The following is a 144,179-nucleotide window of genomic DNA, read 5'->3' on the forward strand; positions in this document are numbered from 1 at the left end:
GGGGTGTGCGCTTGAGCAACGCATTCTAAGGACTGCTCGATATTCAACGGCACCTGTAGTGAATGGAATAATTCCCCGGCAACAATCGGAAGACTTCACTCTGCCAATCTTGGTAGCTGGCCCTGAGTCAACAGCCTTTGCAAGTATGCTAAACTACCAGGAACAACCTATTAAAGCTTTGTCAGTCCGAGGATAAAAATTCAAAACCACAATCTTCAGTAGATTGTAACTACAGTACCTTTGCAAAATAAGCAAAAAAATTGTAACTGATAATATTGCCATTCTAATCATCTGACGTCGTTTGATCTACAGTACATTGAGTAGCCTACATTGGCCCTTTTTAACATAATTGATCTACGTAGATGAGGGTGTTTGCAGATGGCGATTAGCGTTTACGAATCTTCCGATGAAGGTACAGCACATGAGTCTATCGGTGATTCATGTCCAAACATTCGGCAAGCCGAACAATGAAAAACCAACTCAATTTATTTCATAATTTGTTTGATCACGCAAATCTAACTTTTCTGTAGAAATAAAAAAACGCGCTCTAAATATTGACTGCAGTCGTCATGTTCATGAATATGACTGTAGCCTAATGACAGAAATAATTCACAATGACAAAACGTAGTTCATTTATTTAACAAAATTAAAACTCGAAATAGAACGTGTTTATATTTTAATTTTAGTTGACAGTGACATTAAAAGTAGTAATACCTATACAACAAGTAGTTGACTCAAATAAATTGTTATCAGTGACCATCCATCATGGGTGTTCTTTAGGGGAGTAATGTTAAAAAAGACGTGTGAAAATCAAAGTTTATTTAAATAAACGCCAGGGGTAAAAATTCCACACAAAAAAAGTGATAACCTACTGTAGGCTAATTATTGCATACAGGCCATTCTCTAGAATTGACTAGCCTACGTTTGATTCACAGATAAATTGAACGTGACAATCTACAAAGTATTTTCATGCTCATTTTCAGTATGTCCGGTAGTTATAGACGCAGAATACACGATATTGTCTGTTAACAGTAGGCTACTGTTGTACAGTTAAGTGTTAAACAAAATTGTTTCTAGATGTTTATTTAAATTTTCGCCCGGAAGGCTATTTTTACCAGCATAAAATTAGTTCAACGCTTTCAAATTAAAATTAGTTCAACGTTGCAAAACCACAAGGAATCATGTGAAGCTCATTATTTAGGCTACATCTTATCAACTGATCAATGCAATAGTGTTTGAAAATTTAAGTGATTGCTGAACTACTCAGAGAACTTCCAACAAAAAAGAAATTATAAGTTTAACTGCTTAATCATACGTTAACAGAATACTCAGTTTTGCAAATTTTTGACTAATTCGAACTGGAAAGCATACTTTAGTGCTGAACTCCATCACGCTGAAATGAAGTTTTAAACTGACGAAATATAGGCCTATAGGCTACTGTATAGACGCACTTCGGTTTAACACATCATCCTCAGAGCCGGTACACTGAGCTTTTAGGAATCTCTGGAAGCTTCACAGTACACAAGTGTTATTTAGTGTGTTCATTCCTTTGCGCTAATTTGAATTGTGCTCACCTTTAAATAATAAGCATTATTAACCAACTTCCTTCATTAACAGGATTTACATCGCAAGACGCTACTCATTCAACCTTGAATCTCTGATAGGCTACATTTTTTTTTATGGAAACGACCAGAGATGGGTAAGACCACCAGTTTTAGTGATTTGAAGATCAAGATCACTTTTTGTATACCTACTAGAAAAAAAACACTTTTTGATCAATGATGTTGCAAAAAAACAAATTTTAATAAAAACCTGGTTAAAAGTATTTAGTATTGCCAACTGTTGCTTTTAACTACTCAATTGCTGGCCTAAGAATTGTAATCAGTTAGTGATTGTTGCTATTAGGCTTATCAATCATTGTCGTAGTTTGCGTAGAATCGCAACGTCACACCCAAAGCCTAAGGTGCCACAAAATCGGCAATTCATTTTACACGTTTATTAAAAAAAAATACACCTTTAAACTGCATCATTTTTCACCAAACTTTTGTCTGGTTCATATAGCAAGTTTTTATTCGTATTACTAAGTATTTTCAACTTTCATTGGATTATTTCAACGTCCATTGCACCATTTACTTATCTGGCAACTTTGATACCGCACTGATGTCTGCTGTCAAAAATGTTCAGAGGTCAATTATTGTCAGTTCCAAATTTACCATTGAACCTGAAGCCTAGGACCTCAAGATTTAAGGGCCTCAAATTTTAAGATGTAGCACGCATATTTAAAAACATTCAAATCTATATATTTGTAGAAACGTACATCTGAAAATAATATGAATTTTTGTGGAAACCACTTCTAATAACGTAAGTATTCATAACCAGATCGTAATGCAAATTAAACTTTTAGTGTGTTTATTTTTGACGGGAAGGAAATGTAACACAGTTTAAAAGCTATATTTTAACGACCAGTTATTTTTCGCACACCTCTAGTCCTCCACTAGTTGTGGAGGAATTCGCGCGTTGTAGACAACATGAAACAAAACTATAAGCTATAGGCCTATCGAAGAGCACGTTTGTCTCATAGGCTACGGACCTTTATCAAATTATATAGCCTACACACCAAACAGTGCAAATGGACTTTTCAAATGTAGAATCAATAATTGGGCCATTTCTTGGCTTAATGATCACCAGCTGCTCAGGAGAGAGGTACTTTTCAAGACTTAAAACAAAATGAAGGTTTTAAAATATACCTACCGTATAGCCATATTGCGCAACTGAGTACATTATGAGCCTAATCCATTCCATTGATGAGTGTAAAGCAGGAATAGGATATTTATTATGACCAACACAGAACATTTTTATTTTATTTTAAGATGGCAACACGGAATAAATTAGATTAAAATTTCAAAACCGACTTTTCCTGGCCACATATCATTAACAGTAGCTTAACATAAGGAACTGCCACTAATTCTTTTGTACAGTAGGTTACGAGTTCTAAACATGCTTTTAGTTAGTAATTTTCAATTTTAAAGTGATCTTGATCTTATTGTTCTTCAAAATCAAGATCACACAAAAAGTGATCCTGAATCAAGATCATGAAGTAAAAGTCTTCAAGATCACTTGTGATCTTCAAGATCAAGATCATGCCCATCTCTGGAACTGACAATACATGAAAAGTGTTGTAGCAAGCTTGCCACTAGTTCTATGATTTGAACCTTTCAAGTAGGTATAGCAAGAAATCTATACAGCGAGAAATGGCTCCAGACTGCCAAGTAGAGAGAAGAGGATCCAAGACATACCGCAGAAAAGGCGAACTCCCTTGGAAGTGGTATCGATGGAAATGGTATCGATGATAGTGGTTGCTTCATTTTCATTGTCCACAGATTTTACTTGAAACACATGATGTAAAATATAAACGATCTTATTTATTATTAAATTATTATTTATTTGCATCAAGCACTAAAGAGACAGGCCCATATTCATAAACACAACACAAGTCACAGAACACACAAGGTTACATATATAAGCAAAACCTATGCGTACATAGTCACGTTATAGTGAGGCGCATAGTCAGAAGAAGCATAACACTCTGAGGTGAAAACTGCAACTAACCACTTGTTAGATGAGACCTGACAGCGGTTGACAAAATTAAATATACGATTTCGGAATAGGGCATGAAACGTAGGAATATGATGGTACGTCTGAATACTACTAATGCTAACACGCCTCGGTAATTCATGCAATGTTCGAAATGCATTATTGTAAGTCACACGCAATGTATTCATACTTTAGAATAAGTATCTGGCCCACAGGTGAACAGGACCAAGTAAATGTAGGCTACCTGGTTTTCAATTAGGGATTACCAGTACATACTTAAAGTACTAGAATACGATTAAGGTTTGCTAACTTTTTTCGAGCAAGTCTAAAAAAAAATTCCAATTCTGTAAAGTTTGCAAAAGTTTGATCAACATCACTGCCATACTTCGTGCTCTTTCCATCGTCCATAACACAGCCAAATATGCTGCTCTGGCCTGGTGTCGCAGTGCACGTGCTACTAAGGTCGATGTTACCCTCAATGACACCATAAGGATGATTGATCACTGGTTGCGTTCACCCCACTCCCTCTGACTTTCTACTTGTACTGTTAGAGACTGCCCCAGCCAATTTGCGGAGGCATAAATTGGTGCGCCAGCTAACACAGCGAGATGTACTGAACAAGTTGGAGAGAATCAACTCTTGCTGTCCTTTCTCTCGTCATGCTACATATCTCTATGATTTCAATTTTAACTTCCAAAAAGTCCGAAGTAAACGTTGGGATAAGACTATAGTAGACTAGAGCAGTTCACGGTACCTCCAAACACATCACTCCCACCAGGATCAGAGCTATCCTGAAAAAATTAGGTTATGCTCAATCGTCTTCGCACTGGAGTGGGAGGTTTTAACTGCAATATGTTTCAATGCGGTTTTGCGCGCCGAATCGTCCTCACGTGTGTACTGTGTGAATCAGCCTCCCAAACCGCACAAAACTTCATTTACAATTTTCAAAAGAATGTACAAAAAGAAAATTATTGACACATATTAGGAAAATAGTAAATTATACTAATCAAACTTGCAATTGTAACATAGGCTACGTTGGCCTACCTGAATTTTTTTAATTTCTTATCATCTTGGACAGGTTCACTGTTATTTATTTTTATTTGTCTCAATTAGCCAATTATAATTATCATTGATGAGTTTAGGGGTGGCTACTTGACTTGAAGACCTTGAATGGTCATTTCGCAGCCTCCCGCTGCTGTAATGCTATTTTCATTTTCTTTTTTTAATTTTAATCTTTTCCACACTTTTACTGTACGTTGTGTTTTGATTTATTGTACATCTTTTTCGCAGCAGCCAATAATCTGTCTGGTCTGTCTATTCATAACTGTCCCATTTGAGTACCTTGAAACGGAAATGTCAACGTTACAGAGCTTGATAACAACACAGCCCAACGGATGCAGTGCCCGGATGAAATAACGTGACTGCTACTAGCTCATACGCAAGAGAAAGAACAAGAAAACCCTTCAAAAAATTGTTCCAAATCAACAAATATTTCTGAGTTTCCTTTATCACGACGTGTGATTCTTCTAATAATAATAATGTTATGGTTTTATTTATTGTCGCTCTACAACAGCTAAGGTCTTTTAGCGACAGGGCTCATTTTTAATTTATATCAGGTTTACGATGTTATCACATTATTACCCGACTCATTCTCACTGCGCCATGCAGGATAGAACACAATCGGTACCGTTTTTAAAGTCTTCGGTTTGACCCGACCTGGAATCGATCTCAGATCTACCAGCACCAGAGCCGAAGGCGAAACCACTCGGCCACTGAGCTGGTGTGTGATTCTTCTAATAATAATGTTATGGTTTTATTTATTGTCGCTCTACAACAGCTAAGGTCTTTTAGCGACAGGGCTCATTTTTAATTTGTATCAGGTTTACGATGTTATCACATTATTACCCGACTCATTCTCACTGCGCTATGCAAGAAAGAACACAATCGGTACCGTTTTTAAAGTCTTCGGTTTGACCCGACCTGGAATCGATCTCAGATCTACCAGCACCAGAGCCGAAGGCGAAACCACTCGGCCACTGAGCTGGTTGTGTGATTCTTCTAATAATAATAATAATGTTATGGTTTTATTTATTGTCGCTCTACAACAGCTAAGGTCTTTTAGCGACAGGGCTCATTTTTAATTTGTATCAGGTTTACGATGTTATCACATTATTACCCGACTCATTCTCACTGCGCTATGCAGGATAGAACACAATCGGTACCGTTTTTAAAGTCTTCGGTTTGACCCGACCTGGAATCGATCTCAGATCTACCAGCACCAGAGCCGAAGGCGAAACCACTCGGCCACTGAGCTGGTTTGTGATTCTTCTAAATATACAACCAAGTCGACCATGCTTTATTACAAAGATTTGTAGTTCAGCAGCACGTCATTGGCACGCTTGCCTGTGGGCAACCGGACAATCATGATTAGTAGGAGCAGCCACAACTAAACAAATAGCCTAAAAGCTGCCCTAGATGATGGTGAGGAATTCCGACGTGCGTGTCTTCTGAACCGACTGCAGGCAAGATCGCTACCGCTGCTTCCAGCGACATCTTTCACCTCCCGGCTTGATTCCTTTTTTCAGCTCTGTGGGACTTTTGGCTGAAGGCATGAAGTGGGTTTGAGACAGAGCAATAAAGTTATGCGCAACCCTGGCCCCACTCTTTGAGCACAGGGTGTATTTTACCCTGTCTTACCGTGCTGCAACAAAAACTAGCAAGGTCCCTAAGTTGCAGGTTTTACATCAAACTGTCTTTTCGTAAAATCTGATTCAAAAACTATTTCCGAAAGCGAAAAAGCATTTTGACCCAGTGCTGGGGCCTTGTTTTAGGATATTAGATATTATGCAGTATGTCTACGCATTATGCATAACAAAAATAATCTTTTTCTTAAATTTTATGCAGAAGTATGGGGTCTTTACAAATATTACTTTTCCGGGCCAGTGCGACTTTATCAAGTAAGTTTTGAAAAGGAAAATTCACATTTCCCAATGCACCAAATACCCAACATCCTGCAGGTTGTACACTTATGACCTTCCAAAAATTTCTATCACTAAGTTTAAGCTCACTGCTCTCGACAAAAAGTCATCAAAATACATCTCCAGTATAAAATGATGAAAATTGTGAATTACAATGTTTAAAAAAAAAAAAATCATAAAGGGTACATATTTTAGGGATAACGACAAGTCTTCCTCGCGGATTTTGAACTCTTGATTTAAAGTTTTATCCTAGGCTATCGAAATGGGATTGTTTTGCATTTTTAAGGTTTTAAATGACTTCAATGACGAGTTCCAAAAGCGTAAAAAGTGGAAAAATGGAACAGCCTATCTAGATAATGTTTTACAAAAGCTTTGCAATCACGTCGGTAATACAACACGAAGTAACCTAAATTACGCAAAGCATTGCCTTGAAGCATGATTTTCAGAAATCGTCTTGAAATAGTCACCATGGTCTTAGACTTAGAGTGAGACGATAAAAGGCTTGTTAGTGTCGTCAAATTATTTACAGAATGTGCTCCTCTTTGAATTCAAATGAGAATACTTTTAAGAATTCCTAGTTTGAAAAGTATGTTTTTAATTTTAACAGCTCGACTGTTTTTTTTACGATAGCTGCAAAAAGGACATTCTAAACGTTTCCTTTTTACAAAATAAGAACTTTCTATTTTCACGCATTTATGGCATGAATAAAATAATTGAAAGCTGCTGTTGTATACTTATAACAAGACATCCTGCTCATTTATCATCCATCCCTCTACTCTAGTAACATTTTTGCAAGATCAATCAATTTCTGTTTTTAATTTACAATGCGCAGTCAATCAGCTTAGACAAAAACGCTTCAGTATCTTCACGAAATCAAGAAACAATAGTCTTGGCCCTTCAGAACACTTTTAACTCTATAATAAACTGATTTTCAAGCCAAAACCATGAAGAACCCTTTTTTTTTCTGACCAATATTTATCGTTTATCAACCTATTTGATTAGACTAGACATTTAAAATTACGACATATATTTGAGATTTAATTTAGAACCAATCCGTGATTTTAGCAGCATTACCAATTCAGTGACCTCATTTCGTCGAGCATAAATTGCACTTTTCTGACTTACAGGACATGTGCACCTCACACAACCCAACACTGAACCAGTGCACTGGTTACAGCATTATGGAAACGTTTGCCTGCATTGCTGCCTCATAAAAGAAACATTTTACTTGAACCATAGACACATACAACCTTTCAACCATACGGCGTTTAACGTAATACAACAAAGTGAAAATAAACTATAAATTGCGAACGTTTTCGGCCATCCAGATGATAGTCCATAAAAAGGTAAAAGGTGGTCCCATACTTGATTCAAGTGTTGGGTATGAGAATATGAGGCTCTCATTGTACTAAGCCTTCGGCACTAAGGAGAGTAGGGTGGCCAGCTCCTTTCTCTCGGCTGCCTTTCCTATGCAGCAATTAAGCCCAGCCAAATTATTACACCCTAGGTAGAGGTGAGCGGTGTTTTCAACAACCAGCTGAAGCCGGGAGTCGAACCAGGTTTGCATAATTGGAAAGCCAACGCCTTATCCGTTGCGCCACCCCACCGCGATATTGTATGTACACTAGTCATGTATTTTCAATTTATGTATTGGACCAATCATTTTGTAACCTGATAAGGACTATCATGTGTGTGGCCGAAGACGTTCGTAATTTTTAGTTTACTTTCACTGTATTGTATTGCGTTAAATGCCGTGTGATTTAAACCTGCATGATTTAAACCTTCCAGATAACACCACAGTTGAAGATCAATGGACTACACTCCGAGACGCAATGTCCGCTGCAGCAAAAGCAACAATTAATTACTAACACAAGAAAAAGTCAGACTGGTTTGATGAAAACGACCAAAAATCATCAACTTTATTGAAAGTACACGTTGTGCACGACTCACTTTTGAGAATAATCCTTCTCCAAGCAACAAACTAAAACATCGACAAGCTGCCAAATCATGCCAAAAAGGAATTTGTAAGGCCCAAAACAAGTGGTGGCTACAGAAAGCTGAAAATCTGCAAAAATACGCTGACCAACGAGGTATGCAAAGCTTTTACGCTGCAACGAACGACATTTTTGAACCTACCAAGTCACCAGCCATCAAACACATGAAGAAACACAAAGCTCCGGGACCAGATAACATTCCGCTAAAGTTTTTCCTTTACGGAGGACCTCAGGTAAAGGACTGCCTAATGCAGCTAATTCTTATGATATGGGAAACAAAAATACTTCCAAGCGATCTTTAAAGATGTGAGAATATATACAGTGTTTAAGAAAGGAGACAGAGAAGATTGCAACAACTACCGTGGTATCTCACTCCTTAGCATCACTAGCAAGATCTTTGCTAGCATTCTTCTTCATCGTCTTATCATGCTAGCTGAGGATGTACTCCCGGAGTCTCAATGTGGCTTTAGACCTTCTCGCGGCAATGTAGATATGATTTTTTGTGCTCGACAACTCCAAGAAAAGTGTTAAGAACAATAGCCTTTTTCACTTATCTTTTGGGACCTGAAGAAGGCATTTCATAAAGTTCCTCGACCTGCTATGTGGTCTGTTCTTGCTCGATTTATATGCCCTGACAACTTTATTACCCTGATCCGTGCTCTCCATGATGGCATGCTTGGCAGAGTCGGCAACCAAAACACCCTCTTTGATCCATTCCTTGTTACAGGTGGTCTCAAATCAGGATGCGCTATTGCACCTACATCTTTTCACTGCAAGTGACTGCAATGCTAAACGATGTCCTATAAACCTCCTCTGGTATCGTACAATCTGGCTCAGACAATTCATGAGTTACAGTTTTCCGATGGCAATGCCATTCCTGCTTGGACCCCTGATAATCTTCAAACGATAGCCACCATCTACCACTCTCATGAGAATTTTGGAATCAAAGTTACCTCTGATAAAACTACGATACTCAACCAAACACCATCCGATCATATCTCTAAGAAGATCAATATCAACTAAAAACCTCTAGATGAAATACACTACTCCTACCTTGGTAACATACTTTCAATAGCACCAACATGTGCAAAGGATATTGAACATCGCATAAAAGCAGCACATTGCAGATATGGAAGACTTAACGATCGTGTGTTCAACAACCATGTTATATCTATCCGCACAAAAATTATGGTCTTCCTGCAGTCGTTCTATCCACTCTTATCTATGCTTGTGAAACCTGGATATTAATATTTTACAGCCGTGACATCAAACGTCTTGAAAACTTCCAGCAGAAGAAACTGAGTCAAATGCTAGACACTCGTTGGGAGGATCGTCTCATCAACAATGCAATCCTTGCTAGTGCTCGGTTGCCTACTCGATATTGCAACACCGCCTCCGCTGGACAGGACATATCGTGCGGATGGACCTAACAAGGCCTCCTCGATTGATGATCAATGGGGAACTGGTGACAGGGAAACGATCCCTCGGAAAACCAAAAGTGAGATACAAAGATCAGCTGAAGGTTTTCCTCAACCATGCAAACATTGATCTAGATTCATGGGAACAACGTACTAGTGACAGATCACTCTGGAGAAAAAGAACTGGGGAAGGCATAGAATTGTTTAAAAAAACTGGATATAAAAATTCAAAGAAAACCGAAACACTAGAAAAGAAAAGCTAAATCTACCACGTCTCCAACCCTCCATAGTCCATACAATGTGACTTTTGTCCATGTCTTTTCCATCATAGACTGGACGTCAAAAGCCACATACGACATCACCAATAAAGCCAAATTCGATTTGAAGATGAAACTAATGCTCGGACACGAGCTGGAGCCGACTATACGATTGTAATGTGTTAAATACCGTGTGGTTGCTTATATTGGTTGTAGCATATTTAGGGGGGAGGATAGTAGCATATTTAGTAGCATATCCAGTAGCAAATTTAGGGGGGAGGATAAAGGGCGATGCCCCCCCCTAATGATCAGGTAAAAAACACAAATTTTGCAAGAAAATAAGTTGTAACGCAAGACATAATTGCTTGAATGATTCATCTTGGCGCGGGGGGGGGGGGGGGGGGTATACTTTTTGCAATGTAATCTGTCAATAATATTCGAAGAAATCCGAATGCTTTGGAGAGCACCTAGACAACAACATCGACCTAACATTCCAGCTGAAACTGTGGAGATATATTTCAAACGAACAGTTTTTCTTCCTTTTCTTGACAATATTGCATGGCACAAATTCACGAGAGATTCAATGAGCACTGCTCGCTAGCTTTTAAAGCCAGCACATTTCTGCCTTCATTGATTCATAAAGATGAAGACTGCCCGATCGACGAGATTTTCGACTTCTACCATGAAATGCTGGATGTTGAACTAAGCAATTGCTTTGCAGCTACTATTGAATTGCGAAGATGGAGAGCGAATTGGCTTGCAGTTTCTGTGAATAAACGACCTGCGTTTCTTGTGAATGCGTGTCAAGCTGCTGAACGACTCGGCACTTATCCGATTTTATCCACAAATTACTTCGAATCTTTTCTACGCTTTCAGTTACAACTGCCTCCAATGAGCGATGTTTCAGTTCACTAAAGTACCTGAAAAACTATTACCGCACAACCATGACCGAGCGACGTTTGGATGGTCTACTAGCTCAGATGTATTTAAACAAGGATATTGTACTCGAGTATGATGCAGTCATTGATAGGCTATATTTGCCAAGCTATATTTTCCTTCGCTGAGCAAACGCAACATCGGGAACTCCCACTCTCGCATGTAAGGCAACGTCGACCAACGCGTGTGAGGATTAGCGACCCTCTCCGGCAGTATTATCTCTGAGTGTGTATTGTTGCCTTTTTATTTGTGTGTACATCGCCACATTTTGTACAGCACGATAGAGCAATTTAACAATTTTGTAAATTGTTTGGCCAAATCGGGATCACAAATGAAAAAGTTAGCCCTTGTTGGCACGAAAGGCAATCATGAACATAATATGAGGTCTGGGGAGCGAAGCCCCCCAGAAGTTGGGTTGACTTTGATGTTGCGCCTCTGGGCCCACCTACTTTTAAAATTCTTCCTCCATGCCTGCCCTCCCCCCCTATTTGATGGTATTCTGACGGTTTCAGCTAACCTCACCGCCCGTTCTGACGCAGCATATGATATTTTGGTATACCCCCTCTACTGAAAGGGTCAAACAAGTCTAATTTTAAACCAAGTAGAAAACATTTGAACCAATTAACAGCCACTTTCACCAAATTTGAGCTTTCTGTGTACTATCGTTGAGACTACTCCGTGTGTAGAACCTCCAGACCCCCATTGGCCTCCAGCCACCGAGTGAGCCGCTACGCGGCTGACTGACACATGTCTTGGCCTCACCCTAACAATCTTTCTAAATACGCCACTGGTTGTATCTGAGTATGGTTCAAGAAAATTTTCTCTTTACCTAAATTATGAAACATTTTACTGGTGATCATTGAAATTGTTATCCAGTTGACCTACCAGCATGGGCTAGAAGTTGATACTTAGCCTATCGTACGTGTTGTATTTTAAAAAGATCATTTAGTTTTAAAAAATATTCTTTATCAGCTGTTTCTTTTCGAATTTGGCTATATTATTAAAAGTTTTTTTTTAATGCAATGCGGCAACAGCAAATGTGTATTAGGATACAGTAGTATCAAAACAACAGATCGAAATAGTCCACCCACATACCGGTTTGTGCTTTGGAAACGATTGTCATTTCGGTTTGAGATTTAGTTGTTGTTTCAGGAACTGTCGTGGTTGTTGTTTCAGGAACTGTCGTGGTTGTTGTTTCAGGAACTGTCGTGGTTGTTGTTTCAGGAACTGCCGTGGTTGTTGTTTCAAGAACTGTGGTGGTTGTTGTTTCAGGAACTGACGTTGTATCCGCAACTGTCGTGATTGTTGTTTCCGGAACTGTCGTGGTTTCAATAACTGTGGTAATTTCTGGAGTCGTAGTAGCAGCAGCCGTAGTTGGAACTGAAAAGAGACTTCACTCTCTCAAGCTGCACGTCACTATTCAGCAATTAAATATGGCAGGTAGTTTATATCTGGTGCGCCTACGATTGATGGTGCGCAAAGAGTTTTCAACTAAAACTTTATCACAAGGTTCGTAGTGGGGCCGTATATTTTGTGGGGTCGTATATTTGGCGTTATATTTCACCTTAAGTTCTGAATTCCGTAGATATTCACAGAGGCCTCCAGCTTTACATTTTGCGTTAATTCGGTTCATTCAACAAGTTTAACTTCTGGAAAACTTCAAGTTACAAACAAACTGTTGCATTGTAAGCAACGTAGCCTATAGTTACACAGAGAGACTACTTATAATGCTGTGTAATCACAGCTCAAAACAAAGTCAAAGTATATATTTACACACCGTGTAGCCTACAATTCCAATAATATGTAACGGACAGACAGTTGTCATTTGTAACGCACAGACAGTTGTCTAGACTAGACCAAAAAATGTTATTGAAACAAAAACAAGCGATCTTTCATAAAACGAGGCTGCAGAATTTGAGAATGTTGCTTAAAAATTTCTGGTTGGTTTTTGGTATTGTAATATCGCAAATTATCTAGTAAGTTGTTCATTTTTATGGTATACTAATCGAACGCAAAACTTTTCTGAAAGTATGCTGTATTTACAATGCCACATGCTGCTTGGTCAAATGAAAAGCTTTGTTAAAAATATGAATAAAACCTTAGAAGCTTCCACATATGCAAAGCAAATTTGCAGGTTCTTTTGCAAATTTAAATTTTTATGAAGTCGGTTTCATAACTTTAGTATCTTACTCTACGCTGAGCAAAGAAAGCTGAGGTAAAGCGAGTCACTAACAGAAAACACGTGATTAGCCTACAATCCTATATCGTCAAAATTAAAATTTTGATATCAAACGAAAACTTTCTTTGATGGTTTCATGTTGCCTAAAAATGACATTGCTAGCGTTTTAAAGTAAAGTAGACCTATAAACCAAAATACCATTTTATAAAAAATGCCCCACTCTCCTCCAAGTGTGTTTTAACAGTTTTCTTTTTCTAGAGTGTTACAGACAGAGGTGAGAATCCCGCTACTTTGAAAATCTCAAGAAGTGATTCTTTTTGTTTCAACTTTAAATTGGAAAGTAGCGGAAGTTCGACTGAAACAAATGTCTCGCCTTTCCGCTACATTGAAAAAAGTAACGTCGCTACTGCAGCGGCTACTCTAACAAAAATTTGGCGCCGCTATTCTTACCAAAAAAGTAGCGCACAAATAGCCGCGTTACTGCCTATACCTCTGATTACAGCACATTAATGTTTAACCTGGTTTCACCATACTAACTGTGATATGAAAGATGATGCGATATGCAGCAACAACAATGAATGTATTGTGGAACATCAGCACACCTTTCAGAATCAAAAAACAAAACATTAAAACAAAAACATCGAACATTTGCTGAAGCTTTGGTAACGTTGTTTGGTTCCTCACATAGTGTGAATCGTTATTTTTGTGCATGCATTTTATCTTACTAATTTAATGGTTACGCGCTCAACTCAAGATCACGCGACGCTTGTTCGATTCTCGGGGTGTGTACTTGAGCAACGCATTTCAGGACTGCTCTCCTTTCAGCAGCACCTAGTGGATGGAATAATTCCCCTACAAAAACATTTCAAGAATCGGAAAACTTCACTCTGACAATCTCTGTAACCGGCCCTGCGTCAAAAGCGTCTGCCAGTATGCGAAACCGCCAAGAATAACCTACCAAAACTTTGTCCAATGTACCAAAATGGAAAGTATATTCAAGAAAAAAAAAAGCCAAGAAGTGACATCAAGTGCACTATAAAAACATGGTGACATGAAATTTAGCCACATTAGTACCTACAGCCTCAGAACAGCCCAAGAAACCTTGGGATGTCCTGGAAAAAAAGTTTCATTATTTCAAATAAAATGAGGAGCAGAAGCTTGGCGATAAAACATGAGAGAATGAAATAGTATAACATCAGAGAACTTCCAATCTAATAAATTCGTAATACGTTGGAAACTGGTAATCTTTCTTAAAAAATACAAATAACCTAAAACAGTGGTAGTGTAGGCCTACCATAGTAGTGGTATGCAAAAAACTCACTTAAATTGACAAGAGGTAAAATAAAAGAATAGAATTTGAGCAAACTTTCAGATTACACAATGTGCATTATTGTGTCATTATTACTTTTATGAGGAGAAATTCAAGCATTTATGACTCAACACCTACAGTAGGTCATAATGGTTCTCTAACTTTTTTGTTGCGGCGTTTGGAAAAGTTTTCTGGACTTGCGACACACTCAGCGATAGGAATTTAGTCATCTTTATTTATTTATTTGTTGCGGAAAATCCACCGTAGATCAGGTCACACTCTTAACCCAAGACATCGAGGATTGCTTTGAGGCAAAAAAGAAGGCCGGCGCTGTCTTTCTAGATCTCACAACTGCCTATGACACCGTATGGCATCGCGGCCTTACTTGCAAGCTGCTTCGCCTGCTTCCTGACCGACATATGGTTCACATGATCATGGAACTTGTCAGAAACCGAAGTTTCACCCTCACCACCGGTAGCTCACGGCGAAGCAGACTGAGGCGCCTGAAAAACGGCGTCCCACAGGGATCGGTCCTGGCTCCGCTTCTTTTCAACATCTACACCCATGACCTGCCAACTACGGTCTCCGCAAAATACGCTTATGCGGACGACCTGGCAATTCTCCACTCCACAAAGTCGTGGGAAAATCTAGAAGACACCTTGAGCCAGGACATAAAAACTCTCTCAGCGTATCTCCAGAACTGGCGACTGAAACTCAGCGAAACCAAAACTGTGGCAGCAGCTTTCCACCTCCACAATCGGGAAGCTGATCGTGAGCTACACGTCCAGAACAACGGAAAATTTCTGCCCTTCTGCCCCGAACCAAGATATCTTGGGGTAACACTGGACAGATGGCTCACATGCCGCCACCATTTGGTGTCACTGCGCAAGAAACTCACATCCCGCGCTGCGCTACTCAAGCGCCTGGCAGGTTCTAGCTGGGGGGCGAGGGCTGACACTCTGCGTATAGCAGCCTTAGCCCTTGTCTGGGAAGACGGGGAGGAAGACAAGCACATTCACGTGGTTTCCCCCGTCAGTAACATACGAAATTATACAAAATACGTATGCGAAAGGAAGCTTGTCAAACAAGAGCTAATGAGACTGTTCAGCGCAGGGTGGGTAGGGAAATGCCCTTTTCAGGGCACGGCAGTGCTCGCACTGTCGAAAAGTACCGACGACCCCCCGGACTGCAGCTGAACACCGATGGCATCACGGCCAGCAAGCTCAACATCATCGAGCACCTGGCCACCAAGCATCAAGCCCTCATCATCCTCCTCCAGGAGACTCACTGTACATCTGTGGATAAGTTGGTAATAACCAACTTCACAATATGTTTTTCGGCAGTCGATTTGTAGCAAGAATTGACAGCGATAGACACCGTGTTTCGCCCATGAGGCTGGGCTCGTCAGTATCGCACCACTAATTATGCCACAAAGGTATTCGACCACCGCTTTACCAGTCAGTTTAACTCCCTTCTTCACAACCAACTTCACACTCGCAACCTGCAGCAGGAAACACGGCCTCGCCACGTTTATCCATGACCGGCTGAGCTGGTCCTTGGTTGACCAATCTCAAGCTCAATCGGAGATCGAGTGGCTTTGTGTAGATGTAGCAGGCTACAACATCGTCAATGTCTACAAGCCCCCACCTTCGCGGATAACATCAACAGCCATCCCAGTGTTCCTCCACCCCAGCCTCTACGCTGGCGATTTTAACTGCCACCACTCTGACTGGGGGCTACAACTCCATCAACAACGACGGAGAAAGTCTGGCTGCTTGGGCAACCAACAACAACCTCGCCCTCTTATACAATCCTAAGGGCGCACCGAGCTTCCACTCCGGTCGTTGGAACACTGGCACGAACCCAGACTTGGCTTTCGCAAGTGATGACCCCGATGATCGCCAGCCGGACAGACGTGTGCTAGAGAAGTTCCCAAGGTCTCAACACCGACCCTCGCTAATCACGATCCCCTTGCTTGCCACACCTATTCCGAGCAAGCCTGTCAAGCGATGGAACTTCAGAAAGGCCGATTGGGAATACTACAGCCTCCTCACAAACGAAGCTACGCAGTACCTCCCATCCCCACACACCATCAAAGTGGATGAAGCCTACCAGGACTTCTGTGATGCAATCATATCTGCGGCAAAAGACTCCATCCCGCGAGGTCGACGGAAAAACTACATACCTTGCTGGGATGTAGAGTGCGACAGGCTCTACAGCAACTTCCTCCGTTCCCCCCAGGGCACCGCCACCACCAACTCAGCAACAACCCTGCTGGCAAGATTGGATTCAAAGAGGAAGAAGCGCTGGACAGAAGCCATAGACTCAATCGACTTCACGCACTCCAGCCGCACAGCATGGAGTACACTCAACAACCTCAATGGCAGATCACGTGCCTCTCGTCGCCAATGCCCCATTTCAGCAAATGCCATCGCCTCACAACTTGTGAAAAATGGAGTGCACAGAACGAGAGACCGTGAATCAGATAAGTCCGTCCTCAGGGAAATGACGGACCTCTGGAAGGTCCAACACCTGTCGAGGGCAACATTTCTGGTGAGTTTACCCCAGAAGAATTTGCCTCCGCCCTCCAGCACCTAAAGCCAGGAAAATCCCCGGGCCTTGACCACCTATGCCCGGAACTAATACTCCAAGCTGCCCCCTCTATGAGGTCCTGGTTAAAAGACTTCCTTTCCTGCTGCTTGCGTCACCTGCGCATCCCAAGAATCTGGAGAAGAGCCCTAGTGGTTGCAGTCCCAAAGCCGAAGAAGCCCCCAGGGGATCTGAAGAGCTACCGCCCCATCTCTCTGCTCTGTATCCCCTTCAAGATACTCGAGAGACTTATCTACGCCCGTGTCGAACCGATAATAAACCCTCAGCTCCCTCGGGAACAAGCCGGCTTTCGCCACGGAAGATCAACCGTAGACCAGGTCACTCTGATGACCCAAGACATCGAGGACAGCTTCTCGGCAAAAAAGAAGGCTGGCGCCGTGTTTGTCGATCTCACGGCTGCCTACGACACTGTATGGCACAGCGGCCTTACCTGCAAACTACTCCGTCTCCCTCCTGACAGGCACATGGTCCATATGATTATGAAACTTGTGCAAAACCGCAGCTTTACCCTTTCCACCGGTAGCGGCCGACGAAGTAGACTACGTCGACTCAGGAACGGCGTCCCACAGGGCTCTATCCTGGCTCCCCTCCTCTTTAACACTTACATCTATGACCTGCCTGACACCATCTCCAGGAAGTATGCTTACGCAGACGATCTGGCTCTCCTGCATCCAGCCGGAGATTGGCAGTCAATGGAGAGAAACCTAAGCCAGGACATGTCAACTATTTCAACATATCTCCAGAAATGGAAGCTACAGCTCAGCAAGGCAAAGCCAGTGTCGGCGGCCTTCCATCTAAACAACAAGGAAGCAAAACGTTAGATCAACATTACCACTGATGACGAACACCTCCCCCACTGCGCCGAACCCACCTACCTCGGCGTAACCCTGGACAGTCACTCACGTACCGACGACACCTAGAGTCACTGCACAAAAAACTATCTGCGCGCGTTGCACTTTTGAGGCGGCTGGCGGGTTCCGGCTGCGTAGCTGATGCGAAAACCCTTCGCACAGCTACCTTGGCCCTCGTCCATTCTACCGCTGAGTACTGCGCACCAGTGTGGTGCCACAGCTCTCACACCCGCCACATTGACACCGCCATCAATGACGCACTACGCACTGTGACTGGATGCCTGCGTCCCACTCCAACGGACTGCCTTCCCATCCTTGCAGGCATCCAACCTGCTGAGCTTCGCCGTAAAGGGGCCATGATTTCCCTTGCTCGTCGCGCACTGGACCCCGACCACCTCCTCCACAGAACACTCCAGCGCCTACCTGGAGGACAGCAGCGACTGAAATCAAGACGCTCATTTGTGCCCGCCGCACGACAGCTTCTGAACAACGTTGAAAATCTTGGAATAAGTGCGGCACACTGGACGAACTACACATGGAACATGGAGTGGCAAAACAACACCTCCCGACTCCGTGATTTCCTACCCGACGTCGATCCCCACCCTCCGGGAATGTCCCTCGCAAGACTTGCATGAGTCCGGCTTAACCGCCTACGAACCGGCGTCGGTCGCTTTCGTTCAGACATGTGCAGATGGGGCCTGGCTCCCTCACGGGGATGCGAGTGTGGCGCCACAGACCAGACAGTAGATCATGTCGTCCATGACTGCCCAATCCATCAACCACCACATGGAACGCTTGGACTGAAGGCCCTGGATGACGAGACTGTCGAGTGGTTGATGACATCATGCCCAAACATATAGTCCGGAAGAACAGCTCATACGACGAAGAAGAAGCCCTTGTCTACTCTTCAGCAGAGTACTGCGCGCCTGTTTGGTGTCGCAGTGCTCACTGCCACAACATCGACACTGCCATAAACAGCGCCCTGCGCACAGTGACCGGATGCCTGTGTCCCACACCATTGGACAATTTCCCCATTCTCGCTGGCATCCAACCCGCTGAGCTTCGTCGCGAAGAAGCCACTCTGTCCCTCGGTCGACGGGCACTGGAGCCTAACCACCTTCTCCACCACAAGATCTCTGCTCTCCCAAATGAACACCCCCGTCGACTGAAATCAAGACACCCATTCGTGCCAGTCGTTCAACTTCTTATCAATGAAGCTGATGTACAAGACATCTCTGCGGCTGCTTGGACGGACCATAAATGGAGTTCTGAATGGAAGTCAAGCACCACCAGACTCTATTCGTTCATCCCCGACGCCGACACATGCCCCATCGGTCTAACACTACCAAGACAGGCATGGGTGCGCCTCAACCGTCTCCGTACGGACGTCGGGCTTTTCCGCTCAACCATGCACCAATAGGGAATGGCCTCTTCCTCCTCCTGTGAATGTGGTGCCGAGGAACAGACCGCAGACCATATCATCAATGACTGTTCCATCTTCAAGCCACCTAACGGAGTGGAAGGTCTGCGTGTCATGGATGATGAAACCAAAGACTGGCTGCTCTCTAGTAGCCTTCCAGTGTAGTCCGGGAACATCGTGAATCTGGGGTGGTAAAAGGATACACCCTCGGCCCCAGAGGCTCACACGACGACGACGACTTGTTTGTGTTTCCAGACTTTGTTTGTCTCGTGGCGAAGTAAATTAGAATTGCGCTGTGTAATTGTAAGATCATAATCAATTGCTATAGTTAGGTAAAACTTTAAAAGTGAGTTGTAACGCACATGTCAGAAGCTAAAACCTCAATTGCTAAGGTAACAGGGATCAGTAGTCAGTAGATGTAACAGAAAATATATTTCGCACTTGTTAGTGCATCGTCAGTTCTGATAAAAGCCTTTATAAGCCTAGATATGAAACAGGGATCGTTTCAGAACAAGACTAGGTCACAAAGAGAGGCAGACTCCGACTCAGCTCAGCAGCAGCCTAGAGCAGTTAGCTACACATGTCAGAAGATAATAATATTATATCTGCAAGTGTTTCATTACTCGCAATTGGGTTTAGATTCGAAGCGGAATCATTGTCCATTTGTGCTACGCCCTTGAAAAATTCAACTGACGCACCAGAGCGTCGCGACGCAAAATGTAAAAAAAAACTCTGAGCAAGTTGTTAAAAAGAAACGCCAAAACTTTTCAGTTTTCAATGCTGCTACCGTTGGTAGAAATACCACCGTCATTCTGGCAGAATAATTTTTCCGCTTTCCGCCTAAAAAAGTTATCCGTGAATAAGTGCGAGGCATAAAATGCGACCAGACATACATTAGAAAAATCTTAAATAAAACTATAATCCGCAATACGTGCCACCTAAATTTTACATGCATCGGATTCAGTATTAAATTACCTTTCCAGGGATGTGCACCAATAGATGCGCATTTGGAAGGAACTCCCAGCAGAACGCTTCAAAGATGGAGGATATATTTACGATAAACATTAAATTAATACGATTTTTGCATAATTAACACCTCTTCATACATCTTGGAATAAAACTATAATCCGCAATACGTGCCACTTAAATTTTACATGTATCGGATTCAGTATTAAATTACCTTTCCAGGGATGTGCACCAATAGGTGCGCATTTGGAAGGAACTCCCAGCCGAACACTTCAAAGATGGAGGATATATTTACGATAAACATTAAAATAATACGATTTTTGCATAATTGACACCACTCAAACATCTTGGAATAAAACTATAATCCGCAATACGTGCCACTTAAATTTTACATGCATCGGATTGAGTATTAAATTACCTTTCCAGGGATGTGCACCAATAGGTGCGCATTTGAAAGGAACTCCCAGCCGAACACTTCAAAGATGGAGGATATATTTACGATAAACATTAAAATAATACGATTTTTGCACAATTGACACCACTCAAACATCTTGGAATAAAACTATAATCCGCAATACGTGCCACTTAAATTTTACATGCATCGGATTGAGTATTAAATTACCTTTCCAGGGATGTGCACCAATAGGTGCGCATTTGAAAGGAACTCCCAGCCGAACACTTCAAAGATGGAGGATATATTTACGATAAACATTAAAATAATACGATTTTTGCACAATTGACACCACTCAAACATCTTGGAATAAAACTATAATCCGCAATACGTGCCACTTAAATTTTACATGCATTGGATTCAGTATTAAATTACCTTTCCAGGGATGTGCACCAATAGGTGCGCATTTGGAAGAAACTCCCAGCAAAACGCTTCAAAGATGGAGGATGTTAAAACAAACTTAATGGTTTAAGCAAAAATAGCCATCACAATGAACATCTACCGAAGTATACTAATTTACAGTACTTGGATAAGAAATAAAAATTAATAGACGGTATTGTTATTAATATCAATTCAATATGATTTCAGTGATTATAATACAATGTAATACAGTAACGTATCCAATTAATTAGTGACGACCTTTTTTCGGCTCGAAATAAAGACACTTCCAAGAAAAATGCACCATATCCAAAGAATGCAGTATAGTTTGTTCAAACTCTGTATAGTGTTAAGGCAGTGCTGGCGTGTTTGCTGATGAATTCTTGTTTGTTTGTTATGTGGAATCCTGCAAGAGCCGCTTTTGGGTCAGTGATAACGTCTCCTCCCTTGACAAGTCTGCGTTGGTTCCAGTCATGTTGTGAATCGAAATTGCTATAGGTGGTAATTTTAGTATAACCTACAGTAGCCTACATAAAGGAAAAACTGTGAACACACAATGCGGGCAATGAAAATAGCTCAACAAAGCATTCAATCCATTCCGAACCTTTTGCCATGCAAAGTTACGGATCACAGCATCAAATAATAAAGATTTTGCAAGGTGTAATTTGATGCACAACATAGCCTACATAAATTGTTCACTCGGTTTTGAGTCGTGGTGGTGCGTAAACAAATCTTACAAATTTCTGTGTGCAAAAACCACGTTTTCAACTTGCAACCATTAGAGGTAGGCTACTGGTTTACGTAAAAACATCTTAACCTACTCAACTTTTAAACAATAAGGGTTCCATGTAACAACAGCGAGTTAAGTTTGGTGTAATAATAGTAATTCTCGTAATATACGTTATTATTCACCAATTTAGCAATTGTGCTGATTAACTAACTTATTTCGAGAATTACTATTTTTGCACTAAACATAACCCACTGTTATGAATAGCCTACAGATCTATCAAAAAACTTCGCTCCAACTAATTCTCCATTGTCTAATTTAGTGGTTCTCAACCTGGGTGCCATTTACAACAGCCTACTCTGGGATGCCGCGAGCTTTTTCTCAAATTCATTTTTATCTGTTTTCACATAATTAATTAGCTAGAATCATTGTTGCTGATAAGAATTTGGAAGCACGTTTGCTTTTGTTACATCATTAATCAAGGGCAATTTTTCATCATACTGTGTATGATGTTTCGTGGTCACAAATCTTGTATTGTTGTCGTGGTCACAAATCTGTGGCTCCCTTGTATTGTTGTGGCTTTGTGATGTCACATGCAATGTTTGTACTAGTTACCCTAATTGTCGATTGTAGTTTAGCAGGTGAATGCTGTGCAAATGAGAGCGATGTGGGATCATTAGTAGAAAGTACACTTGCATACAACCTCGCCAACATCAAGTTTAATGCAAATCCTGACACAATTAGTTGTCACATATCTTTGGATTTCGTCATTGTTCTGTCAGATTCACTCCAGGCAGGTAGAATATGGCTACTAGCGATAGGTCCTGCCTCAACAAAAAACCTAGCGACCGCATGAGGTTGCCTCAATGGCGTGGTAGGAAAACCTTGTATATAAAACCGATGCATGTAAAATTTAAGTGGCACGTATTGCGGATTATAGTTTTATTCCAAGATGTATGAAGAGGTGTCTCATATGCAAAAATCGTATTATTTTAATGTTTATCGTAAATATATCCTCCATCTTTGAAGCGTTCTGCTGGGAGTTCCTTCAAAATGCACACCTATTGGTGCACATCCCTGAAAAGGTAATTTAATACTGAATCCGATGCATGTAAAATTTAAGTGGCACGTATTGCGGATTATAATTTTATTCCAAGATGTATGAAGAGGTGTTAATTATGCCAAACTCGTATTATTTTAATGTTTATCGTAAATATATCCTCCATCTTTGAAGCGTTCTGCTGGGAGTTCCTTCCAAATGCGCACCTATTGGTGCACATCCCTGGAAAGGTAATTTAATACTAAATCCGATGCATGCAAAATTTAAGTGGCACGTATTGCGGATTACAATTTTATTACAAGATGTATGAAGAGGTGTTAATTATGCAAAAATCGTATTAATTTAATGTTTATCGTAAATATATCCTCCATCTTTGAAGCGTTCTGCTGGGAGTTCCTTCCAAATGCGCACCTATTGGTGCACATCCCTGGAAAGGTAATTTAATACTCAATCCGATGCATGTAAAATTTAGGTGGCACGTATTGCGGATTATAGTTTTATTCCAAGATGTTTGAGTGGTGTCAATTTTGCAAAAATCGTATTATTTTAATGTTTATCGTAAATATATCCTCCATCTTTGAAGCGTTTGGCTGGGAGTTCCTTCCAAATGCGCACCTATTGGTGCACATCCCTGAAAAGGTAATTTAATACTGAATCCGATGCATGTAAAATTTAGGTGGCACGTATTGCGGATTATAGTTTTATTCTAAGATGTATGAAGTAGTGTCTATGATGCAAAAATCGTATTATTTTAATGTTTATCGTAAATATATCCTCCATCTTTGAAGCGTTCTGCTGGGAGTTCCTTCCAAATGCGCACCTATTGATGCACATCCCTGGAAAGGTAATTTAATACTGAATCTGATGCATGTAAAATTTAAGTGGCACGTATTGCGGATTATAGTTTTATTCCAAGATGTTTGAGTGGTGTCAATTATGCAAAAATCTTATTAATTTAATGTTTATCGTAAATATATCCTCCATCTTTGAAGCGTTCTGCTGGGAGTTTCTTCCAAATGCGCACCTATTGGTGCACATCCCTGGAAAGGTAATTTAATACTGAATCCGATGCATGTAAAATTTAAGTGGCACGCATTGCGGATTATAGTTTTATTCCAAGATGTTTGAAGAGGTGTTAATTATGCAAAAATCGTATTAATTTAATGTTTATCGTAAATATATCCTCCATCTTTGAAGTGTTCGGCTGTGAGTTCCTTCCAAATGCGCACCTATTGGTGCACATCCCTGGAAAGGTAATTTAATACTCAATCCGATGCATGTAAAATTTAAGTGGCACGTATTGCGGATTATAGTTTTATTCCAAGATGTATGAAGAGGTGTTAATTATGCAAAAATCGTATTATTTTAATGTTTATCGTAAATATATCCTCCATCTTTGAAGCGTTCTGCTGGGAGTTCCTTCCAAATGCGCACCTATTGGTGCACATCCCTGGAAAGGTAATTTAATACTCAATCCGATACATGTAAAAATTTAAGTGGCACGTATTGCGGATTATAGTTTTATTCCAAGATGTTTGAGTGGTGTCAATTATGCAAAAATCGTATTAATTTAATGTTTATCGTAAATATATCCTCCCTCTTTGAAGCGTTCTGCTGGAAGTTCCTTCCAAATGCGCACCTATTGGTGCACATCCCTGGAAAAGTAATTTAGTACTGAATCCGATGCATGTAAAATTTAAGTGACACGTATTGCGGAATATAGTTTTATTTAAGATTTTTCTAATGTATGTCTGGTCGCATTTTATGCCTCGCACTTATTCACGGATAACTTTTTTAGGCGGAAAGCGGAAAAATTCTTCTGCCAGAATGACGGTAGTGGTAGAAATAGTAGTGCAGCCTATGCATTGTTATTAACGTTTTGGAGCCCTGTGTTGATAAACCCAGAATGACAAATAGAACTTTGGATAACATCGATTTCTTGAGTTGAACAGCAAAACTCACAATATTACAACTTATGGCATATTTTTCTCGTAGGCTATTTTTTCGATGGACTTTCGTTACGTGTTCGCTAAGTGTAGTGTCTTGATACTTCTAATGCACCGATATAGAATGATACGATACCCAAAAGGTCGTAGGACCACTCGGCATGCGACAACGCAGCAATTTTTTCAACTCAACAAGTCCATTTCAGCTACCTTCGGACTTGTTTGATCATCGCTTGCTAAACTGAATCTTCTGGCTTGTGAAATTCCAAGTTTCGGCTTGCGCAGTTGTCACATTCTCAGTTTCATTATTTGCCAATTTCAGTCACTTGCTGAAAAGTTGTTAGCTCAGTTGTCCCTTGCTCAACTGCCATTTTCTCAGTTTACAACCGCTGACTTGTAGGAGACTACAAAAAAAGGCTTTCATAGCTAACGGATTGATTTCCAATATGCTTTGCGCTTCTCAATTGAGTTGTAAACACAAGGATCGGTAGGCCTACGTCAAAGTAAATTGAAAATTTACTGGTAATGTAAAATGTTCATTGTATGGGTCAACATTTTGTTGCTATAATTAAAGTCTGGTGTCTACTGTACCTGTATCGTTTGTACACAAGCCTTTTCTGCAGTTGCGAAAATTTTCGGGACATTCAGAACACGGCGGACCTGATTTGAAAGGCCTGGCAATTATAGATGATCCTCCAGAATAATACCTGCACAAAAGCAGGTTCAATTTTAAACCTGCGCCAACAGTAGGCTAATAACCACTAAAAGGCTTCACGGTCATTCAGAGCTATAGGCGAGAACAAAAAAGTGTATGTCTACTCTAAGTTATCTCTATGCTTAGGCTAAGAATGCACATTGCACAGCCAAAGCGCCAGTCTGATAAATTCCTGATACCACTGTTTATGCTAAAGATGAATAAACTGTCAGCAATAACTCAACAAACATCTTCTATTTACTTTTTTTCAATACCCCGATCAACTATGCGGTTGTAGCAGAATCTTTGTAGAACCAATAGAAACAAAACAAAAAAATAGTTTCGGGTGAACAAGGAAAAAACAATAAAAATGTTGCGAACATAAGTTAGTGTCATAATATGTGATTTAGAATATTGTTAGCGTACAAAAGAATTATAACTCACGTTATGTATCCAACAACCCCATAATTGCACACATACATGTATCCACGATAAGTGCCAGAAATGAGGTTGCTAAAAAAATGATTCAAGCTTGAGTATTTGAAACAAAATTCTGTTCAATGTTCATAATATCTACTTTTTATTACACGCAAAATGTAAAGCAAACTGACAGTGATTAACGACAGCTCGTAATTGATCCAAGAAGGTACTATACTGTTTAAGGTCCAGTGATTCCCAAACTTTTTTCTATTCGAGTACCATTTAGCAGTTTCATACAGTGTTCGCATACCGCCTACGCTACAACGAGAAAGTCTCAAAAATATGTAATAAAAGAAAGTTTAACGAATTTTAGCACAGCGCTTCAAGGCAAAAAGATTTTAATATTAGACTAAATATAATTACAGTAAGTTGTTGAGCTGTCGGATTAGTAGAAGACCAATAAATAGGGTGCACTAGGCCTACTACTGCTACTATCAGTAGCAACGTTGAAAACTGAAAAGTTTTGGCTTTTCTGTTAAACAACCTAGGTCAGAGGTTCTCAAACTGTGCGTCGCCACGCCCACGTAGTTTCAATTTTACAAGGGCGTCACACAATGATTCCGCTTCGTATCTAAACTCAATTGCATAATAAAGCGCTAACAGATATTGTTGTTATACCTTGCGACATGTGCATGAGAACTCATCATTGCGAAACTGTAGCAATTGCTTATGGTTTAATCATCACATAGCGCAATTCTAATTTCATCTCGTCGCGAGACAAATAAAGGCTACAGAGACACAAATAAATAAGAATGACTGAAATTTCTATTGCTGAGTGCGTCGCAAGTCCAACAAAAATTTTCAAAATTGACTCAACAAAAAAGTTTAAAAACCACAGACCTAGATGTTGGGTCACAAACGCTTGAATCTTCTACGAATAAAATTAGTTATGACACAATCATGCACATTGAGTAATCTGAAAGTTTGCGCAAAATGTATCGTTTTATTTTGGCTACTGTCAACCGTGGGAATCCACATGTCAACTTAAATCCACATGTCAACATCCACATGTCAACTCAAAGACCTTCGCGTACCACTAGTGGTACGCGTACCACAGTTTGAGAACCACTGGATTAAACATTGACGCGTTGGACAACATGTGATGAAATTTTGATTATAACTGTGTTACAAAAAATATGACGTCGGGAACTCAGATATGAACATTTATTCTAGATGTAGTTTTGTGGCTAATTCCAAATCTAAACTCGGCTTTTAAACAGTTTCCAATCACTGGCTTTATGTTGCTGATCCACGGATTGTATAAGACCATTGATATCCATGCCATAGCAAATATCTTCTTCCGAATGAAAATAGGAAGTCAGGTCTGCTTACTTTTTTGGTAAGCATGTGACGCTGACATCTTTTGCAGTAAGTTCGGTTACTTTAGTCGTGAATCAACTAATTCAGATTTTTCTTTGGACGAATTTAAATCTCGAGCTAAATCTTGCAAATCTACTTGTGATAAAATGTGTGAAATCGGGGAGTTTCTTCAACTGTAGATTCAAATTCAGAAGCGCTGCTTGTTCCTACATCGATGTTGGTTTTAGATTCCAAATCAAATGAAGTTTTATTGTATGAAGTTTCTGGAACTGCTTGCTTTGCTCAACTAGACTGCTATCACAACGATTAATAGAGAACAGGCTCGCAAAGGCTGACTTTAAGTCCTAGTAAGCTGCATAGCCGAATTGGGAATACCTACCCTTGTTGGACAAGGCGCCGGTTCAAGAGCATATGGCTTTGTTTTTGGCAAGACACAAGACATGCCATCGTTTGCGGAGTGGCGTCCCTTCGACTAGCCCTTGATTTCTTTCATGATTATGAACATGCGCTGTTCTAGAGAGAAATGCCTCAAATCATTCTTCGGGCTATGGCCTTCTGAACTGAAGACTCACTTGTGTTTTGCTTTAGCCCGAGAAACCTGCGTTGTAAACGCTTTTAACCGAAAACATTTTACAATTCCTGTGATAGCCTAGTATTTAACAGTGACGTCCACGATTTAACAAGCCAAAAAAGCTGTTCTTACTTGCAGAGACTCATTCCGCAGCCAACTTTATAAGATTTAGCCCAAGTCAATTGAAGGTAATGTCCACACACTTTCCCTGATTGACACGTGCTGGCATCGTAGTTATAATAGCTTATCTATAAATGCAATAGGCACAAAGCTATCATATTTCTTAGTTTACACGTTTGCATTTTGGTTCTCACCGTGACCACACAATCGCTTCAAATAGACTAATAAAGCATTACAATAAGAGAGGGAGGTAATTATAATTTCAAGTTTACCCAGGATTTTAGGATACAACAGCATATTCTAGGACCTCTGGTATAGTTGTTTGAAATTTCCGTTCTATCCTGATGATTACTTTTTTGCGTAAAACTGCCTCATATAGCATAATGTCACTTTTTGTTTATGGCATTTAAAATTACTATTTTCTGCTTCTGGAGTGAATGGCTTAATCGAATTTTTTTTTTCAAATTCATTTTTACACCTGATTTTAAGACACAACAGGATATTTTGAGATGGCCACTGGTTAAAAAAATTGAAATTTTCGTCCAAACGCAAAAGCGGGACATAAATACAAGCAGTTTGGGTGAAATTGGTTATTGTAGTATTACCTCCCTGTGTGTAGAACACGTGACCTACAGTTCGCGTATATATACGGCTCTCGCCATCAGCAGCCATTTTTAGTTACTAGTATCTGAGTTATTGAATAGAGCTAAACACTACAGTTATATTTAAGTTGTCGTAAATTGACCAAAACCTATCCCCAAAAGCTAGTTTTCAAAAAGTAAAGTCGCGTTTAGCTTGCTTTGCAATGATAACTGATAAAACGTTTTAGGCTGTTATCTGCAAAAGTTGCCTTGCATTTTCAAAGTAAGCCCTAAATTCTGAGATTCTCGGCTCAATTTCTTTTCATCTTGCTGTCTATTTTATCTGCGGGTTTCAGTTTAATCATGAAGATCAAATTGCCTTTGGTTACTATGCTTTTGCTGTAACAACCAATTAGAAACGTCAGGTTGACAACTGCTCAAGATGCTTCAACAGCAATATTTAGTGTGAAGCTGTTGAATGCTAATGGTTGGTCGACGAGAGGACAAACTGTTTTTCTTGAAACCAACTGTATTCTCCGATTGTTTTTTTGACGCGCAAGTCAAATATGGAGAGCTTTGACTCCACGATATTTGGTTAACCTTTAGGTCTACACCTGTGAAAGTCCAGCCAGCTATAGATATTAACTGGCTTGACCCTATATTAGGGTGGTCTCGAAATGTATGGGGAAAAAGCTTTTTTACCAAAAAAAATCAGACCACTGATGTACCATTTTTTTACATTGGCTAAAGGAAGGTAATAAGCAAAGCTTCAGAAAAATTGAGTAATAATTGAAGGTGCCACACGAAGTTGCAAATCTGGAGAAAAAAAAACATTATAAATATTTGGTATGTGGGCTGCACTTTGTACAGTGTTTTTTTTTAGGACTAAAACGGTCTAAAATTTCAACTTTGTTTGACCCTTCCAGCTTATAGTATGGTATTTCGACCATTATTTAACCTTTTACGCTGGGTGGCACGGCCGTTGGAGAGAGCGAACCCCCACAGTTTTGGAGAATAATTTCTAAGTCTATGTGTCAACTTTTCAAAAATTTCCTTTCAAATCGAAATAAAAGTGTTTTAAAGCCCACTCTAAAAGCCTACATTGTTTTGCCTGTGTTTAAGCGAAACCTTGAACGGTTATACGGCACCTCTAAACACTGTTCAATCTTTGCAAAACTTTACGTAATAACATTTTAAAATATTGAAAAAAAAAGAAAGATGGTCGTAACAAATGTCTAAAAAATATTTCAAGATCACACTACCCCATAAGATGTACAACTGACTTATTTTATAATTACAAGTAGGCGTTTGCCATCACTAACTTTTCTAACAATAGTTACAACCATCACTAAGTTACATACATTACAACAGGTCTATTCCTGGGCATGATGCCCTATATCGGACTTTGTTATTGAACTTTTCACAGTGTCTAAAAAGTAATTTTATGCTACAATATATAACATGATCAAATGATAGTAGTTATTAAAAAATCTTCCAGGTAGGGAATGGAAGGGAAAAACAGACCCTCCATTTTTCTCGAAAACAAAAAAATGCTGACACCACTATTTTTTACTAAATCGTGACGAACGTCAAGAAAATGTTTCTGTGAAAACACGAGGCAGATTCTATTCTGAACAAAGCAATGAGAAAGGATATAATGTGTTTTAGAGGCTGTTGATGTAAGAAAAGCCTAGTGAAAGTCGGTGTTGGCTGCAAAATTAGAAGTGAAGATGAAGTTGCTTGTTTGCTAAATTAATCGTAGGAAAATAATTATTTTCATAAACAGTTGGAGTATTTTGGTTATGCAATTTGTTTTCAAAAGTGTTGCATGCAAAGCATAGGCCTACTGTTGGGGCAAAACTTTCCCCATAGCGGGGCAAAACAGACCAGGGTTGAGAAAAACCCGGGTTTTTTTAACACTTTGCTCCTCAAAGGGAGGCCAGATTTGGCCCCCCCCTCATATTTCCTTTAATTATTTGAAGCACAGTAACGCCATGCACTTGGTTTTTCTTGACTTTTCCTAAAATTGCCAGGCGGATCTGATGATATTAAATTTGATGCTAAAAGTTGTGTAGTTTTCTTGTAAATTCAAGATTTTGGTGAATTTTTGCTATTTCTAGCTAACTTCCAGCAAAGCGTGAAATGGATTACATTGCGATGACAAGCCATAAGCTCATAATTGCTTCGTGCATCGATATGCGCGAGCAGAGAGAAGCATCCTCTTGCTTTCTTTTGTTTGGTTTGACCTCAATAATACAAAGCGCGTTATTTCTTATGCTACAAAGAAAAGCCAGTGATCGCAAAGCTGTTAATTAGAAACAATAATAGCAAGCTTTTTTGCGTTATCAGCTCTACAAAGAAGAATAGCAATCCACGATCAAAATAGTAGGCTATGGAGGCCACAAACTATTCAAAACAGTTGTTTCAAGCAGATAATATTCATTGACGAATAAAAAACGTTACAATAAGAAATCTTCTCTTGGATAAAGACACGAAAACCTGGTTTCGAAATAAACGTTCTATGGAAATGCTCTCATTGACAAAACTTGCAATTGAGGAAATGTATCACTGCAAATGCTTTTGGGAGAAGCCTGAGAAATAGCGTTTTTGCAAACAGTAATTGTGAGATACACTCAAAATTATGAGATAGGCTCCATTTACACGTAGCAGCTAACTCGATGGCGTCCCTTCACTGCTTTATGTCGCCTACTTGTTGTTATGTCCTGTATTTTTGTTTCACAGTGCACTGTGTTTTGTTCCAAAGAGCGCAAAATAAAGATGATAATGCCTCATCTACATTACAAAATATTTTGTAATGTAGGCCTACAAACAAAATGTACAATGTACATTACAAAATATTTTGTACTGTAGACGAGGCATAAATTTAGGCGTCACATAAGACAAACAACAAATCAGCTTTCTTCATCATTGATTCAACATCTGAATACGTTGCGCCAATGTATAAGAGGCCGGCTATTGTGAAGACCCGCCATTTATAAACGATCCGATTATACCAAAAGTGGGACAAACTAGTGGATCAAAGAATGAATAAATAATGCTGAGAAAACTAAATCTAAGTGACGAACAATACCGATGTCTTCATTTATCTTGGAAAAATGCTGCCTAAACTTATCAACAAAAAATACAGTAAATAACGGCAAGGATCCCGAAAGCAGAATTTGCTCGACTTTGGCATGAATTTAGTCAGACATCTACAGTAATAATTCCACACATACAATAACGGGCTCTCAACTGCTGTAAGATACATAATAATCAACCTGGTTCTGGGCGATTTGTGTAACAGTTTAGGGGAAGACACTACTTGAAATGATGCACCACACAAAAAATTTTCAATGAAGACTGAGTCTAAAAACCGATGTGGATAGTGCTGCACAATAACTTTAAGTTTAGGACAGAAGAGGCACAAAATATCACGATAAAAATAAAGACCTTGTGGGAAATTTTCGAGAATCATAACACGATGTAAATACCATAAACGCTTAGTTTGCATGCTGCTCTAAGCTGGCCGGCAACCACAAAGGTAGACAATAGCTTACAGGCAGTTTATAATTCGATAACAGCGCAATAAACATTATAAATACGTAAACCGACAATTTTCTTTTACAAACGTTTTACGTCTAATAGTAAATTTAGACGTAAAACAATTTTTTGTGAAGCACTTGCAAACCACGGTTTTGTAAAATAATTCATCATTATTATTTTTTACTTCTCGGATATTGTAAAACGTCATCAGCAAAATCACAAAAAAAAAATTCATTACTTCAATGTAGTAGGCCTAAGAATTTTTTATAGAATTGTAGCCACGTTGTTTCAACAAAGAAGCCATTTTTAGCAATGTAAAGTTATAGAAAATAATTTGCAATCATGCAAATGGTTGCAAAGAATCTAGGAAGTCTTCTCACAATCTGGCACAAAATGATTATGTTTATTGTATCTCAGTAAAATGTTTTACGATAAACTTTGAAGCTTCGTTATAATCATTTTTATCTTTGAAGTCAAACGTTATTTTTTTTTGGCCAGAAACATAATCACTGCCTTGCTGACGTTGTCGCTTTTACGCGTATTTTTAGTGCTTCAAACAATAAGGACCCAGTCAGCAATCCAGTCCTTTTACATTGATTCAACATTTGTAAACGTTAAATTTATGTAGGTTTGCTGACTGTGGGTTGTTTCACATTTCTTTTGTTTACGCATGTTCCTCAATTCGCTGTTGCATTATTTCGACGCTGGCTGACTAAAAATGTATTTTCAAATTGATTGACACAATCTTCAATAAAAAGTGAGCTTCGAACTTAGCTTTGTTGATGTAAATGCTGTATTTTTTGTGGATGTAATTTATGAGTCATGTTTATAAACACCCGTAAGCGAAATGACTTATGATGTGGCCTGCATGATATTTGTGATGCGACTTGACACAAATCCACAATTTCAAAAGCACCTAATTTGAACTTAGAAATTTCAGATTATTTCAACAACTTGTTCAATTGTCTTCTCTCTACTAAAAATATTCATACTACAGACTCAATTGTAGACCTAAAATACACAAACGAAGATGTAAACAGCTATTCAAGCAGGCTAAGGTGTTACTTATGAGAAATTTGGTTCCATAAAACTAGAAGCTAGCCATGAGTTTCGGAATGCATTAGTTTAGGATAAAAATGTAAGACAACAAACGCAGTTTTGTTTTTTTCAAATTCGTGTAACAATATTACTCTGATTGTAACTATTTTAGAATCAGTGAGTAGCTTACAATAAGATTTGCTCGCAAGTCGTAAATTCTAATCAATGCAATGATTCGGCACACCGCACACACACTTCGTGCGTTCGATCGAGCTCTTTGTTATTTAGAAGTTTGCATGAAATCGGATTAGCACGGTTAATTAAAGGCGGCAAGTTAAATCAAAATTGTCGTTTTTGGGTACCTTTGCAAAAATTGAAATATCAAGTTTAACATATAAAATTTTAAAATAATGAGTTTTCAAACTTATAGACAAATGATTTGCTTTCACACCAGTGCAACTTCTGTTGAAATAGCATCAGCGGATAACACGTAACAGCTGATTGAATTTGATCCAAAAACGGCCCCCCCTTGAGCAGTTAACTTCCAAAAAAACGTTGAAAAGCAAAGGGTTAAAAAAGCCCAACCCGCCCGGGTTTTTTAAAAAAACCCGGGTTTTTTTGGGTTTTATTGGTTTTTTTTTAAAAAGATGCAAAAAAAGGTAGATTCATGCTTATTTCACCTCAAAACTACATTTTACGAATGAAGTGCCTTTCACTCACAGTACATGCTTGCATAACTCAATAAAATAATGCACTAGTAGTCCAGTCAATCCAGCTCAAAATAGGGCTTGACCCACCACTAATTGCAAATGTTTTGACCCATACATTTTCTGAAAGCTTACATCATACAGAATAACATACTAAAAATCTGCTGCGAAAAATTTAGTGGAACACCCTTTTTTGGGGGTAAAAACAAAATGGCCGCCATGTGTCCCAAAAATCTTCATTTTAACGTATCTTTTCACCTAATTCATGCAATTTAGTTCTGTAAAAGAGCTCGTTCTATATTTCTGGTGCAAGGAATTTATAAACAGACACTGGAAAGTTGAAAAATGAGATAAAAATTTGTTTTAATAACATTTTATAACAAAATTTAAAAATAATATGGCCGCCAAGAGTCTCAAAAATGTTCGTTTTTCCTTATCGTTTAACCTAATTCGCACAATTTAGTTCTGTAAAAAACCTAATTTTATCAAACAATTAATAGTTCAAACCAAGGCATCATTATCAGAGTCAATGTCTTCCATTAGGCCTAATGACGAATTTGAACATGACCCATGACATTCATCACATGCAACTGTACATTCTAAACCAGATTTCCGGCATGTGCATCGAAGTGTAAAATAGCCGGTCTTGCAGTTGCAGACAATCATTTCCAGGAACTGAGATGAAGCTGGAGGTTTGTCTGTCATCACAGGCACCAGACTGCCTTCACTAAACGCCAACCCCTTTGTTCCGGTGGCACATCTGTCTCATGACCCAGCCACACCTGCACTTGATGATATAACCTGAGACTGTGAAACCTCGCTGCTGATGACGTGCAGAGGTGGGCAGTAGCGCGCTACTTTTTGGTAAAAGTAGCGGCTGCAGTAGCGGCGCTATTTTTTCTCCAAAGTAGCGGTAGCGGGAGAGGCGCTACTTTTTTTCAGTCGTACTCCGCTACCCGCTACTTTTTAAATTAAATTGAAAAAATGCTTGTTTTTTTGGCAATAGCCTACTGGCGTGGTCAAGCAGCTATATAATCGGTTTGGTTGCAAAGTTTTGGTCTTTTCTAGCTGACGTCAACTTCTTCGGCGAATATCTCCGTGTGATGAAGCCTATCTGCCAGGCTTTAGACATTCTCCAGGGCGAGTCCAAAGCGTATTACGGAGTCTTGCTTCCAACCATCACAATTTGCGCGAAGAAGTTGACCGAGATCAGTGATCTTATGACCTGTGAGGAGTTGAAAGTGAAAGTCCTTGAAGGGGTGAAGAAAGGATTCAACAAGTGCTTCAACGACATAAAATGCGTTATGGCATCATGTCTTCATCCCTGCTTCAAGGCGTCGTGGCTACAATTTTTGCTTTATGTTTCAACGGATGATGCTGACGCACTGCGAAAAAAAGTTAAGACAGTTGTAATTCGACTGTTGTGGGAGACATCAAGCCAGGTTGATACCGAGAAGAGTGACACCAACACCAGTCATGACTCCGAGGAAGAATTTTTTGGTGTATTGACGCCATCCCGTGAAACGTCGGTGCATAAGGAAGCAATAATTATGGACGCCTTTTTTTTGGACAAGAGCAAGTTCTTGAGCTTTTCGAATACCGAGTTAAAATATCTGTTCATTAAATACAACACCCCCATTCCTTCCAGTGCTGCGGTGGAGAGACCTTTCTCTGTTGGAAAAGATGTGCTTAAGCGAAAGCTGGCAGGACTTAGTGACTCTCATTTTGAAATGCTCGTGTTTTTGAAAGATGCATAACAGTAAATTTCCCATAGAATGTGTTTTCTATAACGACGTTAAAATGACAGCGTAAACGAATGATAACATTCGTTTTCAAGGTCATTTTTGCGTCACTAGGGACTTGAGTGTTTCCTAGTGTCACTTTAGACAAAAGTAGCGGTAGCGCACGCTACTTTGGCCCGAATAGCGGTAGCGGGTAGCGCGCTATTTTTGTAAATTGGTAGCGGGTAGCGGTAGCGCGCGCTATTTTGGCCCAAGTAGCGGTAGCGGGTAGCGCGCTTCTTTAAAAGTAGCGGGTGCCCACCTCTGATGACGTGGGAGGAAGAGAACATGGGTCTACTGCAGTCGTACTTCTTGCTGTCTTTCCACAGAAACTTTGATATCTTAGATCGTCAAGATTGTCATCTTGCCTTCCATTGTACATGGCAATTAGAGCCGACTTCCCTGCTTTTACAACATCATTTGCATTTGCAGAGAATAACATGAAAGTTGCTGCAGCTGTTTTGAAGTTTTCATCAGTTCTTAGTTTTGTAACAGCTTTCTGTTTGCCTATTCCAAATACCCTTGAAGTGGTATCACATCCCAACAGTGCATGGGCAAAGAGAAGATTATTTGACACAGTGTCTCCAAGAAGTTTTCTGGTGACTGAAATGTTCCAGCACTTTGATGGTTTTTTAGTGGCCTTTTTATATGCTGTTTGCAACCAGATGTTGTGTGTGGTATTACACTTCTTGTAATGTATGCAAAATCAGAATGTCAGTATCACTTCGCGGTTTCTACTATCAGGACATCTGCATCTCCTCTGGCATGGTGGACAACACATCCTGCTCTTTCGAGTCTGTCCCCTATCATATGGATTAGTCGCTGTTCATTTTTATGATTAGCAAGAAAGTCTTCCTTTTTGGTTTGGAGCTTCATTGTTGGATCGAAAATTACTTCAGCCCCAATCCTACCAACAGTTCTTCGGAAGTGAGCACCATCTTTTGTGGAAGGCGAATCTGTGTAACCATCAAACACAACAATACATGCTCCATATTTGGACATCACATAATCAGTGTACATTTGCATGATTTCATCCCATGCAGCTCCTTTTGTCCAAGGAAGTTTATGGAGCAGGGCACCTCCATCTAATACATGCTGGACTAAGGGCTTAGATGGTTTAGGAGCAGACTCAATTGATGAAGACCACAAGAAGTCAGCCAAGGAGGCCTTGTTGGCTAGTCTAATGATGGACTTTGATTCAAACAAGGCTGATAGAAATTGACAAAGTTCATACTGGAATACCTCTGGTAGCTGATTCGTTGTTGTGCTAGGAGGATGGGATCAACACTCACTCCCCTGTCCTTGACTTTGACCGATTCTTTTGCACCCATGGTGATGGCTTGGTGTTTCTTTCTGAAGGAATGCTCAGTCACCTTTACTCCAGGCATTAGTGCAAGGATTTTCATACCTACATCCCATGCTGAGTTACAGTTGACACTGTCATGAGCTGCAATGCCTGTCACTATGCTTCTCAGGCTTGGTGGGCCATCCTTTCGAAATGGATTTCTCACTGTCAAATACTGAATTAGATCTTGAAGATCTTTCATATCTCTGCTCATCCTCGCTGGGGTACACTCTTTGTGTTGCTCACTGGTGAGAAATTTCACCCCTGTGAACTCTTGCATGGTTTCATTTACTTGGGCGCATGCTGGTGCAGATAGAACCCAGATGAGTCGTTGTGTCTCTGTCAATCCACGCCCCCTTGTAAGTCCACCCCTTGACTTCAGGCTCCTCATTAGACATTGTTCGATTGTCAGGTCAGTCCAGAGACCAGCCCAGCATCTGTCTGTGCGACGAACAACGTGATGTCCTTCCATGAAGTGCTTGTGGACAAGAGGCATCTCACTCTGAAGTTTGGACATCTTGGCTAGGTAGGCTACAAGTGGATACTTTTCACATAGTGATTGTGACCTGGTGCTTCCAAGTACGGAAGCATTTCATACATGGACTGCAGATGCAATGGCCATAAGCCTAGTCGCTCTGCTTTAATGAATCTGCACAGGATTGTGACCATCGAAATGCATTGTAACCAAAGTCGTGCTGTTGTAAATTCTTTTAGGGTGTCTTTAGTTTGCTGTACTTTCTGTTCTGAGCACTGAAGCACTTCATTCTGATCTAAATCTGATGGAGACACTGCGCCTAATAGTAGTCGTTTCATTAGATGTCTCAACTGAAGAATCAAGTGGTTGTCCTGTTTGTGGTCATTTGAAAATCACCCATCGGATTCAGGTGGAAAAATATGGAAAAATAAAAAACTTTAGGACACATGGCGGCCATTTTGTTTTTACCCCTAAAAAGGGGGTTCCACTAAATTTTTCGTGGCAGATTTTTAGTATGTTATTCTGTATGATGTAAGCTTTCAGAAAATGTATGGGTCGAAACATTTGCAATTAGTGGTGGGTCAAACCCTATTTTGACTGGACTATAGGGCTGTTGTTGCTTGAATGTTGCATCATCCATTAATTTCAAGATCAAGTTGGATGTTGCATCATCCACTGATTTCTATACCAAGTTGATGCTACCGTGGTAGAAATCACATTATTGCATCATTTGCTTTAGATTTGAAGGCAAGGAGCATTTATGCCATCGTGTTTAAATATTTTTTATCATTTATATATATATTATATATAGTAATGGATGAGCAATTGAGCGATTGCGTGGCCATTGGCCATTTAGGCAAATGCTCTGAAACAGCCATGCGTTAGAATCCAGAATCTGTAATTGGTAAATAGCCTCCTAAATTGTATTTCACATCATATATACAGACTACAGTAGAGTAGTACTTTCACCAGTTTAACTACAGTATAAGGCCTTCTTGCATGAATGAGTTTTAATGTCCGCCCCGATAGCTCAATTGGTTAGCGCGTCACTTCTGGAACGAAGAAGCTTCAAGATCAAGCGGCGCTGGTTCGACTCTCGGGGTGTGCGCTTAAGCAACGCACGTTAGGGACTGCTCTCCATTCAGCGACATCTAATGGATGGAATAGTTCCCCGGCAACAAGACTTCAACAGTCGGAAACTTCACTCTGTCAATCTCGGTGACCGGGCCTGCGTCAGTGATTCAAAGCCTCTACAAGTTTGCAAAACTGCCAGGATTAAGCTCTGCATTGAAGCTTTCCCAGTCCGAGGATAAAAATTCAATCAATCAATCAATGTAGTATACATACACAAAGTGGCATTACTTGATTTTTGTGTACTGTACAATATCCACTGCGTTTTCAGTTTATTCTTGGAAATTTACTTCATAATCACATCCTTAAGTCCTAATTTAAAGTTTGTTTTAAGTGCCTTGTAGTGTTTTTGTTCATTTTTTTTAATTTTCTAATAAAAACTGGACAAATATGATGCTCTGGTTTTTTTTATGGGTTTTTTTGGGTTTTTTTAAGTGGGTTTTTTCAAAAAAACCCACCCGGGTTTTTTTGGGTCGGGTAAAATACCGACAACCCTGAAACAGACCCCTCAAAGACCAAACAAAAACGGAGCTAAAAAGTCTGTTGATTTGGCCGATGTTCTCACCTCGTCAAAGGGCCCAACAAAGATATCTGTAGCGGACGCTGCTAATCAGTAATCAGTATGCGCGCTCATATACAGCCGTCAGCAAGACGGCGACATTCCTGGGCATAATTGGCGAGGAATGACCGGGACACGAAATCGTCTTCACTGCTGCCTTGTTTATTGACTTGATCTTTAACTGAATAGCGCTTGACAGAATAGAATCCAATAACACCAAATATGAAAGCAACCGAACGACTAACAATTCCACCACCAGAACTCAGTACAGTACACTGTCGTTCTACATTATTAACTTAACTTGAATTCAAATGGAATTGCTATGAGATTGTGCACACTTAACTTCGGAAATTAAGAAATACGTTTTTTTGAGAGTCTGTGTGTGTGTCAGGAATCATGGTAAAAGTTTCTTAAGAAGAGTTCTGGTTTGATTGTGAAGGCGCCGACACAAGCATTGCAAGCTCTACACACGACCATATAACGCAACACAACGGTAGATCTACGTGTCGATGAAGTATAGTAGGAATGCGGTTTAGGCATCTTACAAAATTGATTGTTAGATTGAATTCCGAGAGCAGCAGCTCGCGGCATTTGTTAAATGCAAGAATATTCCAGAATCCGACTCGACGCCAGTGAAGCGAAGCGCGTGACGTCAGAGCGAAAGCTCTCGGGCGCTACAGACACCCTCGCAAGAAGGCAAACGGGGTGAGCCGTTTGGCTTCTGATGAAGATGTCTGGAAAAACATGAAGGGAAAAAATATACAAGACGCAGTATTATGTGAAACAGCAGTGACTAGAGTGAAACGGTGAACAGAACGGCGGTTCGGATCCTCTCGGCACGGCGTGAGAGTTAACAGTTCCTCTGTTCCCGAGGAGCGGCTGGTCGGCTCGCTCTAATGATCGAGCGAAGCAAAGGTCTCGTGCGTACACGATCTTTTTCTTCGTTTGAACCTTCTTCGCCACTTCAAGGGTCGAGAGGCTCTGCCTTTTATCACCCTTGAGCGGCGACGCGGTCTAGATCTTTGGGCAGGTGTCGAGCAACCATTTAATTGTCTCGTCATCCAGTTCACGCAGGCCATGCACACCATTTGGCGCATGGTAGATGGCGCAGTTACAGATGGTGTGGTCTGCGGTTTGTTTCTCCTTGCTGCACTCACAGATCGCGCATGGAGCCATCCCCCATTTGTGCATGTTGGAGCGGAATAGTCCGACTCCAGTACGCAGGCGGTTGAGCCACACTCAGGCCTTCCTTGGCAGATGCATTCCGGTTGGGTGGGGGCTGGTGTCGGAAATGAAACTTTGAACTCTTGAGGAGTTCTTCTTCACTCCAAGCTCCATTGGTGGTCCGTACACAATTATCATGGTTATTACAAGGTTATAACAAGGTTATACACAAGCTCCAATGGTTATTACGTTTCGGCATAATCAAACACCTATTGGGAATGTCAATGGACAGGCCAAAACGCAACAAGAAATTTATATCTTTTATGGGTACTTTAGCGAGCTTAAAAGTCCATTCGAATTGTTTGTTTGTTTGTTTGATTATCTTTATCCTGCATTGCGGGAAAGCGGACTTGAGCGCTATGCATCGGTGTACGCCTTCCGACGTACGCCTGACCCACGCTGCAGCCGACGGCAATGTCTGTTTCCGGTTGTCTACTCTATTTATGACTTAAATTTGGTACTACCCATTACTCGAAATCGATCACTGGGTAGAGGCAATTATCGTAAAGTTTCTTGCCCAGAGAAACAACAGCAAGTGCGGGTGGCTGGAGTCGAACATGCAGGCTGTCGACTGCGAGCCAAACGCGCTAACCACTCGGCCATTGCTGCAACGAGTAGACCGAGTGAAAGGCGCTAGCGCACGCAACCAAACAAGTGAATGGGCGAACAATTCACGGCGAACAATTCATTAAACACCAGAGGGTTTAGCACAGACAGGGGTTCACAACCAGGAGGGCATGCCCCCTAGTGGGCCATGAGCCTTTTTCAAGGGGGCATGGAAAAAATTAAAAATAACAATTTTTTTAATTAAAATGACGTGTCTTAATTTTTCCAAATAGTTGAAAAAACTAAGAGGACCATCGATTTTTCAAAATTTTCAAAGGGGGCCACGGTGTAAAAAGGTTGGGAACCCCTGGTTTAGCACGATTAAAATGACCGCAAGGAATCATGCTTAAACTACTGTCAGTGTCAATAAGAAAAGTTAAATTTGTATGAGAGTCGTAGATCCTAAGCATAGAGGCGGGATCCAAGGCGATGGTCGTCACTTCTTGCTGAAGTGTGACATGACGTGTTTTTTGCTCCTTCTCGATGGTCCCAGCTACAAGGAGGAACGCAGCGGCGTGCCCTAGAACCAAACTTACTATGGAAGTAACAGAATAGAATGCGGTCTTGGTGATCGTTATAAAAAGGCGTACGCCTCCGCTCGGAGAAGGAAGGAGACCTCCAAAGCCAAGCATCCCGAAGTTACCAGAAGTTTCGTTACCTGCTAGGGGTGAGGGCGAAGAACTCATCCGACGGTCAAGCGATCGCACAGACTCAGACAGTGCGGCGGCACGTTTGTCTAAAGTTTGATTAATATCTATTTGCGAAGAGGGACTATGAGGACTCAATACAACGGCATGGTCGCCGCCTAAGACGTTAAAGATCTCGTCTATCCGGCCCGCTAGCGTCTCCAAACTATCGCCGGCATGTGCAGCTAACATGCGCCTGACATCTGTCGGCAACCTACTGAAAAATAACCCACGCAGTAGAGATGTATTCTCCCTTGCGGAATTACCCAATAATCGCCTTATGTTATTTAACAGAGACAAAAGGCTTTTAGGCCGCAAGAGGAGTCTTGTGAAACAGGGCAGTCACCCGGTCTCCTTCGGTAAGATCGAATTCACGCAGGAGGGCCCGTAGCGTGGAGTAGGGGTCGTCGCAACCATCACAATCGACGATGGCATCGTGCGACCCAATGTAACTGCTGCTCGTTTAAAGATTGTATCACTACATCGTATCGTTCGCCAGAATCATCGACGGCCCTATTCCTAAACAAACTCTAGATTAATTCAACCAAAAGGGCTAAGTCTGTCTCGAAGAACTTCGGCAGTGGCTTGCCGCAGGGTCTCTAGACTCTGCAGTACCTACAGGTGCTATAGTCCGGCACTTGTAAAGGATCGTCCAGACAAAAACGAGGCACGATCCGTCACCGCTGTCATGACGCCCGGTCGCGAGCCACGGGTAGGGTTGGGAACCCTGGAAATCCCGATCTAGGGATTTTAACCCGTTTTTCTGATCCCGATCCCGAGATTAATTTTATTAAAATCTCGGGATTTCCAGAAAACATGTACAAAAGCTGATGTAGCGCCATATCGCTTGACGCTCATATTATTTTGGTTTTAAAGCAGCTTTACAATATCAGCTGGTTGTCTTCAACACTCTACATTAGTGCGATAATAATACCAACTATGGCATAACAATGAACTACGCAATCGTTTCAATCGTAGCATTAGTGCAACTGAGTATCTTAAAGTTAGAAAGACGGTTGTGCCATTGTGCTATTAGGACAGTTTCTGCTAATTCTGCCATATCTTTTTGCAAGAAAGAAATTAAAATTTAGCTCAGATTAGCGAATTTTGAAGATGTAAGTTCAAAGAGAAAATCCGAGATGTAGCAAAACTTTTTGTATTGTAAATCTATAGAAAAAGCAAAATGTAACTTCAGTCAAGCGGTAAGCCGTTTTGAAAGCTTCAGCGTTTAGTACAAGGGAACTAATAACTAAATTCAGAAATTAGCAAGGACGAAGAAAAGCTTTAGGTTTCGAATCGACGAGCGTCGGAATGCCGAACTGGTTCTCCTTTTTGGGTACGGTACCTCAAGAAACCTTTCTACATTGATCAACCGCAGGATCAGCTTGGTTATAAAATAAAATGTCAGAAACTCGCTGCCCTGGCTAAGAAAGTTTTTCAAAGATTGTTCCCAAGCCCATTTGTTGAATTGGACCAAGGCTCTACTGAACAGCATAAAGATGCCATTGAAAAGTAGGCATACTAAGCCAGCATAAATGAGGCATTGAAAAGTAGGCCTACTAAGCCAACACCTGTTGAGGCTGAACGTGCATTAGAAATCGTCTTTAAACGATGACACTCTTGATGCTCTCATGTTTTTGCGTCAGTATTACAATAAACAAATATCGTTTGTGTAGCTTGCATACATGTGTATTTTCCTACTTTGCTAATCCCGAGAATCCCGGGATTAAGAAGTAAAAATCCCTGGAAATCCCTATCCTGGAATTTCAAATTTGATCACAAAATCCCAACCCTAGCCACGGATGAGGCGACAACCAAGGGCAGCAACAGCGAGAGACACAAGGAGGCTTATCGCCACTGCAGTGATATAAAAATAGTATTCAATCATTAGAATCTACAATTAACTTCACACTACCTAACTCGGGTCCAATGATGGCCGCACGGCTCGAACAGGCCTGACGTTGATGTGAAGATTGTCGTCGTCAAGTCGTTATCGCCAGAGTAGCGTCCAGTGAAGAGAATAATCCGGTATAATCCATGGTAAAATAATCCAGTGTAAATCCACGATAAAATGTCATTCAATGTAAATCCAATATAATCCGGCGTACTAGTCCAACAATTTACAGCAAAAAAATCACATTGGGGTAACCAATTTATGTAGCCGACGTCGAATTGTCTGAACATCTGCCCATACCTAGTTGTAACTGTTACAGCAACATCCCGAGTACCAGCATGATAGTGGGGATGATCTTGAGAATGATACTTTTAGGAAACATAAGAAGCCGCAAGCCTGAGGAAACGCCTAAATTCTAGCCAGCGTTTAAAATTCCTAACAAGCACAGGTTTCACAACGGCAATGAGACACAAGGAAACATAAAAAAAGTCGCAGGCGCTACAATTGGCAACTAGTCCATTGAAAAATATTTTGCAACAGTAAAAAAAACGATTTATCCCTTACAGGGTCTGTTTTGCTACGCCTTCCCCTAAATATTTCTATAAACAATAAAAAAAATGGACAAAATTAAAAAAAATTATACCTGAGGTCTTAGTTTAGAATATACCGTTGTATTTTAAAGTCAGGCTAAAGTTGAAATAAAAATTATCTCTCTCCCCCTCTACTGCACTATAAACAGTAAACACATTAAAACTCTTGTGACCACCGTAAACAGCTTTTCTGGTTTTGGTTTCATGAAGACTTATACCAATAATACACACACAACAGAAAGCAGCGAAAGGACATATGAGTCTTTGAGTCAGCTGCTCCCCTTATTATGGTATGCCATTAAGTGTCTTTGCCGAGACACAGCATCGTGTTCTAGAGCAGTGTCGAACCTACGTCCTTTTGAACGTCGCGCAGACGTTCTCACCGCTCTGGCAAAGCGCTCACTGAAAAGTGAAATAGTGAAGCAAGGTTTCAAGTAATCAATGTGATGTATTTATGGTCAAAATTTGGTTTCAAAGTCCTTAAAATATTCCATGGCAAAACATCTGCACAGGCAACTTACAAAAAAGTACGTATTGATTCAAATTTCGATGACAATATGAGCGGAAGATTAAAAGAACTGGGGTTAGAATAATTTCAATCTTTCCTAAAAACAAGAGCTAGCCTACTTCAAAAAAAAACAAACTGACAGCCACTTTTATCTAGTCCAGATCTGGTCAGGTCCGTACCCGATCTGGTAAAGATATGGACCAGATAACATGGTTGTCAGGGAAGTTCATTTCCAAATCAAGTGCCTCAAAATACTATGAAACGACTCTCACATCCATGACTTTAAAAACAAAAATATTGGTCAGTGCAACAAGCTATTCTTATTTTTCATCAAAATAATTAAATTCAAAATTAAATGTTACCTAACTGTCTATAAATGTTATTAAAGGTATGCTATGTTCTTTCTGCAATGTTCGCAAGGTGGTGGACTTTATTGTGCAGTGGATTTTAACTAATAAGGCGACATTAATTTTCAAAAGGATTTGGCTGAAAACAAAAAAAAATAACATTTATTTTATGGTAATTTTTATGTGTTTCTAACTGATATATTTTGCAATGCCAGATCTATTTCGTCCATTAGCATTATTTTTCAATGCTTTTGATGTGGGCTATACATAGTACGATCAAAAGTGGGAAAAACTAACTGGAAAAGGTGATCTGGTACTATGACACTTCCCCAAATGGGCGATCTACCTAACACAGAAAGCAATCAGTAAGAAAACAAATCAATAGCTTGTTTTCCCCAAAGTCTAAACCTTAAAACATTTGACCAGGTTAACACTCACAATAGTATTTTCAAAAATTTTTTTAATATAATTTATGTTGTGGAACCGGTTTTTTTCCAATAGGATTCATCACTCACCAGCATAACTGGATCGAAACGAAAAAATTACAGTAGATAACTATCAGCACAACTAGCGTGAAAAAACTTAAATTTACATATTAAATAAATAAAAAAAGCCACTGAATGTTCAAAACCTTGATTTCTTTGCTTTTTTCTTTTTCATTTCTTTTTTTATCTTCATAGTTTTGCTAAATAGGCCAAATACAGAAAAAAATTGCAACAATCACATACGGTAACTTACTAAAACTACCCGTACACGCAGCAGTGAAAAGTAGAATAACTGAGATGAATTTTACAAGTAGGATTAAGAAATGCTTATGACGGTGAAATCTAGAACAATCTAGAAATCTAGAACAAATCTTTTTTCTGTATTTGGCCTATTTAGCAAAACTATGAAAAAAAAGAAATGATAAAGAAAACAGCAAAGAAATCAAGGTTTTGAACATTCAGTGACTTTTATTTATTTATTTAATATGTAAATTTGCGTTTTTTCGGGCTAGTTGTGCTAATAGTAATCTACTGTAATTTTTTCGTTTCGATCCAGTTGCGCTGATGAATCCTATTGGAAGAAAACCGGTTCCACAACATAAATTATATTAAAAATTTTTTTTTAAATACTATGGTGAGTGTTAACATGGTCAAATGTTTTAAGGTTTAGACTTTGGGGAAAAAAAGCTATTGATTTGTTTACTATACATAGTACGTATTCGATTTTTTAGCTTAAAGGCTGGTGCATACTGCAGTGATGGGCATTATCGGCGATAGTTTACCGGCGATAATTTACCGGCGATAATTCTTTATCGCTTATCGTTATCGCTCAATTATTTTATCAGTTATCGTTTATTGTTATCGCCAAAGGCAATATTTGATTATCGCCAATAATCGCCGATAAATTTTATTTCGGATCAACACACAAGTGGAAAGACCATGAAAAGTAATATTTTTACTAGCCACCTAGTTAATGAAACTAAAATTGAAGCCAGTTCTTCTTCAGTGCCTGAAGTGTGTGTGCACAGGTCGTTGTCAGGGGAGGGGGCACGCCCCCTGCAGCGACGGCCCTGACAACACAATAATTTTTAGAGTTGTATATTGCAATGCAATGAAATGCATGCAACAATTCTCTTGTTGTTTTGCTGCAATCGGCAATCGCGAGTGAATTTTACAATTAAAATGTAAGCGCACAGGCAGCACAGCTTCCTTTGAAGCGAACCGAAAGAAATTGGCAAGTGGTTTGTGAAAGTGTCGCAATACGAGACCGCTTTCAGGTAAGCATTGCAGCAGAAAGAGAACTCTGATTGCAGCATCGTGCATTTTCCCGCACTTTTCAAGATCAAGACTCTAGAGAGTGGGGGTTTATTGCATAGGCTTAGATTAGGGGCGTAGAAAGTTAAAAGTTGTTCCTGTTTAAAGTTAAAGAAAATTAGTTATGCAGTAAGTATGAAGTAGATGGGCTATGTACGACCGTCGAGAAAAAATGCAAGAACAATACAGTAGGCCTATAGTTTACTGCTCTGCGAGAGCGAAAAGAGTAGGGAAGAGGGGGGACAAGGACACCTGCCCAAAGTGAGAGACCAGCAAAATGTCAACCTAATAAACAAGTCATAAAAAAGCTGGTCATATAGTAAACGCCATACGTTTTCGTGGGGCAACAATATTATGAATGCTGAATGGTAATTTTGCAAATCAGGGTTAACAAATAACTAATCAACATAATAAGAAATCGGTTTATAAGGAGAGGCCACAGAGACAAAAACGTAACAAATAATAGCCTAGTGAATTTGAATCGGAGACATGAATGAAAAATCATTCAAAATTCAGCCAGAGAACTGGGGAAGCGCTGCAAACTCACTCCGAAGTGGAATCCGAGGATCGGAAGCTCAGGGAGGTTTTGGCATTGTGGTTTATTTTAACATTGAAAAATCCGATATTGTTGTTCCGATATAAATTTCGTTTAATTTTGCGTTTTTTGGAACTTTTTCAATTATTGCTGACTTTGCTGTAAACAGCCTTTTAAGCAGAAAGCAAAACACAAAGTTTGGAATTTTTTATGGTATTTTCATTTGATTTAATTATTTTGCCTACTGCACGTAAGCGTCAGTGTAACTCAATGGATAAAAGCATCCAACTGGTATCTGAAGGTATAATTATAAGCACGGCGGTTACCTCAGTGGTTTGATTCTGGATCAAGAGGTTAAAGATTCGATACCCACTGCCGCTGTTGCGATTCTATTCATACATAACTTACAAAAAGTTTACTCCCTTTACAGTATATTATGTTCGATTTTTCGTCATGTTGATGAAAACAGTTCGTGGTGCATGGGATGGGCATTGGGCAGCGCTATTCAAGGAAAAAAAAATATCGTTATCGGACATTATCGGCGATAATTTTATCGTTTATCGTTATCGCTTTAGGAATTTTTCGTTTATCGACTATATATCGTTATCGCTTAACTGAAAAATGAGTTATCGTGCCCAACACTGCTGCTGTCCTTATCGTGTTGCAAACAATTTACGATCCACTAGAGTTACCGGATTCCGAAGCGATTTATTTACACCTGACTCTTTTTATGTATAAGACCCACTGCTACTAATAGCCTATAACTACACATTGTTGGATAACCTCGCTGCTTCTTTTTTTTCTGGCTTTTAACCTACTGACCTCTGCAATTGATCGAGTTTTGCTTTTAGCAGCATGATCGTTGCTTACTTCAAAATGTAGATTTTAACAATCTGTTTTAGCCTGATGCTGCGAGTACGCTGTGGTAATACAGAATTGCACTAGCTTTCGGAACACAGTTCCCTAGTCATGTGCTATGCCGAATGGTGTTGAAATCATAGAGTCGTTCTTTAATGCGGCTCTTTTGTTTGGCTTGAAGCTGCTGGCTGTTGCGTTTCTGTGATGTTAGGTGTTATTGCTGTGAAATTTTGTTGAATCAGAAGACATGTGTACCACCAAGAACTGTGTCTACAAGATCATATGCAAGAAATGCAAGGAAAGCTATATAGGCAGCACGATCCGCCCAATCCACTCCCGCCTGAAAAAAACACCTTAGCTCAGATAAAAGTTCAGTTTTTGATCATCAACAACAGTGCCTCGCTGACTTTGAATTTCCAATCATTGCCAAAGAAAACGACGCTATACCATTACGATTCAAAGAGGCCATTTTCATAAGTAGACAGAATCCGAAAAGCAACAACCGAGCCGAAAGCGAAGAACTACGTCACCTAATCTATTAATCAACTGATTCAACAAAATTTCACAACAATAACACCTAACAACACAGAAACTCAACAGCCAGCAACCTCAAGCCAAACAAAAGAGCGCATTAAAGAACAACTCACTGACTTCAACACCATTCGTCATAGCACACGACTAGGATAGTGTATAATTCGCTATCACCACAGCGAACTCGCAGCATCAGGCTAAAACAGGTCGCTAAAATCTACATTGTGAACTACTGATATTTGTTTGTAGCACTTGTCTATTTGTCATGTCAATATAATTTTTTGTCCTTAGTTATATTTTTACGTTGCGATTTCTAAGCCAAAATGTATGAACCAATGAGCGCAATGATGTATGAATCAGCGGGTTCTAAGTTACCCCTGCCTGGCAGTATTTCGAAAGTCTTCCTTATCCAGAAATGATAAGGGTGACCAACTGACCATTTTGCTAAATTAAATTTAAAAAAAATGTTCAAGATGAAAACAGTCTTTCACATGTCATTGGTGCAATACAGGTCAAATGTTTGCATTTCGTTCACTTTAAATACCGCCACAGATTTCGAACGAAATCATTCACAACAAAAGTGGCATAAGAAGCGGTTTCTGTTGCAAGCGGTAATTTTGCAAAAGCTATTCACATTGTTCTACCTGCTTATCTTAGTGGTTACACGTCAGACTCAAGATAAATTGACGCTATAGTTCGGCTCTCGGGATGTGCGTTTGAGCAACCAACGCATTACAAGGACTGCTCTCCATTTAGTAGCACCTAGTGAATGGAATAATTCCTCGCCAACAACACTTCAACAATCGGAAGCTCCAGTTTGTCAATCTCAGTGACTGGGCCTGCGTCAGTGGTTCAAAGATTTTACAAATATGCGAAACTGCCTGCCAAGATTAAGCTCTCAAAAAAGCTATCCCAGTCCAAGAATAAACATCAAATCAATCAATCAACATGCAGACATGACTGTCCAAAACTTACTTCACAAACCATTACCTCGTCAAACCATGCTTGCACAGAAGCGTTTGCTATACCCGCTGGAGGGTCTCCTGATTGTGCCATATTCTCTCCAGCAATGGTAAATTCAGAAGTTTTTCGTTCATCTTGGGGTCGATGTGTAGGATAGTTGCAAGTTCTAAATCGTAGTTTAAACATTAGAAGAAGCTAGTAGTAGGGGAGACTGGGGTTTGTTCTAGAATATGCAACAGGTAGCCTACTGATGGGCAGTGGTACTGCTTTGAGACTTAGAAGAGTTGATGAAGAGTCCCCAGTCCTCTGGATCATGTTGACCTTCATCAGTCCCACAACATCATTGCAAAATGTCAGCTGGGCCCATCATCAATCACCTTGTTCGGAAAAAGTCAATGAACTCCTTTCCTCGTTCACGAACACCCCAAACAGTGACAGCTTTATCTGTAAGTTTCCACTGTTGCAACCGTGAAGCAAGTAACTCTGTATGTCTCATTGACAACTCCAGTTCTCTGGCCAAATCGTTGAACTCTGGTAATAAGATTTCGTAGTGGTTGCATCGTGGTCTGGGTTCATGGCAGTCAGATGAGGATGCATGAGAATCTGATACAGTGCTTGAGTCACTATCACTTTGTTCAGTCATTGGATATACAGGAATGGATAAGTCAGGGTCATCAGCATAATGCATTAATGCTGCACAAGTCGTATTGCAGTGGGAACATGAGGATACTCAATGGCAGCCCGATTTGCGTTATTCAATACTTGGGGCAGTTTCGTGAGGCAAAAAAATGTATCAGTCAGATGCATGATTAAAAGGTTCACGCCACACCATGGGGACGGCAAACAAACTTCTCTTCTGTCCTGCTTTCCACGCAGCTAGCTTTGATGAACAATCTGCACAAACGATGTGAGGAGCCCAGCTTCTGTTCTTGATCTCAAAATATTTCGCATACAATTCGGAAATATGTGGCGTCACTATGGTCGTCTATTGCCCACTACAATGTATAAGCCGCATAGGCGTATATGTAAGAGAATTTATCTGGATGGTTAACACAGGATCACTTTCGAGAGTCAGATGTAGAGGGTTTCATAGTAAATTTGTAATATGATGCAGGCCTAGTAGACATACACAATACACATATGCATTTAGGTACCGGTACATGTCCAATACATTACGGTGGTTTGAAAAATATTTTTTTTGCAATTTCAACATGGGGTGTTCTGCAAACCTTTAAAAAATAACATTTACACAACTTTTTTTTGGTAGGCCCCAAAAACCCAGCCACCTACCCCCCCAATAAAGGTCACGAAAGGTCAAATTTATTAAAAAATCCTCTAACTCTCTAACTACTCATAGTAGAAAGTCAGTTTTAATGTCAAAAGATGCAGAATATCTATATTTCTATATGTCATAAAAGGAACCTTTTCTCTAAATGCATTAGTTTTTGAGATAATTCAAAAAATGCATTTTTTGGGGTATTTGGGTCATTCCATGCCAAACGTCCTGAAAACCGTAAAGTTCTCTGTTTCACCCACTTCGATTTTGCTCAAACTAGGTCAATATGTTATTTAGCATGAAATGGGCATGCATTACAAATTTTAGCTCAATATCTATTATAGTTTCGGAAATATGATGCTTTAAAGTTTTAGGTACCCCCTAAACTTTTCCGCATTTACAGTTTGCAGTGCAAACGAAAATTCAATTTTTTGAAAAAACTGTACACAGGAACATCTTTTAATGACCATATTGGTGATCAGCGACCCCAAATTAGCTAGAAACGGTGCTTCTCTCCCCAGTGACATTTTGGTGTACACACTGTGTTATTAACATTTAACGACCTTGAACACTTTATCCTCCGATTTCGTCCCGGAAAAGATCGAGATAAAAAATAGAACAAAGCCGAAGTCGCTGATCGGAGTTTCCTTAAACATTTTTAAATTTTCAGCTTGAGTAAAGTTTTCCCCTCGAATTAATTTTCCCCATGTCAAACTGTTGCAAAACAATATGATATGATATTAGCTCATCCCAGTGAATGGATTGTGATGATGATTATGTGCCTGATCTGATACAGACGTCGGCGATCACGGTCTTCCAAACTTCTCTGTTATTTGCCATTCGTATAAAATCGTTCGTTTTGACTGTTGTGTTGATGGCTCACTGATTCAAGCTGTTTAAATATGTTAATCTTTGTCGACCTCTGGTTCTTTTTCCCTGCATCATCCCCTGCTTTTTCCCAGCTAATTTTTCCAAATCTCCAGGTCTGTGAATATGACCTACAAATTGCATATGGCGCCCTCTAACTGTTGTTATGAATCTTCTTTCTGCTTTTTCCAGTTTCATAACTTCGTCATCACTTTTATTTTCAGTCCAAAATATATTCAACATTCTTTTGAGAAACCACATCTCAGCAGCCTCTAGTCTTTTCTTCATATCTTTACTTATTCTCCAAGCATTCACATCCGTAGGTTAGAATTGATTCTACATAGGCCTATGCTTTTAAAACTTTAATTTTGGTCTTTATTGTCATGTTGCGATTCCTGAAGACTGTGCTCATTTTGCTGAAGGTATCATTTGCTATTGCGATTCTCTTTTTAATTTCAGTGTCACTTTTGCCATCGAAAGTTATAATGTACCCAAGATATTTAATTTTATCAACTTATTTCACTGTAACACCATTGAGTGTGTAAAGCTGCAATTTGGAAAATTTTTATTTTTTGATGCCGTCATGCATTCTGTTTTTCTTGAATTTAACTCTAAACCCATTGCCTTGCTCTTATTGGCAACAGAATTCAATAAGTCCTGTAGATTGTTTGCAGATTCTGCTATCAAGACTGTATCATCAGCGTATCTCAATGGATGACAGAAAATGGATGGATGACAGAAGAAAATTGTATAATTTTCACATTTTGTGTCTCATGTTAGTTCAACTGTCTTGAATAAAGTCTTGCTGATCTTAGATAATCATCTAACTTACATAAGTTTAGATGTTAGCCTATCAACTATGCAAAGGAAAACTGTGTGGTTCTTCTTTCATTTCCACCACACTGTTCTCAGAAACTGCAACCTCTAGAGTCTAGATAGTACTGTAGGCTATATGGTCCATTTAAAGGTTATTATAATGATGCTGCTTACTCTTGGATCAAAGAAAATCCTGCCAAGACAATGACCATTTATGACATCCCAAGCCATGACTCTAAGAAACATTCAATCTGGCTTTCGAGTGTCAGGAATTTATCCCTTTGATCACAATGTGTTTAGTAATGCTGAGTTTATGCCTTCTGATGTCACTGATGGCTCCGTGGAAGATTATGTCAAAGAGCAAGAAGAAGCAAGCTCTTCAACATCGCAAAGTCCTGCCCAAAAATTTGTGGGAAGCAGTGTAACCCCTGAAAGCATTAGGCCATGTAAAAATGCTCCTGGAAACAACAGGTGGAAGAAGGCGTGGCAAAACAAGGATCCTTACAGACACTCTGACTGAAGAACTTGCTGCTGAAAAGTCAAGGAAAGGTAGTCAATTGTCACAAAAGCTTGTAGGCTAACCAATTGTCTATGACACCTGTTTCTGAACATGCTTCAGAAAATTCTCTGTCAGAAGAAGAATGTCCTCGTGAACACACTACGAGTGTCAAAAACAATATCTGACATTCAACAAGGAGAATTTGTTCTTGTCAAATTCAACACTTCGAAGCGTTTGCGGCAGTTTGTTGGGAAAATTATTGATGTTTTTAATGATGGTGAATGGTGATGTGACTATTGATTCTTACGACACTGTGGGCAATATAAAATGTTTGATGAATGTCCTAAATTTGTTTATTCTGAAAACAGTGACAATTCTGATTTCACACATCACCTTAGTGACATTGTTTTTAAGTTACCGAAACCTTCCAATCTGAAAGGTACTAAACGTCACCAAGAAAAAAAATTGTGTTTTCTGTGGATTTAGCTAGATATAATCCTCAATAAATTTGTTAAATTCAGTGTTGTGCTTGTTGGTCACAGCGGTAAACCATAATCTCTTCGTGGGAAAATTGTAACGTAAGATTCCCAAATCCGTTGGTCTGCATGTAATGACCGAAGAATAAACACACTTTCGAAACGTCTATTCAAAAGTGTATTCCAGTAAAATTAGCCCGAGGCTATCGAAATGACTGGTGCAACGCCGTACACCTAAAAACTGTCACTACAGAACAGATTACTTGGATAAAAGACGGAACCTTTGTCCAGCTAGCAAGCACTAAGCCAACAGTTAAATGTGCGGCCAACTTTCAAACAATCATTTTACGAATGACCAGAATAGATAGCAATATCTCAAATTCACGTATGCAGTACTGTGACGCAACAAATGAAAGACAATTATGAAATCATTCCAACAGGTGTTTAAAGCTGATGTAATATTTCCTGTTTAAACAGGCCCAAACAGGCCCAAACAGGTTTGACTTAATTCTTATGAACGCTGGTGCAATTTTGGCACATGCTTTAGGAATTTCCATGACGTAATATTCAGTAGACTTGAACGGTTTTTATATGACGTTTGATTTGGTGAAAATTGTCTGGAACATAGCGGCCCCTAGTTATGACAGTCTGACATGGCATAACTAAAAAAGAATTGACGACAATTGTGAGCCAATGAATAAAAACACATGATACACAAATTGTTTGAATCACTCACGTTTAAGTTAATACGCAAATACAAAGGGCTTGCAAAGAATGAACAGCAATAAGAATAAACACGATGATACATGAAATTGGTACCATAGGTATTAGGTACACGCAAAAATGACGCTATATACAATTGTTGCGATAATAACCGACTGTTCTGGGCTCAGACAAGGGTCGGCCACCGCAGACAAAACCAGGCTCAAACCCTAACACTTAGGTGTTCTTTACGGGGGCGAGGCACGAAATATCCCTCAACACGTAGTCTACTTTTACTTTCCCCGTACTCTCATCATAGTTGCAGACGGCAACTTTGGCTCTACGAACCACAGGCTTCCCTTTCCTAATTTGTGGAACTACCTCATGCACCCTCCCAAGTTGATACTTCCCACGTTTACCAATGTCTTGGAGAGAACCTACCACTACAAGTTGACCAGGCTCCAAATTCTCGGCCATTTTTAGCCATTTTTTCCGGCCCTGAAGACCTGGCAAGTAAAAATCGATCCATTTACTCCAAAACTGCTGAGAAAGTGACAAATTGAACCGATAATCCCTTCTTAATTGGTCACGATCATGTGGTTGCCCAACAGCACAGTATGGGTCTAAGTATGGGGTCAAAAGTGAGGCAGGGGTGATGACAGTAAAATCCCTAGGGTCGTCACTCAAAGGTACCAAAGGGCGTTCGTTCACGATCCGAACGGCACAGCCTGTGTACGTAAGCAGTTCAATAAAACTGGGCTTACGTATTGAAGAGTCCAAAATGTGAAAAAATGCAATTTTAAATTGTTTTACCATTGCTTCCCAGGCGCCACCTTGCGCCGGAGCATATGGAGGTATAAATACCCAGTTTATCTCTCTCTGTCTCAGGGCGTTGTGAAATTCAGCTGATTCTATCAACTCGGGTAACTTCTTAGATGCTGCCTGAAAGGTACTTCCATTATCGGAATAGATAGCATTAACCTGCCCACGTAAATCTGTAAACCTTGTAAAGGCAAGTAAAAAATCACTCAGCGACAATGACGTAACCAGCTCAACATGAATAGCGCGAGATGCCATACATGTGAATAAGAGTCCCCAAGCTTTTTTGTGACTCCTACCTTCAACAAAGGTCAATGGTCCAAGATAGTCCAAGCCGCAATCAAAAAAGGGTTTCCTATGGGCAGTTGTGCGAGACAAAGGTAAATCAGACATGAGCTGCCTTATAGGCCGAGCTTTCTCAATCGCACATACACCACAATCATTAAGATACCTCTTCACGGAAGCATTACCATTAGCGATCCAAAACTTCTGTCGCGTAGACAACAAAGTGTGCTGTACTCCACAGTGCGCATTTCGATTATGATGCGACAGTACAACAAGCCTAGTAAAGGGGTGCTTCGAAGGCAAAACAATCGGATGCTTTGCTTCTAGAGAAATCTCGGGAGAATTACTTAAGCGCCCTTCAATGCGGATTACACCAGCATCATCTACACAAGGTCTGTACTTTTTAAGTGAACGCAATCCTTTCAAGCGTTCCTTCTCACGTTGCGAAGCGCCAACACTACCCCGCTTTATCACTTCCTCAAGTGCATCCGGCGATCGTTTGGTCATTAAATGTAACACATCGCCATACACGCTTTTCTGAACAAACTTCACAGTTAAGTCTAAGGCTCTATTAAGATAAGAGGCGTCCAGTTTTGGCTTCATAAAGCTACGCTTTTTCGTTTTACAGCACAAAAATTCAACAAAAGCAACCAAATAAGCGATTCTCTTTTTCATAACATACAAAGAAGGTGCGGCCTCGATCAATCTGTGAAGGCCACCCTGTCCAACGTCAAGCGACCCCTCTTCGTCACGAAGATATAGGCTATGGACAGGTACTGGAGTGGGGTTTTCTACAGATGGAATTTCTTCACACTGATAGAGAAGACTAGAACCATTTAACCACAACTCTCGAAACTCTTTCTTTGTAATAAGATTTGGCCATGTGCCAACATCAGCTGGGTTCATATCGGTAGGGCAAAAACGCCAATCCTGGGCTCCAGACAACAATAAAATATGCTCAACTCGACGCGTAATAAACTTATTCAAACGTAAATCAGGGTTCTTAACCCACTGCAACACAGTCCGAGAATCACACCAAAAATACTTACTGCAGTCGGGCATCTTCAATGCCTCGTAGGCCTGCTTCACGAGTCTTGCTGTATTTAAAGCGGCAACAAGCTCTTTCCTAGCTATCAGCCAAGAAAACTGATTTTTTACAACAATGGTAGATTTACCCAGAACGAAAGACACACTCGGAACTCCGTTAACCAGTCTACGTAAGTAAACAACAGAAGAGAAAGCTTGATTCGAAGCATCACTAAACCCATGCAATTGATATGAAACAATATCATCCGGACTGCACACACCAGAGTTTGCAAAATACCATCTCGGTAACGAAAAATCCTTAAGCAGGTCCAAAGAGCGAAGCCATGACTCCCACTCTTTAACAAAGCTATCAGGGACCTCGGTGTCCCAATCAAACTTGTCTATCGCCAATTGCTGAAGTATAAGGCGTGCTTTTAGAAAAAATGGCGCTCCAAAGCCTAGCGGATCAAAATTTTGTCCAAGCTGACTGAGCATACTTCGGCGCGTGTGTTTAGCTAAGGGCTTTAAGGAACATGGGATACGCATCTCGTCAGACTCGGTTTGCCACACACAACCCAATGTCTTCGCTGATGGCAAAGTCATATTTTCAGTCTGAAAGTCAATGTCACGAATCAAAGGTGAAAGCATCTCATTATCCAAATTTGACAAGACAATCATAGCCTCCTTGTTAGCACTCCACTTAACAAGTTTAAACCCACGGCTATCAAACAAAGCAATTGATTCATGAGTGATTTGCTGAGCTTCCTCTAAGCTATCAGCCGAAAATATAAAATCATCCATGTACATATTATTTGCAATATTGCAGAGAGTTAGTTCACCAGCACCGCTGGGGTTCTGCTCGACCATTTTCTTTATAGCCAAGCAAGCGATATATGGGCTACTCTTTATTCCCCAAGGGTGTACACAAAAACGAAATGGTACAATCTTTCCACTTTCAAGGTCATCATCTTCAAACCACAATATACGAAACAAATCCCTTTGCGACTCAGGTAACATTATTTGAAAGAAGCATTTAGTCACATCAGCCATGAGACCAAATCTACCAAGCCGAAATCTAGCCAAGACATCTACCAGAGGGTTTAACAAGTCAGGACCCGAAAACATTACATCATTAACACAAGTTCCTCGAAATTCAGACTTGCCATCGTAAACAATACGCTTTTTTAATTGTGACGTCACAAAGTATGGTAAATACCATTTAAATCCCTTGACATTTCCTGCTTCACCCGCACGCTCAATATAGCCATTAGATTTAAGATCTTTCATGGTGTCAGTAAGGAAATCACGAAGTTCAGGTTGTTTTAAAGCTTTCTTTCTTAAAGCAGCAGCTCTATCTGACGCCAACACAAAATTGTTAGGTAGATCAATATCTTCCTTCAACGGAACAGGTATCTCAAATCGACCATCTTTCAACTCAATATTCGGTTCGACAAGTTCTCTAGCCAAAATATCATTGCGAGACAATTCACAGGTTTCATTTTGCAAAGTCAAATCCTGAATGACTTTATTCAGGTCTGCTATTTCCATATCACGAGACTCAATTTTACGCTGAAAGCCAGAGATGACATCCGACTCTGAAGACGTCTGCACTCTGCACACTTTAGCAACGCTTTCAACTAAGGGTGACTTACCACCACAAGCCAACCAACCGAGAGGAGTGAGTAAAGCATGCGGTTCACTGCGATTTTCACCAACACGTTCTTCTTTTGCCCACATCAAATAAGCGTTGTCGTTTCCAATCAGTACATCTACAGTACTACAATCATTCAAATGAAACATATTCACGTCATGAAAATGACGGAAACTACTTAAATCCTGCTTATGTGGTAAAGTCTTAACATCGTCAGCCCAAGCTGGGTTAACCACCGAAGTTATATCACAAAACAGTTCATTCGTCTCTAACGACTGAATGTTGAGTTTAACAAGTTCAGCACAAGTAGGTTTCTGACCAGCCAGAGTATCCATTTTAAACGACGCTTTATCATACGGTTTAAGACCAAGTTCGCACACCAAGTCACTCGAAACAAAGGTCAACTGCGAACCAGGATCATGCTGACAATACACCAACTTCGATTTGCCAGTCATTGGATTCAAAACACGAGCAGCAGTAACGCGGTTAAAGGCTGCTTTAACATTTCCAATCTTAACATTACGCACAGGAACTCTGGCACCAGCATCATCTTTACCGACCGAATCCAGAGAATCACGTGACGTCACATAAAAATCATGCAGAAGAAAATAGTGTTTCCTATCGTTGTTAGGCCCACACTGACGACAGTTGTTTGCATGATTACAGTCCTTAACCATATGCTGGCGCAAACAGTTCAAGCATTTGCCAGCTTTCACAATGACATCTCTCCGACCTTTAGGTGTCAAGCGCAAAAATTCTTTACAATTAGACAAAAAATGATATTCAACTTGACCACGTGACGAACAACAAAAACATGCCGGTATGTCACTACGTCTGGCCACACCGCCGCGCGGTGCGCCAACAGCAGTCGAGTACTGCGAACTCCCTGAAATCACATTATCATGGGGTTTTACAGACGTCTGCCTAACCGGACATGAAGGCAATTTTCCTTTGCCAAACTTTTTAAAATGCTGCGACTCACCAGAATCGCCCATTAGCATAATGCTAAAATCAGTCGACTTGCGCGTTTCCTCCCGTACTACAAAATCAAACAAACTCTGAAAGGTAGGTTCCTCAGTGCTACCATACTGATCACCTAAAAAGTCAAGATAACGCTGCTTAGCGTCAAACGGGAGTCGCTTAGCCAAATCCAAAACAAAACGTCCTTCTAATTTATCACGCTGACCATAAGCTTTCGCGTAAAGCAAACACTGCGACAATTCATCTTTAAACTCTTTCAAATCACTGGAAGAGATAGAAGTCAATTTGCTACCATAGCGATACTTTCTAATTTCTGGTTCTGCGAAAAGACCTCCACGAACTCCAAAACGTTGGGACAAGCGAGCTAACGACATTTCTATCCTGTCTTCCTCTGACAAGCCAGGAGTGTCAGAAACCAAATTAGCAATCGTTTGTGCAGCTGTTCTATCACAAGCTGCTTGCAACAAAGTCAAACGAGTTCCCTTAAAGGGCGAAGCTGCCATCAAGGCCATAACACGATTTTTAAAGAAGACAAATGGCATATTATTACCATCGTAACCAATCAAGGCCGCCTTATCGAAGAACGTCCTACTATTTTGGTATTCAAAAAAGCAATCCTGCTGTTGAGAACTCGATTTAGCGGGAGAAGACAAGCTATATCCCTTAAGGGGCTGAGTGGGCTCAGTCACATGCACAGCCCGATCACGATCCTCAAACACGTTAAAATCAGGAGACACGATACGCCTCTCACAACCACCCAAATTACGTGTAGCTGGGCGATCAAAAACTAGCGGCGCAGAAAACTGTGAAGGGGGCAAAGCATTACTGCTAATGGCGGCCCCGTGACCTGTACGCTCTGGGGGAGGAGTTCGGTTGTAATTTGCAGACCTTGGCTCTACAGCCTTCGGAAGACCCTTAGCCGCGGCCCTGAGACCTCCTGAAACAGCTGGAAAACATGTGGATTGTACAGGTCCACTTACAGATTGAACAGGCGTCTGGAAAAGGTTAGGTAAATTAAACTGCGATTGATGTTCACTTCTGGAATGCCTAGAAGAGCCCTTCCTAGAGCTACGCCGGGAGCCCAACTCAGAACGATATTCAGCTAAAACTACCTCTTTACGTTGTTCGGCCCTCAACTGAGCGTCTTTGAGTGCGAACTCAGCAGCTCTAGCTTCAGCTTTCGCGGCGGCCTCAGCAGCTTTCGCGGCAGCCTCAGCAGCTTTCGCGGCAGCCTCAGCTCGTACGGCCTCAGCTCTCGCGATGGCCTCAGCAGCTCTTGCTTCGGCCTCAGCTTGTATCTGGAGCTCCTCTCGTCTTAACTGTAGATTAATTTGTGCAACTATCCGTGACGAGCTCTCAGACATCCTAGTGCTTACATTTGAGGCGCTATCCTCAGGATGTATGTCAGCATCCAACCTATCTGAGAACTCACTTTCTTTTTGTTCGAAGTTATTTTTTAACGAGTTAAATTCGGGATCTACCCTATCACGAAGTTCTGCTAAGATTGCAGAGTTAAAAATTTTACTCAAGAGAGCATGGAAATGCCGTAATTCCTCTTCTAAAGTAGATAAGTTAGATCGAAAAATTAACAGTTCCTGCTTATCACTCAAAGAACCTAGGGCCACAGAAAGTTTCCCAATTTGAGTCAAAATATCCCGTCTAAGATGTCGGGCCTCTTGAACTGACTTAGCCTCATCGTTAATGGGTCCCTCCCCAGAATGGCCTGCCCGACCGCAAAGAACATCATCAGGCTTAAACTCAGTCGAGTCGACGGCGGTCGAGTCCCTGTCACCACCGAGTGTAGACATATTAAATGTTAGGGCTAAATTTAACAATTAAAAAATTAAGTTACACAAACACACAAAATTTAAGTTATAAAAAACTTAACTGTAAAGACCGTAAAAATACAAAAAAGAATTTAAATGCACGATACCGTAGCTGTACGAGTATGTGAAGTCCAAACGTCCACAAAACTTGCTTGGATTCTTCCACTTGAATCTTCAAGCACAGATGGATTGCCTTTAATCTTCTTTCTTGCCAATAAATGTCAAAGTTATTTTTCTTCTGTACCAAACTGAGAAGAAATGTCTTTACTTTTTAGCTTAAAGTTCTTCAGTTGCCTACCGAGAAGAAATGTCTTTAATTTTCTTTGCTTCTTTAGACTACCAACCAATAAGATCTTCTTTTATTATTTCTTTGCTTCTAAGTGCTTCTTAGCCTACCAACTAACAAACTTCGTCTTTTATTTTTTATGGTCACAGCGGTAAACCATAATCTCTTCGTGGGAAAATTGTAACGTAAGATTCCCAAATCCGTTCGTCTGCATGTAATGACCGAAGAATAAACACACTTTCGAAACGTCTATTCAAAAGTGTATTCCAGTAAAATTAGCCCGAGGCTATCGAAATGACTGGTGCAACGCCGTACACCTAAAAACTGTCACTACAGAACAGATTACTTGGATAAAAGACGGAACCTTTGTCCAGCTAGCAAGCACTAAGCCAACAGTTAAATGTGCGGCCAACTTTCAAACAATCATTTTACGAATGACCAGAATAGATAGCAATATCTCAAATTCACGTATGCAGTACTGTGACGCAATAAATGAAAGACAATTATGAAGTCATTCCAACAGGTGTTTAAAGCTGATGTAATATTTCCTGTTTAAACAGGCCCAAACAGGCCCAAACAGGTTTGACTTAATTCTTATGAACGCTGGTGCAATTTTGGCACATGCTTTAGGAATTTCCATGACGTAATATTCAGTAGACTTGAACGGTTTTTATATGACGTTTGATTTGGTGAAAATTGTATGGAACACTTGTAATATCATTTCCTTAGACCATCACCATAAACAAGCAATATTACTTTTTTATTTCAAACAAGTAACACAACGGTCGGTTTTCAAATAAGAAATCTGCTTGACGAGCAGGCTACTAAGCTTTTCCTTTTAGAGCTTCAAAAGTAGCTTTTGTTGTAACTTACCAAATGAAAGACCTTGCAAAAGAAAGTTTCTCATCAGAAGACTTTTATGCAACCCTTAGAGACAAAAACACGCGATTGGGAAGCGCAACTAGGATAATGTTGATAACTTATGGCAACAAGCAGACATGTAAGAAGAGTAATAGCCTATTGCGACTGGGAACTACCGGCAATTTGTAACTTAACTTTCTACAGCTTTAACTCCGTTCCGATAACGATCAATAGCCTACTGTCAAATCAGTCGTATATCTTAAAAACAGCAATAATTCACTTGTTGCATATTTTTCCATAGCCTATATGTTTCTCACATTAAAAAATGTAACGGCAAATTGCAAATAATGAAACAGTGCTTTGAAAAGAGAAACTAAATTAAAATGCGAGACAATTCTTGGATAAAATTTAGCGAGATGTAAAAATCAACTCTGCAGCCATTCTCAGTGAAGTGCTTCCCAACACTCGCAGTGGCACATCAAAGAGGTCTCGACAACCCTTTGTTTACCGTCGGGAATTTGAAGTCTCGCTGCGCAAAAACGCTCCCCTTTATCCCCGTAAAACTTGAGAAACATTTTTCTGTTTAGTACACCAAGCGATGTGAGTAATAACCCTAGCCTGGTCGCAATGTGTTTCACAGTTTCAGTTTTAAAAAATGTTTTAAGTTGCAGTTTGACCAACTCATAGGAATATTCATTCATGTTTCATGGTACAAAAGCAACAGCGTTGGATTTTGTTCAGTTTTTTAGTGCTTATGGTATAGCTCAGGGGTCACCAACCTTTTTTGCATGCGGCCACTTTAGCACTAAGGAGAGCTGTGGCGGGCAGCACTAATAAAATTTTAGGTAGGTTGACTCTTATGCTAGAAAAGAACGCATTTCGTACCCAGTATCCAGCGTTACATGTTGTTAATATTTATCTTAGAATACCGCAGCAACAAAATTAGTCGAACAAAGCTAACTACCAGGCCAAACTCCTTTAACAACACTTTTGACTTCTTTGACAATGCCTAATAAATGAGACCACTTGTTTTGCGCACTTGTAGCGAAGCGAGCGATTTCATTAGAATATTCAGCGCCAAGCAAGATTGGTTGTGTCGTCATTTCGCTTCACAGAAGACATCTTGCAAATAACAGTTTCAATAAACAAGGAAATGTTTGACACATCGCAATACAGGCAACAATAGTGACCTGCAAACATATCAGTGAAAAATAGGCTCCAATAACAGGAGAAAGAAACCTAACACCATGAAACAAACGCTTGTGGAAATCACCGAAAAAACGTTTCTATCGTAACTCATGAACAGTGTTCCCTCTAAAAAAGCAATGAGTTGGTTTTTCATCCTTTTTGTGAGAGTCTCTAAAACTGTCTTTCTTTGATTATTTATTAGACAACTGTCACTCGCGATGCTGATCAGCATGGCAAGAATTGTTGATTGACAACATTTTGCAGTAGCCTACTAAGCTAAATATTTTCGTCTTACAACCAGAAAAAGTCTTTGACTTTACAGTATATATAATGTTTTGCCAATTTAGTATAAATTGAGTTGGCACACCGACCTATTTTGCCAACAAAAACTTGCATAAAGGGAACACTCCCCATGAAACACAATAACGGTGAAACGCACAAAAGTGTTTACATGACATTTACAAGCTTAAAATAAGCAACCCGATGCTGACAGACAATTTCGAAATTCGAAAACAGACGTCTTAATCAACCACTGGGACAGTGTGGTTGGACATCGCATTGGAATAACTTTAATGTTCAAATACTGCTGATATTTCTTGAACAATCCATTCATTTTCTTATTTAAGCAACTGTTTAACCTGATATTTGCCGCAGAAGTCACAGCGGCAATGCAATATGACACCATACAGTAGTTGAGTAGAATAATTATTAAAATAGTCAATAGTACTGTGATTGAACTGACTCGAGTGAAAATAAATTTCTTTGCAATAGTATGTTAATTGAGTTTCAGGCAAAGTTGAGGTAGGGGTCCGCAGAATTAATAATTTGTCTAAAGGGGTCCGTGACAACAAAAAGGTTGGGAACCACTGGGCTAGGGGCTAGAGGCTAGGAGTTGGGGGTTAAATGTTAGGGGTAGGGGTAGGGTTAGGGGTTATGGGTTGGGGGTTAAGGGGTAGAGTTAGGGGTAGGGTTAGGGGTAGGGTTAGGGGTTATTGGGTAGGGGTTATAACCCTAGGGGTTAGGGTTAAGGGTAGGGGCTAGGGGTTAGGGGTTAGTGGTTAGGGGTTAGGTTTTAGGTTTGGGGTTAGGTTTTCGATTAACTGTCGTTTGGTAAATTTTCGTTCGATAAACTGTCGTTTCGATTAACTGTCGTTTCGATAAACTGTCGTTCGATGAATTGTCGTTCGATAAACTGTCGTTTCGATAAACTGTCGTGCGATAAACTGTCGTTCGATAAACTGTCGTAGTACCTACACAGAGATGTACGTATACGCCGCAAATTCTACGCCGTAGACTTGCGGCACAGACTTTTTGTTTGCGCTAACGCTTACGGCCACATTTTTTTGGATAGTTGTCGCTTGAGGCTACGCCGTAAAGTTTTCGCGGTTTTTTAGCGCATAGCGTCAACGCATACTTTTTAATGTCTTTTTTTTCGCTACAACACGCCAATACCTTCCAGCGCTGCAGTTGAAAGAATGTTTTCAATGGGCAAAGACATATCGAAACCAAAACGCAGCAAAATGTCAGATGAACACTTTCAGTTGCTTGTGTTTCTTCGTGGAAATTCAAAATAAAACTTGTTTGTTTCGAGTGGTTTATACTGTGTGAATGTTTGGCACCTAGCAAACAAAATGAGTTTACGCTAGTGTATGCGCTGACGCTGATGCCGCCCACTTTTTTTACAAGTTACATTGACGCATACGGCGTATGGTTTTTCGAACGTTTGCGTTTACGCTGACGGCGTCAATATTTTTTGTATGCGCGTACATCATTGGCTATACAGTAGGCCAGGCTATGCCAAGTGCAAATCAAAAATCAAATTAATAGTAGGCCTACTTGCAGGTAGCCTACTTGTTTGAATTACTTCTAAATTTAACATTTTGTATTTTTGATCTTGCATGCAATAAAGCTCTGAGATACATATTATGTGCATTGTAAATAAGCTATAGGCCTAATGATTTGAAATTTCTTTGCAAGAACTCAAGAAGCTATGTTTGCCACTGCAAATACCCCTGGAGACTACTTTCTGCGGTTTGTTGATGCTGACATCAGACAAATGCTTCTAGAACAAAGCAACCTATACACCGAGTACAGAAGCAAAAGTGTGCAGCTGGCCAGAAAGAGAACTCTATGCCCTTTTGGGAATCAATATGTTGATTGGCTATCATAGATTGCCTTCATGGCCTCTTTATTGGAGGGTAGATTTGGATGTGAATGTTGCACTGGTTGCATCCACAATGCCTCGCAATAGACTTGCCCAAATATTGTCGAATTCACACATGAATGACAATGCCTCCATTCCTGAAACAAGCCAGGATAAATTTTAAAGTTAGGCTAGGTCTTTTCTAACAAAAATAAATAAAAAAAATTCAAGAGTTGTATTGTTGCAGAGAGAATCTAAGAATTGATGAAAGTATGATTCTCTTCAAGGACAGACATTTTATCAAACAATACAATCCCATGAAGCCAACAAAAAAGAGATACAAACTCTGGGTGCAAGCTGATAGGGTATGCATGGATATATCAGCAAATGTGATGTATACAAGGCAAGGACTGCAAAATGAGGAGCTTTACGCAGATTTTGGATTAGGTGAAAAAGTTGTGTTATTGTTGACGGTTGACTTACACAACAAATACCACAAAGTATATTTTGACATTTTGACAAGTTCTATTTGTAATCAAGGTTATAGGGATGTTACTACTGGTGTAATATGTAGCTGTAACTCTAACTGTGAAAAATGAATCCCCTACCAACTTTCACTGGACCAACACGGCGGGGTAAGGCCCACTCTTCCCATCATCTGGATAAAAAGACTCGAAAAAGCCTAAAAATCGCTACATACAATGTCAAAACACTATCTGAAGAAGCTCACTTGGAAAACCTGTTGAAAGAAATCGAAAACATAAACTGGCATATAATTGGTCTTAGCGAAATGAGAAGAACTGGCGAAGGAACCATACAATTAAAACACCACCAGCACCTCCTGTATCCCAAAGGCAAGGAAAACCAAAAGCTAAGTGGTATCAGATTTCTTGTTCACACAAAGATTAAAGACAATATTAAAACAATTAACGGAATCTCGGACAGAGTTGCCAGTATAACCATTAAAATATCAAAGAGAAATGATCTAACGATTATCCAAGTCTATGTACCTACTTTCGCAAGCTCACAAGACGAAATAATAAATTTCTATGAGGACATTAACAAAGCAGTTCAAACAACAGCCATTACCTAGTTATTATGGGGGACTTCAATGCAAAAGTTGGTCAAGGAAATGAAAACTGTTTTGGAAAATTCTTTACCGGCCCAAGAAACGACAGAGGAAAAGATTTGATAAATTTTGCTTCAAACAACTTGAAAATAACCAACACTTGCTTCAAGAAAAAGTTAAACCGTAAATGGACATGGAAAAGCCCCAATCACCAAACGTATAACGAAATTGACTATATACTCATAAACAAACCTGAGGTAGTGCAGAACACAGAAGTCTTAAACAATGTGAAAGAAAGTGATCATCAAATGGTAAGAAGTACACTGAAAATCGACGTGCAAAAAGAAAGGAAAAAACTTCACCACTGCAAACTTCAACCACTCAAAATCAACCAAGAACAGGTCAATAACTTCCAGGAAAACTTAGAAACAGCTCTTAAAAAACAAGAAGCAACAAACACCAGTCAACTCAACAACATAGAGGAACTTTACAATAACATAACTATTCCCTTACATGAAACTGCCTCGGCATACCAAGAAGAAAAAATAATGAAGAAAAGTAAGTTATCTGAAAACACTATGCAGCTAATGAAAAAACGTAAAGCATGGAAAACAATGGACAATAATCGAAACAAAATCGAAGAGATAGAACTAAACAAACTAATCAAAAAGAACCAAAGAATGGACATTCGATCCCATAACATGACAATAATTGATGAAACTATTAAACAAGGCAGAGGATTCAATTTTGCAAAAAAAAAACTAAGTCAAGGGAAAAGCCAAATAACAGCTATAAAAGAAGAAGACGGAAAAATCATGAACAATCAAGATCGAATTGTTGAAAGAGCAAAAGAATTCTATGAAAAACTTTACAGTAGTAACAACAATCTGCAGAATCTCTCCAAAACACCAAAGTCAAAAATAGCAAACCACGAACCACCAATAACTGTTTCTGAAGTGAAACATGCTATTGATGCTCTAAAAACACAAAAAGCTCCAGGACCAGACAACATTACTAATGATCTTCTAAAAGATACTGGAGAGACCATATTGAAAAGGCTAGCTAACCTCTTCACTGAATGCCTTCAGCAGGGAAAGACTTCGGAAGCCTGGAATACTGCTATCATGATCTTGCTTCACAAAAAAGGAGATCACAAAGATCTGAACAATTACCGACCAATCAGTCTACTTAGTATTGTCCAGAGGTGGGCAGTAACTAGTTACAAAAGTAACTAGTTACTGTAACTAGTTACTTTTTGAGTAACTGTAACGGTAACTTCGTTACTATTTTCCAAAAGTAACGAAACGCGGTAACTAGTTCCTATTTTAGCACTTTTTCAACAGTTACAGTTACAAGTTACTTTTGTATTAAAATTTAAGTTTTTAATTGCCGTTTATTTCTCTGCACGTGTTTGTGTCTTGCTTTGTGCGTGTTTGCTGCGTTTTGCGCAATAATGCATTTTTCTCGCAGATGTATCGGCGCAGCTCTGCGCATGCGCGGTTTTACTTTTGTTTTGTGGTCTGGTGGAGAAGGGTTGACATATTGGCGAATTTATCGCCAAAGTCCAGAAATCTGGCGGTTTTTTAAGACGTTTAGCTTCATATTTATGATTTGGCTATTTTTTGGCAATTTATGATAACTGATTTGGCTAAATTAATTGTTTTTGGCGATTAATCAATATGTACCAAAGACAGGTAAAACATAACAATAGCCTACAACAGGGTTGAGCATTATAATAATATATTTTACATATTTACAAATGAGTTAAACAGTCAAACGTTTTCGGTTTAACTTAAGCCCTTATCAGGAACCTGAAAATATTTATAAAAATGCAGTAAATTTCAATTTCTTGAAGGTAACTAACTAACTGACTATAAGCATCAAGAAACACGCAGCGATTAAAAGCAATTTGTTGATGCTTATAGTCAGTTAGTTAGTTACCTTCAAGAAGTTGAAATTTATTGCATTTAGTGTAACGCTTGCAATGCCTCTAAAAAGATTGTCTGACATTAAAACCAGCAACAGCATTGCTGATTGCTTGCCGTTGGTGGACGTTCTTGTGGAAGCAATGCAAACCAGATTTGGTCATTGGTTCGAGGACAGCAACTTTCAGCTTGCAACTGCATTCCACCCACAATTTAGACTTATCTGTGTTTAATGCCTGATCATTAAGCGACACTGCTGAATTGAAGACCAAAATAAAACAGAACATGCTTCAAGCAATTGAAGAAGCAAACTGCTCTGCTGAAGAGGGGAGTAGCAGCGACACTGAAGTGGATGGTGGTAGGTAGAGCCACGGAGGACTTTTTGCACCACTTTAAGCAAAAACCAAGAAAAGAAAGCAATGCGCGTTGAATATGTTACAGGAGTATTTGGAAGCGGACCCTGAGGACAAGTTAAGCGGATCCAGATTCACAATTGGACCCATGAAAAAACTGTTTTAAAAACATAACACTCCCATTTCGTCAAGTGCTGCAGTAAAAATATTGTTTTCATTGCAGCACTTGTTCATCACCAGACTTTATTCGTTCATCCCCGACGCCGACACACGCTCCATCGACCTGACACTACCAAAACAGGCATGGGTGCGCCTCAACCGTCTCCGTACGGGCGTCGTGCTTTTCCGTTCAACCATGCACCAATGGAAAATGGCCTCTTCCTCCTCCTGTGAATGTGGTGCCGAGGAACAGACCGCAGACCACATCATTGATTGATTGAATAAATCTTTATCCTCGGACTGGGAAAGTTTCTTGCATAACTTAATCCTGGCAGTTTCGCATACTTGTAGACTAAAGGCTTTAAATCACTGACGCAGGCCCGGTCACCGAGATTGACAGAGTGAAGTTTCCGATTGTTGAAGTATTGTTGCCGGGAAATTATTCCATCTATTAGATGTCGCTAAATGGAGAGCAGTCCTTAACGTGCGTTGCTCAAGCGCATGCCCTGAGAGTCGAACCAGTGCCGCTTGATCTTGAAGCTTCTTCGTTCCAGAAGTGACGCGCTAACCAATTGAACTATCGGGGCGGACATCATCAATGACTGTAACAATGTAACATCTTCAAGTCACCTAACGGAGTGGAAGGTCTGCGTGTCATGAATGATGAAACCAAAGACTGGCTGCTCTCTAGTAGCCTTCCAGTGTAGTCCGGGAACATCGTGAATCTGGGGCGGTAAAAGGATAGACTCTCGGCCCTAGAGGCTCACACGACGACGACGATTTGGCAAGGACATTTTAAAGCCCAAAAGGGCAGGCCTGAGTGACGAGCACTTTGAAATGCTCGCATTTCTCAAAGGAAATAAACATATAAGCCAGTGAGAATTTTTTTTAAATAAAACCTTGTTGGTTTTGTACTTGTGCTGTTATGTTAGCATGGTTGGCTCTAACAATATATATCAAATATTGCGGTTAACCTGGACTTGCATGCAGAGCTGGCCAGGTGCAGAATTTTATGTTCAGATTTGTGAGCAACTGAAAGTAACTAGTAACTGTAACTAGTAACGGTAACTAGTTACTTTTTCAAATCGGTAACTGTAACGGTAACTCAGTTACTATTTTGGCCAAGTAACTGTAACTGTAACTCAGTTACTTTTGAAAGTAACTTTGCCCACCTATGGTATTGTCTACAAACTTTTTACCAAAATTCTTTCCTATAGGCTAGCTAATCAACTGGATGAATGCCAACCAAGAGAACAAGCTGGATTTAGAAGTGGCTACTCTACCATAGATCATCTACAAACAATCAACCAAATAATCGAAAAAACAAATGAATACAACTTGCCTCGCTGCCTTGCCTTTGTTGACTACAGTAAAGCGTTTGATTTAATACAGAACCCTGCAGTGCTACAAGCCATCAGAAACCAAGCAATTGACCAGACATATATCAATATCCTTCAACACATCTATCAAAATTGCTTTTCCTTCATCAGACTACACAAAGACTCAGCCAAATTTCAACTTAAACGAGGTGTTAGGCAAGGAGACACCATCTCTTCTAAGCTTTTCAAAGCATGCTTAGAAGAAATTTTCAAAAATTTAAATTGGGAAGAAAAAGGTATCAAAGTAGATGGCGAATACCTATCCAATCTCAGGTTTGCTGATGACATCATTTTGATATCTTCAACACCCAATGAACTCCAAACAATGTTGACTGAACTCGACGAGACAAGCAAAGAGGTCGGTCTCAAAATGAATTTGACTAAAACACAAGTTATGTTCAATCACCATGTCAAAGGAAATCAAAACATTACATTAGATGGAGCCAATCTCCAAAACGTGAACAAATACACATACCTTGGCCAAATAGTAACCACATCACCTGATAAAGAAGAAGAAATTAAAAGAAGAATTACACTTGGTTGGCAGGCATTTGGAAGAGCGAGCTCAATATTTAAAAGTAAATTACCGATCTCAATGAAAAGAAAAGTATATAATCAATGCATTCTCCCAACAATGACATACGGAGCAGAAACATGGAACTTTACGAAAGCACTAACACTCAAACTACGCACTGCGCAACGATCACATGAAAAAGTACTCTTAGGCATTACATGGAAAGACAGGAAACCAGCCAAATGGATACGACAACAAACGCAAATCAAAGATATCATTCAAGCAATAAAAAGTTTAAAGTGGAATTGGGCAGGACACATCATGCGAACAACTGACAACAGATGGACAAGAAGAGCTACTAACTGGATACCGCTTGACAATAAACGCAAAAGAGGGAAACAGAAAACAAGATGTCGAGACGAACTCTACCAATTCGACAAACACTGGACACAAACGTGCAAAGACAGACAAAATTATAAAGATATGGGGAAGGCCTTCGTTCTGCAGTGGAACAACAATGGCTGACAATGATGATGATGATATTTTGACAACTACGTCACCTCAGTGAAGTTGATAGAATCACTGAAGAAAAATCAAGTCCTTGCATGCAGGACAGTTCGACCCAATAGAAAAGAGCTCCCAGTACACACTCTTGCTTCCGTTAAGCAACTGGTCCGTGGGCAGTTTCACCACAGAGTGGCAGAGGGTTTGGTTTATTACAAGTGGGTGGACAGGAAAGCAGTCCACAATTCACATGCTGTCCAACTTCCATGGGACTGAACCATCATCCCTGCCAAGGCAATTGAAAGACGGCTCAAGGTAAGAATTCGAATATCCTGTGGCCACCAAAGAATATAATGCATTCATGGGTGGAGTTGACAAAGCTGATATGTTTTGTGCTCTCTGGCACCAACCGCAAGGCGCAAGTCTAAAAAAATGGTGACACAGGATTTTCTATGATGTGATTGATCGAACAGTCGCCAATGCTTATGTTGTTTACAGAAAGCTTGAAGAACAAAACTGCTCTTTATTGGACTTCCGCAGGCAAGTGGCACAAACTTTGCTAACCCTTGGAAGCAGCAAGTTTGGTAGGCCATTGCAGACTCTATCACCAAATATCACAAGCAACAAAAGAAGTCCAACTTATCAGAGTTCAAATCCATGCGGTTTGGAAAATCGCGGCTGCCATTGGCCTGTGTTTGTAAAAGAAAGGAGACGTTGTGAAGTATGTTCTACCAATGATTGTAAGCCTCGCCCACATTCAAAATGTTCTTAATGTGATGTATTTTTGTGCTCCAATCAGCAAAAGAACTGCTTTGTGGTATTTCATGAAGTTTAATAAAGTGTGCCATTGCCGTTTGTTTTTTTAGTTTCTGCATCATTTGGACCAACAGTATTCAGCAGTGATATGTTCGTCTATTTCTGTGTGGTTTGCTTATTCACAACATTCTGAATGTGTGTTCTTGTCCTCTCGATATCATGTACTTTTTGTTTTTGTCATTAGGCTATGCACTTTAGATTATGCCAGGCGCATAATAGGCCTACCAGTCGGGATTTGTGTCCCATTGCACAGTTTCCATGGTTACGATGGATGCACAGCAAAATCGATTTGCAGTTAAGCATTTGGGATCATAACTAACCCAAACCAATATAACGAGAAAGCTTTTAAAACAATAGAAAAATCCATGTTTTTTCTCAGGTTTGGGAAGCAGGTAATCAAGTGCCACCAGATAAATCCGCTACTGGACAACGCATAGTAGCCTATATAGGCTACTATGATGTCGTTTGAATTTGTATGAATTGATACAATGTCTCTGTAAGTTGTGCCAATTCGTTTCTAATGCGTTTATATGACGTCTTGAATCAGCCGAGATTTCGAAACTTAAATGAAAATATACGTAGTCTAGTACATTTCGAAAAAAGTATTTCAAATCTAACTATTGCAGTAGCCTACCCTCGTCGTGGTCGTCCTTCGTGGTGTGACAAGCAAACACTAACAGCCAACCACATCATATTTGGCTACCCCAAGGCAAGTATCCCATGTCTTCTCCTCCCAACGGAATACCTCTGCAAACTTTATGATCTGTCAAAAAATTACCTTCAAGTCCTTCATTCGGCTGATCACAAACTTTCTGCTTCATACGAACAACGACGGTACATCGATTTAGTTAAAATTTAAAAGCATACCGTATCACCAGTCTATGACTTACCTGGAATAATCTTTAGCCAGATCTTCTAATTCTGTATCCCAAGTGAGTTCAATCATGTTGGAGGCTTGGGGAACAACTTGTCTTCTGACTTCATTGTGTCGTTCAAGCATTTGTTGCTTTTTCACAGTATTGTAAATATAGGGAGTTAACAAAGATGCAGCACGACGGTTTCTGTTGATGAACTCTAAAACGTTAATAAACAAAAATATAATTATTTACCATAGCCTAGACTACGGTATGTGATAATGCTACTTATTTCACTTGCAATATCCGTAAGAAACTTTCTTCACGCTACCAATAGTGATCACCTTCACACCGTAAGCTTAGCATTTACGAGTGCAAGCACAGTCACAAAAATCAAATTTCTGCAATTGTTGCATGCTAACTGCTTCTTAATCTAGCACATTCGAACCAATTGTAACTTAGTATTTGTAAATAGGTGTGGGGGGGGATTTTAATATAGGATACAATATATTCGAAGACTTCAGGCAAAAAAAAATTGAAATTTTCCGCCAAAATCACGTCTACCTGGAACATTACTTTTTGCGTAAAATTGCCTCATATTGCATTGATGTCACTTTTTGTCTATAGAATTTAAAGTTCAAACATTATTTGCTACTGCATTAAAACACTTTAAATCTGTTGCAAGACAGCTTGTTAGCAGTTTTAATTTTCTGGTCTTGCTTTTATTGCAAAACATTGCAAAGTGGTCATTTCAATTTGTGCGCAAAAATGCACAGGAAATACAGATATTCCGTATTGAAGAAATAGAGAGTGGGCTACCACATTAAATTGATCCAAGGTATTGTACAGATTTACCACACAAGCATGGCCGTCAGTGCATATCATTCTTACAAAGTAGAACTTGAAACCTTCTTTTTTGATAAGATAAATCTGTAATTACTAACGAAGCTTTACAATTATACACTTGAAGTTATCAATTTAGCGCATGGGGTAGCTATAGCTATTGTCTGTTTCTTTGATTAGTTATTTATCGCATCCATTTGAATCATTGGTAAATTCAAAAGAAAATTTTTAATGAGAAGTTCATTCCCGAACCTTTAATTTATTTTTGAAGAACTGGCTAAATAACTAATAAAATACATTTATAACCATATCCAATTCTCACCTGATGTTTTCTTACTTTACGGCAAAAGGATCTTGCGACATCTAGATGGCAATGTAGGAATCTCGGTATGCGGAAAACATTTAAATAACATGATACGCAGACGACACCGTACTAATCACCATATCAAACTCGACTTTACAAAATTTACTTGACATAATCATTAAGCAAAGCGAGAACCTTAGACTTAGCTAAACGCAACGAAAACTTTCTGCATGGCAATATCAGCAAAGGAAATATAATTCCTCTATGCACATTGCACAATCAAAATACAGAATACACCAGTCTCACAAGTAAAAAAATTCAACTATCTGGGCTATGTAGTTACTTCGAATGGTCGATGTCGGGGCGATGTCAAATCAAGAATTGCACAATCCAAACAAGCTTTTATCAAAATGGCCAAAATACTGAATTCAAACTCAATCTCTCAAAACACAAAAATAAGAATCTTACAGGTGTACGTTTGGCCAGTTCTACTATTGTCTGTAAAACCTGGACTATATGTCCGCAGACAGGCGCGGATTTATGGGGGGGGCCCAGGGGCCCCCCCCCGAAATTTTGTGAAAAATTGTATGTTTCCGCATCAAATGGTTTGATATGCTTCTAAACAGCTGATATTAGTCCCTCGGCATCACAATTGATGAAAATGGTTGTTTTAATGTCTATTTTCTAGCATATCGTATATGTCGTACAGTCGTAGTATCATTGTTCATATCTGTTTAGCTTTTTCTTTCTTTTTAATTGACTTTCAAATTTTCTGGCTCCCCCCGAAAAAAACTCTTAGATTCGCGCCTGTCCGCAGATATATAAACGAAAATTAACAATGCTGAAATTTGATTTATACGGAGAATGCTGAGAATTAACTGGATTGATGAGATCACCAATGAAGAAGTGTGGAGACGCTTTGGGTGTACCCCTGGCGTCAATAGAACTGTTATAAAAAAGCAAATGAAATTGGTTTTGAAGTTTTATCTTCGGACTGACAAAGCTTTGATGGGTTATTTCTGGTAATTTCGCATACTTGTAGAGGCTTTGGACGCAGGGCCGGTTACTGAGATTGACAGAGTGAAATTTCCGATCGATGAAGTCTTGTTGCCGGGGAGTTATTCCATCCATTAGGCGCTGCTGAATGAAAATCAGTCCTTAGAATCCGTTGCTCAGGCGCACACCCCGAGAGTCGAACTAGCGTCGCTTGGTCATACGAAGTCACGCGCTAACCAACTGAGCTATCGGAGGGGGGACGAGGCACCGGGGGCATCCACGTTTGGAAATTTTAAGAATATTTTAACATGGAAAAACCAAGATTTCGTAAATTTAATAAGAACAATGGACGATCAATCGTAGGGGAAAATCACGGTAACCAACACCTTATTCCGGCATGGCCGATGATGGTGATAAACCATATCCACAAATCCATTTCGAAACTTTCACAGGCTTTTTGCTCTTTCGTGCAGAGAAGTGCATAAATATTTCTGTAATTGTTTACGTACGAATATGTGTAGACTCAAATTTTACTCTAGGTCAAAGTCCATGACGGTACTGTAACATGTTTATATCCTAATAGACCTTGTACCTTTTCGCCCACCATAAAAATAGCCCCTTTTGTAAATGTTTTTCGGATTTTGCAGATCGTAAATCAAGGTTGAAAACTGGCCATTTTTTAGCCTGGTTGGCCACCAGTTTTTTCGACTTGGCAACTAACTCAAAACTGGCCTATTCCTGACCAGTTTAGGTTTTATTGAAAGCAATTAGCTTGATGTTGCTGAAAGTGAACCTCAAAATGATAAAACTTTGCAAGATGTAACCGAATCTCTTGAATCAAACGCACCAAATTTACGTGCAAACGCAGATTCGGCCTCTGGTATTTCTCTTGACGACATTTGAACTACTGAGCAGAAAAAGTATTTTCTTTCTAAAAATCTATGGCTGCTTATTTCCGACACGAAAGACATAGGTTGCACAATGTACAGTAGCCTATGTAAAGAAGTGACATTGGCAAGGATTCATAAAAGTAAAGAGATCAGGGTAAGTATGAAGAGGACTTCTGTTAATGTAGTGGCTACAGTTGTTCCGAAATCCGATAGACAAAAATTGTTGAGAAAAAAATTTACAAACATAAAGATTCTGAAACTCATAAGAAGACTACACAGATTATGAAAAGCGAAAAGGAAAACAAGCTAGAAAAAGCTATTGACAGGAGTAGGCTACAAGTTACATGATGGTAATAACGATTAAGTGTATGCGTACAGCATACCACATTGCGCATCAACATAAACCTATATCCGACTTCCCTGACTCCAATTTATGAATGGCCCTGATATGGGTGCAACGTTACGAAGTCGCTTCACATGCACCTCGATGATCGAGAGCATTGCTGCCACGATGCGGACACAAGTTACCTATGCAATTATAGGTCGCAACATGAACATTTCTTTGATTGTTGATGAATCAATGTCACTCTCAAAGAAATAATGCTTGATTGTAGATGTGCGCAGTAGCCTATATGTGATAATGAATCTGCAGAATACATATTTTTGAACCTTACATTTATTGAGTTCCATTAGGGATAGGGGATCTCTTGACTAAGGAGCAGCAGGCCAGCGATTCTCCATCAAGCATCAATTCAATATTTTTTTTTTAATATTTTTGAATCTTTGTAAACTTGATGGTCAAGATTCGGTTTCTGTTATGAAGCAATTATGAAAGTACTGAGAGAGAATGGTTCCACTGAAGCTTATTTGAAACAACATTTGATTTCCTTTACATCTGACGTTGCGTCTGTAATGCTGGGTACCAAAAGCGGAGTTGGGGCCAGAATGAAAGAAGTTTTTCCAAACATAATTTTGTGGCACTGTTTGAACCACCGGTTAGAATTAGCTGTATCTGATACAATTGACACAGTAGATTGATTTTATCACGTACAGGCATTTTTTGACAAAATTTACGGTAGCTATTTGAGATCTGCGAAGTTGCATCAGAAACTGAGCACCATTGCAACAAAGTTCGATGTCGAGTTGAGGAAAGTGGGTAAAATTTTCAGTGTACGTTGGGTTGCGTCCTCACATCGTGCTATCAATGCTCTGTGGAATAGTTTCCCAGCATTACTTCACAACCCTCTCAGAAAGGAAGAATATTAGAGCAACAGATCGGACCATGTTCAGAGGTCTGCATCAAAATAACCACCAAGGAATTTACAGAAGATCTGGCGCTTTTAAAAGATTGTCTTCGACAATTATCGCTTTTGTCAGAAACTCTCCAGACTGAGAATATCAACTTCGTAGTAGCTAGTCGTCATGTAAAATGGACTGTTAATTCTCTATTTCAAATAAAAAAAAAAAGGTGTTCAAGAAGGAATGTATTCGTTTGATGAAGTTGTTAACTTGAGTCCTGGAAGTACAAAAAACTACTCTACATTAAAGGCATAACGTTGGACCAGTTCAAAGCTCGACGTAGAGACTACCCTTCTTTTGATCGTAATCGGTTTATTCAAGCTTTGGTTGACAACATTGGAAGCAGGATGGTGAACACCAACACTGAAAATTATGTGAAGAGCTTGGAAATTATTGTAGCCTACTAGAGTTGTGGCCTCCTGCAATCGAAGTTCCATGGCAAAAAGGGGAGCAGAGATTACGAGAAATAGAGGAGAGATTTCATGTCATCACCCCTATTTTCGATTGTACGTTGACAAACCTTGCCATATAGTCTACCAGATACGATAAAGTTGCTCAAAAACGCATTCCTAAACATAATTGCTATAAGTTCTGCTGAAGCCCAACGTGGATTTTCGCAAATGAACTGGGTCATCACACCGTTACGATCACGGCTGACCATATCACTTGTTTCAGCATTGTTGTTCATCAGCATCAATGGACCACCTCCTCATTTATGGAATGGCACTGCGGCGACTCAGAAGTGGTTGCAGACTCATCGAACGGCTGTGGATACTCATGTTAAGCATTCTAAACTGTCCACATTGAATGAACTCAAACTTGTGTAAAAACTGTTTGCTGGCAAAAATTAGAGACTGTCGTGGTGCTTATAACTTAGCCTGTAAAACCAAAGACCTGGCAGACAGGCTATTTGCTTTGTATGATCTCGTTTGCACCAACTTGGAATATGCTTTTACTGTATTTGGAGTTGCTTAAACTGTTCGTAACTAAATGAGATTTTAGTGCAACCTTTTTCTGTACTTCAAGCTATGTTTTAACATGGGCTGTTTTTCGATATGATGTTCAGAATTAAAAACAAACTGAACAGTGTTTCATTTTAACTAAGGTAAAGATTGTTGGCTAACCTACATCGATTACTTATACATACTTTGTCTATAACAACACAGCTGGGTGTTAATAGGCCCCCCCCCCAAATAAAATTTTAAGAATACACCCCTGTTCGGTAGGTATATAAAACAAGCGGTATAAGGATTCTTCGAAGAGTAATCTCAAAAAGTGCAATATCGACTCCACAATCTGTGAGGAATCCACAGAGGATAGGCCGCATTGGAGATCGGTCATTCATGAAGGTGCTGCCACGTTTGAGAAGAGCAGATCTCAAAAGTTAAAAGAATAGGCTGCAAAGAAAAGAACGTGAATTACACCCACAACCAGCTGTCCCAAAAGATCTTAAATGTCCCAAATGCAACCGAACTTTTAAAGCCAGGATTGGACTCATTAGTAATTTGAAAACTATTTGTTAGCATTTTATGCGAAGACCATCATCTTCGAAGACAAGCGACAGCCACCATCGGTTAAATCAGTTATCACAACAAAACAAGCCCAATGCAATTTTTTTTTTTAAAGTACTTTATGGAGAGAGGTCTTGCTAATTTACGGCGACTTAAGTATAGGCTAACCAGCTTCAGACAAACTATTTGCATTTATGCCATACTTTTGAGCAAGTGCGTAGTCATGCGCACAAATCTTATTGACATTTTGTCGTATTTTAGTGCAAAATCTAGACCAGAACAATGTTTGCGGCAGTCTTATGACATAAACGAATGTATTTTCAGACGAGTCAGTTCAATCATAAACAGTTAAAAATCGATTTCGATCAGCTAGGAGCTAGATCAATGGTTCTCAACCAGTGGGCCATAGAAGCATTTTAAAGTGGGCCACACACATATTTAAAAAATTGAGAGATTTATTGAAACATTTTTTTTCATTTTTCTCACTATAGTTAATTTTACACTTGTGTGCTTGTTTAGTAGTTTTGATTTTAGCAGCAAAGAATGATGATGCTGTTTTTAGCTACAAAGTGGCAATCATTATTCTAATTATTGCCACACACAGTCTTACATCAACTCAGTTTTTACAACACTTTATGGTGTAATAGTCTACTTTGTGGTTACAAATAAGGCATCTTTGAAAGCGGTCGCCTACTTGAACTTCTACAGAACCTCTTTTTACTACAACCTTTTCAATTTAACTTTATGAAACTACCGACATTGCATCTTGCTCCCAGCTCTTGGTGGTTTACAGATACATGACAGAAAAAGACCTAAATGACAATTTCCCGTTTTGCTCTGCATTAGAGACCAATGTTAGAGCTGTTGATGTGAGGGAAAGGTTGGCAGCGTTTTTTGACCATGAAGGACTCGGTTTGGTAAATGTTTGCGGTATATGCACTGATGGTGCTCCTGCCATGTTAGGAGCTAGAAGTGGCCTACAAACATCAGTTGGTAGTCGTTTACCTCATGCCGTCTCAATGCATTGCATGATACACAGACAAGCCCTTGCATCGAAAACTCTTTCAGAATGTCTTCAAAATGTTCTGAACACAGTTATCAAGACGGTAAACTTTGACAATAATGGAACATTAAACACACGGGTATTCAAAAAATTATGCTAGGAGATAAATGCTGAATACCGTACTTAAATTTACTTCACTGTACCCTGGTTCGTTAGCTGACCAAGGGTAATGTTTAGCAAGAGTTGTTGAACTATGGAAAGAATTAAAAGAATTTCTGAACATGCAGGGAAAGTACGAATTGGAATTTTTCTTTAGGGATAGTACCTTCATGTTTAAACTTGCTTATCTGGTTGATATTTTTGACCAATTGAACCGCTTAAATCTCCTCAAGCTATAAAGAAGGAATACAACTGTAGCCTACTTGACTTTATCGACCTTCTAAATGCGTTTGTGCAAAAACTTGAAACTGGAAACGAAAAGCTGTGAAGGGAGATTTTGCAATGTTTGAGACCATTTCATCTGTGATTGAAGATAACTTGGAGATAAATTTATCGTCTGAAATATTGCAGCATCTTGTCAGTCTCCGGAAGAAAAAAAAAACATGAATTTACGACTCTACTTGTAAAGATATATTTGAGACCTCATCAATCTGCAAATTTTGGGCAAGGATGTGTTCTTCTTATCAGCGTATCGGTAAAGAATGTATAAAAATGCTGCTGCCTTTCAGCAGTGCAGTACGTATTTATTTAAAGCAGGTTTTTCTACTTTGGTGCAGATGAAGTGCTAAATTGAATGGCTAGGAACCATCTTGAAGTGGAAGATGGTGTGCATTGTGCGCTATTTTCAACTCCTCCAAAAATTCATATGTTGCTTAACAATGTTCAGGAGCAAGCCACTCACTAATGATCGGTTAAATAAATAATCCGCTTTGAAATATGTTCTGCTGATTTTTGTTTATAAACCTATTTTGTAGTTTTTTTTTATCATATAAAAACTTAATGGGCCACAGAATTTTTATGCAATGAAAAATGGGCCACGAGAGAAAAAAGGTTGAGAACCACTGAGCTAGATAATATTCAGTTAAGCTTAAAGCAAACAGCACAAAACATCAAATAATGAAGGTGCGAAAGAATGAAAAACGTTTCACTCTTGCTACATTTAAAGGCATACTAAATGAAATTTTCAAACGGGAATTAAGCGTTAAAATGCGTAAACTGGACATTTAAGAATACATTTCCAAAAAAATTATCAAAAAAAATTTATTTTCTATGGCACTGGCAAGGCCCAAAGTTCAATGTTTCATTTATTTTTAATTTTTTCAAAATGACCAAATGTGGAAACACTGCTCGAGAATACGTCACTATCGACAGCAATAACAAAAGCCACGTTACCACATCTGATGTTTTGAGCAAACTGTCAGATGTTTTCATGTCAAAATCTGATGTTTTGATGTACATACATACATAGCCTACAGTTAAATCGCCCGCAGTAACAACTATTGCTCGATCAGCTGATTGCTAGTCTATGGTGACGTAGACTGTAGAGTCGCACGCTTTGCTGCTCACGCCCATTTCCGTTTTGAAAGCTCTGACAAAAGTACGCGCGGAATGCTGATCAGGCCGCAATGGGGCAAAATTTTATTGAAAATCGTTTTATGGTAGCATGTTAAACACAAAGAACGTGGAAAATCGCCAAGTCAGGTTTTTCCTTTAGTATCCTTTTAAAGAATTGATGGAAAAGACTAACAACCAAAAGCAAAATAAATGAAAAATGGCACGAAAGAGTATGGTATACAATTGTACCATCATAAGCTTAACCAAGAAACATCAACAATACGCAAAGTAAGTTATTGTTTCTTATTGGTTCAATTGACAAAAAGGTAAAGTCTGCGCTTTAATCAATAAGGCGCCTATTCTAGAAAATATAGCAAAGAAAAGAATTAACTACATCAAAGGATATCCATGAGGTAACTTGACAACTACCTGCACAAATTTTTTTTTACTGACTAAAATTGCAAAATGTAAGGGTAGATATTATCTTGAAATAAAGTAGATATTATCGTTGAACATTGAATTTCCAGGCATCGCATCCTTTGGATCTGTAATTTGGCTTCTCTCTTGCACCGGCTTGACTGGGCGTGTAGTTGTTCTCTAATACGTTAAATTGCCTATCCCATTTTTGGCATATGAACTGATAGTGACTGCATTTTTTTGTGGATCACGTTAGCCTATAGGGCAATTTTGAGTCAGTTTAGTGCGAGAATAGCTTGCCGTCCCCAGAACCCCTCCCAAATGTTTGTCGCTTTGCTTTTACAATGTATGACTTAATTATCATAATTACCTTCATAATTTGCATAAAAGTTGTCATTAATACTGCCCGCAGACAAATTTGTTTCTTGGCAACCACATAATTATTTTAGTAATTTTCTAAAGTGAACTGCTGTAAATTTTACTCTTCTTCTTCTCTCGTGTTGTCGCTATATGTCAGGGCATCCGTTGGTTAGCCACTGCCTGGTGTTGTCATCGATGGAAATTAGGCCTTCCATACCATGGGGTGGTCTGTATAGCCGGCAATCCTTGATAATGTGGGCTGCCGTCTGCATTTCGCCACACTCACAAGCAGCACTCTCTGCCAAGCCCCAGCGCAACATGTCTGCACCATAGCGTCCAACACCAGTGAGCAAACGGTTACGCCTTGATGAGGCAAGTCTAGAGAGGCCATGTCCCAGCTGGTTTTCGGACGGGGATCTGAATACTATTACAGTAAAGTAGAATACTACTACAGTAAATTTTACTGTAGCCTGCTATATGCTGTTTATAAAGTTGTATTGAAGCGGGTTCAATATCCGAAATCGCGATCTGTAACACGATAGGCTATAATTTCAAATTGGACTTTGTCATACATTTTCTTTGAACATAGATATTATTGTACACATCCTGCAACTGTACTTATAAGATATATTCAAATGGGGGAACGGCAAAAAACAATTGTTACGTCATAAGTAGTTATGGCGTAAATAAATTCGTTTGTATTATAAGACATGTAACTGAGTCGTTCATGTCAAGCATTGTTGTGGGTTTGACATCTGTCAGAAGATATTTCATTTTCTTGTTTGCGGCAGTCTTGCAACATTTTTAACGTGTTTTAGTACAGTAACAAACAATATTTGAACTTTAAAAGCCATAAACAAAAAGTGACAGCAATACAATATGGTATAGTAAGATGCAAACATTTCATGCCTGCAAGTAACTTGTTATATTCTATTGAGTTAGTCTCTTTGTACTTTGTTTGACACTAAAGGTTACCTTGACACTAAAGGTTACCATGTCCAATGTTAGATAGTAAAATGCAGTTTATTCTCTTCCAACATGCAAATCAAGTTAAAAATCTTCAGTTGGAAGCACGTGGTAACTCCACCACTACTACTGTAGAACTTCATGCCAAATACAGCAATCCAAGTTTTTTCGTCGTTGGCTTTGTACGATTAATTTGGCAATGTAAATTTTTAGTCGAGTCAAAAATAGGCTTCTAAGTCGATTAATGCCTACGTACTTGCAGTGCGCAGTTTAAAATTAAAGACAACAATATAACGAATTATATGTAGTGTAGGCCTATTGAGGAATGGGGATAGCATGGAAGGAGCATCACAGGCTACTTTGATGGCAAAGAAGTGTTTACTGATGCATCAACAAATCAGAGCCCACAAACGAATAAAACTCTGCGAAACAGCTTTGCCGTTTGCACCACATCGTGGTTTCAAACAGGAATCTTCAACTAACAACGGATAAACATTTGTTACTGATCTCTCAAAAGAACACACCCTTTGTGTACATTTTGAGCAAAGCTGAACATAAACAATTCATAAGCAATTAATCTTTGTTTGGCGGTGGTGGGATGGCGCATCGGATAAGGTGTTCGATTTCCAATCATGCAATCCCTGTTGGACTCCCAGCTTCAGCTGGTTAAATTGAAAAATACCGTTCACCTCTACCCAGGGTGTAATAAATTCGGTGGGTATAGTTGCAGAAAGAAGGCGGCCGAGAGAATGGAACTGGCCACCTTACTTCCGTTAGTGCCAATGGCTTGGTACAACGAGAACCTCATATTGGTGCAAAAGGTTGCTGACTAGGTGCCCACTGTCCAGTGTCCAGCCTCTTTTGACTTAGGGGAGAGTGGGGCTAGTCGGAAAGTTTTTTTTTTAAATTGAAATTTAAAACAATTGGTGCATAACCTGACAACTTGAAGTGGCTTAAATTATGATATATATATGGTGTACTCTATCATACAACCAAAAATAAGTATTGAGTCCATTCAGCTTTTAATGGAAATTTAAAATAAACAAACATGCAATTGATTTTTCAACTAACCCCATGCCTGGGGTTAATTGAAAAACGTAAGTTTAATGCCCACTAATGAACTGGATACTTTTTTTCAACCAACAAACATTTACATGGGGTTGTAAGCAAATATGTTTACCTGCTTTAAAATCAAAATGTAATAAATTCTACACCTAATCATCGTAAAAACATTTTTTAATAAAAGCATTGTTAAAACTTGTGATGCCGTATATATAACACTTTCCAAGTTATTCAAATTACAATTTTACAATGTATGTCTGCTTAAAACAAGTACATTGGAGCTTATACTACGGTACTTATTATCATACCACGACGATATACTCGTATCATACTACATAGTCATACTGGTATCAAACCATTTTCCAACTAACCCCACCCACTATTTTCCAACTAGCCCCATTAGCATATGACAAACTATTTTCCTAAAACATTCAGGCATGGTGCATTGGACTAAAATTTGTTTATGTAATAAAATTAATTTGCGTTCTTCTGTACGTGCTGACTGACGAAACGTCGGAAATACAAAAGCTAGTTATCATCTTTAACATCACGAGGTAACCTAGTAAATAGTCACCAGAAGAACGCAAATTAATTTTATTACCAAATGCCTGGTGAACAGTCTCTCTCTGTTTTTATTTGTTTATGTCTTAGTGTTGTAGAACACCTACAGCTGACACACACCAAAAAACTTCTGCCTATGTTTAACGATATCGACGCATAAGATGTTTTTTAGTACGCCAAAAATTTTACTTCGAAAGTAAGAAAATAGAAAATTGTCAGCCAAACAGGTATACCTTGACTCAACAAATCGAAACTAACATGGATTATGTGTTTTTATAAACTACATCACATGGTGGCAGTAAAAAATTAAAAAAGTTATCGAGAGTTAAAAAAATGATCATTTTTCAACTAACCCGCCTTCCAACTAACCCCACTCTCCCCTATCTTCTGAGACCAGTTGAAAGGCTTTCGTTAGTTCATGTTATTTAATTTTTTTTGCTTTTTGCAGCTCAGAGTACAAATTAATACTTTTTTTCTACCTCTAGATATCTTCCACACTGAATCCAAACTTTGTTAGAAACAAAAAATGACAAAATTGAAGCTGAAATGTTGCAATTATGTGAATATAGGTCACCTGCAGACAGGCGCGAATCTAAAAGTTTTTTTCGGGGGGGGCCAGAAAATTTGAAAATCCATTAAAAAGAAAGAAAAAGCTAAACAGATATGAACAATGATACTACGACATATACGATATGCTATAAAATAGACATTAAAACAACCATTTTCATCAATTGTGATGCCGAGGGACTAATATCAGCTGTTTAGAAGCATGTCAAACCATTTGATGCGGAAATATACAATTTCTACAATTTTTCACAAAATTTCGGGGGGGGCGGGCCCCCTGGGCCCCCCCCATAAATCCGCGCCTGCCTGCAGAGAAAAGCTGAAGCGATAACAAATCGTCAAAGTTTGTGTGACTTGCAGTTGTTCAGCTATCAGAATAGTAAAAAATCTTGAAAAAAATTGTTGTTATACAAAGTAAATCCTCAAAAAACGTTCATTATTTTGGAAAACAGATCTTTTTCCTTTCTGAACAGTCGTTCTTAACGTTTTTTTCTTCTTGGCACCATTCTGAAATGACTAACCAGTTCATGCATTCCTTTCTAGAATGGCTGAAGGATCAAATATAGAATCCAGAATGCGAGTTAAATGCCCGACTAACAAGACTACAGCTTATACTCTATTTTGTAATTGATTCTAGTGATTCAGCCTATAAGACAGGCCAAGTGATTCAGCCTATAAAACCAGCCTTTAAGACCAGGCTATTAACACAGGCCAACATTTTTTTTAAAAGCACGACATGTGACAGTCATTTTAAGGTAATTCGAGGGCCCTGATTTCGAAAATGCACTTGTTTTTTTTCGAATTATCTCTAGTTTTTGAAATACAGCAATTTTTTTTGCAGTTTCGAGTAGCCTATATTCATAGATTTAACGTAGTGTCGTTTAATTACATACACCAGAGGTTCTTAAACTTTTTGGGCTGCGCCTCCCTTGAGATCACTTGCAAAAATTTTATGCTCCCTTTTTCGTAAAGTTATAGGCTAAATCAATTTCAGGCTATATAAATTTTACATATTTTAGTGTAAAAAACAATTTTTATTTTATTTTGTCCGTCATACGTACTTAAATCAAAATATTGAATGGACCACAATCCACTTCTCCTCACAGTAATTTGAAGGGTGTAGGATGTATAGTCTACACTGTACACTACACTCCTACACTGTAGGATGTAGCTGCTTTTTCGAAGTCAACAATTTAATTTGTGGGTTAGTTGAAGACAACATACATCGCGTGTCAGATTCACAGTCAAGTTTGTTCTGAGCTTGTATCTTACAAAATAACGTCACAAACAGCTATTGTTAACGAACAATGCATTAAACAACAACCGAAAGATTAAGCGCTGGAAGCTGAAATCACAATTAGATCACATCACCAGTGAATAATAGTAACACAAGGCAATGTGTTACCAACATTTCTGTTTACGACTTGTACAATACAGTAACATAACCTACTATTGCAACAACTTACCGCCTTTGCGCCTCCTTAGAGAATCTTCACGCCTCTCAAAGGAGGCGTTCTTCCCAGTTTAAAAACTGTTAGGCCTACTAAGCAAAACCCATCAAGGTACGAAGGTCGAAGATCTTTTACATAATTACGGAATTTCCTCAAATAGCAACATATTTGGCCGTGTTCTAGTAGGTCATGTGCAAGTTAAAGCAATCCATAAAAAAAAAAAACTAAAACGAATCTTGCTTTGAAATCAAGTTTGTTTATTTGTAATGCTAATAAGTTTGCGGAATGGCCCGTTTCGGTGAGTCCGATCTCTATTCGGTGATTTTTTCAATTTTTTTTTTAAATTAACGGGTACCGTAGCCTAATTATCATTGCCGTTTTAGGGTTAGGGGTTAGGAGTTAGGGTTAGGGGTTAGAGGTTAGGAACTCAACGAATAGTAGCAGACCTTAACTTTAACCTAAAATCAATGCAAAAGCTGAATAAACAAATAAAATTTTCTTATGAACATTAGCCCGATTCTAATATAAGCGAAATAGTCCAAATAGGGCAGACCTCACTTATAGTAGGCTATAGCCAATGGTCGGTATTAATTTTTTTGCATCGTAATAATATAAACCTATCCAAGTTCCACGTAATCGAGTTGAATTTCAAGATTTCTTTATGTTAAGACAGTAAAATCGTAAACTGCAAAATATCCAGCTTACCGCTTTGGTTTTCATTTTGATTTTCCACAGCATTTCCTGTTCCCCATTGAAGCCCAACCAAACAGCAGTGAGTGAAAATCAACAAAAGATACATCATTATCAAATAATATTTAAGATATGGTTAGTCAAGTGTGCAAATATATTATTCTACAGCGGACAAATCTGCACAAAATTTAAGTACGCAAGATTAGCCTATTTGAGTGTACATTAGTCATTACAGAAGGCCTAATTGCATAACAAGAATTTGTATTTCGTTGGATTTGATACTGTTCGCTTCGTACAAAAAAACGATAGCTTTGTTAGCAGCGAAACGCACTACAATATCCTAACTTATTTTTCTTCTGGTTTTATTCACACTTCAAGTGGGATCGCTGGTTCAGGTTGAAGTCCTCCGCACTTATTCTGTCATTCTAAGTAGGCTATAGTCTATAATTTAGAGTTTTGTTGATTTTAGGTTAAATAGTCATAATCACCCTATAGAAATATAAACTCTCGCACGCAATAAACGTGGCGCAGGTCTGCGCAGTGCGCAATGTGCATGTTGTGGGGAAGAAAATAAATTGTATAAGATTAATATTACATGTTGTGATGAAACAGAAAGACGATGAAAATCCAGTTCAGTTTGTTTTTATTTCTGACCATCACAGCGAAATACAACACAAGACGAAAAACAGAGGTCTGGAAAGAAAGAAGCGACAAAAGGCAAAGAAAACGTAGACTTTCTCAAAAGGAAAAAAGACTCAAATCTAGTGAATCTTTCACATACAGCTCTTCGACCATGAATGCTACGGTACGCCAATCAGCATCATCAGAATATTTTTAAATAATCGTGGGTTTGGTGAAAATCGTAACTCGTGGCAGTGCCAACGCAAATATTTTTTCCTATCAACGCGACAAGTTCATTGGTTCACTGCTGTATTGTGGAAAGTTGGTCAATTACTATCACTGTATTTGACATGAATAGTTGAATAGTGAAAGGTTTGAACGTCCACCTGATGAATATTGAATAGGTATTCTTTAAATTTGACTTGAATAACATTGATAATGCTCTTTTTACAAAGTTCTATCAAGCTAGCCTATGTGTTCTGAGAAGTTGTCTTCTTAGTTTTCACATTAGTTCGGGTGGTGCCTACAGGGAATGGGATGGGAAGGCATATTTGGGGATGGAAGATGGAAACTATCAAATGGAAAGGGATAGAAGATTTGGATGATGGGATAGAAAACAGTCTTCCATCACTCCATCCCAATTCCATCATTAACTTTCTAACACGGTATTAAGTATAAGAAATGTAAAATAACTAGAATAAAGATGCCGTTTGATTACGTTTCTTTCACTGAATTAATTCGATTTTCAATTTATATTGAACAAACGCGAGTGCTGTGCGGACGGTTGTTTGAGAATGAAAAGTCGACAACATTCAGAGTGAAACAAGCATCCTCGTGAGCATAGCTTCACTTCAATCATTTAAACGCAATACATCACTTTTGAATCATTCTATTAGTGAGAAAACTTGAACTATCAAATAGCCTAGTCTGAGAAACAATAACATTATGTAGCAGCATGCAGAGCGTTTCAAAAACGAAAGCGCTAACTGCGATAATAACAATAATTTAATCAATCAAGTTTGTTTCAATAAAGTTTTACATATGGGTACGGTACATTTGACAAAAATTTGAGACAAAAATAGTAGGCTACGGTATATCAAATACAGCCTAACTTTTATCCATATCGAAGCTGCGCCTTGGAAGCACCGTTAAAAAACATTTGTTTATCTAAGATACGGTGTCCCCATCGCACAAACACAAATAAAACTAGGCGATAAAAGGAAGAGTAGGCCTAAGTTTGTCAGGCTAAAAACTCGAAACACACAGTGGACAGAACACATAAATGCAGCCGCTGGTACGCTCCACCAATCCACAAAAGAATATTAAAGGCATACTAAAGGAAAATTTCAAACCGGAATTAAGCATTAAAATGAGTAAACTGAACATTCAAGAATACATTTCAAAAACAATTACCCAAAAAAAATTGTTTTCAATGGCGCTGGCAAGGCCCAAAGTCCAGTGTTTCATTTATTTTCATTTTTTTCAAAATGACCAAAACGTGCAAACACAGCTCAAGAATACGTCATAAAGTCCAGCAATAACAAAAACCACGTTACCAATCTGATGTTTTGAGCAAACTGTCTGCTGTTTTGATGTTAAAATGTGCTGTTTTGATGTAAATACATACATAGCCTACAGTCAAATCGCCCGCAGTAACAATTATTGCGTGATCGGTTGATTGCTAGACTTTATGACGTAGACTTTATGACGTTCTTTACAGTCGCACGCTTCGTTGCTCAGGCCAATCTCGTTTTGAAAGCTCTGACAAAAGCACGCGCACAATGGTGGTCAGACCGCAATGGGGCAAAATTTTATTGAAAATCGTTTTATGGTAGCATGTTAAACACAAAGAACGTGGAAAATCGCCAAGTCAGGTTTTTCCTTTAATACCCCTTTAACGATACTGTTACAGGCATAAGAAAATGTTATCTAAGACTAGGTGAGATACTCATGAAGTTTCACATAAAATGACAAACCACGGAAAACGGTCATTCCAACCCATTCCATATCTCTGCGCTCCATGCAGTGAATCAAGTGCTGAAGTTACAACGAAACAAGATCACTTTCAAGATTACAGTTATAGCTTTTCTAGTTCTAACTTCTAACACCAGACGATACCGGTACGTAATCCTTAGAAAATACTTCAGATTTTTAGCCTTTTATAGTCTGTGGCCTTACTTGTGGCATATACTGTACAATGCAGAAATCAAAAAGTTTTGCAGACGGAAAAATGATTTTGAAATAGAATGGAAGATTTGTAAGATGGAATGGAAATGGGATAGAAGAAAATGTAAGGGTGGAAGATGGAAAAAAACGTCTTCCATTCCATGCCATACTCTGCCTACAGTAGGCTTATAGGCTACCATATGCAGTTATGCACCTGCTGAATGGGGAATGCTTATTTGAGTCGGCATTTTTATTAAGAAATTGTCAGGTAAGCTGCTTCAGTTGAAAGTAACTACAGTCCAATGTTCATTTATGAGAAATAAATTATGCTCAGTTAATAATGGACTATTATCTACACTTTTGAAGTGATAAGCTTCCATTTTTTTTAGTTTAACTTTGTCTGATTATTACGTCAGCCTTCCCTATAAATTGACTTGACTTCTCTGATCATCTTAAAAATTGCTTAACTGTCTTTCTCACATTTTTTTAAATTGCTTACCAAATTTGACAACAATTTATGTAGAAATATATTGTATTTCTTTATAAGTTGCAACGCAGCAACAAGTGCAGTACGGTACCAATGACTTCTCAGGGTCCCAAATCAAGACATTTTCCAAAAAACAGTATCCTAAAAAAATACGAGATGGTTTCTTCAAGCTCCCGGGCCCCTAAAATCATGCCGGGCCGCGTTCAGAAGCACCGCTTGGACTCCCTTGTCAACGCTGCTGATTATAGGCAATATCCATTTATCCAAAATGAGAACTAAATTATGCTCAGATGATAACCTCAACCTTTTGAAAGAATAGCCTAAGGTTTTAAATTTCTTTTTAATTGTTTCTGACGGATTTGCGTAGCTGATACTCGCAACAATATTCTCTTAAATTCTCTAAAATATGCTTACTGCTTTACTTCTTCATAGCTTTGTAAAGACTTTCTGATAGCAGTAACAAACCTTTCCACAAGACCTTACCAACAGTTGATGTTGAGAAATAGTTATTATGACAAGTCACAAGGCAATAACAATTGTAGGCGAACAATGGATGAATTTATGACTTCATATTTAGTACAGACTGCAGTGCTGTAAAAAGCCTGCCGTAAAAATGAATGGAATAAAAAAATATATATTTGAACTGTTGTGTCTGTGCTTCGCAACAGCACGTATTTGCGGCTGCGCAGGGAGCCTGGCGGGTTGGAGTGCACGGGAGCAGTGGCGTAGCAGCCACTTGGCGGTTCTGGCTCTGCGCCAGGGGCGGCAAAATGAGGCTGCACACAGCACGAGAAATGAAGTAATGCAAAAATAAATAAAAAGTAAAACAGGAAAATGATTTACAAAGAGACAGCTAGCAGGTTTACCGGCATACACCACTTGAATGATATGTTTGGATTTTTGAATTCTCACGCGCTGCTGCAAAGCGAAAGTCACAATGGATTCACCAACACTTTTAAAAGCACTTATGACGACGAGGTGGACTTTTTGGAGTTAGCTGGGAAAATTGACAGATTTAAGAGGCTGGTGCGAAGCAGTGAAACCACGTTTGATGTTTTACAGGGGTTAGCTAAATCACACCTACTTGATTCGACACCATATTTATGCTTGTGTCTGAAACTTTATTTTACCATTGGTGTTTCAACTGCGAGCTGTGAGAGGAGCTTCTCAAAGCTCAAAATGATAAAGTCGTATTTACGTTCTACCATGAATGATGATCGACTATCAGCTCTATCGATTGTTTCTATAGAAAAAGACTATACGTTCAAAAACTTAATTTTAAAGATATTATCGCTGATTTTGCTTCGGCGAAAGCTCGAAAAGTTCAATTTTGAGGCGGCTATTGATCTTATATTTGCCTTATACATTTGTTGTCCATTTTTTGTCTTTTATTTTTGGCCTTAACGCTGAGACAGTGAGGCTTCTTTCTCAAGCAATATAGAATTTCTGAGACGCGGTACATTTTTTTATTTGTAATTGTTTTTATTGAAAAGATTGCTTGAACATGAAACTATTTCAAAATTTGCTGCAGTCTACTTAAGGCGGCATTTTCAACGAAAGCCAGGGGCGGCAGCATATGCTCCTACGCAACTGCACGGTAGCAGGGCCTTCCGATCAGTGGCGTAACAACGCCATATACCGCCCTTGGATTTTTGCACGAAACGCCGCCCCCTTCCCTTTTGGACACCGTCGTAAAAGCTGATTAAAATTCCACACAACAGAAAAATTAAAACAGTTTTGTTCAATTTTATTAAAAGTTCAAAATAAAATCACTTCTTACTCAGACAGCTGAAGGATTGTTTGTCTCCTTCTTTACTTACTCTAATCGTTGGCTTGAATTAGGGCCCTTCTTTATTCTGAAACCTTTCGGGCCCTAGTTGGTCATCTCAACTCTCATGTTATGAGTTAATGTTTCTGGCCAAGTAGCCACATCATTATGAGAATAATAAATATCATCTGTTTTATCTTTATCTGAAAGTGTTTCAATCATAGGCTGACTTCTTTTAATGATCACTTGGTTATTGTTTTGCTCGAGGTACACTTCTTCAGTCTCAATCAATCAATCAATCAATGTTTTATTTGTCAGTAACAGGAACATAGGTACATGTTTGAAATATGCAATATACACAGTACAAAAGTTACACAAGTTCCCATACCGACAGGGAGACAACGAGACGACCATACGGTCTACTAGTCAATTGCCACCCTACGGAAATTACGATTTTGCCATTTAAAATAAGCTTACAAGAGAAAAATAATAATTGAAACGTTCCCGCGCTTCAACAACAGCATACGCACAAAAAAAAAACATATTGATGATAACGTAGGCCAAAACACAAAATTCCATGAAGCAAGCAGAAAATAATAAAGTTTCCGAAGCAACTGACAAGTTGGTTTCCATAACATATCACTTACGATGCACTGTAGCTTTGTAAAATTAACGTTTTGATCTCTTTTTTGAAACAATGAAATGATAAGTTTTTTAGCCTACTTGGAACCTCTGACCAGAGCATTGGTCCCAATACCTGCATGGACTTCTTGCCAAATTCTGTGTTTGATCTGTTTATAAAATAATTGTTGCTTGTTTGATATCTTGTATTATGCTGATAAATAGATGAAGCATTTGTAAATAAATCACAATACGTAGACGGATACTCATTCATATGAACTTTGTACATATGTTTTTTTATTTCAATGTTATGTATGTCTTTTAGTTTCAAGATGTTCATTTTAAAAAATAAAAAATTAGTGTGAGCATAGTAATTTTGTTTCGTAATTATTCTTATAACCTTTTTTTGTAATTTTATTAATGGATCCAGTGCACTGTCACAGGCCTTTCCCCAGCTTGAAATACAATATTGCAAATGACAGTAAATCAAAGCGTGATACACATCTTTTAAAGTGTCTGTGTTGACATAATTTCTGAGTTTAAGCAACGCCCATGAACCTTTTGCTACTTTTCCGCAAATTTTATCTATGTGATATTTCCATGTTAATTTGTTATCTATGTAAACGCCAAGGTATTTTATTTGATCTTTTTGTTGAATGCTTGTGTTACCAAGGTTAATGTTAAAAATTTTTATGTGTTTTTTATTTGTTATTAGCATGTATTCAGTTTTTGAGAAATTTAATGATAATCTATTAAGCTTCAACCAGTTGTAAACTTTTTGCATTTCGGCATTCACATTGTTCTGCAAATTTATTTCACATTTGTCGCTCATCGTAAGATTGGTGTCGTCAGCAAATAGTTTAACATTCATGTTTGTTGAATTTGGTAAGTCATTTATATACAGTAAGAAAAGAAGGGGTCCCAATGTCGATCCTTGGGGCACACCGCAGGTAACCTGTCTTGAGTTTGAAGAGATTCCATTGACGACCGTGTGCTGTAGACGATTGCTGATATAGCTTTTTAACAATTGTAATGGAAGGCCCCGAAAACCATATGTTTGCAGTTTCTGTATGAGAATAGTGTGATCAACTGTGTCGAAGGCTTTAGCTAAATCAAGAAATACAGAGCAAGTTGTATCTTTATTATCTAGGTTAGTTAAGATGTTATCACAAACGTTTGACACAGCTAACGAAGTGGAATATTGTGGTCTAAATCCATACTGATGTGGTGTGATCAGGTCTTTTTTTGTTAGATAATTGTAGGCCTACATTTGTTCATACAGGCATTTTTCGAATATTTTGGTGAAGGGGGACAATAGTGATATGGGCCTATAGTTGGAACAATTTTTCCTGGAGCCACTTTTGAAGATTGGGGTAACTTGAGCGACCTTTAGTACATCAGGATATACACCTTTATCGATACACTCATTGAATAAGGTGGTGAGGAAAGGGGCGATTATTGGTGAGGATAGTTTGACAAATCTTATAGGTATTCCATCATGTCCTGTACTTTTAGAGACAGAAAGATTATTAAGATGTTTTAATACTTCTTCTTGATTGACAGGTTTTAGGAAAAAGGAGAATGGGACACTTTGCAATTTCAATAATGAGCCAGGAGACGGTAGAGGGATTTTAGATGCCATGGAAGGACCAATTTCTGTGAAATAATCATTAAAACAGTTACTTATTTGTGCAGGGTCAGATATTTTTTCATTGTCAGTGCTAATTATTTCTTCTGGTATGTGAGCTGTGTGCTTATGTTTGTACTTGATGATGTCATTTATGGTTTTCCATATTTTTCCAGTGTTGTGCTTGCTTTGCGTAATAAGAAAACTGTAATGCATTTTTTTTGCTTGCTCTTTGGTATGAGTAAGTACATTTCTGTACTTTTTGTATGTTGCTTGTGCAGAAGTGTTTGTTGGGTCTTTTATTTTTAAGTGATATAGTCTGTTTTTAGTTTTGATGGAGTTCAAAATTCCTTTTGTTAGCCATGGTTTGGTCTTGAGTTTTCTTTCTCTTCGAGACAACAATCGTAAAGGTGCATGCTTGTTTAAAGTGTCATTAAAAGTGTCGATGAAATGATTAAATTTGCTATGAACTGAATCATTCCTTTCTGTGTATTGGTTGGTCAAGCTATTTTCCAGATCACAAACGAATTCATCAGCAACAAAGTTTTTCATGTTCCTTACTTTTTGTGTATATTTTTCTTGTTTTGGTTTTACAGAGTTTATCACAACTACAATAGGAAAGTGGTCAGAAACATCGTGAATAAGAACATGGCATTGAATTTTATTTGATTGGTCGTTGCTGTATACATGATCGATTAAAGTTGAACTTGTGGAAGTTACACGGGTTGGGGATTGTACTAATTGATTGCAGCCTAAAGAGAGAAACGCATCACAGTAATTTTTTACAGCAGAATTTTTTGTCTTTGCTAACATATCAATATTAAAATCACCACAAATGTAATACTGTTTTTTGAAATTATTTAACGAATCAATGCACTCACAGAATTTGGTTTGAAACTCAATTAACTTATTTTTGGGATGCCTGTATACTACACCAACTGTGCACTGTCTATTGTTTGATAAAGTAATATCCACCCAGAGATCTTCACATTCCTGTAAGTTTAGACTTAAATTATTAATTTGATTATACTTTATTGAACTGCTTACGTATAGCCCGACACCACCTGCTTGTATTTTAGCATCAGTTTGTTTGTTATTAAAGTGGACAAAATTATAGCCTTGCAAGCTAACAAAGTGCAATCGATTTTCATTCAGCCAGGTTTCTGACACAGCAATAAGGTCCGGTGCTTCTTGCATTTCGACAAGCAGTTATTCTAATTTTTCAAAGTTGCCAACTAGGCTTCTCATGTTTACATGTAAAATCGATAGCTGGTTCCTATTAATATTGTTAGTTAAAGAGAAGGAGTTTTTTGAATAAAAATTTTTACAATCCGCAGACATTGCCACAAACAAAGTATGACCAACAGATGAATACAAAACCAATAACGCAGGACACGAAAGATTACAAAATGACTTTGCAACAAAACAGATTAAAAGCAAAATCACCAACACCTGCATTTATAACTTGTAGTCAGGATAATCAAAGAATTCACTTATGTGTGACGAAATAGGACGGTGACCAACAAGCACCGAAAAAGAACAAATAACAAGTCTGGTTTAAGTGGTGTGAGAAACACTTTAGAAAATAAACAAAACACTATTATTGCGTTATGAAATATTTAATTTAGCAAGGATTTTGGAAATTGACTAAGTAATAATTTTAATTTGAAACTAGGAACTAAATTAAATTACGGTACTTTAGTTGATGAGAGGTAACTCAGGGCAAAATTCCGTCAAGCAGTGATATAGAATCAAATGAATTGTGTTAAAATGACCTGATTAAAATATGCAGCTTAAAAAGAGAATTAAGACTGGCGAGGATAATGGATATACTTACGTAGACGTAGCCTAAGTTAGTCGGTTTATGATATCGATCAATGTCGGAATACGAAATGTAAAATACAGTACGAGAAAAAAAAATACGAGTTCGGAAGGTGAAGATTTCAAAAATATTATTATTACGTCACAAAGGATGAAACTTAGGGGAAAAATATTAGTCTTGAGTCTCTTGACCTAGCTGTAGCTGAATCTGATTAGTTACTGTACTTTAAAATTGTGTAGAACTACAAATTAATAGAATAACAAACTAAAATTAAACAAAAAATGGAGTGGCCTACAATAAACTGTTCAGATTTGATCTTTTTTTCTTCTGAAATTTGATTTGTTTCCAATAAATTAACCTCTTTGGTGTTGATGGTTGAGCTTGTGCTGAAATTGGTCTTGGTTGGGTTGAAGGTTATTAGTAACGGTTGGGTGAAAAATAATGGCTTGGTTTAGAAAATGTAAGAAAGTCAAAAATGAGTCCTTTTAACTTACTTTGTCTTCTAAACTTGAGGATTTTACTGGCAGCTGTGGTTTATCTTCGTAAATGCAAAAAAACAAACAAACAATGACTGCTGACTTGTAAGCTAGCCTAACTGAAGGTCTTTTCAAGTTTAATTATCTCTGCAACTTCCTGGTTGATTTTGATAGTTTTGGTGTTGATATGACTACAATCAAATTTCCTTCTTGGTTCTTCTAGAATTAGCTTTTCTCCAGGCCTTAATTTTTTTTTTTTTTTTTTTTTTTTTAGTCTCGACTTGAGGTAGCGATTTACTGTGGCTGCTAATCTCTTCTGTTTTTTTAGCAAAGGCAACTTTTACGAACTTTAAAATGGCTCTTTCATTCTTTTTAGTTTCTCTTCTCCAGCTTTCTTTTTCTTTCTAAAAAAAATCTTCACTTTCCTTTACTCTCGTCATAGGCAAAAATTAACTTAAAAAAATTGCAGCTTAAATCTTGTTCTGGAATCTGCAGCACATTATTTAAAAACAATAACCATAATTGCAAATTTGCTGAGTTAAGCTAAGTAATCTATTTCAGACCTCAAACTTTAAACCTTTCACTAACTTAACCCATCTTCACACAGGAAGATGGAGGAATCCCGACTATCTACCCCAGACATATGGTGAAGGTGGCAGTTGACTCAATGACCTCACGGTCCTTTCCTGTCTCCTCACGAAAGTGAAATAAACTTAAAACTAATCTGAACTTAACTACCAAAGCTAAATTGACTGAACAATGCTATAGCTTACAAGTTACAACCGACATTCTATCATTACTTCAAAAGCATGAGTAGGCCTATCATTAAACCGTCACAAATACCACATGGTGAGGCACAATCTAAAAAAGTTGCAAATTAGTTTAGAGGCATAACTTGTTTAATTTTTTGGCTTCACTTAGATCAGTGTTAACTTAGGTCGTTAAGTCTGCTGACTCTCCCCGAGAATAAATTAATGTGACTGTCTTTGTTTGTTTAAACTTTAAAATGTTATCACATTTTGCCGGCCTCTAGCAACGTGCCGCCCCTGGATTTATCCACAAGATCCAATGGGTAGTTACGCCACTGCTTCCGATCACTACTTTGCTCCCTCCAAAATGCTTAGCAATGGCGCTTAAAAATAGGACAGGAAAGCAATAAGTTATGGCACGAACTCTTTCAAGTATGGAAAAAATTCACTTTTATCATTTTAGCAAAGAGTAAACAACTCTAAAGAAAATTTTTATAATAGGCTATGCCGACAATGCAGTGGGGGATCTGGAAAAAGTAGATAAAAAAAACAGAGCTTTAACAAAGCCAAATGTATAAGATAAATGGACCATACAAATCTTTAAGGTCCGAAAAAGTAAAGTTTGAAAATGGGTTACTATGAGGGAAGCTTGCCCCCCAGAAAAATTTGAGTAATGTATTCTTGTTTTTGGGCATTTTGATGCATTTATAGTGTTTTTTGTTTTATCAAAATTCACACTTTGTATGTAGGCTATCCATTGATCGCTATAATGTAATAGGCCTATGCATTATGCATTTATAACCAAATTCATTGGATTTGGGTAAAAAATTTACTTAAGCTTGCAGGGTATGAGATTGGAATGGAATGGAAGATTTTCTTCCACCTTCCATTCCTGAGATTTTCTTTCATTCCATCTCCATTCCATCTTAGAAATCTTCCATTCCATCTCAGAAATCTCTTCCATCTTCCATTACATCTTCCATCTTCACATTTTGTGATCTCCGCGTTGAATATGCCACAAATAAACCTGAAAATCATAGGCTAAATTTAAGCTAAAAACTTAACAGCAGTATTTTCCTAAGGATTACGTAGCCTACCGTTTGGTGTTAGAACTAGAAGCGTAGATTGATTCTATAAATACAGAAAGAAACAACAAATAGGCTAATATTTTGTATGTCTTGATAAAGCGTTAGAAAGTTGATGATGGAATTGGGATGGAATGATGGAAGATTGTCTTCCATCCCATCATCAAAATCTTCCATTCTTTTCCATCCTTGACATTTTCCATCTTCCATCCCAAATCTGTCTTCCATTCCATCCCATCCCATTCCCTGTAAGTTCGTCTACCAGTTAAAAACATTTTTTATTTAGACAAATGAATTTCAATAAATTATTTTTTGAAAATTATTATAGCCCAGTTTGGTGTAGCCTTTCTATACTTTCGAAAATCTATCTAAGGTATTGCCACGTTTATAGTAGCTTAGGCTATAGCATTTTCACGGCACATTTCGCTTCATAGGCTAACTTAGCTCCACTACTGAAACTATGGCCTACATGCCCAATATCGCCTGTAACTCATGTAAGATGAAAAAAATGTGGTTGATCGAGTGAATTTTTTTTTTGCAAAAATGGAAACAAAATTAGTAGCCTACATATTAATTGTGATCTTACATGTAAACTTACAAGCCACAAACGCTGCACGAACTAATTGTGCGTGGGTCCCTACACTACATAGAGGTGAGGCCACTGCCGAGGCCGCCTGGGTATGCAGTAAATACGACCTTAAAATTTAAGGTATTGAATATCGAGCTTTTGTAACAGTTTTTTCTCTTTTACACAGCAAAATACATTGTAGCCTACAGACTTAAATGATTGGACACCTACATAGGCGTGGGCTTCCGATCGGCCTGGAGGTACTAAAGGAGGTGAACACGGCCCTGCACGTCTATCTGCGCTGTGTCAATTTGCAGGTTATCTTGAGTCTTTTGGTTTCTTTATATTTGATAACACAGATCGCATACACAATTTAGGCCACGTTCTAGCAGGAATTGTAGGCTAATTAGCTTTCTAACCCGGTTGCCAAAGTTATGAAAATCAAGAATCTTTTGCGAATTACGTAGGCTAGGCTATATATCTTAATTTTTGTTATAAATTATTTCCGTGTGACTTATATCGCATACGTTTACAAATAGGTAGGGCTACCATACGTCCTCTTTTAAGAGGATTTGTCTTCTTTTTTCTAGAAAAATGGATTGTCCTCCGAGGACATTAAAAAATGCTCAAATGTCCTCTTTTTTGACAATTTGGGTTTTCATGCTTGTATTTTCAACGGGATTATATTGCTTGATGACGTTTCAGCGACGGCTTGTAAGCTATTTGTTTTCTAAACATTTTGTAATACCAATGTGACATGCTGATTTATAAATTCTACAAGAAATTGGAGCATTTCATGGAACTGTTGTTGAACGTTGCCATTGCCTGGTTCACTGTAAGATATTAAATGACATTTTAAAGGCCATGCTCACGCTTTCACAAAAAAATATTTTTTTACCTACATACGTTTTATATTGATACAACGCTTTGTAGACGTTGTTGATTACCAACTCAGTTTGGTTCGTTTGTTATTTGAAACAAATCGAAACGAATGTCTAAAAGTGCAATGTGTATAACACCTAACCTCCAGCAAAAGAAATCGTGGCATGGATAGGCCTACGGCTTTGCAAGAAAAGGAACAGCTTTTTAGTTCACTCCGTTTTTAGCATCTTAACGGTAATATGCAGCCTACTGTTTTAGTCATATTTCTTGCAAATAATTAATTTAACAATTTTGTTAAGGCTGACCAGTGACCATTCCTTGTTGAAAAAAGTTAAGGCTTGACCTGCAAGTCGTGCCTGATTTGTCGCATTTTGCAGATTTTTGCGATCATTGCTGTCTGACTGAAATTGTCTAAAAATTAGGTCTTTGTTTCACTTTTTGCTGACTTAAAAATACAAATTCATTTGTTGTCTTGGAAGCACTAAAAATGAGAAAAAAAACAAGTCAAACGTTGAGTCAATCTGTTTTCTTGTTTTTTTGGTAAGTTAACTTTTGCTGCGTAGGCCTATACTGCAATGATCTAAAAACATGTAAAAGATTTTTCAAGCGTAAAATTCTACTTGCTGGCGAAACGTGTCCTCTTTTTAGGCGATGAAAATATGGTAGGCTTACCTAATGGAGATAGGCTACAAAATGAAATGTGCTGTGAAAATGCTAGGCTATAGGTAAAGCTAATGTAAAGACACCTGAGATGGATTTTTAAAGTTCTAGGCTGCTGAAAGACTACACAAGTTATTGAAATCTTTCTGTGGTCGTGAATGAAGTTGTTTGAAATGGTAGGGGAAGGTGGGGATGGTTCGGACACTTTTTTGAAATTTGGCCGTAAAAATTTTTTTAAACTTTTTTGAAGCTTAAATTTTATGTCAACTTATAGCTATGTCTTTCTTGAAAAAAGGGTGCACAGCATAGATTTCTCAACATCTGTTTTCTTATTAATTTTCCTAAAATGCTGACATCACTAAATTGTCCGAACCTACCCCAATGAGGGGGTAGGTTCAGACAAGGTATGGGGCTATGTCGGACAAACCAAAATATGGTTGAAAATAGTCTTGAATAACATGTATTGTACCAATAATATTTACAAAGAAATCCTGTAATTGTTTCATGTTGAAAGGAATAACAAGATATCAAAAAAATTACAGAAGGTCTATAGCCTAGGGGATACCCCGGACACTTAGATATTTATGTCCGCGGTATCCCCATGGTCACGTGCAGCAAACAATGGCGGATTTCTACTAGTACAAAATGCTCTGCTAGAAAACTCTTTTGCTGTAAAGAGCTTGCTATCTACAACGTTTATACTACACTAAAGGTTAAAAGCCTTATTGCACAAACTTTTTTATAAAAGCTTACGACGTTCACTGAAAATATTACCTCTTTGAGAAAAAAATCTGAACTTCTAAATTTGAACAACTGAAGTTCTTAAAGCAGTCCTAACGCAGCTGGCAACTTTCACCAATGGTGAAAATTGGCGTGCAAACTGTGTGGCGATGTGAAAATTAAACCGGAAGTTGCTTGTCCGGGGTATCCCCTTGTCCGAACCATCCCCACCTTCCCCTAAGTATCGGTAACTTAAATTTTAAACAAAACCTTTTACTCAAATCCAATTTTGATTTGATAAATTTGGTTGCATACAAAATGACCTGTGGTTACAAACAAAGTGTGCATCAAGATAAAAAAAAACATTATTGCGCCTAAAAATGCCTAAAACGTTACCAAAACAAGATTATATTTGTAAAATAATTCTATGTCATACAGAGTTTTAGAATAAATAATATTACAATATTTACAGACAATGGTGTTTATTAATAAATCTTGTCTTCTACAACCAGTGCGCTGCAAGCTAATGTATACTACATAGCTAATGTAGCTTAGCCTACTAATTAAAATCCGATACAAAAATTGACCTCGTTCAACATACCAGCATAGAAATCGACGGAGCTTCTCATTTTTTTCTGTAGGTAGGCTACTTGTACCATAGATAGGCTATGCTACGGCATTTTTTTTTGTCTAAACACTTCTAGTTCACTGCGCTATACTAAACTTGTCAATGATGGCAACAAGAAAAAAATTTAACGAAATAGGCTTACCAATCGCATGATTTGTGAATTAAATAAAATTAAAATGTAGAACTAACGTAAATAAAGATAATTGCCTCATATTCGACGTAAGCATCTATTGGTGTCCGCGTGGCGTGACTAATACGGGACAATTTACAACAATCAAGCAATGTAACAGCACAATTGGAAGTAGAGACCAAAAAGAGAATTTTCCAATGGCTATGCACAAATGATTTCATCGCACCCTGGTTATTTATCAGTAATTTTAAAAGCCGAAGTTCCTCCGCCGACCTTTACTTCTATTAATTTAAAAAGTAGACCGGTGGTTTTCAACCTTTCTCGTCCAACAGATAATTTTTTGTAGAAAAAATCTCATCGACCGTTTTGTTTTGCCGACATCTCGATAAGGCCATTTGCCGAAATTGTGATTGCACAATGCACATAGGTCAGCATTCAGCAAACTCCAGCGTCAGACCTTTGCCACAGCAATTTCTCTCAATTTGCCCACTCAACCAAACTACTTGTTATATTTGAACAACTAAAAACTGAGTGGAGACCAGTAGCGGATCTAGAAAAAAAATTGAGGAGGCACCCAATATTTGAAAGAATCCCTTTCGCAAAATGAAATAAACAAAGAAAGTTAGAAATGGTACAATTGTAACAAGGGGCTGGGGCTTGCCCCAAAAATATATTGACAAATGTAACTTCTTTTTGATCGCTTTTTGTGCATTATTAGGCCCAATAAGAATGTATTTCTTTTGTAGAGACGCAGTTGAACAATTCATCACAGTAAAAATAGATTTCTCTACAAGTTTAAGTGATTTTGAGATTGAAGGCACGTGACCACGAGCCCCTTCTTCTGAACCTGCTACAGGTAGGGATGCATAGTTTAAACTTTATTCTAGCAGAAGATTATACACATAGCTACAGTATAGCTTATATACTGTAATATATTTTGTAAAATCAATTGTAACAGCATAGGCTACAAAACTAGTGACTGCCTTGGTTTGATGTGTCTGACACAAAATCAAAGCAATTTTTTTTCAGTCTTAATCTGTTAAATTTTCTACTATTGATGTCTAATCTGCGGACCACTAAAATCTCGGTGGACCACTGAAAACTTCGAGTGGTCCACTAATGGTCAACCTGGACCACGTTGAGAGTTATTGAACTAATAGACTACAACACGTTTTGTGTTTGTGAAATCTAAGATAAACTACTATACTGAGCTGTTTATTTTGATGTTTGGTTCTTGTTGCCGTTGCTACTTTTTACTTAACCTATGTTGCTTGAAATCAATGCATATATCAACAACCAACATGTTTTTTTTTTACTTGTTTATGCCATCAATGTTAATTTTATCTTATCCGTTTCGTTTGCGCGATATCATTTGAAAATAACCGTTTCGAAGCTATCTTCATATTTAATGACTCAGGCTTACGCTCGACTCGTTTAGCCTATGCCACTTTCTTCCACAATAGTTTAACTTGCAGACAATAAATTTTCAGTTGTCATCTATGTAAGACTAGTTTTCTCAACATTCAAGGTTATCTTTTTGGCATAAACACTGCAGCAAATATTATGTAGTTTAATATTATGTACCCCATGTGGCTGGGAGCTTGCAAATACATGTAAAATAGGCTAGCTTACTAAATAGCTGAACTCCTGTTTCATTTAGGCTACCAGAAACAAAAGGGTTTGCGCAACAACTACACTAAAAATAAAACAACTGAGCTTTATAATCTGGATACACAGTTTACTACTCCCTATGCAAAGCATGACTTCCTGTTAGTAAATGATGAATAATTGCCATAGTCAAAATTAACCTTTTGGCGTAGCCTACTTTCAGAATGATTTTGAAGAATTATTTAGAAATGTTTTCCAGCTTCTAAGTTAAGCACATGAAACTTTGCACCTATGTCAAACTTCACGGCCAAATAAAAATTATGCAGACTTCAGCGAAGTGCGGCATGAAAGCAAATCCAAAATACGAACTACAAGAAAACGATGGTTTCCTTCCACAAAGAATTAAAGAAAATGTTGAAAATATTTATTATTAACAAATTTTGAGTAGGCTTAATAGGCTACAAATTTTTCTGCAGTAGGCTACCGGTACTATACTATGTCGTTTTTTTTCAACGTAGGCTACGCTATGGGGAATTGAGTTATTGAAATGCTTTTAGGCTACAGTTTTATTACTATGAGGGCATGCATGGACCAGTGCTACTCAAAATATGTCACGCGAACTTCTTTGTTCAAACACACCAGAAGCAGATTTTGTTGTTACTACACTTAGATGGCATCCTTCGCGGGGACAAATTGACATTGACACAACAAGAAAGCTCATCACTGAAACTGTTAATAGCAATTTAAGATCAAACACCTGTGTTTATATACCTTTTCCTTTTGTTTGTTGTCCATGATTAGTGATAATGTTTCTTAGATATCCTATTTAGCCTACTCCTAGGCAGGGCCCTTGAGGGAATAATTTGGGCCCGGTACCAATAAGATCCTCGACCTTAAATTAAGACACTTCGAAGAAAAATACACCATGTCCAAAAGCCACACAAAGGCTTCTTTAAGTTTCTGGGCCTATTGGAAAGCTTACGGGCCTTTAAAATCATCCCGTGCGCGGGTGCAAATAAAGATACCCGTGGACCCTCCCTGTCAACGCTACTGCTGGTAGATCTACTAAATAGGCTCCATTGCTAAAATGCCTATGTGTCTGTAACGTCAAAATTTGTGATTTTTCCTTTGCACGCAAAATACTATACAATGTAGGAGGGGTGGGCTTATTTGGCGGGAATTTTCACATTAAATTTTAATCTTTATTTTCAGATGCAACAGAATATTGTATGACCTCCAGTAGTCTATAATTTTGTATAATGCTTATAATTTAGCGGTACTTTCTATTTCTTCTATACAAAATATTGTTTCTGTAATTAGGCTACGCAGTGCCGGTCTTAGGGTATTTCGGGCCCTGTGCAGAATGTACTTTGCTGGCCCCAATGACAATGATCCAATTCAGTAGCGAAACTAGATATTTTGAAAAGGGAGGGGGGTGGTCTTACGGTAGGCGGGCGAAGCTGACGGCGTCATCGCCAAAGGCCACCCTGTGGCTGGGGGTCCTCCCCTAGAAAATTTTGAAAAATTACTTTGAATTTGGGGCATTCTGAGAGCATGTTCAACAAAAATTTCGGTATGAATATTACTGTAAAATGGTGCTGTCCGGTGGCATAGCAAAAGGATAAGATCATGCTTTCCTCAGCATTTTTCAGAAATATAAAGCTATGTCTCTATGTTGATTTGGATGCAACCTATTTCGTCCCCTAAAAAATTCTTACTCCGATTCCGTACCCTGAAATCGGAGTAACAAAATCAAATTTCGACTTAATTCGTCCCCTGAAAAGATCAAGAGAAATTTTGAAATGTTTGCGGCAACTCCGATCAGCGACTTCGGCTCTGTTGTTTTTTTCTCGATCTTTTCAGGATACGAAATATTCAGGGGACAAAAAAGGTTGCACCCGTTGAGTCTCTATGTTTTCTTGTTGCTAATTCCTTTGTTGAATTCACTTTGTTGAATTTTTCCATTGGAAATTACAAAATTACTGCATTTTCTGAGTAGATTGCGGGCCCCCTAATTTGCGGGCCCTGTGCGATCGCACGGTTTGCACACCCCAAAGACCGGCACTGGGCTACGTCACGCTTTTACACATGCGCTAAAATCGTAACGACAACTTTAGCTTATTTTGCGGTGAAGCCTAGATCAGAAAAACTGTTTCCAGCTGTTTTGTATGATGTTGACGGGTTTTATTAAAGTAGCAAATCCTATTTCAACCTTAATTGCTATAAACAATTGAACCGGCGACCCCACTTAAAGTGGGAATAAAGCTAGAAGAGGCGTAGGCTACTGCAGGGCTTCCCAAAGTGGGGGTCGCGACCCCGCAAGGGGTCGTGTAACTTACTTCAGGGGTCGCAGAGAGTATTCCAATTTTACACAATGTAACCTAGCTTGCAGCATATTAGCCTAACACATGGGAAGACGCTGTGAAAGTTATCAACTTTATTGAGTTGCACAATGCACAGTCTATACCTGTATTTTGAAAGTTCATGTAGTGAAATGGAATCGGAGATTAAAATCCTTTCACTGGGTTGTAAAGTGCGTCAAAGCTTTAAAAATTGTATTTGTGTTAAAATTTAAAGTCATGCTTTTTGTAATGGAATAAAACTGAGACTTGGTCCAGTCAGCAATGACAACTGACTTTTGAAATTACGCCAAATGTCAGTTTTGTTTGAAAAACTGAACGAACTTAATTTGTCCCTCCTCGGAGATAACATCAACGTTTTGCATTGAAACTCAAAATTGATACGTCCAATCGTCCATCAAAAAATTCAACATCTGGAAACAAAAAGTTCAAATTGATTTATTTGAAATGTTTTCCTTTACTAAAGAGTTTTGACTAACAATGTGAAATCAAACGTTATTCAACCTCTGGTTATCAATCATTTTTCAAATGTGTTAAAACAGTTTCAAAAGTATTTTCCTCCAGAATTGGACGTTATCAAATTAGATTGGATTTAAAACCTATTTGCAATGCGAAAACAAAGTAGGTCTGGCCTACCAAGAAACTCTCTCTTAAATTTTAAGATGAACTTACTGATCTATCTTTTGACACTAAGTTGCGGCTTGAATTTTCTGGAAAACACGCTGCACACTTTCGGCTGAACATTAGAGTGGAATATCCATCATTATTTAACTCAGCAGTAACCGCACTCCTGCCGTTTGTATCAACGTATCTGTGCGAATATCAACGTATTTTGTATCAAACAAAATAGGCCTGCTGTTCCAGCCGAAAGCAACAGCAAAACTGCTTTGTGATCAGCATTAGTCTACAGTACGGTAATAAACATTGTGTCACGGTTGAAGCTGCTTTGTGGCAGAAAGCAGTAGCACCCATCACACAGAATAAATATGTTTGATTTTTTGTTTTATTTCCTATAGGCTACGTGTAAAGTAGCAGCAGTGTTGTACGTTGACGCTGAGGCTAGCGCCGTCAGTTTATTTTTTAGTTGACGGAAGTGGTAGCGCCGTTAACTATTTTGCCGATTTTAGCGTCAATCGCTTTGCGTTAGTTATTGTTTTCATGGAAAATTTCGTTTCAAAATGAGAGTTTCACAATGTAGCCTATTCTGGCCAGCGCGACTCATCCGAATTACCGCTTTCGCGTTGGTTGGAATGGCTGCTTGGAATACAAGCGGAAGAAGTCCGCCAAATGGTGATCACTCATATCGTGAGCAGTATCGAGAACGAGGGGTCGAGTTATCGAAGTCAATGAATGTCATCGCGGAGTTTGCAGATAGGCTACTTTATTTCAAGAGCTTTATGCCCCTGAAAAGAGCGATGTTGGTGCAGTGGACCTCGTTAAAAGATTTATATATGCTAAGCCATCACAGCACGCTTAGAACAGTGATACTTTTCTGAGTAAAGGTTTTCAAGGCTTGTTTTTGAAATACAACACACCAATACTATCCAGCGCTGCTGTGGAACGCATGTTTTCACTTGGAAAGGACATTATGCGTTCCAAACGCAACAGATTGTCAGACAAACGTTTTGAAATGCTTGTGTTTCTACATGGAAATAACTAATAAGTTAAGCAGCTAATTACAATACAGTCTCAAAACATAATACCTGCTCATTATTTTTTAGCTATTGTTAGCCTAAACTTGGTTGAAATACTTCCTTTTTGTGAGACCCTGGCTAAAATAGCGCAAGCACTTAGCGCTGACGCTGACGCCGTCAATTTCTTAATTTGCTGACGCAGTAGGTTACTTTACGCTGTAAAGTTTTTAGGCAATTCGCGCTGACGCCGCCAATTTATTTCATTGACGCGTACAACACTGAGTAGCAGGCTTTGAGTTTTCGTTCGAGTTAAGCTTTTCAATAAATATCACATATGTAGGCTATATTTCGCACTGTTTATCATTTTAATCGTGAGGGGTCGCGAAAATTTCTAGGAGATTAAAAGGGTCCCGAGCAAAAAGTTTGGGAAGCCCTGGGCTACTGTACTGTAAATACAAAATGAGTAGCCTATACGCGATGTAAATATATTTTGGGTGAAGGAGGTGCAAATCGATATAGCCCTACAATGATAGGCTACAACTTCGTTTATTAAAGTAACTTTTTCGGTTGATTTTTTCTAATCCTTTTTTTAACCGTATCTGTTACTGGTTCCTTTTGGCGGCAAAAGTTACTGGCCGAGACCAACAGGTCTACGTCTCTCTTATTGCTAATTACTCCGTCGGCTTATATCAAATAACAACGGGAAAAAGTATGCCGTTGGTCAAAAGCCTTATCTATCACTTTAATCAATTTATTTCGCAAAATATATTCGTGATTGTGTAGGCTATTTTAGGTAGAAAAGGTGATAAAGACTCGGTTTTTGACCTATTTTCGCCATTTCTTGGTCAAATTTCTCAGTTCATATTTTATTTTGAAAGTCTTTTTGCGTTGAACACGGAATTTCATCAATTTTTTTTCCGTTTCTGTGCAAACAGTAGCTTATTCCATGCACTTTGTGCACTACAAAGCAATTTGCGCAAATAACAAATTACCTTCCTAATTATTGTCTGCCAGCAAAGAATGACTCATAACGCGTCAGATCGCGACTCCTTACCCAAAGAGCAAAATCGACATTGAATCAATGTAAAAATGACGGATTTTACTGCCTGGGTAAAGAATGGAATTTTAGCGCCGCCGACAAACACAAAATGAAACCGCACGCTAATAGTAAACTGTCAATCAAGCTATTGAATATCAGCAAATTTCTTGCATTTCATAACTGGCTGTGACAAAAGGTTTATTGTGAACTTCACAATTATCCGATACCAACATAATCGGGATTAAAAGTTGGGGCAAGAAAAAAAGTAAAAGTCAAGAAATCTCAGGTTTCTAGCGTCACTGCTTCTACTGTTTGTGAAATTGCTGAATTAGCAGAGGGCGAGACCGTAGGGCAGGGATGGCGAACCTTTTTTAGTGCATGGGTCACAAAAGATACCTTAATCCTTGAAAAAGCAAAAGTGGGTCATACATTTAATTACATGTTAATGCGAAACTACATGTTAATGCGTAACTTGCTGCTGCATCTTCTCTGCAAGTCTTATTATCCTTGGTTGGTAATCCGTAGTTTTTAGCTTCACACATGCAGCACTCATATCTGAGCTGAGACGATTCCGTGTGCTTGATGATATAAAATTCATGTGCGAAAATAAAGATTCGCACGAATATGAAGAACCAAACAACGTTAACAGAGCTACCGCAAATGTTTTCATAGTTTCAAACGAATTTGGCAGGGAGTTCCACTCAGTAAGAATTATATTTTCAGCATGGTTTTCAACAGCAGGAAAGTCACAACCATCCATATCCGTTTTCATTTCAATTTTTTGTAGGAGATGATTTAAGTCTACAAATTTTGTTTTCCAAACTGCACTTTCTTGAAAGTCCATCATTTCCATTTCCAAGTTGTAAAGACGAAGCCATTCGAAGTTTGATAATTCAAGATTTTCAAATTGAATTGCATGCGGGAAAAGAATGAACTGCAATGTAATATCTAGCTTTCGGAACTGGGTGAACCTTTCTGACATTACATTTTTGGCCTCTTTCGTCAGTAAAACATACTTGTTGTTGTTGAGTGCAGTTTGCTTTTGTTCATAAGTTAAATTGGTGCTGGTAAAGTGCTTCAACAACTGAGGAAAATATTTCAGCTGATCTTGTTCAAGGTCTACAGAAAAAATAGCGAGTTTCTTCTCAAATGCTTTAATGTGCCCAAACATGGATAATACAATATTTCCACAGCCTTGCAATTTAGTAACTTATTGTAATGCATTGTGAAATCAGCGAAAAAATGTAAATCATTCAACCACGTACTTTCGCTTAACTCTGGATATTTTTGATTTTTTTCAGCTAAAAAAAGTTGTACTTCTTCCAACAATTCAACAAATCGCTGTAGAACATTACCACAACTTAACCACCTTACACTGTTGTACATCAGTAAGCCAGTAAATTTAATGTCACACGCGTTCAATAAATTTGCAAACTGGCGTTTATTAAGAGCATGAGATGCAATATAGTCGACTATTTTTGTTACCACACTTACAACTTTTTGAAGAGATTTGATTGATTTGGCGCAAAGGGCTTCCTGATGTATTGTGCAGTTAAAATAGGGTGGGGCCTTATTACAAATATTTAGTGAAACATTTATTCTTTGCTGAAATATTTGTTTAAATTTTATTATTTTAAAAAAGACAAGTGGGTCACTGAAAATCTGTGATGGGTCACTTCGTGACCCGCGGGTCAGTGGTTCGCCATCCCTGCCGTAGGGTCTACGCCAGTAACAGGTACGGGTGATAATTTTGCCTTATTTTGTGAAAACGTGCATACTGCATATTTATGTTAGGCTATCACAGATATAAACTATTAAACGCAATAGTTAGTCTACATATAGGCAGCTTTTTGTATGAAAACAAAATTTTCAAATAAATGGTCAAACACTGACACAGAATTTGATGATAATATGTAATCATCGATTTCCAAAGCGCCCCCTCTCCCCCCTTATAGCCTAAACTTTTCTTAGGACCTCTCCAACCCAAATCCATCACCGAATGCATCAGTCTTATAACTAAGCCAGTGTATAATTAAGCTTATAACATTCTTTCATTGCCCTATGATCCTTTGTTTTGACGTGTGCAGGATATGTTACTGTATAAAGATATTTGTAATGTTTTGTTTTAAAAAGTTATTTTTAGCATAGTAGCCTATGCAGTCTCGTTAGTGTAAGCTTATCAACAGATCCTCCATGAAGTACCAAATGACCCGCGATGGCAGGTGAGACTTAATTGATGCGCTTAAGTAAACCTTTTAAATTGCGCTCTATGGGTAAGCCGTTGAAGATGCAAATCTGAAAGATTACTAATGAATGGATGAGATAATATCCCATTAGCCTTGGAAAATTCAAGCTTTTATTATATTTATTGATTGCGCAAAGTGAACAAGTGTGAAAACTGTATCAACTGACCAGCTCTTCCCCAACCGATTGTACGCTTCTTGCATAACGCTGCTAAATGGTTGTTCCGATACCAACAAAATAAACGTCATTAGTAGGCTACATGAAGACTTGAAAACGTTGTGCTCTGTTCACCCCTCGCTACCACTTTTCTCATGAGTGTTGTGGTCACACTGACGGCTGGTATATGAGCGTCGAGCGGGTGTTTTAGGATTATAGCCTACAACACACCACGCAAGCTACACGTATATTAGGTTTGGACGTATATTAGGTTTGGACGGAGTGGTGAAGCGTATAAGGGACACGTTCCCCCACAATTACACAGATTTTAAATCACATGTTTTGCAAAACCCACGGGGTGGGAATCGAACCCACGTCATCGAAATGTATTCCCTAACCCTCTGGGGCCCCTGAGATAGTGCTACTCAAACTGCGGTACGCGCACCGGCATCAATACGCAGGCACTTGACTGCAGGTAGCCTACGATCGACCCACCTGGTCCGAATAAAAGTTATGTTGGAAGTGCTAAAGTGTTAACGATAAAAAAAACTCGTTCAAGTTTTGTTCCGCAATTTGATACATTGTATTTAGAATTTGGATTTTTAACAGAAGAGAATAGAACATCTTCTTCTCACAGGCCAAAATGAAAGAAAACGTGTCGAAGGCAGATAAAAAGTAACCTACTTTAAACCAACAAAACCAACACCAACAATCCAACATACATCTAATACACTCAGCAAAAAACCGACAATCTTGAAAGCTTTTTATACAAGAGGCAGTCAATGCTTGAAATCAGGTAGGCCTACCATACGATAATAAAAGAAGAAGATGCTAATGTGCCGATCGAAGCTACAATGTGTCGTTTGTGGAGTTGTCGTCACTCGTCAGCAATAACTCGATGAAACCTTCCGATGGAGGCTACAGAAACATTTAAATTTAAAACATAAAGAAATTAGACCTATAGGTTATGTAGTCTAGGCTAGGCAAACTATGGTAGCCTAATCCATTTTTTTTTCACAAGGAAACGAAATGTTTCCAGATTCGAAATGAAACGAAATGTTCGACAACTAGCCTACACACCGTTGGTGAAATTTCAGTGACAGTGCAAATTGCTTATTGTAGACCTGTAAAAATACGATATTTTTAATGTGTGACCGGTAGGCTACGCCGAATAAAAATAAGACATTTGGCGAAAAAGATGTATTAAAAATTTTGAATGGCGCTGCTGCTCTGGGCCATAGGCCTACTGGCCACGGCATAACGTTCAAATATTTAATTTTCTATCAGAACTGTTTGCGTGTTTTCTCTGTTCTACCTCGAACTAACTTAATTTTGATTGGTTTAAACGCTTTTCTATTTCTAGCTTGCCTAGGCCTACTTCTGATTGGTTGATTGCTTCGAAGCTTTACTATGGCACTTGCAAAAGTTGTTGTTGTTAGTGGCTACCACGCTTGCTGTGTATCAAGGTTGCTTGGTAGAAAAAATGTTCAAAGAATTGTGGAAAATTGGCGGGATCAAAACCAAATCTTTAAAATTTCCAAAACCATCGGATCAAAACCAGTGACGTTCGGTGGCTTAAACCGTTGGGAAAGCAACTTGGAAATATGCTGCAGCAAGGTAGTAGGCACGAAGGGCGTAACCGTCGGGCGAAGCCCGAAGGCGTGTTGCCGAAGGCAAGACTTCCAGCGGGGGGTCTGGGGGACCTCCACAAGAAATTTTTGAAAAACACTTTCAATTTGGTGCGCTCTGAGAGCATTTCCAAAACAAATCAAAAATAAAAATCTGTCAAATTGTGCTTCGCCTATGTCGTGATCATACATCCATTTAATGTTTTGAAGTCATGAACAATCTTAATTTTAACGTTGCAGGACCAAAACCCTGTGTTAGACATGGAATAATAGTTGTCTAAATGTTTAATTCGTCATGATGTTCATTCTCAGATATTCAGTTAGGCCTACACTACAAAAACTAACACTTAGGCCTAAACATTACAACTGCCAGCAATTTGTACAAAAAGCTGGATAAGTTTGCCTCCTGCATATAGAAGCTTAACCGTATCTGTAACTGCCTCCTTTTGGCGTCAAAAGTTACTGGCCGAGACCATCAGGTCTACGTCTCTCTTATTGCTAATTACTCCGTCGGCTTATATCAAATAACAACGGGAAAAAGTATGCCGTTGGTCAAAAGCCTTATCTATCACTTCAATCAATTTATTTCGCAAAATATATTCGTGATTGTGTATTTTAGGTAGAAAAGGTGATAAAGACTCGGTTTTTGACCTATTTTCGCCATTTCTTGGTCAAATTTCCCAGTTCACATTTTATTTTGAAAGTCCTCTTGCATAGAACACAGAATTTCATCAATTTTGTTTTTCCGTTTCTGTGCAAGCAGTAGGCTATTCCATGCACTTTTTGCACTACAAAGCAATTTGCGCAAATAATAAATTACCTTCCTAATTGATGTCTGCCAGCAAAGAATGACTCATATCGCGTCAAAGACCAACTCCCTACCCAGACAGAAAAATCGACGTTAAATCAATGTAAAAATGACGGATTTTGCTGCCTGGGTAGAGAATGGAATTTTAGCGCCGTCGTGTTATGACTGACAGACACAAAGTGAAACCGCACGCTAATAGTAAACTGTCAATCAAGCTATTGAATATCAGGAAATTTCTTGCATTTTATAACTGGCTGTGACAAAAGGTTTATTTTGAACTTCACAATTATCCGATACCAACATAATCGGGATTAAAAGTTGGGGCAAGAAAAAAAAGTAAAAGTCAAGAAATCTCAGGTTTCTAGCGTCACTGCTTCTATGTGAAATTGCTGAATTAGCAGAGGGCGAGACCATAAGGTTTACGCCAGTGACAGATATGGTTAACAAACTAAAGATTGCACCCGCACCTGAACGTTCATTGGCGAAGTAACGTTACATCAACGCTGTAAAAAGGGCAAAGGCATGACTATGAAAGCTAGTAGGCTAAAGTACATGGCGAGGAGACATCAAAAAACAGCAACAAGCTTTTTGGCATTATGATGCTGTGCTTGTACCGTGACGAGAGACCATTCTGACGAGTTAGTCTAGTCGCTCTAGCGAATGTACGCATTGACGTCACTGGGAAAGCACAACTAACCATACCATAACCATAACACATCTGATTGGCTAAGCAGCTGGTGACGTTTAGCAAAACGAGTGAGGATTGGATAAAACGAAGGAGTTTTTTGACATTTTTTGAACCTGGGAAAGCAACTTTGATAGTTGATTTCCCTGGAGCTTCAGTGGTTGTTTCTGACAGAAGCGTTTGCGTCAATTGGCATTTATAGGCAAGACATGCGGTTAGGTAAGGACTTAGACTACTCACAAGCGTTACGAGTAATTCTAGTCACGAATACAGTAATTTTCAAGTTGAAATAGACGTGATAAAAATAATAAGAAGTTAAACCTAAAATTCAGTCATTATATTTTGCATAGTTTTTGCTAAGGTAAGCACTGCTTTCCTTGCTTTCCCTCACCGATTGTCACTGATCAAAACGTTGAAAAAAAGTAAATCCGAACATCTCTGTTTGAATAGCTCATCTCTGTCCGTTAGCTCAGTAGTTATGCGCCCTACTCAAGATCAAGCAGCTCTGGTTCGGCTCGCAGGGTGTGCTCTTCAGCAGCGCATTTTCTAAACTGCTCTTGCGGTAGAGTTGAGCATGGAGAGGAGCCGGATTTTGCCCAATTTTCAGAAAATGGAGTAAATTCGGAGTTTCTTTCAGTGTTTCTGCATTTTCAATCAACAAAGTCCCAAATAGTTATGTTTGTAGAAAAAAAAAACACAAGCTGTCTCTACGATTTCAACCAAGCGGCAATGCTAATGAGCGTGGGCTACATTTTCGTACAACTAAAATTGACCAAGATTTTTGCACCCCTGAGCTATTTCGTATTGTAGCCTACGAGTTGGCTAGTAGATAATTTGATTTGGGAGTGGCATGGATCCGGAGTCGAAATGATGACATTTTTGGGAGTCGGATGGAGTGGAGTCTGGTTTGATGAAGTAAGAGTGGAGTCTCAAAAAACTAACTTTGCTCATTATTGTCTTGCGGCACCTAGCGGATAGAATAATTCCCAGCCAACAACATTTCAAGTTTTCATTCTTCAACAATGGGAAAACTGCACTCTGTAAAACTCAGTGACTGGACCCTGCGTCAAAAGCCTCTACAAGAATGTGGAACTACCATGAATAGCCTATCAAAGGCAAAGGCTTTGTCAGTCCGAGGATAAAGATTTAAAACTGGTCCAATTTAAAAAAAACAGTCAAGTATAGGCCTACAGTAGTAAAAAGAGTAAAGGATGACGTGTTGCCAGTCAAAAAAATTGTTTCTATAAATCTTACAAAATTTGAGGAAATTTCAAGGCCGCTGTAAGAAATAAAAATCAACCAATCAATGGTTGTAAGCCAAATACAGGAAAATCAGATGTTTGAAATATGCACGTTATTGTCGTTATATAACTTACTACATACACTGCAAAAGTTGTACAAAGTTCCCGTGGGGACATGGAGACATCGAGACAACTATAAAAAGGTCTTCGAGTCAGTTAATTGCCATCAAAAAAAAAAAGTTAAAAAAAGAACAACTCATTTAAAACACACGAAAAATTAAATTAAATATTTTAAAGATAGTAATAATTAAAAATAGCACAAAACTTTTGTTACTTTGGAAAGCTGGAAGGGGTAGGCACTTTGACATCTAGAGATGTTTTCCTTGTGAATCAGCTGATTTCAGTCATGCGACTCAGCACGTGATATTCTGACCGATCTACTCGAAAGATTTTTGATACAAAGAAAATTAAGTGAATGTATCGCCACAAGCAGCGTGGCTTAATGGGTTAAAGTTAGGGCAAGGGAATAGTCATTTTGATTGCGTGGGCTCGATTCCCACCCTCTGCTAATGTTCTTTTTTCTTCTGCAACTGAACTGAGTGCAAGAAGGATTTTAATGACCGTAATCAATTGAGTTTATAAGGAAAATTGTCTTACCTTTCTTAACCAATACGCCGCGGCGCAATGGTGGCAGCTGGTTCGCACGGAACACTGTCCTATGTTAAAGTGCCTACCGCTGGAAGGAGCCAGTGGACATGATTCCAAACTAAATAAAGTTTGTTCTTTACTTCTTTTCTTTTGTGAAAATGAGAAGGAAATCAACTAATAAACTGCCTCAATTTTAGCTTGGCAAAAGTTGGGCGAAAAGTGTTGATGATGAAACGCTAAACGCATATTGAAGTTTGCTCGGGTGTATTTGGTAACGCTAGAACGACAGCAAGCATGGATCACGCAGCAAGGAATACATAATGCATATCAGGGATTCAGGGCTGAACTGAAGAGTAGGCTATGAGCAGTGGAGCACAAGGATGCCAGCGCAAGGTTTTTCCACCTAGATCTGGGTTTTTTGACCACATCTGAGTTTTAAGTTTTTTTTTTTTTTCAAATTTGGGTAATCTAGGTTTTCGGTTTGTAACGTTTGATTCAAAAAGTTGTTGATACAGCTTAACATAATATTCCCAAACTAGCACAAACATGATGGCTTTCTTGAGAACAGGTCATCAGCAGCATATTGGAGCAGTGGGAAGCGCTGGTTTTGTATTTTTGGTCTCAATGTAATTGACTGACAAGTTTGATGGGGCAAAACGGATTCATGATGCACTTGTTAATCGTGGAACAAAGCATATGCTCGTTTTTTGCAGTAGGCTATGTTTTTAAGAAGGTAAATAATGTCAACCTGGAATTCCATTGTGAACATTTTCGTCAGCACAAGTTGTATTTTATGGTTTCTACAGAATATAGAAATATTTTGAGTCTCTTCATCAGAGAAGATTACATCATGCACAGAACATTAGGAGAAATAGATTCAAGAAATGCTGACAATCATAGGAACATGTCAGCTGTGTACCTTGGTGGACGAACAATGGCCCTGTTGGAACAGGAACCCCATTTGTTTTTGTATATAGTTTTAGTTAGGAAGTGGCTACGTTTACGGCGCCGTAAATACAGCCGTTCCATGCCTTTTTTTTAATCTTTACGTCGCTTTTACTGCGCATGCGCGCTGGTGCGTATTTTTTCTTTTTTCAGTGGCGCGTGCGATTTTTGTCTGACTCTTACTCCCAAGGATGTGAGTTCGATACCACCAGGAGGTGATTCTTTTTTTAAACTAAATTCTAACCCGAAGTGACTCAATCGTTAGGCTACGCATTTTTGTGGCCGTTCAGTTTAGTTTGTTTTTAGTTCTGACCATCACAACGAAAAAACAGTATATGATTAACACAGCAGAGGTCTAGAAAAAGGTAGAAGCGACAAAAAGCGGACGTTATAGGCTAGCGTGCAGTTTAAAATATGGCACGGCCGTAAGCCCGTAACACCTTAATAAAATTTTTATAAATTTAGAACGAAGAGGAAAAAAAGGCTAGCGACTTTTTCTAAATTCATAAAAATTTTAGGTGTTACGACCGTGCCATATTTTAAACTGATTAGGCTATCCTGTTTGCTACCATGCATGCTATAACCAGTGGCGTACGGTATAGCCAGAAAAAAAATTTGGGGGGCCAAATATTTAATGAATTGAAGAGAACGACAAAGTGTTTGATTTAAGACATCGCCACCTGTGCAATGGCGTATCCTGGTGGCTTAAGCAAGGGAAGCAATAAAGCTGTTGGGGGGTTAGAGCGTGCCGAAGGCACGCTCTAGGGGGGTCCGGGGGCATGCTTTTCCGGAAATTTTTTGAAAAATTACACTCAAATAATGGATTATAGCGCTTTCTGGAAACACTTTCAGGGTGATATTTGTATGAAATTTATTAGCAGATAAACAGCTATTAACTTATTAAAGGTAGCTTTTACACACGAACGGGCAAAAACTGCGGCTAAAATTAGAGAACACAAAAAACTCAGCTACACAAAAACCCAACAGAGTAAGCGATTCTGAAATTGCTTCCACAAATTAGTTAAAAGAAGCGTAAATCGGGTAAACTTTGTTCGATTTACGATTTGCAAAATTTATTGGTGTCTTTCTGTGTGTTTAAAACAAGTCCTGGGAGTTGTTAATATTCAGATGTCTTAGAAAACAATATAAATTTATACAAATTATATTAGGAGCTAGTTGAGCACTCTCTTTTGATACAAACATTATATTATATTTTCAACAAAGGGTTCAACTTCGGAATCCAAAGCATCCGATTCCTCTGTGTTTCGAAATCTTACTGTAGTTTTGCTCACTCCGGGATCTTTTGGCGTCTTCAGGTTATTAGCAGACGTAAAGACGTTCGCTGCTTCCATAGGCTTGTAAACGGATTCATATTTTCTGAGATTTTTTATCCGTTTGTGGAGAATGGTGATGGATTCTAAAGCTGTAGAAGCAGAGATCTTCTTGTTTTGGAGCTATTTTGCGACGGCTTCTGCAGGCTGAAAAACTTTACCGCTGCAGGTAATCGCAAAATAAGGTCGCATCGTGCGTGCTTGTTTTACCAAGCCGAATATCTTTGTACATGCGTCTCCTCTCATTGCACTATCTTCTGTCATGTCTGTCAGACATTGCTACAGGGTAGGGTAGCACTTAACAACACGAGCGAGGGCAGAAGCACGAACGCACCAACGAGTAGGACACAAACCCAGCAAATTGCAGGCAACTTCATCGGAACCAACAAGCGACATGAATAAATATTTACGTTTAGACGATTCACGAATTACAACTGCAACTGTTTAAACGAAGTGGGCATCGGCAACAAGCCTTACCTCCTTTACAACGTTACCTTAAATTGTCAGAATTTTCTAGGGGGGGCTGAAGCAATTATCGAAAATTCCAGGGGGGGGGCTGAATTAGCTCTAGGGGGGGCTGCAGCCCCTTGAGCACCCCTACTTCCCGCGCCCTTGGCTAGAGTTAATTCTTAATCAATTCCTAAATCTTACTTTTAGAGTGACCAGAATCAATTGAAAAACAGTTACGTGCGCCTCGTGGAAACCAGTAGGCTAATGGCTATAGCCTACAGTTACAGAAATGTGCAAATGAGACAAAAAGTAAGTGGGAAAAAAAATTTGCGGCCTGGTCACCGAGATTGACAGAGTAGAGTTTCCACTTGTGTTGTTGTTCGAATTGTTCAATCCGCTAGGTGTCACTGAATGGACATCAGTCCTTGAAATGCTTTTTTAGACAAATTATTAATTCTGCGGACCCCTACCTAAATTTTGCCTGAAACTCAATTAACATACTATCTTGACTATTGCAAAGAAATTTATTTTCACACGAGTCAGTTCAATCACAGTAGGCTACTATTGACTATTGTAATAATTATGCTACTCAGCTACTGAACGGTGTCATATTGCATTGCCGCTGTGACTCCTGCGGAAAATGTCAGGTTAAACATTTGCTCAAATAAGAAAATAAATGGATTGTTCAAGAAATGTCAGCAGTATTTGAATGTTAAGGTGACCCAAAGTGCCATGCCGAAACTTTTTCAACGTAAGCAAATTTAATGAGATGGTTGTTGTTGCCTTTCCCGAACTAAACGACTGAACTGCGGTTGAGTTTAAGATAAGATCTTCTAACATTGAAAAGTTAGCGTAATTACCTGCTTCCAATCTGCGTTTCTAAACCGGCAACTTGGCTAAAAACGCTTTCAGTTTTTCAGCTGCATCAGTTATCGTCACACCTGGTCTTTGAATGCCACGATTAACATTCTTAATATGACAGAAAATATCGGCAAAGTAGGCATGCCGTATAGAAAACTTTTACTCTCGAACAATTTTGAGAGGGGACTTCCATTTGCTTTCAAAAGAGTTGATACTTCATTTTTTAGTTGCTGCAGTCGTTTTAAAACTTCTCTAGATAACCAACGTACCTCAGAATGACAGCCTACAAAAGTACTCCGTCATCTGACCCTACTTCTTGACAGAGCGCTTTAAAAGTGCGGTGGTTTACAGCTCTGCTTTTGATGAAATTAACGACTTTCACGCAATTCGTCAGAATTTTCTTGATACTTGCTCGTAAAGTTTTTGCTGCTAAGGCGTAGGCTACCTGTGCAAGAAGCAATGGGTAACAACCATGAGAGGAGCTTCGTTTTTTACTAAAGCAGCAAATCCGGGTTTGTTCCCAAGCATAGCTGGTGCTCTATCCGTGCATATAACTTAGAACAAAGTATATTTTTTTTCTCCAAAATTCATCAAGGTAATCACGGATCCCAAATGCTTTCTCACGGACCCCCAAAGGGTCCGCGAACCCCAGGTTGGGAACCACTGCTTTAAAGCATAGCCTATGCGAAGTTTCTATGAATTAAACATGATTTTGTTCCGACATAAATTTACAGAGCCTTTACATTTCTAATAATTTACTTGAAAACAAAAGCAAAGTAGGTTACGGTAGCCTAATCCAAAAACTTTTCATGTCATTGTGTTTTGTCAATAAAAAGAACACTTCAAATTTATTACATAATTATATTAGTAGGCTACCAACGCAAACCTTTGCTTTTTGTTCTAAATAGACATAGTGGCTCAGACTAAGTTTTGAGTAGCCTACTGCAATCGTTTCAATCTCAGAATATCGCATCAACAAAATTAGTCGAACAACGCTACTGCTGGCCAAGCTTCTTTAACAACATGGATTAACTGTCGAAAATATGTAGGCCTAGTATCAAAGAGTGACGCAAAATTAGGTCAGCGAGTCATAATCGCCACTGTTGCATTGTGCGGGGACATTTGTTATTGATGAAATATATCTATCTGCGATCACCAGCGCTGTAAGTCTTGTTTGTAATATGTTTATTTTAACAAAGTCTTAATCCGAAGTGCTAATTTACATCGGCTGGCAATAGGCTATTGTCGTTTTTATGTCGATTCGATGTTGTCGGACATTGAATCGTTGTTAAAAAGGAGAACTAGGTTAGTTGACATCCAAGGGGAAAACAATTTTTGATCATATTTTGCAAAAATTATGCTTCTTTTAGTAATGTCCTTCACATCATTGAAATACTTATTTTATTACCTCGCCGTCATCGTCAACACAATCATGTCGAGCGTTGTTTTTCGTTGCTAAAAAGAATTCTAGGGAGTGGCGAACTTCTTTAAAATCAGCCACATTGGAGACTCTCGTGCGAGTGTCGTTAGATGGTCCCGCAGTAATTCGTTGTCGTTCTCTTCAATTCATTAAATATTTGGCCCCCCCAATTTTTTTTTCTGGCTACGCCACTGGTTATAGCGTGCATGATTGCAAAGCAGGACAATCAGTTTAAAATATGGCACGGTCGTAACACCCAAAAATTTTATGAATTTAGAAAAAATCACTAGCTTTTTTTCCTCTTCGTTCTAAATTTATAAAATTTTTATTAACACTTTCACTGCCGGCGTTTTGAAAAAATAGGAGAAGTTTTCCTCCTCCTCTTGTTACCATAGTAATGAAAAAATATGTTGCCAATCGATTGAAACGCACTTTGTAATTTTGGAGCAAAATCGGTGTTGCAATTGATCGTTGAAATGACTATTGCATTTACAAGCACGCCAGTCAGCTAAACAGTTTTTTTTTTGCATTGAATCAACCTGTTCAGACGTGAAATCACTGTAAAGAAAAACAAAAGGCCAACTGAGTGATTCAACGTATTCAAACATTGAATCAATGTAGGCTAAATACGAACTGCTAGGCTAATTCGTTTCTTTGAACAAATTGAATGGCTTTTGTAAAGGTTTTTCAGTTGCAACCTATACCTAGTCAGCAAAAGTTACCTTTTTACACGATTTCAACGTCTGGCGACGTTGAAACGATGTAAAAATGACAAGTTTAGCTAGCTGGTAGCTAGGCTACTGTACCAAACTTTAACTGAACCAATCAGGCGGTTGCAAACATATTTCCTTTCGATGAAACCTATAGGCTACTACGTTTGGTTAGCCTTTACATTACATTCAAAAGTTTTGTTGACAGACATAGCATGGTCATGGCCTATGTTCATAAGAAAATGTTTGCTTGGATTTTTTTAGCTACTAGGTTTAGGTAGCCTACAGGACTTCTAGCTAGTACCGGTAAGCAGTTTAGTGACCCTAAATGAATAGGTAAATTAGTCTAAACCTTAAAATATAATAGAATATTTCAATTACCTTGCTAGATAAAAAGTAAGCTCTTTTACATGACCTATGTGCATTGATCAATACACTTTTTTTGACTAGTAGCCTAACTTTATACTAGTAGCCTGGCATCATAGCTCTGGCATCATCAGACCTAGAAGTTATTGCTGAATTTCAAGCTTCACACTGATTGGTGTTTTGATTTCTATTTAATTTTTAAAGATTTGACGGGGAAATAGGTTAAAAAACGTTTTTTTTTAGTTTAAAATTGAAGCAACCTGTCAGGCCCCAGGATTGGCAACACATCAGGATTTTTGGGGCATTATGATGTCATGGGGTGAACAATTACATCACAAATGACTAGATATCTAGTCATTTGGCAGTGAAAGTGTTAAGGTGTTACGGCCGTGCCATATTTAAACTGATTGTCCTGTTTCGGTATCATGCACGCTAGCCTATAACGTCCGTTCTTTGTCGCTTCTACCTTTTTCTGAACCTCTGCTGTGTTTGTCATATACTGTTTTTTCGTTGTGATGGTCAGAACTAAAAACAAACTAAACTGAACGGCCACAAAAATGCGTAGCCTAACGATTGAGTCACTTCGGGTTAGAATTTAGTTTAAAAAAAGAATCACCTCCTGGTGGTATCGAACTCACATCCTTGGGAGTAAGAGTCAGACAAAAATCGCACGCGCCACTGACTCACTTGGCTAAGGCGGTTGAATTTAGAAGTTATATATTCACTTTTTCTTTCAAAGAGAATCAATCAATCAATCAATGTTTTATTTGTCAGTAACAGGAACATAGGTACATGTTTGAAATATGCTATATACACAGTACAAAAGTTACACAAGTTCCCATACCGACAGGGAGACAACGAGACGACCATACGGTCTACTAGTCAATTGCCACCCTACGGAAATTACGATTTTGCCATTTAAAATAAGCTTACAAGAGAAAAATAATAATTGAAACGTTCCCGCGCTTCAACAACAGCATACGCACAAAAAAAAAACAAAAAAAAAAAACATATTGATGATAACGTAGGCCAAAACACAAAATTCCATGAAGCAAGCAGAGAATAATAAAGTTTCCGAAGCAACTGACAAGTTGGTTTCCATAACATATCACTTACGAGTTACGATGCACTGTAGCTTTGTAAAATTAACGTTTTGATCTCTTTTTTGAAACAATGAAGAGAAGGTGAAAAAAGAAAAAAATACGCACCAGCGCGCATGCGCAGTAAAAGCGACGTAAAGATTAAAAAAAAGGCATGGAACGGCTGTATTTACGGCGCCGTAAACGTAGCCACTTCCTTTTAGTTATATGTCATAATAACTGCCAACATAAGCATGTACCGGTATATTTGTATAGCATAATTATATACCGTACACGTGTTAGTACCGTAGTATTTACAGCTTACGGAGGCTTCTGTGGAATGATATAAAGTGGTGTTAAAAGCACATGCACGATTGTACATACTTTTAACCGCTTTACTACATCTATTCTGGACCTGGGTTTTCTTTACTTCATCTGGGTTTTTTTGAACACACGATCTAGGTTTATTGGAAATTTGTCGCTGGCATCCCTATTCCCTGGTGGAGTATTCCAAATCAATTTTTTAATGAACAGTTTCGAATAGGTCAATTCAATTCAATTTATTTTTCTTTGTCAGAATACAAAAGAAATGATATTGTGAAAAAGAAATACAGTAACAAAACCAACAAAAGGAAAAGGTGGCAAAACCATAATGGTTTAAGGCGTGCATAAAAGGATCTAATATTGCGGTATATGCATCGATAAATATAGTTAAGCACGGCCACCAAACCTGAATGGTGTTGCTATTGACGTAGGCAGGGTTTACTCAAGAAGGTATTCTTAAACAGAAGTATGCCAATTTTCATTCATGTTGAAATCGAGCTATGTTTCTCTTTAAACCAGTGGTTCTCAATCTCAGTTTGCAGCAGGGTATGGGATGGAATGGAAGACGTTTTTTCCATCTTTCATCCTGAGATTTTCATTCCATTCCAGCTCAGATATCTCTTCCATCTTCACATTTTGTGATCTCCGCATTGAATATACCACAAATAAACCTAAAACCATAGGCTAAATTTAAGCTAAAAATTTAACAGTAGTATATATTTTCCTAAGGATTACGGTATGTACCGTTTGGTGTTGGAACTAGAAGTGTAGAATGATTCTATACAGAAAGAAACAACACGTAGCAAAGTTATAGTCTACGTTGGAGAAGATAAAAAAGTAACAAAAATACTTGAGAAGCATCGCAGACAATTGGAGTAGCCTAATAAAAGCACAACTTTTGCACAACAATAAAACCACAACATGTTTACTTGTAAGACATTTTTGTTTTGTTTCCTTCTGTTTTCTATCAACTTTGCCGTTGTAGTTTTTCGTTTCAAAATGTACAAAATTCTATTTTGTTTAACTGCCTTCTCGAAACAAAACCCACGAGAATCTCCAAACATAGTTAACACAAGTGCCGTATGATGGAATGCTGTCAAACGTCAAGAAGTTTTCTTTTGTCAGAAGTGTGAATTGTTTATTGCTTTCTGATTGGTCAATTCTGCCTAACGACAGTAGGTTTGACAAATACGCGTTGGGCAACAGTCCCGTTGGTTTAATACGAACCAAAAATCGAATTATTTCAACAAGCAACGTAATATTTTGCATGTCTTGATAAAGCGTAACTAGAAAGTTAATGATGGAAGATTGTCTTCCATCCCATCATCAAGATTTTCCATTCTTGACATTTTCCATCTTCTATCCCAAAATCTGTCTTCCATTCCATCTCATCCCATTCCCTGGTTTGCAGACCCTCATGAGTATGTGAAGTGCTTTCAGGTGCTCACTGCTCACTAAAAAAGGGTTAAGTTTGTGCCTCTTAACTTGAATGATAAAGACTTCTTTTTGAAAATAAGCTTGGTTTTCATTTACTTTTTCAAACAGTTTTGATAGTTTGAATTATCTACCACATTGGAAAGTTTGGCCTGCGCGGGGGATAAATCCCCCGCGCACTTCAATTTCCAGCCGCGGTGTCAGCCGCGCAATTCACGAAAAATCACAAGCGCAGCCGCGCAATTCACTAAAAATCACAACCTCAGCCGCGCAAAATCGCTTCGGCCAGCCGCGAGAATGCAACTAAATAATCGCAACAATTCTATCGTTTTATGCAAAAACCACTCGTGAGTTTTTGTTGAATCGAGAAAATCAACAATTTATGTTCCATTGTTTCACCTTATGTGACGTAACAACGAAAATTGCCCACCCTCGCAGTGCTTCCACTTTGAAGGATTTTATCCCGAAATTGGGATTTTTCAACGCTTCGATGGATAAAAAAAGGAAATGAAGATCGGAAGGATTTTTTAAGGATTTTTAACAATTTTACAAGGAAATTTTGTCATAAAAAGGGAATTGTTGTTTTTAGCACATTTAAAGAAAATATTATTAACATTCCCTTTCAAAAGTTCTAAAAATGATTGGAATAACGATGATCAGCTGGTTTCCGTCGCCACTCGCCATCCGGAACCCCTCTTACTGTCTTTCCCATTCTCGCCTTTCCGTCGCTTGATTTCTATTCTCGCCATTTTGGGAATTAGACGTGAGTGCAGTGAGTGAGTTAGTTCTCAATTCTTTTAGCTAAAATCAGGTAATCCGTTGATTTACAGTTGCACTTGAGTAGCAATGACAAAGTTCACTGAGCTTCGACGTAGGCTACAGTTAGGCATGATAAGCTTAGGCTAGTGGTATCCTTCCGGTTTAGAAAAGTTAGTTATAGCCTAGCCTATGCTAACCTATTATGCTGTCATAATAATAGAGCTAGCTAGGCTGTGTATGTGTAGGCCTATATAGCCTAGGCCTACAGCATAGATATAGTACACAGACTGAGTCAGTATCATGAATAGGCCTAGTATCTTGAAGTTTTTCACCAGTCTCAGATCATTGTGAAGACGTTGCTGACAAAGAGAAATTTTTGGGGAATATTTGCATCCCCCCGCCAAACTTTTAGGGGGAATAATTCTCCTCTCTCCGGGATTTACGCCTATGATGGCTACCCATTGACAAACTGGTGTCGTTATTTAATGATTTTCATATTTTTCAGACGTACTTAATACTTATTCTTAAACGGCGATCAAAACAGGATATTTGTGGAGGAGTAGCCTAAGTAAAAAAAGAACGAAAAGCGGACATGAAAAAACGTTGATGTCCTTTTGCTTAGTTTGCTTTGAGCAAAACAAAAGTAAATTTTGGTTTGGAAGATTCAATACTTCAACATCAAAAGCACACATTGGTTCTGTTCACAAGAATTGCAATGTCTCAACGGACAAAATTGTCTCAGAACACAGCCCACTAGCAAAAGAGGCGTTGAAGGCTTATCAACGTACCCTCACTTCCAAGTAGGCCTAGCCTAAGTCTGGTAAAATGCCGTACGTTTTTCTGCTGAAGTGTGGTCAAACTATGTTTCTGATTTCAACTTTGTTTTAGCTTAGCCTTGTTGCTAACAAATATTTTTTAGTCTGTGCCGAACCATCATTTTCTGCCCCGAAGCGCAAACTGTTTTTTTGAACAGGACAAACTCAGAGAAAAAAGACAATTTATGTAACATTCACGAATTTTACAGTAATATAATAACTCGACGACCAACGTATAACTGTAACTTATAGATTTATAGAATGTATCTTGTATAATAGTAGGCTATAATGATAACAACTTTTTAGGAGATTGATTGCATGTCGCGGCTGATTCGGTTAATGATTTCGTGTCTACTTCCACTTTTTAGGAAAGTAACAAACCCGAAAACAGCAACATGCAACATCCAAATCCAATCCGGCATTCATTGATTTATCGAAATCACCAACGAAACCACTAAAGAAGTTACCACCGCCTGATTCAAACAACGTGGATGATGCCTACCAGGATTTATCGATGCAAAACATGAATAGCCTACCCTGCCGCCTTCATATCTGGCTCTTATGTGTTTAAATAACATTAGACATAAATTTTTTGCTATTATTGTGGTCTCCCTGTGTACAGACTGTAGGCTACTAATTTCATTACCGTACCGTACTATACTCTACCAGTTAGCCTACAATTACAGTGTAACCAGACGCAGTAAGTTATAATATGATGAAGATGATATTTAACAGTGCATTTAGGCCTTCTATTTTTTCGATCTTAACAGTGCATTTATGTAAACATAAATTTGCAAGTTATAGGCTAATGCCAAAGTTTGAAGTACAGAAGTAGTATATAGTGACCCATCTCGGACCCCCATACACCATGCTGTGACGTCACAAAAGAAACAAACTAAAAACCACTCATGCATGACAATGAATTGTTGTTTGTTTCTATGATGATGCTAAGGTGTTGACTTCACAAAAGGTGTTGAAGCGGAACAGTCCCACTTTTAGTGTAAATTCACCCGCCAAAATTCAAATGTATAAATAATAAACAAAGAAATTAAAATTCAAATGTATAAAGAATAAACAAAGAAATGCGAGTATGATTCAAGGTCCAGGGTTGCCAGATGTATGGTAAATAAATCTCCAGGGTTGCCAGATCACTTTTTGTGTAAATTTACCCGCCAAAATTCAAATGTATAAAGAATAAACAAAGAAATATGAGTTCTGCAGGGTTGCCATCAAGCGTGACAAGAACTATTCTGATGCTACAGTGTTGACGTCACTTGTTTCTATGATGATGTCACTGTGTTGACGTCATGTTTTCCTTGCACCATCCTTGAGTAATGGGTGATTTGGTCTCGATTTTTTTTCTTATTGTTTATGAGGTGTTAGCTATGCATGGTAGTAGGTTGCCATTTGTCGCGACATTGTTATTAGGGTAGCACATGGTGGTTATGGATAGGTTTTTTGGATCATCGAGTGTTGCAACAGCTAGTGTTTATGTAGCATTCTCAGATGGCTTGTCAGCTATGCTTTGTCCAGATTCAGGCCCTTCTGATCCCCGCATGATGGAAAAAGAGGTTAGAATGAAGACTTTTGAAAGGAATGAAAAATGTTGTAATGAATACTTTCTTAACTCTTTGCATTGTCCAAAGAAAATGGTGGATAGTGGTTTTTATTACACGGGGGTGAAGGATTTAGTGCGCTGTTGCTATTGTGCAGGAGAATTGAACAATTGGAAGTTTGCAGAAGTTCCAAACGTGGAGCACGCGAAATACTTCCCACATTGCAAATTCATTCAAGAAACGTTGGGACTCGAGTTTGTGTTGGGTGTCACCAGAAGACACCCCGATTTGAATAGGCCAACATCTTTTCGAATAGGTGGAAACTTGCCTGCTGGAATAGTGCTTCGAAGAGGTTTAAACATACCTCAACCGCGTTCTACACCTCAACCTCGTTCTGCACCGCCGCTAACTGTCACAATGCGAAAATGGATGCATCGAGTTGTCTCTTTTGTTTATGCACCTGAAGATTTGTTTGTCGAGAAAGCTTTTCTTGCCAGAGCTGGGTTGTGTTACAGCGGAGATGGGAGAAAGGTTGTTTGTTTTTGGTGCGACACATCTTTTTTAATGGCTGGTTTTCAATGCCCTTGGACTCAACACGCCAAAGCCAATGATAAATGCAACTATTTAAAAATGAACAGAACACCTCCATCCACTAATTGCGATGGTCAACTGTGTTTATTGGATCAATCAAACAATTCTAAGGAATCGAATGAGCATTGCAAAATTTTACGGTGTAAAGTCTGTTTAGATGGTTTGACTGAAATTCTAATTAATCCTTGTGGTCATTTATGCGCTTGTAGCAGTTGCGTGATCAATTTGAAAAGTTGTCCTATATGCCGACGAGGGATTGAAAGTCTTAAAAAAGTTTACCTAACTTAATTTTTAAGTTTCTCAGTTTACCTAACTTAATTTTTAAGTTTCTCAGTTACCTAATATAACAGTTTTTCGTTACCTAACTTAACCCGTTTTACGTCTTATTCAATCAATACAAGTGTCGAAGCATAACTTGTGTGATCAATTTGACACCCTGCGACGTCTGACCGTGCAACAATAATTGAACAGCATGAAATTTAGGCGCGATGCAGTGACACCCGCATTTTCAGGTGGTTTATCAGCCTATTCTTTATCCAGAGCCAGATCCTTCTACTCGTCATACGAGGTGACCTTTGAGCAAAAATGATGACCTTTAATGATACTTGTTTGTCTAACCTCTCACAGTTTTACGTCTTATTTAGTCAATACAAGTGTCGAAGCGCAATACTGTAGCATCCTGTAATCCTTATCTAGCCTTGCAACACTTTCGTGGCGATTAACAAAAGTTGCATCCGCTGAGTGGTGTATTGAGTCAGCATTTATAGGCAGCAAACGCTCTGTTGAAACGAATCAACAATGAACTCGCGATGTTTTGTTTAGACCTGCCTACCAAAGAAACAGCACAACCAACACAAGGATTTTCCACAGTTTATTATGCCAAACTGACGGTGAAGGTTACTTCTTTCCTTTTTACTTGCGTTGTTGTAGCTTTCTTTTTCTGAGAAAAAAATCATAATAATTAAAACAAATCGATGGATGGATTAGTGAATATTGCTCTGTTTACTTTAGCTATTGCAAATAGTTTCACGCTATCTTTAAAGAAAAAGTAACTGTTTAAGACAGATAAAAAACTCACGATATTTTTTCTTCGTTTTAGTTTGTAGCAAAACAAAAAAAAATCATTATCATTTAAAACAAGTCGATGGATGAAATCGTTTAGTTTGCATACCACTTCAATCGCGAAGAATCAATCAGACTTTAAAACTAAATGTTGTTTTATGTAGGAGGAGGGAAAAATAAGTAATAAAGGTTTGATTTAATTTATCACGTTATTTGTAGTCGATTTGCGATATTCTGGAGTTATTTGCACTCACAATTCAAAAAAAAAAAAAACTAACTGTTTTCGGAAGAAGTCAAGAAAAGCACATGAAAAAAAACAAAAAAAACAAAAACAAAATAAGATAAAACACTCGCATATATCGTCATCCGGCATCTTTGGATTAGTGTGTATTAAACAAATCGATGGATAGGTCATTGCATATTGCTCTGTTTACTTTAGCTATTGCAATAAAAACACATGAAAAATCAAATTAAAAATTAAAAATAAAAAAAAAATATTAAGAAAAAGTAAAATACTTTATATAATTTAAATACAAAGTAAAATACTCACAGATATCATCCCCCAACATACATCTATATGATTCTTGAGACATTTAACTTTTTTGTAGGACTTATAACAGAAAGGGCAGTAAGCCCTTTCTCTGTGTTCAGTTATCATAAGGGAGACATACGTCTCCCATTTGTTAAAGCTTGCGTCACATTCTTCACACCTCCTCAACATGTTGTTGTTTGCAACAGTTTCGACAAACTTTTGGTTTATAACCTATGGATTTTGATAAGAAATATCAAAGATTTTTTTTTTTATTTCCAGGTTTGAACAAATCAAGTTTTTGACGTCGCTTGATTTTGTTACAGGTTCAATCGAGTTGCGTTTGGAAACAGATTGTTTTCCGCAAATTGGACTTTTCCGTTGAAGTTTCGCGTCATAGCTTCACCATTTCTTAAAAGAATGAGTTTTTAAGTTGTTTTTTATTACCTTGATAGTTTTCAAGGCGTCGTATAGGTGGATATTGTTTCCTGCCAGTTCGAGACTGTTTACAATCGAAATGGACGTTTACAAACTTTTGGTTTATAACCTATGGATTTTGATAAGAAATATCAAAGAATTTTTTTTTTTATTTCCCGGTTTGAATAAATCTCAACTAAACCTCGGTATTTTTAAATCGTGTTTGAGGTGAAAGAAACAAATCAAGTTTTTGACGTCGCTTGATTTTGTTACAGGTTCAATCGAGTTGCGTTTGGAAATAGATTGTTTTCCACAAATTAGACTTTTCCGTTGAAGTTTCGCGTCATAGCTTCAACATTTCTTAAAAGAATGAGTTTTTTAGTTTTTTTTTTTTTTTTATTACCTTGAAAGTTTTCAAGGCGTCGTATAGGTGGATATTGTTTCCTGTCATTCCGAAACAGTTTACAACCGAACTGGACGTTTAATAGTACACAAACAAAAAATTTTTGAAACGGTACAAATCTCAAAACCTGAACCAATCGCGACAACACATTGAAATGTTTTGATTTTGAGGTGTTGCAACCCTCACTCCTAATTTCAAGTATGTTACGAAACTTGATAATTTGGCGCTCTTTTTGAGTATAAAAAAAAAGATTACACTAGGAAATAATTCAGTACAGAGATTCGCTGCTATCGATTTTATTGATGAGTTGAGTTTAGAATGCTCTTTTTGTGTGATATTTGCGGCAAGAGCTATGCAACAAGGAGAAGTTTGAACAGACATATTCAAACGACGCATGATGAAAAACGAGAAAAATGTTTATTTTGTGCAAAAGAATTTACGAGGAGACAAAATCTCATTGCTCATACTAGACAGTGTATTGAACGGCCTTGTTCAGCATCGGGTCCACATTTTTCGTTTGATTCTCTTAGACCGCCAGAAAACGCACCGCAATTCGTTGTAGACCACTGGAACGCCGTACGGACACGTGTCATTCATCTCGGTCGACGTGTTAATGCTTATAACTTTCGTTTGAACGACGACGATGAAGCGTCTATTCACAACGCGATTGATTTCAATGCCATGTTGCAGCAACAAACAACTGCGTTTAAATTGACATATTCTTTCGGCTACCTATTGCGTCATAGAATAACCGGAGAAACGCGTTATTTTCACCCGAGTTCAAATGATTCTATATTGCAAGAACCAGTTTTAGTGCGAAACCGTCTCGATTTTGAAGAGTTTCAGGAAGAATTCAACAACACAGATTTTATTACACTGGTTCGTAACAAACGCCCGGACAGCAAATGGTTCGTTGAGAAACTGCTAAACGTAGGATTTTATTTATTCTTAATTTCTCACAGACCCATAGGTAGCGAAACGGAGCTTCCACGATTTCTCAAATGTAATAAAGGCGTTGCGGGTTTGGTAAAAAGTTCGAAAACAGGAGGTGTATTTCAAAACAAGCTATGTTTTTTTAGAGCTCTCGCACTCTTTCAAGGATTTCCTAAACGATCGCTTGAGCGCGCTGCTTTGCGTTTGTTTCATCAAAGTCAGGCGGGTGATCCAAAACAATTTCAGGGTGTTTCTTTGAAAGATATTCCTTCGTTGGAAAAGGTTTACGGTGTCAATATCGTGGTCTATGAATTGCGTCAGAACAATGCTGAAAAAGTTGTCGCCTCACTGATCCAACAAAGCACACGCCAGGCATTACACCCGAGAGACCCTTGCATGCTCTTGAATCTTTTCGAAAACCACTTTTCACTTATAACTGATTTTAGGCTTTACACAGGGTTAGTTGAGTGTCCGCGTTGTAAAAAAACCTGGGAAACACTCCGGCACATGAAAAGACACGCTGCAACATGCACTGGTAAAGTAAAGCTTATCTACCCGGGAGGTGTATTTCACAACGAGCAAACTATATTTGAAAAGTTAGAAGAATGGGGGGTCATTGTGCCAGAACCATTGAAATATTATTGTTTCAGAGCAACTTTTGACATTGAAACGTATTTGAACACAGACCAATGCCCACCTCAATCAAAGCAAACAAAGTTTTTAGGAAAACATGAACTTTTGTCAATTAGTATCGCTTCTAATATTCCAGAGTACCTTGCTCCAAAATGTTTCATTTCGGAAGGCAATTCGTATCAATTGGTCTGTCAAACAATGAACTATTTAGAAGAATTGCAGCGTCACGCATTTGCTTTGTTGTCAGATCGCTACGCTGCAGTTTTAAACAATATTGAAGACGAATTGAACCAACAGCTTTTGCTAGAACCTGCTTTGGAAAATCTTGAAAAACACCCTCTGCGCCAACTCAAAAACAATTTGCTGGCTTACTTGGCAAAACTCCCTGTGATTTCTTTTAATGGTGGAAAGTATGATTTGAACGTGTTGAAACCTTTGTTTGCAGTTTATTTTCACTCACAAGAGGCTTCACCTCATTTGATTAAGAGGGGAAATGAATATCTCTGCATTTCCACATCTCAATTTACTTTTTTAGACATCACAAATTATTTAGCACCAGGGATTTCTTATCGAGGTTACTTGAAAGCGTACAAATGCGAAGGCGAAAAAGGTGTGTTTCCTTACGATCACATCACCAGCCTTCAAAACCTTGAAGAAACATGTTTACCACCCAAAAGCGCCTTCTTTAATAAGATGAACAACACCGCCATAAGCGATGAAGACTATGGCATATGCCAAAAAAACTGGAAACAACATAAAATGCGAACTCTTAGAGATTTTCTCATCTGGTACAATAACGCCGATGTCATTCCGTTTTTAGAGGCACTGGAAAAGCAAAGCGCCATTTACCGTGAAAAAGGAGTAGATATGTTTAAACAGGCAATCACTGTTCCAGGTTTGGCTCAAATCATTCTCATGAAAAGCATGAAAAGGGATTGTTTTTTAACTCTATTTGATCAGACTGAAGCAGACAATTTTCAGCTCATTCGATCGCAAATCGTTGGTGGGCCGTCAATCTGTTTTCACCGTAGACACAAAGCGGGCGAAACATTCCTTAGACCCCAGGACAATGGGACTAAAATGTGTCAAAAAATCGTGGGGTATGATTGCAATTCGCTTTACCTTTACTGTCTCGGGCACGATTTGCCATGTGGTCCGTGCACAACACTGAAACTGACCGCTGACGGTGTGTTTAAACCAATGCGAGCCAAACGTTGGTACTTTGGAGAAATGGCTGACCAATGGCTTCGTTGGTTTGGTTTTATCAATGGTGTAGATGTTAGACATCAACGCAACGGCCGTGAGAAACAAGTCGGTGCTAGACGCTTGCGAGTTGATGGTTTCTGCAAACAACGAAATCTTATTCTTTCTTTTCTAGGCTGCGCATTTCACGGTTATGTCTGTTCGGTTACAGCACATCGAAATCAAGCAAATTTTCATCCGTTCAAAAACCTTTCAGCTTCTGAACTTGCGGAAGAAACGGAAGCAATTCACGAATATTACAAATCTTTAAATTACCGCGTCATAATCATGCGTGAATGTGAATGGTTGCGTTTGAGGCAAATTCCCAGAATAGCTGAATTTCTAAAAAGTTTTGAAACACGCAAAGTGTGGCCGCGCACCCAAGTTGAAATTCTCAAAGAAATTGCCTGTGGTAAATTGTTTGGTTTGGTTTTGTGTGATCTTCACGTCCCTGAGTCACGGCGCAAGTTTTTTTCCGAAATGACACCAATTTTTAAAAATATTGACGTTGGTTTGGAAGACATTGGATCGACTATGGCGACTTATGCTCGCCAGCACGGTTTATTAAAGCGACCGCGGCGAACACTTGTTGGTAGCTACAGAGGTGACAAGATTTTGCTGGCCACTCCACTCTTAAAATGGTACATCGAAAACGGTTTGCAAGTGACAGCGGTTTATTCAGTGATGTGTTACACCAAGAAAATACCCTTTCAAACATTTGTTCAAAACGTTTCTTCCGCTAGGCGCCAAGCTGATATTCACGACAGCTTCAAAATTATCGCCGACACTGAAAAATTAATTGGAAATTGTGGTTATGGTAAAATGGCAACCAACAAAGAACGGCATCGGACAGTGCAACTTGTGGGCGAAGGTGGTCTTTCTCGCAAGATCGAAAACCACAGTTTCAGAAGTTTGCTTGAAATCACTTCAGAACTTTTTGAAGTTGTGTCTATGCCAAGGAAAGTAAAGCTGAACCTGCCTATTCAAGTGGCGTTTTTCGTGTATCAATATGCAAAGCTGAGAATGCTTGAATTTTATTTTCAATTTCTCGATCGGTATCTTAGCAGAGACAACTTTCAAGTCTGCTATTCAGGTAAGTGGTTAACAGCTCTCTAGCACCACCTAACAGCACAAGCCTAACGTAAAAGTTTGTGTCGATTTACCGATAAAATAACAAATGCTTTTTTTTTTAACAAGATGTTTTTTTTAAGACATGTTTTTTTAACACAGACACCGATTCACTTTACATTGCGTTGGCTGGTGACAGTTTGGATGCTTTGGTCAAACCAGATGAACGTCGTTCCTTCTTTACGGAATTTCATCGCTGGCTGCCTTCGCCCGCTTGCGACCGGCATATGAATGATTTTATTGAAACACGGTGTCGATTCGAAACATGGCCGCAGGTTCACGCATGTTGCAAAGCTCGGGAGCAATTTGATAAACGTGAACCGGGTCTTTTCAAGACAGAATTTGTCGGTGAATCGATCGTCTCTCTGAACAGTAAAACTTACCACTGTAGCGGTGAAGAAGGAAATAAACTCTCCTGTAAAGGAATCGTCAAAAAACAAAACCCGCTGACAGAACAAACATATCTCGATGTACTTGAAACCGGCGTTCCTGCATCTGGAAAAAACACGACATTTCGCGTTCATAAAAACGCCGTCCACACTTGCGTGCAAGAACGTGTGAGCCTTACATATCTTTACATCAAACGCAAGGTTCTTGAAGACGGTGTATCGACAGAACCGCTGCAAATTTAACTACTTGTTTTGTTTTTTATCATATTCTTTTGTTGGCAACATAGTGTAAAGTTGTACAGACAAGCAAATTTTCTTTGTTTCAATCTCTGTTGATTTATTTTGTTTTTATCATATTCGTTTGTGTTGGAAACATAGTAACAGCTATACAGATAAGGTAACGATATCAATTTCTTATTTTATTGCCTTGTTTCAACCTCTGTTGTTGCACCATTTCCTGATAAACACCTTGAGTTGCTTGCGACGTTTCTTTGGTGGGCCTGTCTGAACAGGTCTTTGAAAAAAAAAATATAAAAATTGATTGCCTCATTTGGTGGGCAGGTCTGAACAGGTCTTTGAAAAAAAAAAAGGTTTCAAGCCTATAAAAAGGAGCAGTGCTCGAGTGTGAGACAAAATGCAATCCTGTGCTAGCATTGCAAGAAAACTAGAACAGCAAGCTCTTCAAATCACCGAAGAATCGATCAACACTCTCCCGGCTACGTCTTGTTACAACGGTTTGATGGAGTCTCAACGTTTGATGGATAAAGCCGATGATCTGAAGCAGCGATCGTACGCTATTCGCAATGTGTTTACGGCGATCTTTGACGAAGGTGATCACGTACCGTGTAACGGTCGACTGCGCAAGGCTATCATCGCTGTTAAGCGTGGAACCCTGCAATTTAACACGCAGCAGCTTTTAAAGGTCGCCGAAAGTCTCTTTCTCAACGTTCCTTATCTCGCTTTTCTTCCCAGAAAGAAAAGTCGCCCCTTCTTGACTGTTGTATACTGGAGCACAGCGGAAATCGACGATGACTGCCGTCATCAACAACGCGTCGACTTGGTGCGGGCAGAAATTGCTGAAGATAAGTTTGTCTTAAACTTCGAGAGCAACAACATCTACGCACCAAGCCAGTATCTAGTCCACGTTCTGGATCGTTGCGAATCCTATGCGATATACAACCAGGAGATCGAGTTCGACAACCCTGACAATGGTGAACAATTTGCGGCACTCCTTGCACTGCTCAAACGGTCTCAGGTCAAGCAATGTAACGCTTCTGACGAGCCCCCAAGCAAACGTCGCCGCAACATCTAGATGTCTTTTTTTTTTTTTTTTTTTTTTTCGAAATTTCATTTCTTTGAAATGAAATTTCGAAAAGAAACTTGTTTCTTTTCACCTGCATCATTTTAGCTTTTTTGCGCTTTGCAATAAAATAAACTTGTGTCTTTTCACCTGCATCATTTTAGCTTTTTTGCGCTTTGCAATAAAATAAAATTGCAACCTTGTATTTTTTTTTATTGAGCAACAACAGCAATATAATTATAAGTGCAAAGGTAGAATTAAAAAAAAAAAAAAAAAAAAACTTTTTATTGAACAACAACAGCAATATAATTTTAAGTGCAAAGGTAGAATTTAATTTTAAGCGCAAAGGTAGAATTTAAAAAAAAAAAGCTAAACTTAAAACCGTTGCATTGAAAGGTTAATTAGAAAGTTTATTTTTTCTAACTTTATGTCGGAAAAAGAAATGTACAAATAAATTTTTATTCTATAACGCTGGCGTACAAAGTCTTCAATAGCACGATCGTTTGCATTAAGATCAGAATGAAAATTTGAGACAATCGCCTTATCATGGATACACCGCGACAGCGTTTCAATAGAAAATACATGAAATGAAGGTAAAAATGCAGCAACTGTGCAATAGACACGAATACATAATAAGAAAACAAATGCAAATTAAATTTTTACTCTATAACGTTGGCGTACAAAGTCTTCAATAGCCCGATCGTTTGCATTAAGATCAGAACGAAAATTTGAGACAATCGCCTTCATGGAAACACCGCGACAGCGTTTTAATAGAAAATACATGCAATAGTGGCCACAGACAAGCGACAAAGGTCCTTGAATTGTGGTGTGGTTCCAGATCCAATCGATCGAGTGGAGATGCATGAAATCGATAAATTCACTGTGGTAGGGTCGGATACCGAAAGAATCGAAAAATTCGCCTTGCTCGTGACCGTTCAAATAAACAGCAACCCAGTGTTCACCCGGTTGATCGCTTTCGTCTGTGTTGAAGACAAAGGCAGCAGGTGGAGATACGTCTTGGGGCAACATGTCTCTCGCGTACACACCCTTGAAAACACGCTTTAGACAAGAATCGTTGAATAAAATCCTTGAAATCTGGTCCGAGTTCATGCCGAATAGTCGAATATGACACTTTTGTTGCGATCTATTTCTAGAAGATTGTCGTGCTCTGCATAGACGATGACGTTGATAGTTTGCTGTAAGGCTGTCGCAAAGTGAATTTCCAATCGCAAGTTTCCGTGCTTTATTAATTCGAAATGACTCGCCCCCGAACCAAGGTCCGGTGTCAAATCAAACGCAAACAGGGTATATCCGCCTGGATATTCCGCTCTGGAGATATCATTGCCTTCGTCTGCGTATAGACCGAGAGCCTACGACAGAAGATTTCACCCCATAAGGTACAAAAGGTTTGACCCCTTGAAGTTACTGGGGTCAACCATGTCACTCACAAAAAGTATGGAAGATTGACCGCACCGGGTGGATCTGGACCCTAGAGCCCCCTAAAAAGCCCAAAAAGGGGGTTAATTTCACCCCATAAGGTACATGGACCAAACTTGGTGAAAACGAAGTTCTATGTCAGGACATCACAAAAATATCAAATCTAACAATATTTTCGAGTGGAAAGGTGATGTAAGACTCCCCCCAAAGTGACCCCCCAGAGGGTTAATTTCACCCCATAAGGTACATGGACCAAAGTTGGTCAAAACGAAGTCTTATGTCAGGACATCACAAAAATATCAAATCTAACAATATTTTCGGGTGGAAAGGTGATGTAAGATGCCTTCAAAGTGACTTCCCTTAATGTGACCCCCTCGGAAGGTTTATTCCACCCCATAAGGTACATGGACCAAACTTGGTCAAAATGAAGTCTTATGTCAGGACATCACAAAAATATCAAATCTAACAATATTTTCGGGTGGAAAGGTGATGTAAGATGCCTTCAAAGTGACTTCCCTTAATGTGACCCCCTCGGAAGGTTTATTCCACCCCATAAGGTACATGGACCAAACTTGGTCAAAATGAAGTCTTATGTCAGGACATCACAAAAATATCAAATCTAACAATATTTTCGGGTGGAAAGGTGGTGTAAGATGACTTCAAAGTGACTTTCCTTAATGTGACCCCCTCGGAAGGTGTATTTCACCCCATAAAGTACATGGACCAAACTTGGTCAAAACGAAGTCTTATGTCAGGACATCACAAAAATATCAAATCTAACAATATTTTCGGGTGGAAAGGTGATGTAAGATGTCATCAAAGTGACCCCCAGAGGGTTTATTTCACCATAGAGTACATGGACCAAACGTGGTCAAAACGAAGTCTTCTAGGGCACCACAAAATATCAAATCTAACAATACTCTCAGTTGGAAAGGTGATAAAAGACCTACCCAAAAGTGAATCTCCTCCTATAGTTTAATTTACTTCATCCCTTTCTCGAACCAACCTTGGTGTAACGAAAGTGCTATGCCAGGACAGTACGAATGGATTAAATTTAAAAATATTTTTATATAGGTTTTGATGAAATACATTCACAAGCTGTCCCATGATGCATGAAATGGAACTATAGCCTACTTTACAAAAAGTTTTTGTATAAATCATATTAAGTCAATCGAAAAAAGGCAACAGGACATGACAATACATGGCTTTGTAACACCAAAAACAGAAAGTACGTACCAAATTGAGTTACCGTTTACATTTACACAAACAATTTCTGTTTATGAATGAACAGTTACAATAACTGATTGGAGACATGAAGCAAATGGCATTAAACAAAAATTTACTGCATTGGGTTTATTAGGTTATTTATTGTAGCAGCTGGAAAATGTTCATTACTGCCTAAATTAACGTTCCAAATGATTCATTTCGAAACGTTTTGATTTGGATAGTCAGTTGTTCGATTAAGTCCACATTTAGTGGTGGTATCAAGATCTTGGATCAATTTTCTGGCTACTGTAGCCTATATGCTTCTTGTGTACTTTCTGTTTTTGGTGTTACAAAGCCATGTATTGTCATGTCCTGTTGCCTTTTTTCGATTGACTTAATATGATTTATACAAAAACTTTTTGTAAAGTAGGCTATAGTTCCATTTCATGCATCATGGGACAGCTTGTGAATGTATTTCATCAAAACCTATATAAAAATATTTTTAAATTTAATCCATTCGTACCTACTGTCCTGGCATAGCACTTTCGTTACACCAAGGTTGGTTCGAGAAAGGGATGAAGTAAATTAAACTATAGGAGGAGATTCACTTTTGGGTAGGTCTTTTATCACCTTTCCAACTGAGAGTATTGTTAGATTTGATATTTTGTGGTGCCCTAGAAGACTTCGTTTTGACCACGTTTGGTCCATGTACTCTATGGTGAAATAAACCCTCTGGGGGTCACTTTGATGACATCTTACACCACCTTTCCACCCGAAAATATTGTTAGATTTGATATTTTTGTGATGTCCTGACATAAGACTTCGTTTTGACCAAGTTTGGTCCATGTACTTTATGGGGTGAAATACACCTTCCGAGGGGGTCACATTAAGGAAAGTCACTTTGAAGTCATCTTACACCACCTTTCCACCCGAAAATATTGTTAGATTTGATATTTTTGTGATGTCCTGACATAAGACTTCATTTTGACCAAGTTTGGTCCATGTACCTTATGGGGTGGAATAAACCTTCCGAGGGGGTCACATTAAGGGAAGTCACTTTGAAGGCATCTTACATCACCTTTCCACCCGAAAATATTGTTAGATTTGATATTTTTGTGATGTCCTGACATAAGACTTCGTTTTGACCAACTTTGGTCCATGTACCTTATGGGGTGAAATTAACCCTCTGGGGGGTCACTTTGGGGGGAGTCTTACATCACCTTTCCACTCGAAAATATTGTTAGATTTGATATTTTTGTGATGTCCTGACATAGAACTTCGTTTTCACCAAGTTTGGTCCATGTACCTTATGGGGTGAAATTAACCCCCTTTTTAGGCTTTTTAGGGGGCTCTAGGGTCCAGATCCACCCGGTGCGGTCAATCTTCCATACTTTTTGTGAGTGACATGGTTGACCCCAGTAACTTCAAGGGGTCAAACCTTTTGTACCTTATGGGGTGAAATCTTCTGTCGTAGGCTCCCAGACTAGTAATATTGATTTGTTCCTGTAAATAGGGAGAGGTAGCTGCGTATATACTTTCCATTTCCAAAGTCAGGTTGGTATGGTTTGGAAGGAATCTGCTTTCCGTCACGATACAAAGCCAAAAAATTGACAGAGTTGTGTTTGAAATCAAACGGATTTCTGGCCGACAGACCGTTGAAAGAAGCATTGTCCACCATGCCGATCACCACCCTTCTTGGTAGCTGACCGAGAAAGAGATTTTCTTTGGTGACGGTGAGATTGCCTCTTGGCACGGTAAAAGCTTTTGTTTCTACACGGCGGATTGGATACTTGGCTGTTCCAGACTGGAGCGCTTTGATGTGGGCGATTCTTACCGGGTCACTGGGTTTGACCTTTCTACAGAATAAAGCCACTTCTTGCAGCTTGACCTTTCCTGCCCCCATGAGACAAAACGCGTCGGAGGCTCTAGTCAATTTGAGCTTCATCTCGACTCCGTTGAGTAAATATCGATTCTGAAAGGTCATATCCAGATGCAATTTCCCTATCATGTCCACCGATCGACTTTCTTGCGTCAACGCCTTGCGTCGATTGAAGCCTGCATTTGCAACAGCGAGCGTATCAAACTTATCCTTGGAGTCCTTGTACCATAAGTTTGCAGAGAGCTGTGAAGATTTTGCAGGTCCTCCGAAACTGAGAAGAGTCTCCAAGTAAGCTCTGTAGGGATACGTGTGATTCGATTGAGATACCTGGGTGTTGTTTAGGCTTAGATTGATCTGTGACCACAGACTGTGCAACCAATTGCAAACCGGAGCAACGGCATCGTTTTCGGCTAAATCTGTGCCGTCGTTTGTGACCACTTTAGCACGAACGTAGAGTAAGGTGTTGGCCAAATCGATGTAGTAGTCACCTTCCTCGACAATCAAAAACTCGACAGGACCGCTGTCGGTGAGAGTAGATTGCGGGCGATGTTCCACATAATGTCCACTTTCCAAACTGGTTTGGGTAGGAGGAACAGCAAACAAATCCAGCTCGGTTTTCAACCCTTCACAAGACTTTTCATGAATCAAGCTAGCCATCGAAAATGTCTTTTGATACGACCGCTTTCCGTCTACGTTTTTTCAAACTGTTGGATTTTTTGATTTTCTTTCGCCTTTTGACAGGTGGAGATGAGAAAAAGGTCTCGCGTGGTGGGGTTCGATGGACCGGGGCCGCGACGCGTTTCAATAAATTGACACCAGCCTGCTTCGATCTTTGTAAAGCCGCTTCTTTCGCACTTTTTCCAGATAACACATCCGAAGCAAAATGTGCACCTGACCTGAGAACTTCTTTTCCAACCGTCTTTGCTCCTGACTTGATCAAAGGCAAGATCGCTTTTCCGAGGCTGGAAAATATACTCCCCAAACCGTAACCGTTTTGATATTGGGCGCCGGAAAAAAACCCTGGTGTACTGTGACCAACCTGAGAGACGTAGTAGTTTTCATAGGCTCCCGCGTTGCAACAGAACGCGGGCTTGTGAGGCATTATAGTTGATGAAGACGTCTTTTCCGAAAGTGAAGCGTGACCACTACTTTTCCCGTCTCAAATCGAACTGGCTTGCCCTGATCGTCTCGCAGCGATATATGTACCGTGTCGAAGTTTTTCAGTTGAACGGTGTGATAATGCACTTTCTCACTTCTTTGGTAAATGTAATCGCCATCTTTTCCTTCCACAGGAACTATAGCCAGCAAAGGAGCTAAGGTGTCGCCAACCACCCTGGGTTCTACCACATCGCAATACAAGTACATGGCATAAAAACCTTGGTGTATATCTACGCGACGTCTTGCTTCATATTCACCACTTTTAAAACGCTTTCTATGAAACCCCAACAACTCAGCAAGTCCTTCACCCATCGTGATGTGGGCGCCGCTTTTGACCAACATATTGATAAGCCTTGTGTAAGGATTGTAATACATGTGTAATGACAATTGCGTTCCAATTGTGCGCTTTAATTTCATTTCCAAGTATTGAAGGATTGCTTGAGGATTAGGGTAGTGACCAGAATCCAAGGCCACGACAGTGTCAATTACACCGTCTACATAGCGCAACCAATGATTGACCGAATTGGTGATGTTCTTCCAGGAGTGTGGATATTGGATTTCGGCGATACCAACCTCCCAATCTCCTTCCAAGTTGATCTCATTCGGTAGTCTGACCACATAATCCGTCAAGGTGTTGGAAGGGAAAAATTTCATGGAGCTGTTACTCGGCAGGGTTAGGTAAAACATTTTTCTTTGGATATTTTATTTTGGGTTGGGGCATAACCAAACCTAAACAATTGGAAAGCAACACGATCCAAAGTTTGTGCGGGTCCGCTTCTAAACTCAGATTGTAGAGACTGAACGATATCACAATCAAAATGACAACCATTTGAAAAAAATAGACTATTTCACTTCTGGGAACGTTTTTTCCACACATTTTCCACTCAGCCATAACGTACAACACTCGCTTCGTCAATCCAGCAATTGAACTTGTCCGGGTAACCGAGCCACTTTACAAGGATCTGTTTCTTTCGATTCTTTTTTCTCCTCCCTAGAATCGCTTCTACCTTGTAGATGTCGTTTTCTTTTGAAACTTTTTGAACTTCCTGTTCGTA

The 144,179-nt window shown here is 38.9% G+C and overlaps 2 protein-coding genes across 7 annotated transcripts; both read right to left on the reverse strand.

The window, feature by feature from the left end:
• Positions 1-620: 620 nt before the first annotated feature.
• Positions 621-87,870, reverse strand: LOC145773869 (cysteine-rich venom protein VAR5-like). 6 transcript variants are annotated; one of them, XM_082585000.1, is made up of 9 exons: positions 87,722-87,870; positions 73,272-73,455; positions 49,988-50,126; positions 28,272-28,387; positions 26,213-26,281; positions 25,666-25,781; positions 12,273-12,557; positions 3,297-3,386; positions 621-1,574 (listed from the first exon to the last, which is right to left on the reverse strand). In XM_082585000.1, the coding sequence occupies exons 1-9, from the start codon at positions 87,816-87,818 to the stop codon at positions 1,555-1,557; spliced, it is 1,116 nt and encodes a 371-aa protein (XP_082441126.1). In that variant the 5' UTR covers positions 87,819-87,870; the 3' UTR covers positions 621-1,554. The 6 variants fall into 6 exon arrangements, with proteins under 6 accessions (XP_082441126.1, XP_082441152.1, XP_082441132.1 ...); XM_082585026.1 differs by lacking the exon at positions 12,273-12,557; XM_082585006.1 differs by having other exon boundaries at positions 621-3,386; positions 12,273-12,494.
• Positions 87,871-138,550: 50,680 nt separating this feature from the next.
• On the reverse strand, positions 138,551-143,068 carry LOC145765174 (uncharacterized protein F54H12.2-like). The gene is made up of 3 exons (XM_082576952.1): positions 142,672-143,068; positions 141,623-142,589; positions 138,551-138,773 (listed from the first exon to the last, which is right to left on the reverse strand). The coding sequence occupies exons 1-3, from the start codon at positions 143,066-143,068 to the stop codon at positions 138,551-138,553; spliced, it is 1,587 nt and encodes a 528-aa protein (XP_082433078.1).
• Between the last annotated feature and the right edge of the window lie 1,111 nt (positions 143,069-144,179).

Source organism: Aplidium turbinatum, chromosome 1 (genome assembly GCF_918807975.1).
Source record: "Aplidium turbinatum chromosome 1, kaAplTurb1.1, whole genome shotgun sequence".
NCBI classification, from domain to species: Eukaryota; Metazoa; Chordata; class Ascidiacea; order Aplousobranchia; family Polyclinidae; genus Aplidium; species Aplidium turbinatum.

Excerpts from the sequence above, each read along its gene's own strand:
- LOC145773869 (XM_082584994.1), bottom strand. The coding sequence starts at position 87,818 with ATGATGTATCTTTTGTTGATTTTCACTCACTGCTGTTTGGTTGGGCTT. Across the intron at positions 26,282-28,271 it reads TGCGGAATGAGTCTCTGCAA|CAACCTCATTTCTGGCACTT; the intron begins GTAAGAACAGCT and ends TCATTTTTTTAG. Across the intron at positions 25,782-26,212 it reads GGGGTTGTTGGATACATAAC|GTATTATTCTGGAGGATCAT; the intron begins GTGAGTTATAAT and ends GCTTTTGTGCAG.
- LOC145765174 (XM_082576952.1), bottom strand. The coding sequence starts at position 143,068 with ATGCCTCACAAGCCCGCGTTCTGTTGCAACGCGGGAGCCTATGAAAAC. Across the intron at positions 142,590-142,671 it reads GAAAATCAAAAAATCCAACA|GGTTGAAAACCGAGCTGGAT; the intron begins GTTTGAAAAAAC and ends AGTCTTGTGAAG. Across the intron at positions 138,774-141,622 it reads CCTGACTTTGGAAATGGAAA|AGCGGAATATCCAGGCGGAT; the intron begins GTATATACGCAG and ends TGATATCTCCAG.